This window comes from Siniperca chuatsi, linkage group LG16 (genome assembly GCF_020085105.1).
Source record: "Siniperca chuatsi isolate FFG_IHB_CAS linkage group LG16, ASM2008510v1, whole genome shotgun sequence".
NCBI classification, from domain to species: Eukaryota; Metazoa; Chordata; class Actinopteri; order Centrarchiformes; family Sinipercidae; genus Siniperca; species Siniperca chuatsi.
Genome location: NC_058057.1, coordinates 99 through 142,360, shown reverse-complemented (window position 1 = coordinate 142,360; position 142,262 = coordinate 99). Strand labels below are relative to the sequence as shown.

The 142,262-nt window shown below is 43.1% G+C and overlaps 1 protein-coding gene and 1 long non-coding RNA gene across 3 annotated transcripts; one reads left to right on the top strand and one right to left on the bottom strand.

Annotated features, from left to right (window-relative positions):
• The first annotated feature begins 64,481 nt into the window (after positions 1-64,481).
• Positions 64,482-134,541, top strand: kcnk10a (potassium channel, subfamily K, member 10a). The gene is made up of 7 exons (XM_044169712.1): positions 64,482-66,283; positions 70,355-70,740; positions 94,147-94,264; positions 105,477-105,637; positions 120,317-120,509; positions 128,530-128,672; positions 130,535-134,541. Exons 1-7 carry the CDS (start codon positions 66,229-66,231, stop codon positions 131,210-131,212), a joined length of 1,734 nt encoding a protein of 577 aa, XP_044025647.1. The 5' UTR covers positions 64,482-66,228; the 3' UTR covers positions 131,213-134,541.
• LOC122863322 lies at positions 85,297-100,978 on the bottom strand. Of its 2 annotated transcripts, XR_006374987.1 has the most exons (4): positions 100,926-100,978; positions 100,510-100,689; positions 91,044-91,116; positions 85,297-86,054 (listed from the first exon to the last, which is right to left on the bottom strand). It is a non-coding gene; the product is annotated as an uncharacterized LOC122863322 (long non-coding RNA). The 2 variants fall into 2 exon arrangements; XR_006374986.1 differs by lacking the exon at positions 100,926-100,978 and having other exon boundaries at positions 85,298-86,054; positions 100,510-100,820.
• Positions 134,542-142,262: the final 7,721 nt, after the last annotated feature.

The window sequence follows — 142,262 nt, the reverse complement described above, 5'->3', positions numbered from 1 at the left end:
AAATCATTTAGCTGTGCTTTACATTACTGCTGACAAACATAAAATAAACTCAAACCAGTGTATGCCTGAGTCTACAATACGTATGAAAATCAATTAGCAAAAACCTGAAACTTGCTAACTATCACAATGAATATCATGTTACTTTTATGGTTAAGTTATTGTTGCATGGATAATGCAGTGCTTACTTCTCTAACTAATTCAAACTTCAAACTGTATTATATAAAATGGGATTTTTGACCCAAAGGTGACATGTGACATGATGTTCATTGTGATGGGTTAGGCTACTTGACTGACTGAAGCAAGTTCTTCCCTCTGTGGAAAAGAACTGAAAATATTGGCTGACTGGAAGAAAAAACAAACCCGTGAAACAATAGCATGCTTTGGAAGGTGTTTGCAGGTACTTTGATTATAGTAAGTTGTAAGTAGACTATACAACAGGCAAAAACAGATATATTAACATGGATGCTCTTACAGGAAATAGTTTTTGCATTGTTTTAAGGACACATGTCATCATTCATCATGGGAAATGGAAAATACTGACTGCTGTCCGATGTCTACGAAAAGGCCGATGTCATCAAAATGTATCTGTCCACCAGTGTTAATTCTTTCCACAAACGTTCAGTCTTGATGCTTTTATTTTGAAGACAACCTCGACCATGTGAATAAAGGGGACTGGAGCCTGTGAGTGCCACGGATTTGAGCGGTTAGCATTGGATGAGCAGGTTGGTGACGCAGATGAACTGTCAGAATATATGAATGTAATGAATAAATCCATAAACAGGCGTATAGCTAAAACTTGTTTGTATACAGTAGTGACATATTACTATCACTACAACTAATAATAATAATAATATGATACCATTTTTCTATTCTCTTTCTGCCTTCGGGGAGGTCAGAGGTCACGGTGTGGAACTGATGGGGTCAGTGTCTTGCTCAGCAACACTTGAGCAGGTGCCTACTGGAACATTGTTGTTTTTGATCTGCAATTGTCAATTTGAATCACTTTATCTTTTCTTTGCTTTATGCATACTGGTGAGTGTAGGAATGCCATGGAATTTCATTTTTACTTGAAAAGCCAAACAGATCGATTGATTCTTTCTGATTCTCAATGAGAGTCACTTTAGGCTATTCTCAAACTCTGCAGCTGCTGACAGTCAGCCTGTTACTTCACATCTATTGATTATGTGACAGTAGGCTGTCCAGACTCACAGCATGGCACAATGCAATAACTTAATATTATAGACATGTAATTCACTTGACTTAAGCATAGTGCATATGTTTATTCAGTCATGTATAAACCATTTAAATTGTCAGGGAAGAGCCCAAACTGTAATGCCTTAAAAGACCTCACTTTGTACCACAGCCTAATTATCTGATTATGTGTGCTTGCAGAAGCTACTATCCTACCTATCCTTAGTATTATTAATATTATAATTATCTTAATTTTCATTATTATTATTATTATTAGTAGTAGTAGTAGTAGTAGTAGTAGTAGTAGTAGTAGAAGAAGAAGCATTACGCTACTTTTTCAGTGTACAACTACTAGAAATACAAAATGAGGAAAATCTCTAACAAATGCTAAATAGAGATCAAACTTGATACACAGGTGCCCACTAATTTTGCCCTCAGCTTATCCGAAGAAGTTACGAATAGCCAGTTATAAAGCAATTTGCATTTTGGATAATAACTCATGAATAACTGCGAGGTGTAGAAGAAAAATTACTTGGATCAAGATGAACCCTTTTTCCACCTAAAAAGATATTTTGCTATTTTGATTTTCTTTCTCCTTCTTTTTTTTTTTTTTTTTTTTTTTACAAAATACCCTTTTCTCCACAGTCCTACGTATTTTTTCTAATCTTCACCAAGCTTGGTTTACACATGCCATATTTGGATGAGCCCCAAACAACTTATGCATTAGTATTTTTGGTATTCCCAACTGTTTTGATGTGAATGACCAAATTCTTGCAGGCATGTCTTAACTGATATACATTCTTAAATTGAACTCTTTCAACAGCAAACAAATGGACATACAGATGTAAACACTGAACAACTCTGCAAAGTTTGGATGCATTCCATGTGTGGGTGATGCTACAGTAAAAATATTCATTTCAATTACTTTAATTCTATGGTCATTACAGCCACTAGAGGTGGAAATCACAAATCACTCTGCTGATTCGGATGATTTCATTCAGTGCAGTTCAGTTCAAAGATTCGTAGACACTATGTAGTTTGTTCACTTTTTTTCCTAAACTCTTTTTGTGGGATTAGTTGACAGTAAGAAAAACACAGAAAAACACCAGACTTATCCTTTAAAGATGCAATATGTAAGAATTGCAAGATTTTGGCCGCCCGTCGAATTCATACTCCAAACAAATATGTCACCATAGCTAGTAGCGGTGCTATTAGCCGACTCTGCCCGGACTGGGAGCATGGAGAACCAGGGGAGTGTTGGTGTTTACAACTCCTGCTGGGAGGAGGAGGTTTTCGCCCGGGGCAAGGGCCAGAAGGTGTACGGTTGTGTCAGTTTGATAAGGAAAATAGGGGTACGAATATTTCCTTTCTTGACATTTTGTGAGTTAATTTTGTTTATTTATTAGACTAAAAAAGCTAAGAGAGCTTGTGTAACGTAGTGAACTTGCTGCTTGCACACGTCTCCTAGCTGAAACTATTGGGGGGGGATACCTTTTAGCATCTGTTGGAGACACCTTCCTTCAGAAACTACTTGGTTAGGCAGTAGGACGTCATGTTACGTAACGTAACTTAAAACAACTCAGCGTTAACTTTTGGTTTCACACGGGACACGAACCCCAGTCTCCTGTGTGAAAGTTCTGTGTTTCTTTGACCCATCCATCCGCCCCACTTTCTCGCTCTTTATGTCAGCCATTGTACTACGTCACCTGACTTCCTTAAGGCTTTCTGGCAGCCCTGTCTGTCCTATACTGATGCTAAAAGGTAGCATGTGTGTCTGTATACAACGCCGAGGGGTGTGACAAAACGTCGGTATTTGATGCCCTGGGAATGAGAACGGGCTGAGCATTGCCAACTGCATACATTCCAGTGCCATCTTGTTGCCAAGTTATATAATATATATTTTGGAATTGTTTCCACACTTGTTGAAATTAATTAAAAGGAACAATATAAATATGTAATAAAATTATAAAACATATAAACAGAAACATCCAATCATGTAAATTATACACATGGTCCAACTGTAGTGTCCTGTGTCTTCATCAGCTGTTTCTGTTTCTTCCTTTGTCACACTGATGAAGCATTTGCTTAAAAAGTCAAATATGTTTTTTCTTCAGAAATATCTTACACACTTTCCTTTGATATGCTCTGTCATTGAATTATTAAAGGCATATATTTGAATTAGAAATACACTAACTATAAGGAAACAGGAAAAACATGCACCATGCCCCAGGCTACATCTCTCCTCGCCGCATATCATTTTCATGTAGTCTCTCTGTTTCCTCCACTCCCTTCTTTCTCCTCCTTTGTGTTTACCTCCCCTCCCTCCCCTCCTCCACACACACCCTCCCACCACCCAGGCCAGCCAATGTGATCTGAATGGAGGCTGATTCAGGGTGTCAGGCCCTGTCTTAAATGTAATAAATTACCATCGGGCTGGGGAATGGTGCATCCCTCCCGACACATCACCAGAGAAGGGGCCTGTGCACCACCATCCTTGACCTCCTCTTCCACCCCCACCCTTCTCACACACGTACACACACACACACACACACACATACACTCCTTGCCCTCCAATTCCGCATCTACACCCCCTTCCCCTCCATCGTCAGCCAGCCCTAGTCTGGCTGACTCTGTCACCCGTCATCCTGTGCCCCAGTGAGAATCATTAGCATTGTCAGAACTGGCTGGGAAAGGAGGCCAGCAGAGACCTGGGTGGAGGGGGTATGTGTGTGTATTTGAGAGAGAAAGAGTGTGTGGTAGCATGCATGTATGCATACATGTGTTTTTGTATGCAGGTGCTGCTCCTCCTGTGTGCACAAATGTGTGTGTTTTCTTGCATAGGTCTGCGTGTCAGTGAGGATTGGTGTGTGTGTGTGTGCGTGTTTGACGTAGTGCAATAGCAGCGAGCTGGTGATGTATGCAGATAGAGGAAGGCTTGGTGAGGGTGGCTGATCAAAATGAGCTGAGCTGTGTTGATGAAATGTGCAGAAATGGTGTATGGGTAAAATCTCTAAACCACTACACAGCTACTGGTGGAGTTTTGAGTCAAGGTAAGACTGATCAGTTGGATCAGTGTCACTTTGTTGATCAATCAAGCTGTTGTCTATTCAAAGATACTTCCTTTTTATTACAACAATTTATTTTCCTAGTTTTTGTCATCATTTCCATCAGTTGTGATAACATTACTTACCGTAGTAATTGTTGAGATCTGGGAACATGGTAACATCACTACATCAAAGTAGAGGTCTTTTCAGGTTCCCAGCAACCGAGTCCCAACCTGGGTCCCAAGTCGGGCAGGACCCAAATTAAATTCAGCCTAAACAGCTCAGTAAGGTCCCATACTACCATGGGCTAAGGTTTCTGTGTCCAGCGTAGTGTTTCTAGGAGTTATGCCCATATTGGATAATTCTGAAGTGTATGATGTACGTCCAGTGCCAATGTTCACTGGACGTGTAGCAAAGCTGAAATTAAAGGTGTGGGTGGTGGTTGCGCGTGTAGCACATTCGACTTTCATGTGTGAGACCAGAGTTTGTGTTCTGTCACAATCCAACAGTTGATGTTATTTTGTTTTTGTTTTAATGGAAGAACAATCTTTTCCTAACCTTAACCCTACTATAATTGCCATGTACCAATACTGTGGAAAGTAGTCATTTTTTAAATGTTGTCATTGAAAGTAATCCTGGGTTTTTGCCGTATTGTCTAATATCAACATTCTCTCTGGTAAAATGTTTGGGCATGTCGGGTGCGAGGAGGTTTTCCATGGGTCTGTTTTGGATTAGGTCCAAATTTCTGGACCCCTGAAGACCTCTACAGAAAAGTGTAATGGGTCAACATGAGCAGTCAGATGATCAGACAGGTTGGAAACAAACCAGCAGTTTATGCAGATTTTCTACACCACTTGATTTAGAGGTAAAAGTAAAAGTGAGCACACCTGAAATGTCACTAATAATAATGTTGAGGCAGGAAGTGGGTCTGTGAGATGGATGTTTACAACCAGTAGGCGATTTGTTCATTTTTAAAAGGGGGGGATGGCCCAATGGGAGTGCACCCCTAACCCTGGTTTAGTGGCGGATGTCCTCGTTGATCTTTCTCCGGTCGTCCACTGACTCCTGGTTGATGACCTTTGACCTCTTCCCAGTGGATGCTGTGAGTGGTTTTGGTCTGGTGTTCACAGACAGCTGATGTTGTCTGTTTCTCTTGTCCAGGGTCCTTGCTGTTTCATTGATGTAGTGTTCCCCACAGCTGTCACATGTGATGTCATGATGATGTCATGGTAAGTGCTGACTCCATGTGACTTGAAAACTCTGGCTAGATGTTGTGACAGTCCAGTTAGAGTCCCACTGGGATAAAGTTGGTTGGTTAATAAATTTCCCCATAGTCTGTCCTGGTCTATCATAGTCAGGATGATGCCTAAACAGGTGTTTGGATAACTAAACCTGCCATGGTTCATTATTCTGTTCAGATGGGTCTTTACCTACAGTACATGTGCATACCTCTCACAGAGTTTAAGGCAGTAATTGTTGATTTTTGAAGAATGGTAGCCTTCATCATTTCCATGAGCCATAAATCAAAGCTTACTTATTATAAATCTCTCAGCTAATGCAGCCCCTACATATCATTACTCTTTCTGATAATCTCTCCTGTGCATTAGTCATTAGACTACATTCTCTGTTTACACCCCTGAAAAACTCAACACGTATGTGTACATCCAGTGTGTCTATTATGTTTTGATTTACTGTCATTTAAGGCTTTGATTAAAAATTGGATTTCAATACAGATTCCTTCATCAGTAGAGCTATAAACCTACACTGTACATTTGTCTTTGCATTTTTTCTTTTATGCATTAAATTAACAAATTATTTTTTCTACAAATTCACTTTTCATGGAAAGGTTTAACGTATCCAAGTTTCTACGATCATTAAATCTGTAGGACAGGTTAGGCTGATTACACTCAAATATGTCGTTATCAACGGAGAGCTTCGGTGTCACATAATCTAAATCATGTTTCTCATATACTGGTAAGGGCTGGCTCAGGTGAGTCCGGAGACTTCCCATGATGCACCTCTTTCCTCTCTCCTTCTCTCCCTCTCCATCTCTATACATTTTTATCCCATTAATGCATGTTACTAACTTGACATCTTCTCTCTCCTGTAGTTGTGTGCTTTCTCGTTTCTCTCCTCTCTCCTTCTGTCTCTTTCAGCAGGTATTTCTGCCTCCGGAGCTGCAGAGTCTGGATCTGTGGTTGTGGGCCACCTGCTGCCCCCGTGTTCCTGCTCGACAACTGCTACTACAGTTGTTGTTATTGGCTCTGTTACTATTATTGTCATTATTATTCCTATAACTGTCATTCCTATTATTATTAATTTATTAATATTAATACTACAATTACTATTCTACTATTTTAAAAATAAATTCTATGTGGTATTTGCATTGTGCCTCCCTCTCTCCCACCCCCACCCCCTCCTTTCCCAAAACTTCTCCCTCTCTCCATCTCTCTTCAAAAACCTCTTTCTCTCTTTCTCTCTCGAAACCTAACACTGCAGCGGTGGACGGTCGCTCACCATTGAGTCTGTCCAAGGTTTCTGCCTCTTAAAGGAAGTTTTTCCAAGTGCTTGCTCATGGTGGGATTTGTCGGGTCTCTGTAATTAATATTATAAAGAGTACGGTCTAGACCTGCTCTATAGGAAAAGTGCAATGAGATAACTTCTGTTATGAATTGGCGATATATAAATAAAATTTAATTGAAAATTGAATTGAATATACACAATGACGCCTTGAAATGTGTTTCCATAATCATGATCCAATTTGAAGTGTGCTCACTGTACTCAATGGTAGCTATGGCCCTAGACTACTACTAGTATTTATCATTTCACTTATATAAAGTTGGAGGACTTACAAGAGACAGATTAAACAAATAATGTTCCACATCTGTGCAGCAGAGGCTGAGATATCCTAGTTGCTATTATGGGTCACACTCAAAAAACAATGGATCGTACATTTTCCATAATGCAACCAAAAGAATCTTTTCATTAAACCCTCCCTCTAGCAGTGCTCTTTTAAATAAGAAAAAAATAACATTGAGACAATGCTTGAACTTTTTTTATTCTGACCCTAACCCTAACTCCTTTTTGTACATTATGAGCAATAAATCCATCAGTAAGAATCTATGATAAAGCCTGTGAAGGGAGTCAGAGGAGGTGAGAAGTCAAACGATGTGCAGAGGTTATTATTTATTGCTCCAGTCAGAGCCTGTGATTGCTTTGTCTTGCACCTCTGGGTCACCGCTCACTGTGTGGGAGCTGAGACATGAGAGAAGACCCACATTGAGCCTGTGTGTATGTTCTCCTCTAATGATTAGCTAGATGTCATTGTTGAGTGGTGCGCCAAGGTGGCAGACCAGACCAGAGCCCCCTCAAGTCCTCATCTGTATTTGTGTGTATTCATGCGGGTGTGTGGCTGCATGAGAATGAGATGCCCAGACTTGTGTGCATGTGTGTGTGTGTGTGTGTGTGTGTGTACTCTTCCCCCAGTCTGTGCGTAAGTATTAATGAGCCCAGATTTCATTTCCGATGAGCGATTATTTGACTGTTCATTTGGCTAAGATTTATGACGACGCCCTATATCTGTAGCCTGCAGCACTGCTCTAGTCTTTAATAATGGGAAATGAACACATTAATCACCCTGTAGCAGTCAGCCACAGAAAGCAGGGGAGCACCATCCAATCTGCATCACTGGACGAGAGAGAATATCACCTCATATTCAATCAAAAGCCTTATCTAGTAGATGGTGGTAGGAAAAATTACCTGTCTAATTGAATATGATTTAACATCCTAAAAACTGGACAAGAGTCACACACACACACACATACACACACACACACACACACACACACACACACACACACACACACACACACACACTCGTGGTCCTGCTGTGATCAAAGACAAACCTCGACCTCAGTTTATCAGCTGAGGAGGGATAAACACGGTCACCACAACAAACCCACAGGGTTTACCTAGGGTGGAGCAGGGCCACTGACCACAAAACCCCATGAGTCACTGGGTTACCTATCACTAACCACACCTGACGCTGGGCCAGAGGTCTAAGAACATGGAGCCGCCTGAACAAAAGATCACAGGCAGCGCTGCCTTTTCAACACTCTCACCTATCAGGAGCCACAGCAATACTCACAGAACTGAGGAATAATAGTGACTTTAGATTTCAGTGACAGATTTCATGAACTGGTAGCATAATGGCCTGATCTGATTCCATCCAAACATGTGTAGCTTAGTCTCCCTTTAAAGCATTAATGCATGGCATTCTTTGACGATTCCCACAATGACAGGTCTTTTAAAAGAGAGACATGCTATTAATGTTTATTAAAATAACAAAGTATGTGTCAATGTTTCCTGTTGCTGTGAAAGTTATAAATCTTAAAATTTCCGTCCTGGTTGGTTTGGCGACGCCTGTGGTTACTGGTGGTAACAGCAAGTGCATTTTTAAATAACATAGGTAAGAGTTCTGCAGGAAATGCAACCTTACTGCCAGACGAGAACGTTGACATTAGACGATGCTGCAAACACCAACATACGTTCACAAAATTCTAATTACTTCTCTCTACAATATCTGCACATGGCAACTACAGTATGGTTAAGATATAGGGAAAGATTGTGGTTAAGGTTAAGCCAACACAAAACAAAACCAAACAAAGCGGTTATGGAAAGATCCCAACGTCCACCGTACTTTCCTCACTGCATGTAGGACATAGCACTTCCTGCACTGACGTTGAACAATATAAGACATAAATTGTGCATTGCAGATTAAAATTAACACAATTCTTAGGATACTGGGGGGTGAAAATAACACAATACCAGGATGCAGCACAAAATGCCTTAAGTGATAAGTTCTGCTACCCTACCCGAACCCAACGGGCCACTTTATTGCATAAACCTCTGAGCTAGGCTCGGGTTTGGTTACTTTCAAATGTGATTCATTAAGAAATGTCTCTCTTTCTGTTTACAGAGCAGCCAAACAAACTGTGGGCTAAGAGGATTCATCATGTCACATTGTCTTAATAAAGAAGACAAAATGAGACATGATGATACTAAATGTACATGCATGCATTGTTTCCTGTGAAATCCTTGTGTGTGGGTACCAGTAAAAATGAAAACTGCTAAATAGAGGAAATTACAGATGTGTTTCTATCAATAATGCTGGCAAACAGAGGATTCAACACTATAGATGTGTTATGCTTTGCTGATGCTTTGTCAATTTTTTATAGTTGTAATGGCAAACTAACTTGAAACTTGAGGCCTATATTTTTATTTAGGATCAGTTCACGAACACAAAATAAAATTTTTATCTACAGATTTTATTCAAATCAATCAGTTATATGCATGAAACATGTACAGATCTGTGTAATTTACATGGTCAAAACATTAAATTAATGAATTTTAATTGGGTTTATTATGTGTGTATCTGTGTATATACTATATACATATACGACACATTTGTATTTTAAAAATGCACAAGGTTCCATTGCATCTATCCTGCAGAAAATGGCTGGAGGATGAGGAGGCTTCAGTTATCATCTTCACTTCATGCTGTTCGGGCTTTGAAATTTCACAATTGAAGACTTTATGTATAATTCATGCTAATTTGTTCACTGTATGTTTTGGCTTTTTGTTCAAGGCATGAAGGCAACCCAATGAAGAAAAATAGGTCTTATTGCTGCATGCATGGGAGAACTGCAGTCGACATAGAGAATGATTCATCATCTCTGTGTCCTTATATCATTCCTTGATATTACTCATATTTTGCCTCCAGTCTAGTTCTCATAATATAAATTACAAACAAACAAAAAAAGCACAAAAATACTAAGTCCTCATCTTTCATTAATTTTGGGCCCTGCACCTCTCTGTACTGTCACTAAAGATCTGGTTGGTCATTAACCATTCAAAGCACTGGAGTGTGTTTGTGTGTGTATGCTTTTTTCATTCCCTTGGGCATTGTGGACAGAAGCCAGCTAGCTCATTATGTCTCCTTTGGAGGATTTTAATTGTTAATTGAGAACAAAGACTTTGGCTCAATGACCACTTCTGTGCCACATCCCATGGTGTGTGTATATACATATATATTTACTCTGCATAACACTCTGTGTTATTGCCTTATTTTATCAATTATCCTCTGATATCCTCTTTTATCCTTGGTAGAAACAATATTTGAAGTGTAAGTGTTACATTATTCACAGGAAGTGTTTAAATCTAAGATCAACCAGATTAAAAAGGAAGCTGTAATTCTTTGTGCAACACAAAATCTAAGCTGGTCCATATAACTTTATTAGACACAGTTACATCATGTTGTAAAATTGCTCTTTTACTGACACAACAGTTAACTTTAGACAATTTGATGACTTAGGATGACACCACTATGAACTGTATAAACACCATAGATAACTTCTTGGAAGAATAATTTCTTTTTGACTGGTCAATCATACTGTTAAAGACAAGAGCAGTAAATGTCATTGGCTCAAAGAAACATACTTAAATGCTCATAATCGTTTTGCAGCCTCTGGCACAGAGCTGGGCATAAATTTAGTGCTATCACAACCTGACTTCTGCTTTGCATCTTAATGGGATGGATGTACTATGAGTGCATCTCCTCTATAGGCTGGATATGCCCCCTGCTGGCTCAGCTGGTAACCAACATTTCCTGGCTATACAACTAAACATCTCCATCTACTGGACGTATGACAATACTACTAGTTGTCAGGTATTAACGTCTGCTGCAGCTGTTGGGTACATTCTTTGTCAAGAATCAAACTAGTGACCAGCTCCTATACCGTAGAAATGGAAGTGTAGCAAAGAAAAATGTATCTGCTTAAGAGAGGACTGGACTGATATACAGTTTGGGTAAATATGTCTGGGGCCTCCAAGAATCCAAATCACCAAGACAAGACATTCTGGATGAAAGTGGTTAGTATCATCTCACAACAGATGATACACACACTTCCCAACTGACCCGGCTCTGCATTTGCTCACTGATGAAAGTTTCCCTCTCTGAAAGGATGCACAAAACCTGGCTTGCAGGTGTGACTGCAGCCATGAAGATTAGAATTCAATGGAAACCCCCCATGACTTATTAGCAAAACAATATATTATATTATCTACTCAATATCTGGAACTGTCTTTTGCAAGGATCAACTGTGCTTAACCAAGTACTAGGCACTTATGGACAGATTCAATCACAGCTTTGAAAAACTTTTTACTCCAATGACTAGAACACTGAGATTCCTGATTTCCTGATCGTGCACTCTGTACAGCATCTATAGTACTCCATTTCCCTAAGCAAGGTGATGGGTAGTAGGGATGCATCCATCCGTATTTTTCTCTTTTCTTACCGATTCTGATACCTAAAATTCAAGTACTGACCAATACAGAGTACTGATCCGATACCAGTGCTCATTTATAGTTTTCAGTTTAAAATCTATGTCTAACGGATTATTGTGTGTGTAATACACTTTACTGTAACTACAGCTTACTGTTGGACTCCAGTAAGCTCTCAATTCATGTGAAACTTCTCTTTTGTTTTACATTTAACAGCCAGATTGCCAAACCAGCAGATCAAGGATAATGTATTGTTTAAAGACACATGAGAGACCTGCCAATATAAGATGTTGCCAGTCTCATAAGACAGAAATTATATTGCTGACCTTTTTGTGTTGATGTCAAAACTCTAGCTGACATTAATAGCCTCACTGATCTATTAGCCATAGTCTCCACCACTGTCTTCTATTGCAGTGAGGGACTGGGGGAGATGTGTGAAATTGATAGTTTCTAATTGTTCTAATTTAGACAGAAAATGGCATTTTGACAGGTTTCTGTAAAGTCCTAGACAACAGGGCCATGACCTAAATCATCTGACTCAAGAAAAACAGTGTGATCAACAGATTGTGAAAATATTCAGTTTTATGTATTTGTTGTTGCTAGTACCTATATTTTTGTAAAAAAAAAAAAAAAATGTACAAGAGAGAACAAAAAATGTTGCAGTGCTATTATCAAATTCAGTGATCAGAGGTAACACTGGAGGAAGTGAAGTTTTTGGGGGATTTCTCAGTAGTTTCTGTTCTGATGTGTGCACATGTCAACATAAATGTCATTTGACTCAAATTTTCCCAGATCTGCGTATGTATCAAATTGGTAACTCTGGGAAGTCAGAGTCCTGTACAATTAATACACTGTGATAATAAAATTGAACTGAACTTAACAGATTATGGTTTCACCATATTGAATATGTGTCAGTCAAAAAGGATTCATTAAAAATAACCACCTACAAACAAATCAAGGACATGCTTTAGTATTATACAACTGCAGGGTAGCAGGGGAAACAAGGGATTGAACCCAACAAAGACAGGAAGTAAAACTACAACAAGACACATGAGGCAGAACACTTACAAAATAAAAAGGAAATAACTAGACTCCAAGCCTCAAACCATAACAATATGCAAAATAAGCATGATATAGGTTTAGCAGTGATGACTGAGTGCCGAAAAAGCACTTATTAGCCTTATTTGTTTCAAGTATTATAAAAAATAAAAATTCCAGTCATTATTACACCTACAGCAATAATGTAATAACCTACTGTCTGATAAATGCATTTTTGAGAGGTGTATAAGACAGGGCTGCCTTCTTTCCCCACTCTTCTTCGAAAAAGCAGTAGAGCCACTTGTAGAAAGAGTTAGACCACGTCCAAAGGTTACAGGTGTTAACATAGACAAACATCAGTATTCAATTCAATTAAATTTTATTTATATAACTTAGGGTGCAAGCATAGTGTTGTTCACATCTGATCAGCAACAGAGAGGAAGGTTGACTTTCATCCTCAGACCAGGAATGAACAATAGTGACAAACAAAGCAGGTTTATTCCCTAGAGGGTCGCACTCTTGATGCGGTGAACTCTTTGAATCATGCTGCTTGTAGAGGTCAGTGTGGGCCTGTTTCCTGATTTCTGGCCCTAATGACTACTATAACATTCAAATACACAGTGACAGAGGGAAAGCAGTGGGCAGGTGAAACAGCCGAACCTGTTGACTTTTATTTTGATACATCACCTTTGGTGACATAGTGTCACTTTATTTGGGCTTTTTGAGACTCTCGGATCCATTATGTCACTGTTGTAGCAGCTACATGAACACAGAAGTAGTGACACACAGCAAAAGCTGCAGAGTGTTATAAGACAGAGTTGTACTGATCCATGGTATGATATGTATCACCTTCACATGCATTACTTTCCGGCCCTTCTGCAGTTGATTTTTGATCAACCAGGGTTTTGTGTTAGATGAATATAACTTTTAAATTAAAATTAACAATAATGTTTGTTTTTCATCTGTCTATAATTGTAGGTACTGACATGACATGATATAAACAAACATTTAACAGCAATGGAAAACATGAATACCATAGATTTCTGACACACCTGTCCACCCAGACATTCTTGCAAGAGTGCACAAGCACACATTTAATTTCTCCATCAACAGTGTTTTGTTTGCAGTGATACGCCACCATGTCAAAGGTGAAAGGTCAAGTCATCAAAAAGTTCATGTAAAAAGACATCGGTGTGACATTTTATTTCTCTGCCATGACTGTGATTGACAAGGAATCTGTAGAGGTAGTACAGAGAGGAAACATCAGCAATGAGCATTTTGTACCAAAGATTGTGTCAAAATAAATATACATATAAATAATACCTTTATTTCTCTTTCATCATACTTTATCCCTTTATTCTCAAATCTGACATGTTTCTCAGTGTCTGATGGAGCTGCCCTGTGAGGATCAGCCCCTGCTGATACCAGTGGGAACAATTCAGATGTCTAACTGTGGTGCCAGTGTGCAAGCAGCAGGCCCACAGGCTCATGGTTGTGGCACATGGCCTAATTAGGTAAATAGGAAGCACAGTGTCACTGTCCTGTCATGTTCACTGCCTGAACAAGCGTAAATGATCTACATGTTAACATACAGAGGTGGAGTTAGAGGACCTGCCCTCAGCTATGGCTTTAGTGTGTGTTTGAGTGTGTGTATGGTTTTCTGGAGGCATTTATATTATAAAGAGTACAGTCTAGACCTGCTCTATAGGAAAAGTGCAATGAGATAACTTCTGTTATGAATTGGCACTATATAAATAAAAATAAATTGAATTGAATTTCTTCTTTATTTCAGAATTGTCTCTGCTGTTTGATTCAGTCAATTAATTAGTAAACTATATTTATTACACATTAAAAGTGTACTTGGGACATAAATATCTTACTGGATGTAGTGGAAACCTTTATTGTGCATTTCCTGTACCATGTTTGCATGTTTTCGGCACAGACAAAGACTGAGCTGCCAACACTACTACTACCATTTGTTAACTTGCAATATTGAGTCATTGAGTTTAATTATTGAGGGAAAAGTGATGGGATGCAAAATGACTATGGTTAATATAAAGCCTTAGATTGGGATTAACCATTGTTTAGAGGCATAAAATGACAAAGGTTTCAATTTCAGCTCAATTCGCTATTTACAGTGGTGTGAAAAGTGTTTGCTCCCTTCCTGATTTCTTTTTTTTTTGCATGTTTGTCACACTCGTTTCAGATCATCAAACAAATTTAAATATTAGTCAAAGATAACACAAGTAAACACAAAATGCAGTTTTTAAATGAAGGTTGTTATTATTAAGCGGCACACATACCCCCATATATATCGGGATGGAGCATCTCTTCTTCCTGAGGAGACTGAAGAAAGTCCATCTGTCTTCTCAGATTCTGGTGAACTTCTACCGCTGCACCATTGAGAACATCTTTACCGCCTGCATCTCAGTACAGTATGACAACTGCTCTGTCTCGGACTGGAAAGCACTGCAGAGGGTGGTGAAAACTGCCGAACGCACCACCGGTACTCCACTCACCACTGAGGCTGTCCAGCGCAATCGTGTCTGCAGAAGGTGCACAACATCGTCAGGGACACCTCACAGACTGTTTGCCCTCCTCCCCTCTGGGAGGCACTATAGGACTCACTGTTCCATGATCAGCAGGCTCAGGAATAGCTTCTTCAGCTGTCACCTTGCTGAACTCTGCACCAGCACAGAAAGATGAAGTTCAATAATTTGTAACAACATGTAAATAAATAAATGTAAGGTTTTACTTAATGTATTAATGTATTTATAAATGTATTTTATATCAATTTTGGATCACATCTGGGTCAAGGCCTTGTGAAAAGCTGATTATTTTCAGTGCAAGCTAATGACTGGGCCTCAAACTCTGATTGTGGGTAATTTTGCTGTAAGATGCAAGAGGCATATGACCAATATGAACACAAAAATATACTGCTTTCCCAAGGATATGGTCTGTAACATGACAGAGAGAATCCCACATATTCTGGCTGCACACTTGACTGAAAAACATCATAGTGTATATAGGAAGCAATGGCACTGTGAAACAACAATCAGAGGTACTGAAACAAGACTTTACCTATCTATTGAACACACTCAGCTCCTTGAATTCGGAGGTGTTTATCAGTGGCCCTCTACCACCAGTCAGAATAGGAATTGAGAGATTCAGCAGATTGTTGGCACTGAACACCTGTCCTTCAGTTGCATGTACCGTCCATTCACTGCACTTTATTGACAATTGAAATTTTTTTCTGGGACCGCACACATCTTGTTAAGGCAGATGGACTCTGGTCCTTTTCGATTGTCCTTATGGCAGTGGTTGATGCCTGGTACCTGTTCCAACTGGTGGATATTTGGCCACATGGCAGGAGCAGTGATGGAGGTGTACTGTCAAACTCAGTGTTTGGTCAAGCCCTCAGGACTGCAAGGCTCAGCATCCCCCCTAACCTTATCTCCCAGGTGCAGAACATCTTGGCCCCTTACCTCATGTTTTCCGTATCTTTCCCCGGGTGATGGGAGCTGAACCAGTGGCAGCAGAGTTGGTTGTTGACCCTCTAGACCACGAAGCACCCCAGAGCGCCCGTTCTATATTTCACTATAGCGCCCAGGATCATATGGGAGTGTATCAAAACACAGAAAATAAAGTCCTGAGCTGTGTATTGTAGATACTTTAAGTCGTCATCAATAACCGGAACCGGAAATATACATTATAACGTTGAGATCTCAGATTTCTTTTGGCGGATTTCTTTCGGTTTCCACTTGTCGGGTAAAAAGCTAAAATAAGCGTCCCCGTCTAATCTTATGGATGGTGTAGGATTATGTTGTGAGAGAGATCCTGACCCACAGTACATTGTAGAAAACGACACAGACATTGTGAGTTCAAGTTTGTTGCTCAAAATCACATCACATAATCACTGTTGGTAAACAGCGGGACCTAAGTGTGGGACATTTATTTTGAAAGCCTGGCGTTATCCAGTGAAACATCTGTTTTGTTGTCAGACTCTGAATATTGATTCACAAAGCAAATGGAGATCAATGTTGTGGATCACATATTCATTACAAAATTGAGCTGAAGTTACTTTCTTTTCTTTTAGGTAGACTAAGATGCATTTCTCATTGAAAGTTTTGATTGTTTGGCATAATTATATATTAATTTTATGTAGGCCTAGAAGTAAAAAGTAAAAAAAGGGTGTGATTATATGCTATGATTTCAGAATCAGAAATACTTTATTTATCCCCGAGGGGAAACTCTTTTATTGGCAAAGCAGACGGGGAGAAATGTTGTGGATTACATTCTTGTTGTAAAATTGATTTGGAATTACTGTATCTTCATTTAGAATCCATTGCATCGCTCATTGAATATTTTGATTGTTTGTTTCATTACAGTTATTCATTTCATATTATGTAGGGTGCACCTAAGTAAAAATAGCCTAAATAGGATGTTATTATAGGCTATTATTGGCTCACTTTGAGTACAGTTTGTAGTGACTTGCAGTTTTGATAATAAAGTTTCTTACAAAAACAAAAGGTGTGTGTGAGGAAGATAAGATAAATTGTTAAGTTAAAGGAAATAGCTATTTACAAGTTTTAGTGGTTGTAGAGGAAGTTATGTTTTTTAAAATGAACGTAAATTGTGATTGTCAATTTCTTTTTGTTTTTGAGATAGAGCTGTTTGTTTGGATTGAGTAGGAAAATGCTGTCGTAGTGCCTGATCGAAAACCCACAAATTCAATTCAATTTTATTTATATAGCGCCAATTCATAAGTTATCTCACTGCACTTTTCCTATAGAGCAGGTCTAGACCATAATCTTTATAATATTAATTACAGAGACCCAACAGATCCCACCATGAGCAAGCATTTGGTGACAGTGGCAAGGAAAAACTTCCTTTAAGAGGGCAGAAACCTTGTACAGAACCAGACTCAATGGTGGGCGGCCATCCGCCGCTGCCGTGTTAGGTTTTTTCTGGAAATGCAGAACACAATGCATAGATTTAAAGGTAAGTCAGTGTTTTTTTAAACAACAGAGATGACTGAAGATAACACTTCTCCCGAGTGGTAGCACTGGAGACGTCTACTATAGCCCTCTGGGAAGCGGCATGTTCGACCCTGGGCGGACTGCAAAGATCCAAGAACGGGGACTGGGGGAGGTGTGCTCTGGTCTGGTCCGGGTGTGGCGATGTGTTGTCCTGGCAGCGGATCTGCAGAGTGGAGTGGACTGGATCCGAGTGGTAGTGGCTCGTGAGGTGTTGCTGGCAGAACCGGGGAGTCAGCTGCCAGGATGGCGGTGTAGCCGACAGGACAGGCAAACAGGTTGGCAGAGATCCGGGAGGAGAATGTGACTGCAATCACTAGCGAGGATGTGACAGAAGCAAACCAGAGTTTACACGAACGAGATAACTAGACAGAGCTACAATAATACTTAGCTTGATGAAGCGGGGAGCCATTACGTAGAGTCGTACAAGTGTACGGAGATGATCTGGTGCTGGTAGTGTGGAAGAGCCAGGTATTTATGCTGTGGAGACTGATGAGTAATGGGTGTCAAGTGTGCCGGTGATCAGCAGCAGGCGGGAGACCAGGGAGCCAGACCAGGAGACACATACACACACACACACACAAACACACACACACAACTCAAGACTAACAGAGGACACACAAGACAGACAAGGAGAGGAAAATACACCAGAACCCGCAGGGGTCGTACGGGCATGGTGGCAGACTATGACAGTACTCCCCCCTTAACGGGAGCCTCCCAGTGACCCTCTGGGCTTATCTGGATGGGATCGGTGGAAGTCCCACCAACCGTGGGTCAAGGATGCGGGAGAGTGGAACCCAGGAACGCTCCTCTGGGCCATATCCCTCCCAGTCCACCAGATACTGGAAGCCCCAGGTCATTGATGGCAGGATGGCCATCAATGACCTGGGTGGGTGGAGGGGAGTTGGACGGAGGGCACAGAGTGCTGGAAGAGACTGATTTTAATTGTGATACATGAAAAGTGGGATGGACTCTCATAGAGCAGGGTAGTTTGAGCCTAGCAACAGAGGGAGTGATGATACATTCGATGATGAAGGGATCAATGTAGCAGGGAGACAGTTTCTTAGATTCAGTTCGTAAGGGGATGTTTCTGGAAGATTAGTCCTGGTTGGCCCTTTCTTTCTGGCCGTTGGACTAGGGGTTGGAATCCGGAGGACAGACTGACGGTTGCTCCCAGGGCTAGGCAGAATGCTTTCCATACCTGAGAGATGAATTGAGGACCCCGGTCAGAGATTATGTCGAGTGGGATTCCATGGAGGCGAAAGACCTGTTGGAGGTCCGCTGTTTCTCGAGCTGACTGGAGTTTGGGGAGTGCTATAAAATGAACTGCTTTGGAGAACCGGTCAACAATGGTGAGGATGATAGTGTTACCCTGAGAGCGAGGTAACCCGGTAACGAAGTACAGTGCTATGTGGGACCATGGGTGCTAGGAAATTGGGATAAGGCATCAGGTTTGATATTCTTGGACCCAGGACGGTAGGTTAGGGTGAAATTGAAGCATCCGAAGAACAGAGCACAGCGTGCCTGTCGGGAGTTGAGCCTCTAAGCCGTTTGGCTTAGAGGTTGCTCTGCTCCTTCCAGCCAGTGCCGCCACTCCTCTAATGCCAGTTTTACAGCTAAGAGTTCCCAGTTCCTGATGTTGTAGTTCCGCTCGGCAGGGGTGAGGCGTCAGGAGAAGAAGGCACAGGGATGGAGTCTCTGGTCAGGCTTGGAGAAGATGGTGGCACCATGAAGGGGTTCAAAGGAGGAGTTAAGGACTGGCAATGGATATTTATTTTTGATGGTGATCTGGTTGAGCCCTCTGTAATCAATGCATGGATGTAGAGTCTTGTCTTTCTTTTGCACAAAAAAGAAGCCTGCCCCTACTGGTGAAGAGAATGGCCGGATGAGGCCTGCCTCTAACGAGTCCTTGATGTAGCTTTCCATTGCTTCCCGTTCGGGTCGGGACAGGTTGTACAGGTGGCTGGACGGAAGGGAGGATCCAAGGATAAGGTCAATGGCACAATCATAGGGACGGTGTGGTGGGCAAGGTCTTTACTGAACACTTCCTTTAAGTCGTGATATTCCTCAGGTATCAAAGTAGATCCAGGGGTTCAGGGTTGAGTGGTGGTGTGCTGACCCCTGGTGGGGACCGAGCGGATTGCAAGTAGGTGGAGAGGCAGTAGGAGCTCCTACTCAGAATTCTCCCAGTCGACCAGTCAATGTGTGGATTATGTTGATGTAACCAGGGGAAACCCAGAACTAGCGGTGTGTTGGGAGACGAGATGAGTTGAAATTTAATCCTCTCACGTTGATTCCTGGAGAGAACCACAGACACGGGGACAGTGCATTGGGTAACTTGGGCTAAAGGTCTGCCATCCAAAGCCTCCACCTGACAGGGCAAACTTGGAGTCTCTGTGGGGAGGCCAGCTTGTTGGGCCAATGTGGTGTCTAGGAAGTTGCCTTCCGCTCCGGAATCAATGAGGGCTAGCGGGGGAGTGACCCCTGTTAGTGGTAGAGGGTAGCCGGGACTTGAAGATGAGAGGGTCCTGGATTACGGGGGTTGTTTTGGCTCACCAGAACCCCCACTGCAACTGGTGAGCCTACTCTTTTGGCCTCACCGGACATGCAACCAGAAAGTGGCCCCTGTGACCACAGTACAGGCACTCCCCTGCCGCCCGTCTGCAGAGGCACTCAGCTGGTGTCAGATGGGCTCGACCTAGTTGCATGGGCTCGGTCTCAGGAGTGGCCGAAGGTTGCGGGCCCGGGGTCAGGATTTGGGTCCCAGGTCTTGTGTGCGTGGGGAGAGCCGTGTTGCATGAAGGCTGGGTGAGAGGACAGCTGGTGCATTCCTGGTGTCTTTTGTGTATGCGGTTGTCCATTGTAATGCATAGCGAAACCATCACGTCCAGGCCGGCGGGTTCATCCCGAGCTGCCAACCCATCCTTCATTTGCTCATTTAGTCCCTTCACAAATGCACTGATCAGAGCCTTTTCATTCCATCCCGAGTCCACTGCCAGTGTGCCGAACTCCACCGAATAATCCGCCACACTTTGAGTCCCCTGGCTGATCCGTAATAGCCACCCTCCTGCGTTCCCCTATGAGGGATTGTTGATTGCCCAGTGGCTTGGGAGCAATAAATCTTCCTTTCTTCATCCATAACAAGTTTGCAGAGTATTCTTTCCTGGCACCACAATGTTGTTTGAAGCACCAGGCAACATAATGGAAACTGAGCAATTTGGCGGACCTCTGAACATTTGTGCATGCGTCTTTTTTTGGCCTATATGATAATATCTGTTCACACTGAACATGTCATGTCAACCAATGGTTATAATAAAGCATGAAAAACTTCCAACACATCTGTTTCTTCTTTTGTTACTTATACAGTTATAAAATAATAAAAATTATTTGCTTACTGGTGTAACTTTTGAGGTTATGGTGGGTGGCGGTAGTTTCTTGGAGGGCATTATATTGACAATTATAAGTATTATAGTATTATATTTATAGTGTCATTTTATAAATTTTGTGTAAACGGTGAAAGCATTGAAACAGAAAGTGTGTAACAAACATCTCTTTGTTTTCATGGTAAGAAAGTGATCATAAACACATCCACTGCAGTAAAAAAGTTAAAAAAATAATGTTTATTTAGCAATTTTCTCTGTTTTGTAACTAATGGTGCTATTTTGTTGCTTCTTTAAATCTAAAGTTTCCTTATCTGTGTATCTGTTCCTTATCTGCTAAAAAATACTACTAATAACTAATACTGTTTTCTTTCCACTAGTCTGAAAAAAGACATGTTATGGAAGCAAAATAGCCAAAAATCTCAAAATTGACCAGTGCAGGAAAAACAATGTTTTTGCCTGTAGTGTCTTGCCATAAATCATTATTATGAGTAGTATATTACTGGCGGTTTTGTGCATGCATGTACGTGCATGTATAAGCATGCACATGCCCTCATGCACAACGGGTGGTGATGTTGAAAATAATGACGCCTCCTAGAAAAATCTTAGTGATGGGGCTGGATGTGATGCAGAGGTAGACAATAATCTAGGATTTGGGCAGTACGGGGCAGGAAAATCTGTAGAGGGCATCACTTCATCATCTACAGTTAGAGGTGATATATATATCAGAGACATACCGACTTTTAATGCCTCTGAACTGCGTCAACATCTTGATTTAAGAGACATTAATCCCAATAATCCTCAGGCAGAGTCAGTGCTAATGTGTCCGGCGTAATAGTGCAGGCAATGGATGATTCACTGCCATGTAGTGTTTTAAATGTAGTGTTGAGAGGCATGCAGATGATAAACGTAATGTAGATGTATTTCTCTCCTTGTCTTGCACATTTTGTTAATGCCAGCATGACCGAGTGTAAAAAATTGGAATATGCAAAACAAATGCACAGCACACAAAGTATCATTCTCTGACATCACCAAATTCGAGAAAGACTTGGGTGTAAACATTATAGTCTTCCATCATGGCTCTGGACATAAACGTCTGCAGCATTCCCAAACACACGCCAAACCACACCCACGAACAATTTGGTTATACGTACACAATGATCACTATTATCTGATTGAAAACCAGTTTGGGTTTTTTGGTGCTTCACATGTCTGTCAGTATTGCTACAACACATATGAAACACCTCTATACCATGAATGTAGCCAACGATGCAGTGTCTGTTTTACAGTTTGCCAGTCACCTAGGCAAAAGTGTAAAATGCCCTGATTGTAAACGCATTTGCAAATCCATCCATCCATCCATCCATTTTCTTCCGCTTATCCGGGGCCGGGTCGCGGGGGCAGCAGTCTAAGCAGGGACTCCCAGACTTCCTTCGCTCCAGACACTTCCTCCAGCTCCTCCGGGGGGATCCCGAGGCGTTCCCAGGCCAGCCGAGAGACATAGTCCCTCCAGCGTGTCCTGGGTCTTCCCCGGGGCCGCCTCCCGGTGGGACATGCCCAGAACACCTCCCGAGGGAGGCGTCCAGGAGGCATCCGGATCAGATGCCCTAGCCACCTCAGCTGGCTCCTCTCGACGTGGAGGAGCAGCGGCTCTACTCCGAGCTCCCCCCGTGTGACTGAGCTCCTCACCCTATCTCTAAGGGAGCGCCCAGCCACTCGGCGGAGGAAGCCCATTTCGGCCGCTTGTATCCGCGATCTTGTCCTTTCGGTCACTACCCAGAGCTCATGACCATAGGTGAGGGCAGGAGCGTAGATTGACCGGTAAATCGAGAGCTTTGTCTTTCGACTCAGCTCCTTCTTCACCACAACGTCCGATACAGCGCCCGCATCACTGCAGACGCTGTACCGATCCGCCTGTCAATCTCACGCTCCATCCGTCCCTCACTCGTGAACAAGACCCGAGATACTTGAACTCCTCCACTTGAGGCAAGGACTCCCCACCTACCCGAAGAGAGCAAACCACCTTTTTCCGGTCAAGAACCATGGCCTCAGATTTGGAAGAGCTGATTCTCATCCCAGCTGCTTCACACTCGGCTGCAAACCGTCCCAGTGCATGCTGCAGGTCCTGGTTTGAAGAAGCCATCAGAACGACATCATCTGCAAACAGCAGAGATGAGATCCTGTGGTTCCCAAACGGACTCCCTCCGCCCCTGACTGCGCCTAGAAATTCTGTCCATATAAATTATGAACAAAACCGGTGACAAAGGGCAGCCCTGGCGGAGTCCAACATGCACCGGGAACAGGTCTGACTTACTGCCGGCAATGCGAACACAGCTCCTGCTCGGTTATACAGGGACCGGACAGCCCTTAGCAAAGGGCCCCGGACCCCATACTCCCAGAGCACTCCCCACAAAGCGCCCGGGGCACACGGTCGAATGCCTTCTCCAGATCCACAAAGCACATGTGGACTGGTTGGGCAAACTCCCATGAACCCTCGAGCACCCGATGGAGAGTATAGAGCTGGTCCAGTGTTCCACGACCGGGACGAAACCACTCTGCTCCTCCTGAATCCGAGGTTCGACTATCGGACCAATTCTCCTCTCCAGTACCCTGGAGTAGACCTTACCGGGAGGCTGAGAAGTGTGATCCCTCTGTGATTGGAACACACCCTCCGGTCCCCTTCTTATACAGAGGGACCACCACCCCGGTCTGCCAGTCCAGAGGCACTGTCCCAGACCGCCACGCGATGTTGCAGAGACGTGTCAGCCAAGACAGTCCCACAACATCCAGAGACTTAAGATACTCAGGACGGATCTCATCCACCCCTGAAGCCTTGCCACCAAGGAGCTTGCCAACAACCTCAGTGACTTCGGCCAGGGTGATGGATGAGTCCGCCTCCGGGTCCCCAGCCTCCGCTTCCTCTTCGGAAGACGTGACAGCGGGATTGAGGAGATCCTCAAAGTATTCCTTCCACCGTCCGACAACATCCCCAGTCGAGGTCAACAGCCCTCCACCCGCACCGTACACGGTGTTGGTGAAGCACTGCTTCCCCCTCCTGAGCCGTCGGACAGTTTGCCAGAATTTCTTTGAGGCCGACCGATAGTCCTCCTCCATGGCCTCTCCGAACCTCTCCCAATCCTGAGTTTTTGCCTCTGTGACCGCACGGGCTGCAGCACGCTTAGCCTGCCGGTGCCTGTCAGCTGCCTCGGGAGTCCCACGAGCCAACAAGGCCCGATAGGACTCCTTCTTCAGCCTGACGGCATCCCTTACTTCCGGCGTCCACCACCGGGTTCGGGGATTGCCGCCGTGACAGGCACCAGAAACCTTGCGACCACAGCTACGAGCCGCCGCATCGACAATGGAGGTGGAAAACATGGTCCACTTGGACTCAATGTCCCCAGCCTCGCCCGGGATCTGGGAGAGGCTCTCCCGGAGGTGTGAGTTGTAGACCCTGCTGACAGAGGGCTCCGCCAGACGTTCCCAGCAGACCCTCACGATACGCTTGGGCCTGCCAAGTCTGTCCGGCTTCCTCCCCTGCCAGCGGATCCAACTCACCACCAGGTGGTGATCGGTTGACAGCTCCGCCCCTCTCTTCACCCGAGTGTCCAAGACACGCGGCCGGAGGTCAGATGATACGACAACAAAGTCGATCATCGACTCCGGCCTAGGGTGTCCTGGTGCCACGTGCACTGATGGACACCCTTGTGCTTGAACATGGTGTTAGTTATGGACAAACTGCAACTAGCACAGAAGTCCAACAACTGAACACCGCTTGGGTTCAGATCAGGGGGGCCGTTCCTTCCGATTACCCCTCTCCAGGTGTCACTGTCGTTGCCCACGTGGGCGTTGAAGTCCCCCAGTAGAACAACGGAGTCCCCGGGCGGTGCACTGTCTAGTACCCCTCCCAGGGACCCCAAGAAGGCCTGGTACTCTGCACTGCCGTTCGCCCATAGGCCGCCACAACAGTGAGAGACCTGTCCCCCACCCGGAGGCGGAGGGACGCGACCCTCTCGTTCACCGGGGTAAACTCCAACACGTGACGGCTGAGCTGTGGGGCTATGAGCAGGCCCACACCAGCCCGCCGCCTCTCCCCGCAGGCAACACCAGAGAAATGGAGCGTCCAGCCCTCTCGAGGAGACGGGTTCCAGAGCCCAGGCTGTGCGTGGAGGCGAGGCCGACTATATCTAGCCGGTAACGCTCAACCTCCCCGCACAAGCTCAGGCTCCTTCCCCCAGCGAAGTGACATTCCATGTCCCTAGAGCCAGTTTCTGTGTCCGGAGATCTGGTCGCCGAAGCCCCTGCCTTCGACTGCCGCCCAGATCTCTCTGCACCGGCCCCTTACGGATCCTCCTGCGGGTGGTGGGTCCACGGGAGGACGGCCCCGCGTCGCTCCTTCGGGCTGTACCGGCCGGGCCCCGTGGGGAAAGGCCCGCCACCAGGCGCTCGCCGTCGAGCACCCACCCCAGGCCTGGCTCCAGGGTGGGGCCCCGGTAGCGCCAATCCGGGCGACGTAACTGGCCTTGATTGACAATTCATAGGGGGCTTCTGAACCGCTCTTAGTCTGACCCGTCACCCTGGACCTGTTTGCCATGGGTGACCCTACCAGGGGCATAAAGCCCCAGACAACATAGCTCCCAGGGTCATTCGGGTACTCAAACCCCTCCACCACGTTAAGGTGGCGGTTCAAGGAGGAGTATTTGCAAATCTAAATACTGTTTTGAGCAACACTACGAGGCATGTGAAAAAACGTACACAGCTGGAAAAAAGCCACACAAGTATCCACCCATTGTGTGTTCACACTGTGGCGAACAAAGATTGGAGAGCAAAGTGCCTCACAAATGTTTTATTCAACCCATTGAAAAAGTAAATACGCAGAGTAAGTACATATTGAAAGATTTTGAGACTTTGTATCATAATGGCAAGCATGAGACAAATTTTGTGTATGCAATAGACTTCGATAGAAACAAGTTTTGTTTTAATACATCGAAATGTGTAGAAGCTTTTGTGAAACGCTGCAGACAGCTAAAGTACGCAGTTATACATTTATTGTGCATAACACATCAGGATTTGATAACTATGTACTGTACTGAGAGGTGATGGAGTTGCTCAGGTGAGCAGCATCAAGGAGAGGTAATCGGCACAGCTGAACCCAGTTAACTAATTATGCTCTCCTAATTATGCAACGGGCGGATGCAGAGGGAAAGATTGTGTGGAGAAAAAGAAATAAAGAAAGAATAAACTAAAAACGTGGTCTCAGCGTGTGTCTCAGGGCCAAGGGAACTCACGTTAGCACGATTCGGCTACAACTGCCACCCAACGTAACTTGGCTTCTGGGGTGGACATGACGAATCCGCAGCAGGTGCAGCTGGTGGCGGTACTGGCCCAGATGCTGGGCGAAATTGTGGCGATGCACCAGGAGCAGGCGGGGTGAATAGGCTGCAGCTGGAAAGGGTGCAGGAACAGGCAGATAAGCAGACCCAGCTGCTAGCAAGCCTGGTGTCCCGGCCGGGAGCCACACAACCGCCATCCCCACCACTCTCTCTCTCCAGCATCACCCTCCACAAGATGTCGGCGGCGGATGACCCCCAGTCATTCCTTGAATTGTTTGAGGCGACGACAGTGGCATGTGGATGGTGGCAGAGTGATCAGTGTGGCTGCTGCCACTGCTCTCTGGGGAATCACAGACAGTGGCGCTCGGACTCCCAGCCGCCGCACGTCGGAACTTCCCTAACATGAGGAGGGCCGTGCTGGATCGGCTGGGATTCTCCAGCAAAGATCACCGCCGCCGGTTCCGGAGCATGAGGCTGGTGCCCGCTGATCACCCTTTCGTCTACGTCCAGCACCTGAGGGATGCGGCGACAAGGTGGCTGCAGCCGAGAGAATCCTCTGACTAAGGGTGGCTGATGGACGCAATCATTAAGGAGCAATTTGCAGAGGGGCTCCCTAATGGGGTCGCCAAGTGGGTGAAGTGCCACCACCCCGTGGATTGGACCGCCGCGGTCACACTGGCGGTACACCCCTGAAGCCAGACACCGCAGGACCGCCCCCTGGAGGCTGCCCGGCCAACACCAGCACCGCAGAAAAGGGGCTTTGGGCCACTGCAAGTGCCAACTGCATGTCCCAGCCCCTCTCTCTCTCCCTCCCAGGGTCCAGCTGCTACAGGCGCTGCTCACAACCTGCAGGGGGCTCCTCAAACGCTGGGGCTGGAGGTGTGGGCAGCCTGGACACTGCCGACGTGACTGCCCATTCATGGAGGTCGGACAAGTGATTTGGATAGTTGGCTCTCTGACACCCTCCCCGGACCCAGGGGCGACACACCATGTTCCGGTAAGAATCCAAGGGGGTATACACCGGGCAATGGTGGATTCGGGCTGTACACAGTCCATTATAAACCAGAACCTGGTTCGACCCGGGGCTTTGGTGGAGGCTGGCTGGGTGAATATTAAATATATTCATGGGGATGTTCACAGATACCCAGTAGGGCCGGTGGAAATTAGACATCAAGGGAGAAAATTTAGTGTTAAGCCAGCGGTTAGTTCCCGCCTGACGCACCTCCTGATTTTGGGTACAGATTGGCTTGGGTTTGATAGGCTAGTGAGGCACTGTGTGGGGGTGCGTGCACGACCGTCAGGGACATGGGATGTGTGTGCTGTGCTTTATTGATCCGGGGATCAATAAAGTATAAACTCTTTTGTTACAGCAGCTCACTATCACATCAATACACACAGGAATAGAAGTACTAAGCAAAAAATATACAGGTCAGAAAATAAATTAAGTACCAAGTGGGTATATATATAAAATAAAAATAAGTGTGAAGTACAAAGTGGGTTTACCGGTTGATGATAATAATATGGTATAAAGTAAAGTAAGTGCATGAACTGTCAGGTTAAGTGTAGTTTATTAAGATTATACTGAGACGGAGGATATTGCACAGCAGCAATAGAGGTATGAATAAATATCAATAAATAGGGAATTTTAAACTGGAAAGAGTATATTGCACAGCAGTATTAACACAGAATATTGCACAATTATTCAAGTATTGCAGAGATGTTAATGATCAATGTCCAGTTTAGCCCTCCATAGATCCACAACCAGTTCCTTAGACTTTGTCATTGAGCTGCAGATGGTTCTGCTCACACCATGAGACAATTCCCCACAGTTCCCCATCACAGCCCTGTACTCAGTCTCATCACCACCACTGATACATCCCACCACAGCAGAGTCATCAGAAAACTTCTGAAGGTGGCAGGACTCTGTGTGGTAGCTGAAGCACGTGGTGTAAATGGTGAAGAGGAAGGAGAGAGGACAGTCCCCTGAGGGGCCCCAGTGTTGCTGACCACGCTGTCCAACACACAGTTATGCAGGCACACATGCTGTGGTCTGCCAGTCAGGTAGTCAACAATCCAGGACACGAGGGGGGCATCCACCTGCATCGCTGCCAGCTTCTCACCCAGCAGGGCAGGCCGGATGGTGTTGAAAGCACTGGAGAAGTCAAAAAACATCATCCTCACTGTGCTTGCTGGCTTGTCCAGGTGGGTGTGGATGTGGTTCAGCAGGAAGATGATGGCAATGATGATCCTCAATTCCCAGCTGGGGCTGGCAGACGAACTGAAGGGGGTCCAGGAGGGTTCTGACCATGGGCCAGAGCTGTTTCAGCACCAGTCTCTCCAGGGTCTTCATTATATGGGAGGTCAGTGCCACCGGTCTGTAGTCCTTGGAGCCACCGGGATGCACAGGCTTTTCCCTCACCTCCTCCCTATTACCATCAGTAAAGGCCCTCCTCTTGGCAGTCAGGATGTCTTTGATGTCCTTTGTTACCCACCGGCAATGCAAACACAGCTCCTGCTCCGGTTATACAGGGACCGGACAGCCCTTAGCAAAGGGCCCCGGACCCCATACTCCCAGAGCACTCCCCACAAAGCGCCCGGGGCACACGGTCGAATGCCTTCTCCAGATCCACAAAGCACATGTGGACTGGTTGGGCAAACTCCCATGAACCCTCGAGCACCCGATGGAGAGTATAGAGCTGGTCCAGTGTTCCACGACCGGGGACGAAAACCACTCTGCTCCTCCTGAATCCGAGGTTCGACTATCGGACGAATTCTCCTCTCCAGTACCCTGGAGTAGACCTTACCGGGAGGCTGAGAAGTGTGATCCTCTGTGATTGGAACACACCCTCCGGTCCCCCTTCTTATACAGAGGACCACCACCCCGGTCTGCCAGTCCAGAGGCACTGTCCCAGACCGCCACGCGATGTTGCAGAGACGTGTCAGCCAAGACAGTCCCACAACATCCAGAGACTTAAGATACTCAGGACGGATCTCATCCACCCCTGAAGCCTTGCCACCAAGGAGCTTGCCAACAACCTCAGTGACTTCGGCCAGGGTGATGGATGAGTCCGCCTCCGGTCCCCAGCCTCCGCTTCCTCTTCGGAAGACGCGTGACAGCGGGATTGAGGAGATCCTCAAAGTATTCCTTCCACCGTCCGACAACATCCCCAGTCGAGGTCAACAGCCCTCCACCCGCACCGCACACGGTGTTGGTGAAGCACTGCTTCCCCCTCCTGAGCCGTCGGACAGTTTGCCAGAATTTCTTTGAGGCCGACCGATAGTCCTCCTCCATGGCCTCTCGAACCTCTCCCAATCCTGAGTTTTTGCCTCTGTGACCGCACGGGCTGCAGCACGCTTAGCCTGCCGGTGCCTGTCAGCTGCCTCGGGAGTCCCACGAGCCAACAAGGCCCGATAGGACTCCTTCTTCAGCCTGACGGCATCCCTTACTTCCGGCGCCCACCACCGGGTTCGGGATTGCCGCCGTGACAGGCACCAGAAACCTTGCGACCACAGCTACGAGCCGCCGTGATCGACAATGGAGGTGGAAAACATGGTCCACTTGGACTCAATGTCCCCAGCCTCGCCCGGGATCTGGGAGAGGCTCTCCCGGAGGTGTGAGTTGTAGACCCTGCTGACAGAGGGCTCCGCCAGACGTTCCCAGCAGACCCTCACGATACGCTTGGGCCTGCCAAGTCTGTCCGGCTTCCTCCCCTGCCAGCGGATCCAACTCACCACCAGGTGGTGATCGGTTGACAGCTCCGCCCCTCTCTTCACCCGAGTGTCCAAGACACGCGGCCGGAGGTCAGATGATACGACAACAAAGTCGATCATCGACCTCCGGCCTAGGGTGTCCTGGTGCCACGTGCACTGATGGACACCCTTGTGCTTGAACATGGTGTTAGTTATGGACAAACTGCAACTAGCACAGAAGTCCAACAACTGAACACCGCTTGGGTTCAGATCAGGGGGGCCGTTCCTTCCGATTACCCCTCTCCAGGTGTCACTGTCGTTGCCCACGTGGGCGTTGAAGTCCCCCAGTAGAACAACGGAGTCCCCGGGCGGTGCACTGTCTAGTACCCCTCCCAGGGACCCCAAGAAGGCCTGGTACTCTGCACTGCCGTTCGGCCCATAGGCCGCCACAACAGTGAGAGACCTGTCCCCCACCCGGAGGCGGAGGGACGCGACCCTCTCGTTCACCGGGGTAAACTCCAACACGTGACGGCTGAGCTGTGGGGCTATGAGCAGGCCCACACCAGCCCGCCGCCTCTCCCCGCAGGCAACACCAGAGAAATGGAGCGTCCAGCCCCTCTCGAGGAGACGGGTTCCAGAGCCCAGGCTGTGCGTGGAGGCGAGGCCGACTATATCTAGCCGGTAACGCTCAACCTCCCGCACAAGCTCAGGCTCCTTCCCCCCCAGCGAAGTGACATTCCATGTCCCTAGAGCCAGTTTCTGTGTCCGGAGATCTGGTCGCCGAAGCCCCTGCCTTCGACTGCCGCCCAGATCTCTCTGCACCGCCCTTACGGATCCTCCTGCGGGTGGTGGGTCCACGGGAGGACGGCCCCGCGTCGCTCCGCCGGGCTGTACCCGGCCGGGCCCCGTGGGGGAAAGGCCCGGCCACCAGGCGCTCGCCGCCGAGCACCCACCCCAGGCCTGGCTCCAGGGTGGGGCCCGTAGCGCCAATCCGGGCGACGTAACTGGCCTTGATTGACAATTCATAGGGGCTTCTGAACCGCTCTTAGTCTGACCCGTCACCCTGGACCTGTTTGCCATGGGTGACCCTACCAGGCATAAAGCCCCAGACAACATAGCTCCCAGGGTCATTCGGGTACTCAAACCCCTCCACCACGTTAAGGTGGCGGTTCAAGGAGGAGTATTTGCAAATCTAAATACTGTTTTGAGCAACACTACGAGGCATGTGAAAAACGTACACAGCTGGAAAAAAAGCCACACAAGTATCCACCCATTGTGTGTTCACACTGTGGCGAACAAAGATTGGAGAGCAAAGTGCCTCACAAATGTTTTATTCAACCCATTGAAAAAGTAAATACGCAGAGTAAGTACATATTGAAAGATTTTGAGACTTTGTATCATAATGGCAAGCATGAGACAAATTTTGTGTATGCAATAGACTTCGATAGAAACAAGTTTTGTTTTAATACATCGAAATGTGTAGAAGCTTTTGTGAAACGCTGCAGACAGCTAAAGTACCGCAGTTATACATTTATTGTGCATAACACATCAGGATTTGATAACTATGTACTGTACTGAGAGGTGATGGAGTTGCTCAGGTGAGCAGCATCAAGGAGAGGTAATCGGCACAGCTGAACCCAGTTAACTAATTATGCTCTCCTAATTATGCAACGGCGGATGCAGAGGGAAAGATTGTGTGGAGAAAAAGAAATAAAGAAAGAATAAACTAAAAACGTGGTCTCAGCGTGTGTCTCAGGGCCAAGGGAACTCACGTTAGCACGATTCGGCTACAACTGCCACCCAACGTAACTTGGCTTCTGGGGTGGACATGACGAATCCGCAGCAGGTGCAGCTGGTGGCGGTACTGGCCCAGATGCTGGGCGAAATTGTGGCGATGCACCAGGAGCAGGCGGGGGTGAATAGGCTGCAGCTGGAAAGGGTGCAGGAACAGGCAGATAAGCAGACCCAGCTGCTAGCAAGCCTGGTGTCCCGGCCGGGAGCCACACAACCGCCATCCCCACCACTCTCTCTCTCCAGCATCACCCTCCACAAGATGTCGGCGGCGGATGACCCCCAGTCATTCCTTGAATTGTTTGAGGCGACGACAGTGGCATGTGGATGGTGGCAGAGTGATCAGTGTGGCTGCTGCCACTGCTCTCTGGGAATCACAGACAGTGGCGCTCGGACTCCCAGCCGCCGCACGTCGGATCTTCCCTAACATGAGGAGGGCCGTGCTGGATCGGCTGGGATTCTCCAGCAAAGATCACCGCCGCCGGTTCCGGAGCATGAGGCTGGTGCCCGCTGATCACCCTTTCGTCTACGTCCAGCACCTGAGGGATGCGGCGACAAGGTGGCTGCAGCCGAGAGAATCCTCTGACTAAGGGTGGCTGATGGACGCAATCATTAAGGAGCAATTTGCAGAGGGGCTCCCTAATGGGGTCGCCAAGTGGGTGAAGTGCCACCACCCGTGGATTGGACCGCCGCGGTCACACTGGCGGTACACCCCTGAAGCCAGACACCGCAGGACCGCCCCTGGAGGCTGCCCGGCCAACACCAGCACCGCAGAAAAGAAAAGGGCTTTGGGCCACTGCAAGTGCCAACTGCATGTCCCAGCCCCTCTCTCTCTCCCTCCCAGGGTCCAGCTGCTACAGGCGCTGCTCACAACCTGCAGGGGCTCCTCAAACGCTGGGGCTGGAGGTGTGGGCAGCCTGGACACTGCCGACGTGACTGCCCATTCATGGAGGTCGGACAAGTGATTTGGATAGTTGGCTCTCTGACACCCTCCCGGACCCAGGGCGACACACCATGTTCCGGTAAGAATCCAAGGGGTATACACCGGGCAATGGTGGATTCGGGCTGTACACAGTCCATTATAAACCAGAACCTGGTTCGACCCGGGCTTTGGTGGAGGCTGGCTGGGTGAATATTAAATATATTCATGGGGATGTTCACAGATACCCAGTAGGGCCGGTGGAAATTAGACATCAAGGGAGAAAATTTAGTGTTAAGCCAGCGGTTAGTTCCCCGCCTGACGCACCTCCTGATTTTGGGTACAGATTGGCTTGGGTTTGATAGGCTAGTGAGGCACTGTGTGGGGTGCGTGCACGACCGTCAGGGACATGGGATGTGTGTGCTGTGCTTTATTGATCCGGGGATCAATAAAGTATAAACTCTTTTGTTACAGCAGCTCACTATCACATCAATACACACAGGAATAGAAGTACTAAGCAAAAAATATACAGGTCAGAAAATAAATTAAGTACCAAGTGGGTATATATATAAAATAAAAATAAGTGTGAAGTACAAAGTGGGTTTACCGGTTGATGATAATAATATGGTATAAAGTAAAGTAAGTGCATGAACTGTCAGGTTAAGTGTAGTTTATTAAGATTATACTGAGACGGAGGATATTGCACAGCAGCAATAGAGGTATGAATAAATATCAATAAATAGGAATTTTAAACTGGAAAGAGTATATTGCACAGCAGTATTAACACAGAATATTGCACAATTATTCAAGTATTGCAGAGATGTTAATGATCAATGTCCAGTTTAGCCCTCCATAGATCCACAACCAGTTCCTTAGACTTTGTCATTGAGCTGCAGATGGTTCTGCTCACACCATGAGACAATTCCCCACAGTTCCCCATCACAGCCCTGTACTCAGTCTCATCACCACCACTGATACATCCCACCACAGCAGAGTCATCAGAAAACTTCTGAAGGTGGCAGGACTCTGTGTGGTAGCTGAAGTACGTGGTGTAAATGGTGAAGAGGAAGGGAGAGAGGACAGTCCCCTGAGGGGCCCCAGTGTTGCTGACCACGCTGTCCAACACACAGTTATGCAGGCACACATGCTGTGGTCTGCCAGTCAGGTAGTCAACAATCCAGGACACGAGGGGCATCCACCTGCATCGCTGCCAGCTTCTCACCCAGCAGGGCAGGCCGGATGGTGTTGAAAGCACTGGAGAAGTCAAAAACATCATCCTCACTGTGCTTGCTGGCTTGTCCAGGTGGGTGTGGATGTGGTTCAGCAGGAAGATGATGGCAATGATGATCCTCAATTCCCAGCTGGGGCTGGCAGACGAACTGAAGGGGGTCCAGGAGGGTTCTGACCATGGGCCAGAGCTGTTTCAGCACCAGTCTCTCCAGGGTCTTCATTATATGGGAGGTCAGTGCCACCGGTCTGTAGTCCTTGGAGCCACCGGGATGCACAGGCTTTTCCCTCACCTCCTCCCTATTACCATCAGTAAAGGCCCTCCTCTTGGCAGTCAGGATGTCTTTGATGTCCTTTGTTACCCACCGGCAATGCAAACACAGCTCCTGCTCCGGTTATACAGGGACCGGACAGCCCTTAGCAAAGGGCCCCGGACCCCATACTCCCAGAGCACTCCCCACAAAGCGCCCCGGGGCACACGGTCGAATGCCTTCTCCAGATCCACAAAGCACATGTGGACTGGTTGGGCAAACTCCCATGAACCCTCGAGCACCCGATGGAGAGTATAGAGCTGGTCCAGTGTTCCACGACCGGGACGAAAACCACTCTGCTCCTCCTGAATCCGAGGTTCGACTATCGGACGAATTCTCCTCTCCAGTACCCTGGAGTAGACCTTACCGGGAGGCTGAGAAGTGTGATCCTCTGTGATTGGAACACACCCTCCGGTCCCCCTTCTTATACAGAGGACCACCACCCCGGTCTGCCAGTCCAGAGGCACTGTCCCAGACCGCCACGCGATGTTGCAGAGACGTGTCAGCCAAGACAGTCCCACAACATCCAGAGACTTAAGATACTCAGGACGGATCTCATCCACCCCTGAAGCCTTGCCACCAAGGAGCTTGCCAACAACCTCAGTGACTTCGGCCAGGGTGATGGATGAGTCCGCCTCCGGTCCCCAGCCTCCGCTTCCTCTTCGGAAGACGTGACAGCGGGATTGAGGAGATCCTCAAAGTATTCCTTCCACCGTCCGACAACATCCCCAGTCGAGGTCAACAGCCCTCCACCCGCACCGCACACGGTGTTGGTGAAGCACTGCTTCCCCCTCCTGAGCCGTCGGACAGTTTGCCAGAATTTCTTTGAGGCCGACCGATAGTCCTCCTCCATGGCCTCTCCGAACCTCTCCCAATCCTGAGTTTTTGCCTCTGTGACCGCACGGGCTGCAGCACGCTTAGCCTGCCGGTGCCTGTCAGCTGCCTCGGGAGTCCCCACGAGCCAACAAGGCCCGATAGGACTCCTTCTTCAGCCTGACGGCATCCCTTACTTCGGCGTCCACCACCGGGTTCGGGATTGCCGCCGTGACAGGCACCAGAAACCTTGCGACCACAGCTACGAGCCGCCGCGATCGACAATGGAGGTGGAAAACATGGTCCACTTGGACTCAATGTCCCCAGCCTCGCCCGGGATCTGGGAGAGGCTCTCCGGAGGTGTGAGTTGTAGACCCTGCTGACAGAGGGCTCCGCCAGACGTTCCCAGCAGACCCTCACGATACGCTTGGGCCTGCCAAGTCTGTCCGGCTTCCTCCCCTGCCAGCGGATCCAACTCACCACCAGGTGGTGATCGGTTGACAGCTCCGCCCTCTCTTCACCCGAGTGTCCAAGACACGCGGCCGGAGGTCAGATGATACGACAACAAAGTCGATCATCGACCTCCGCCTAGGGTGTCCTGGTGCCACGTGCACTGATGGACACCCTTGTGCTTGAACATGGTGTTAGTTATGGACAAACTGCAACTAGCACAGAAGTCCAACAACTGAACACCGCTTGGGTTCAGATCAGGGGCCGTTCCTTCCGATTACCCCTCTCCAGGTGTCACTGTCGTTTGCCCACGTGGGCGTTGAAGTCCCCAGTAGAACAACGGAGTCCCCGGGCGGTGCACTGTCTAGTACCCCTCCCAGGGACCCCAAGAAGGCCTGGTACTCTGCACTGCCGTTCGCCCATAGGCCGCCACAACAGTGAGAGACCTGTCCCCACCCGGAGGCGGGAGGACGCGACCCTCTCGTTCACCGGGTAAACTCCAACACGTGACGGCTGAGCTGTGGGGCTATGAGCAGGCCCACACCAGCCCGCCGCCTCTCCCCGCAGGCAACACCAGAGAAATGGAGCGTCCAGCCCTCTCGAGAGAGACGGGTTCCAGAGCCCAGGCTGTGCGTGGAGGCGAGGCCGACTATATCTAGCCGGTAACGCTCAACCTCCCGCACAAGCTCAGGCTCCTTCCCCAGCGAAGTGACATTCCATGTCCCTAGAGCCAGTTTCTGTGTCCGGAGATCTGGTCGCCGGCCCCTGCCTTCGACTGCCGCCCAGATCTCTCTGCACCGCCCCTTACGGATCCTCCTGCGGGTGGTGGGTCCACGGGAGGACGGCCCCCCGCGTCGCTCCTTCGGGCTGTACCCGGCCGGGCCCCGTGGGGAAAGGCCCGGCCACCAGGCGCTCGCCGTCGAGCACCCACCCCAGGCCTGGCTCCAGGGTGGGGCTCGGTAGCGCCAATCCGGGCGACGTAACTGGCCTTGATTGACAATTCATAGGGGCTTCTGAACCGCTCTTAGTCTGACCCGTCACCCTGGACCTGTTTGCCATGGTGACCCTACCAGGGCATAAAGCCCCAGACAACATAGCTCCCAGGGTCATTCGGGTACTCAAACCCCTCCACCACGTTAAGGTGGCGGTTCAAGGAGGAGTATTTGCAAATCTAAATACTGTTTTGAGCAACACTACGAGGCATGTGAAAAAACGTACACAGCTGGAAAAAAGCCACACAAGTATCCACCCATTGTGTGTTCACACTGTGGCGAACAAAGATTGGAGAGCAAAGTGCCTCACAAATGTTTTATTCAACCCATTGAAAAAGTAAATACGCAGAGTAAGTACATATTGAAAGATTTTGAGACTTTGTATCATAATGGCAAGCATGAGACAAATTTTGTGTATGCAATAGACTTCGATAGAAACAAGTTTTGTTTTAATACATCGAAATGTGTAGAAGCTTTTGTGAAACGCTGCAGACAGCTAAAGTACCGCAGTTATACATTTATTGTGCATAACACATCAGGATTTGATAACTATGTACTGTACTGAGAGGTGATGGAGTTGCTCAGGTGAGCAGCATCAAGGAGAGGTAATCGGCACAGCTGAACCCAGTTAACTAATTATGCTCTCCTAATTATGCAACGGCGGATGCAGAGGGAAAGATTGTGTGAGAAAAAGAAATAAAGAAAGAATAAACTAAAAACGTGGTCTCAGCGTGTGTCTCAGGGCCAAGGGAACTCACGTTAGCACGATTCGGCTACAACTGCCACCCAACGTAACTTGGCTTCTGGGGTGGACATGACGAATCCGCAGCAGGTGCAGCTGGTGGCGGTACTGGCCCAGATGCTGGGCGAAATTGTGGCGATGCACCAGGAGCAGGCGGGGGTGAATAGGCTGCAGCTGGAAAGGGTGCAGGAACAGGCAGATAAGCAGACCCAGCTGCTAGCAAGCCTGGTGTCCCGGCCGGGAGCCACACAACCGCCATCCCCACCACTCTCTCTCCAGCATCACCCTCCACAAGATGTCGGCGGCGGATGACCCCCAGTCATTCCTTGAATTGTTTGAGGCGACGACAGTGGCATGTGGATGGTGGCAGAGTGATCAGTGTGGCTGCTGCCACTGCTCTCTGGGGAATCACAGACAGTGGCGCTCGGACTCCCAGCCGCCGCCACGCCGGAACTTCCCTAACATGAGGAGGGCCGTGCTGGATCGGCTGGGATTCTCCAGCAAAGATCACCGCCGCCGGTTCCGGAGCATGAGGCTGGTGCCCGCTGATCACCCTTTCGCGTCACGTCCAGCACCTGAGGGATGCGGCGACAAGGTGGCTGCAGCCGAGAGAATCCTCTGACTAAGGGTGGCTGATGGACGCAATCATTAAGGAGCAATTTGCAGAGGGGCTCCCTAATGGGGTCGCCAAGTGGGTGAAGTGCCACCACCCCGTGGATTGGACCGCCGCGGTCACACTGGCGGTACACCCCTGAAGCCAGACACCGCAGGACCGCCCCCTGGAGGCTGCCCGGCCAACACCAGCACCGCAGAAAAGGGGCTTTGGGCCACTGCAAGTGCCAACTGCATGTCCCAGCCCCCTCTCTCTCCCTCCCAGGGTCCAGCTGCTACAGGCGCTGCTCACAACCTGCAGGGGGCTCCTCAAACGCTGGGGCTGGAGGTGTGGGCAGCCTGGACACTGCCGACGTGACTGCCCATTCATGGAGGTCGGACAAGTGATTTGGATAGTTGGCTCTCTGACACCCTCCCCGGACCCAGGGGCGACACACCATGTTCCGGTAAGAATCCAAGGGGGTATACACCGGGCAATGGTGGATTCGGGCTGTACACAGTCCATTATAAACCAGAACCTGGTTCGACCCGGGGCTTTGGTGGAGGCTGGCTGGGTGAATATTAAATATATTCATGGGGATGTTCACAGATACCCAGTAGGGCCGGTGGAAATTAGACATCAAGGGAGAAAATTTAGTGTTAAGCCAGCGGTTAGTTCCGCCTGACGCACCTCCTGATTTTGGGTACAGATTGGCTTGGGTTTGATAGGCTAGTGAGGCACTGTGTGGGGAAGTGCGTGCACGACCGTCAGGGACATGGGATGTGTGTGCTGTGCTTTATTGATCCGGGGATCAATAAAGTATAAACTCTTTTGTTACAGCAGCTCACTATCACATCAATACACACAGGAATAGAAGTACTAAGCAAAAAATATACAGGTCAGAAAATAAATTAAGTACCAAGTGGGTATATATATAAAATAAAAATAAGTGTGAAGTACAAAGTGGGTTTACCGGTTGATGATAATAATATGGTATAAAGTAAAGTAAGTGCATGAACTGTCAGGTTAAGTGTAGTTTATTAAGATTATACTGAGACGGAGGATATTGCACAGCAGCAATAGAGGTATGAATAAATATCAATAAATAGGGAATTTTAAACTGGAAAGAGTATATTGCACAGCAGTATTAACACAGAATATTGCACAATTATTCAAGTATTGCAGAGATGTTAATGATCAATGTCCAGTTTAGCCTCCATAGATCCACAACCAGTTCCTTAGACTTTGTCATTGAGCTGCAGATGGTTCTGCTCACACCATGAGACAATTCCCCACAGTTCCCCATCACAGCCCTGTACTCAGTCTCATCACCACCACTGATACATCCCACCACAGCAGAGTCATCAGAAAACTTCTGAAGGTGGCAGGACTCTGTGTGGTAGCTGAAGTACGTGGTGTAAATGGTGAAGAGGAAGGGAGAGAGGACAGTCCCCTGAGGGGCCCCAGTGTTGCTGACCACGCTGTCCAACACACAGTTATGCAGGCACACATGCTGTGGTCTGCCAGTCAGGTAGTCAACAATCCAGGACACGAGGGGGGCATCCACCTGCATCGCTGCCAGCTTCTCACCCAGCAGGGCAGGCCGGATGGTGTTGAAAGCACTGGAGAAGTCAAAAAACATCATCCTCACTGTGCTTGCTGGCTTGTCCAGGTGGGTGTGGATGTGGTTCAGCAGGAAGATGATGGCAATGATGATCCTCAATTCCCAGCTGGGGCTGGCAGACGAACTGAAGGGGGTCCAGGAGGGTTCTGACCATGGGCCAGAGCTGTTTCAGCACCAGTCTCTCCAGGGTCTTCATTATATGGGAGGTCAGTGCCACCGGTCTGTAGTCCTTGGAGCCACCGGGATGCACAGGCTTTTCCCTCACCTCCTCCCTATTACCATCAGTAAAGGCCCTCCTCTTGGCAGTCAGGATGTCTTTGATGTCCTTTGTTACCCACGGTTTATTTGGATAACAATGGACCATCTTAGTTGGGACATTGCAGTCCACACAGAAGTTAATGTAGCCAGTGATGCACTCAGTGAGCCCGTCAGTGTCCTCTCCATGAGGCTCACAGAGTGCATCCCAGTTTGTCACCTCAAAACATTCCTGCAGTGTCTCATAGGCATCCTCTGACCATCTCCTCACTGTACTTGTGGTCGCAGGCTGCCTTTTAACCAGAGGCACATAGCAGGGTTTGAGGTGAACCAGGTTGTGGTCTGACCTATCCAGGGGGGGAGGGGGGAAGAGCTGTATGCGTCCTTAATGTTAGCATACAGGTAACAGAGTATTGCAGAGGTAGAAAGGCAGGTGGAGGTGATAGCTAATCGTGTTGCCCCTGCTGATGCAGTTGTTGTAGGGAAGGGTGTAGGTGACAATAATCAGAATCAGAATCAGAAATACTTTATTGGTCCCCGAGGGGAAACTTTTGTTACAGCAGCCCACTATCACGTCAGTGCACACAGGAAAATCTATAATAATCTAGGATTATCTAGGAGGATCAAGGCCCCTCCCTGGCTAGTGATGTACAGTTAGTTTTAATTTCAGATGATCAACATTGATAATGTTTATTGACAACATTTCTCTGGTTATACAAAGTAATGATACATCTATGACTGACGACGAATTGGAATTTATAGTAAGTGTAACCAGGGGTAGAAGCAATGGCCGTGCATGCCTAAAATTGGGGTATGTTCCTTATGATGAGATTTTCCCAAAAAAAGGAGGTTTCTGTACAGTCCAAACAACCAGGGAGACAACAATCTGTGTTTCTCTTTGTATTGCACATTTTGTTAATGCCAGCATGACCGAGTGTGAAAAAATGGCATATGTGAAACAATTGCACAGCGATGTAGGTTTGAACACATGCACAACCTAAACACAAGTATCATTCTCTGACATTCTGAATTCGAGAAACAGTTTGGTGTAAAAATCATAATAATAATAAATAAAACTTTATTTATAGAGCACTTGATAAAATACATAAAAACTATCAAATAAACAGACAGCTCAGGTAAGATCAGGATGTGCTTTCCGATAAAAATGTTTTGTGTTTTGAGAAGAGACTTAAAAGAAGACACTGACTCTGAGAACCTAATTACTTCAGGCAAGTTGTTCCAGAGCCTCGGGGCCCTGGTGGCAAAAGCTCTGTCCCCCTTAGTTTTCATCCTGGATTCAGGAACAGAGAGAAGACCGCTGCCCGAAGATCTCAAACTACGTAAAGGTTCATAAGTGATTACAAGGTCTAAAAAATAATCTGGAGCCAGGCCATGAAGAGCCTTAAAAGTAATCTATAAGATCTTAAAATTAATCCTAAAACAAACTTATCTCTTGGTCCTGGTTAAAAGCCTGGCAGCTGAGTTCTGTATAGTCTGCAGTTGTTTCAGAGTTTTTTGATTAATACAAGTGAACAGGCTGTTACAATAATCGAGGCGTGAGGAGATAAAAGCATGTACAACAGTTTCTGCATCACTAAAATTCAAAATAGATTGGATTTTTGCAATATTTCTGAGGTAATAAAAACATGATTGGACAAGCTTAGTGATATGTTGCTCAAAACATAAATTGCTATCAAACAGGACACCAAGATGTCTTGCAACAGGCTTGATATGTTGTGACAGGTAGATGGCAGTATTTATTTAGTGATGTGTTGGGGCCCAATAACAAGGATTTCAGTTTTATTTGAGTTGAGCTATAGAAAATGTATCAACATCCAACTTTTTATGTCAAACAGGCAGTGCTGCAGAGAACTCAGTCTACTAAGGTCAGCGGGCTTGACAGGGAGGTACAACTGTGTGTCATCCGCATAACAATGAAAAGAAATACCATGTCTGCGGACGACATCACCCAAGGGGAGCATATATAAAGGAGATCAGTATTGGTCCCAGAATTGAACCTTGAGGCACACCGTACTTGATATGGGAAAAGGATGACATGAAGTTATTAATAGTGACACAGAATTTCCTATTGGACAAATAATATGAGAACCAGTCTAGTGCAGTGCCAGATATGCCCACCCAGTGCCCTAGTCTTTCTAAAAGAATGCCATGATCAGTAGTGTCAAACGCAGCACTTCAGCAGCACAAGAATTGAGCACATGGTGTGTCTGCATTCATTAAAAGGTCATTAGTGACTTTGAGAAGGGCTGTCTCAATGCTGTGGTGCTGACGAAAGCCAGATTGGAACCTTTCAAAGGTATTATTGTAACCCTAACCCTAACCGAACAACTGTTCTCCATGATGCATTTTTAATCTCAATGTTTTCTGTATGAGCCACTTCATAGACACAGATGAATATACAAGAGACAAGAATTAGGTTGGAAAAACGATGCACGGCGCTGGAGCAAGTGTTTCTGGGGACCGGGCCTCATGGATTGCTGTTCAAAAGCAGGAAATATTTTCTGGTCTTCCCTCTGATGTCCTCCAGCTGCTCTGTCTCAACTCTCTGTGATTTACGGAGTTTACTGATAAACTAATAGCTTCACTTGCTGCTAAATGTAATGTTAGCTGCCCTCAGCTAGTTAGCAGTGCAGTTGCTCTCCGATTACCTGACTCTCCCCGGAGCGGGAGCTTGGCGCAACGGCGGTCCAAAGTACCTGTACTACAGGATTAAACTGATAATCCCCCGGTGCTCCCAGTCTGGGCAGTCAGTTTATGGGACAGCTAGCAGCACAGCTAAAGAAGCTAACCACTAACAACAAGTATTTAAAGCCATCTGTCCATCAGCAAACTTCGTAAATCACCGCAAGTTGAAGCAGAGCAGCCGGAGGACATCAGAGAGAAGACCAGAAAATATTTCCTGCTTTTGAACAGCAATCCATGAGGCCCGGTCCCCAGAAACACTTTGCTCCAGCGGCGTGCATCGTTTTTCCAACCTAATTCTTGTCTCTTGTATATTCAGCTGTGTCTATGCAGTGGCTCATACAGAAAACATTGAGATCAAACAGGCATTATGGAGAACAGTCATTTGGTCCATATTTTGTAGAGGGGCATAGTGCTACCATAGGCACATGCTTTGAATTTGCAGGTTAGAAATTATATACAATATTTTCTGCCAAAATGATGGATGGTGACCTTTGACCCTGACTGGTTTTATTGATGAATCCAGCACTGCTTCAGCACCTTGAGCAAATACAATGAGAAGAACTGTGAGTTAGAACCACTTTTACGTTGAAATTTAACGTTGTAAAACTTGATAAGCTTTGTATCACTTTGACAAACACTTACCTTCATTGTTCTTCTTAGGAAAGTAACTTAGGAAAAGTGTGCTATTTCAAATAGTCAGATTTTCTCCTCTTCCAAAATGCTTTCTCACTCTCACTCACTCAGAAGCAAGCAGGTTTCATGCTGGAAAAAATTGCAATAATAATAATAATAATAATAATAAACAACCAAGTATATCGTGGGAAATTCAATTGACATATGGGCTAGGGTTAGGGTCAAGCAGGCTTAAGGTATCATTTTTAAACAGCCATTAGTGCCTTTAGGTGCTCTGACAACTATGCTTTTGGAGCACTTGAGCATGCAGTACTGACTTAGGAGGAAAGAGAACAATTGTATTGTACTACAAAAATGTAAAATCACATATTCTTGAAAGTGATCCTGATTACACTAATATTGTCATGGCTTGGAAGCATTTGTAAATGTTCTCTGGGGCACACAGGGCATAGTGACCTTCCCCTTCCCTGTGTTCCTAGTGCATGAATTAGCTCACTCTTTGATTGCAAGTAACATGTTTCCTGATTAATACATATAGTGTAACAAAGCCTTTATTTTTATATATTGACCATTGACCATCACATCCTATTACAGAGACTGGAACATGTAATTGGCATTAAAGGAGTCGCACTAAGCTGGTTTAAATTCTATCTATCAGATCAATCTCAGTTTGTACATGTTAACGGTGAGTCTTCCGTGCACGCCAAAGTTAGTCATGGGGTTCTACAGGGTTCTGTGCTTGGACCGATTCTATTCACCTTATATATGCTTCCTCTAGGCAATATTATTAGGAAACACTCCATAAACTTTCATTGCAATGCAGATGATACTAAATTATATCTATTGATCAAGCCAGATGAAACTAACCAGTTAGCTAAACTTCAAGCATGCCTTAAGGAAATAAGGACCTGGATGACTTACAACTTTCTGATGTTAAACTGTGACAAAACTGAAGTTATTGTAGTTGTACACCTCCAGGGCGCATTATGTAAAGATATAGTTCCTCTAGATAGCATTGCCCTGGCCTCCTGCAGCACCGTAAGGAACCTCGGAGTTGTCTTTGATCAGGATCTATCCTTTAACTCCCACATGAAACAAACTTCAAGGACTGCCTTTTTTCACCTACATAATTTTGCAAAAATCAGGCATGTCTCAAAATGATGCAGAAAAACTAGTCCATGCATTTGTTACTTCTAGGTTAGACTACTGCAATTCCTTATTATCCTGCTGCCCAAATAAGTCCCTTAAGACTCTCCAATTGATCCAGAATGCTGCAGCACGTGTACTGACAAAAACTAGGAAAAGAGATAATATTTCTCCAATATTAGCCTCTCTGCACTGGCTCTCTGTAAAATCCAGAATAGAATTTAAAATCTTTCTCCTCACCTACAAAGCTCTTAATGGTCTGGCACCATCGTATCTTAAAGATCTCATAATACCTTATTATCTGACTAGAACACTACGCTTCCAGGATGCAGGTTTACTTGTGGCTCCTAGAGTCTCCAAAAGTAGAATGGGAGCCAGAGCTTTCAGTTATCAAGCTCCTCTCCTGTGGAATAACATCCCAATCTAGGTTCGGGAGGCAGCCACCATTTCCACATTTAAGAGTAGGCTTAAGACTTTCCTCTTTGATAAAGCTTATAGTTAGGGCTGGCTTGGATGAATCCTGAACCATCCCTTAGTTATGCTGCTATAGACCTAGACTGCCAGGAGACTTCCCATGTTGCACCTCTCTGCTCTCTCCTTCTCTCCCTCTCCATCTATATGCATTTTTATCCCATTACTGCATGTTACTAACTCAACATCTTCACTCTCCTGTAGTTGTGTGCTTTCTCGTTTCTCTCCTCTCTCTTTCTGTCGTTTTCAGCAGGTATTTCTGCCTCCGGAGCTGCAATGAATAGATCTGTGGTTGTGGGCCACCTGCTGCCCCTGTGTTCCTGCTCGACAACTGCCACTACAGTTGTTGTTGTTATTGGCGCTGTTACTAATACTGACATTATTATTCCTATAGCTGTCATTCCTATTATTCATTTATTAATATTAATACTACAATTACAATTCTATTTTTTTATTCTAGGTGGTATTTGCATTGTGCCTCCCTCTCACCCACCCCACGCCCCCAAAACCTCTCTTTCTCTCCTCCTCTCTCTCTTTCTCTCTCGCAAAACCTAACACGGCAGCAGCGGATAGCTGCCCACCATTGAGTCTGGTTCTGTCCAAGGTTTCTACCTCTTAAAGGAAGTTTTTTCTTGCCGCTGTCGCCAAATGCTTGCTCATGGTGGGATTTGGTGGGTCTCTGTAAATAATATTATAAAGAGTACGGTCTAGACCTGTTCTATAGGAAAAGTGCAATGAGATAAGTTCTGTTATGAACTGGCACAATATAAATAAAACTGAATTGAATTGAATATTTTAGAACGTACTATAGAGAAGTGTCTACAGTTGATGGACATACATGAGAGTTGAGAGAAGAAAATGTGCATGCTTTCTGTACACACGTAATACCAACTGCTGTGGGCTTTGATGTGTTTTACCAAAGGTCGGAGGATGCTCGTTTATTGCAGAGTTATTATGTGCTCCATTTTAATCAAATAAACATTGGATTTATGATCCAGAAACAACACACGAAAGATTGTATTTCATTGAACAGAGCCTTGGGAGTGTTGTGATAAACTCTTTCTGTCTAATTAAGAAACAGAAAAGACGCTCTTCCCAGGAGTCAAATCTCTATGCCCGGATGCTCCTTTTTTAGTTTCTCAAAAAACAACCATATCCTTATCTTTATCCAATTTATTCAAGGACAGCTGAGGTAATCATGTTTTAGTGTCTTTAATCAGAAGTTGCCTTGTGTAATAGAACCCTCACGTGGGTAAAAGTGTAATGGCACAATAATTCAAAACCAATCAGAGACTGTCAATGATTTCCATGTTTTGATTATGGACCAATAGGGAACATCCCAACAACTCGCCAGGAGGAGCATGTTTTGAAAATATAAGTGAATGCACAACCGAGCCTGTTCAATTGCTTCATGAAATAAGTCGGTTTTATGTGTACTTTGTTACTTTGTTTTACGGTAAAATCTATATTGCATTGGACTCTATTCGACTTAAGAGTTTTGTTGAAGAAGAATTAAACAGTGTGTGAGAGGACCTGAGGACATCTGGCCCAGCTGAAGGTTTTTTCTCCCAAATTTATTGGCGAGCCTTAGCCGGGAGGGCAGTGAGGCCTGTGGCTTGGACGAAGGAGCTGCAGCTCAGAACAATTGTGGCCACCAAACAGAGGTAAGCAGAGCCTTTTATCAAAATCGGCAAATACTGGTTGGATCTGAGCGCAGTGTGCTTTTGCCCGGGTCACAGACGGTAGGTAGCCTCTCCTCTAAAGAATCTAAAATATAAAAAGTGTTCTGTTGTAGTTTGCCACCTTATCTCCTCCAGCCCTGTGTTCTCTGTTGTTTTCCTCTCCTTGATGTGTCTTTTATGTCCTCCAATGTATCCTTGGATGTGTTTGTGTGTATGTGTGTGTGTATGTCACCTGGTCTGACTCCGTGGGTTCCACACCTGCTGCTGATCACCGGCTCACCTGGCTTCAATCATTCATCAGTCTCCACAGTTAAATACCAGACTCTCCCCCATACCAACGCCAGATCGTCCACGTACAGTAGTATGACCACTACGTCACGGCTCCTGATTATTTCCAAGTTAAGTACCAACTATTGAGTGTTTGATATCTCGTGTAATCCTGGTCTTTGATCTGCCACAATATTATTCTGTGCCGGTGATTGCAGTCGTCTCTGCTCCTGTCTGGATTCCTGTTTGCCTGCCTGTCTGGGTTTCTGTTTGCCTGCCTGCCTCACCTATACTCCACTGTGCTTCTTCCCATCTACCTATCCACGGAGTCAGACCCAGGGAAACCGTCCTGCTCTGTGTTGGTGTTCACGCTGACGGCCCATCTCCTCTCTCTGCCACCAGTCTACACACTCACAAGTTTACCATTACCTTTCCGGTTCCTACGAAGACAACACGGAGGACTCCGCTCCGAAGATCTTACCCCTTTCCCCTCCACCTTGTGCTTGTCAATAAAGAGTGACTTTATTCACTATCGCTTGTGTGTTCTGCATTGTGGGTTCTATCATTAGATCGTACTACACGACAAGTTCAATGTGATTTTAGTGAGACTGTGTGAAAGCATGCATTGATGAATGAGTGATAATGAATACTAATAAGCTATGAGGACAAGGTCTAAGAATAAGTTATGAGTTGTGTTGATAACGTTTATGAGTAAAGTCCTGTGGATATTGCTCACTCATTGAGGCAGAATAAACTGCAGGGTAAAGTCTGAACAGACAGGCATTTGAGTTAAAAGTCCTGTGGATACCGCTACCCTTGTGTTGAAGAAGTGTATCAGAAAGAGGTCTGAATTAGCAAACCCTTAAACAGGTAGTTTAAGGGTTTGCTAAGTAGCCAAACCATAAATAGTCACTAAGAGGCCTTCGGGGCAGTGACTACTGGCCAGAAGTGAGAAATTGTGTATGAATGTAAGCTGCAGCAAGAGTGTGTATGAGTAATACATTTTGTGTGTTGAGTGAATGTGTGACAGGCCTTATATGTTGAAGTTTAGTATAAATGTGCTAGCAATTGTGTGTATGAATGGAGAAGGAAATGTATGTGTTACATCAGATGAAGGAGTGGATCTTTGAAAAATGTTGAAACGGCAGGTTGTGTTTTGCACTGGAATAGTTGTTTTAAAGTTTTGAATTAGTTCTGTCTCTGCCTTGATCATGTGCTATTTTTTTAGCTGCAATCTTGTGTGTGTGTGTAAGAGGAAAAGAGTGAGAGATAGAGACTGAGTGCAGACATTTGATTTACATGCACAACCACTGCTAGTGAATGAGCAGAGACAGAGTTTGAGAAAAGCTGTTTCAGGAAAGGAAAGAAAGTGATTTCATGATTAGTGATTGGTTGTATTTGTCATAGGATGATCTCATCCCCTACAACCCCGTTAGTTCTGGGCTTTCCCTGGTTACAACAACATAACCCTCACATTGACTGGACCACGGGAAGAATTATGAATTTCAGCTCTTTCTGCTTATCCACCTGTCTGCAATCTGCCTTGATGGAGCAGAGGTCACTGCTCCACCTGATCTAATATACCTATTGAGTATCGTGATTTAAGTGATGTTTTCAGGAAAGACCTAGCCTTGTCTCTACCTCCTCACCGCCCTTATGACTTATTGACCTTCCTGGCATGGCTCTCCTATCCAACCGACTATACAGTCTGTCCCAGCCCGAAAGGGAGACCATGGAGAAGTTCAATTCAATTTATTTATATAGCGCCAATTCATAACAGAAGTTATCTCATTGCACTTTTCCTATAGAGCAGCATACCAACCCCTCCTGGAGCGCTCAACTTCCTTGGGTCGAGTATGCACACAACTCATTAAACAGCTCTGCCTCTGGGTTCTCACCTTTTGAGTCTTCTTTAGCCTACCAGCCAGCACTGTTTCCGTCTCAGGAGAGCGAACTGGCGGTCCCATCTGCAGTCTCTGCAGCTCCGGAAACAGAAATACCTTCTGAAAGCGACAGAAGGAGAGAGGAGAGAAACAAGAAAGCACAAAACTACAGGAGAGAGAAGATGTTGAGTTAGTAACATGCAGTAATGGGATAAAAATGCATACAGATGGAGAGGGAGAGAAGGAGAGAGGAAAGAGGCACAGCCAGCCTCAAGGTCCTTTTTTCTTTCCTCTTAATTGTGGCAGAAGCGCTCCTAAGAATCCAGCCAAAATATTAAAAAGCACAAAGAGGCCATTTAAAACACCAAACAAAGTTATTATAGTTGGGGAATCCGGGTTAAAGAATAAATATGGGTTCTAACAATAGCAAAACTTCTGAGAATGAAAGATCAAAACTGCTATCACCTATGTTGAAATCCCCTAATAATTAACTACATGATTACCAATTATGGTAAGCACAGCATTGACCAGCTGGACATCTGGGTAAAGGAATTTGGTTTTCCATCAACCGGCAGCTTCTCTCTCAGACAGAGATATTAAAAGGCAAATTAGAAGAGAAAGAACAAGTCACTCAAAAGAAAAGAAATAAGCAATTTAAAGCAGACTGGAAGGCTTACGCTTGTTGGCAGCATGAAGCCCATATCAGGGATAAAAAAATAAATAAGGCAGGGACAGATCAGCCAAACACCTCTGTGTCTCAGTATGTCCCACAGTGTGCCAAGCTGGATCTGGACCTGGACTCGGCCCCCATCAAAGGAAGTCAGCCTCAACAACGAGCAGCAGCAGCTACAACAGCAGCACCAGCAGAGGCACAGCCACCAACTGCGGCCTCAAAATACCCAGACGAGGCAACAGGAGGACAAGGATCATTTATTCCCGCACCTCCAACACCCAAAGAGGCCTACAAATCACATTGGGGTGGCCCAAACACCCCCAATCGCCCTTCCAGCCCTCATCACACTTGAAGCAACAAAGAATTCCGCCCCAGATCAAACTCCGGCACCTCCTTAAAAGTGATTGCACCGATGATGGAGGTGGCAGCAGGAGATGGGACCTCACAACTGATTTTCAGACCATGGACATATGCTGACCTGAAAGAAGCCGCACAATTTCTCCCCTCTTTTTCGGGATGGCCTTCTGCCAACAGTTCAGACCCACCACCATCGAGCTACAGAGACTGTTAGGAACTCAGATGGGCACAACCTGGCTGAGAGTGGCGGGGGACTTTCCTACAGCGGATATAAGGCTGAAACAGACCTGATGCTGATAACATACCGTATAAGCAGGCTGTCACTGACCTCTGTGACAAAATAAAGACTCTTTTTCCCCTGAGAATGGATTTGGGAAACATAACAGCCTGCAAACAAAAGGATGGTGAGACTGTAGTAGAGTATTTGGCCAGGCTCACAGAGATCCATAATACACCCAGCGGACTGAAAAAGCCTGAAGCTGTGGGGGGTAATAATATAATCACCCCCTGGGAAGTACATCTACGTGACCGTTTCATCAATGGCATTCACCCTGAGATTGCGGACATGGTGATACGCGACTGCGTGACCTGGGAGTATGGTAACCTGGAGAGCATAGAGAGACACACTATCCATGCAGAAAAATTCCTCAAAGATGAGCAAAGGAAGAAAAGTATGCAGCTGATGGATAGATTACAGATGGCGCAGCTGAGGGCGTATGAGAATCAGAACAGAGGCCGAGACCAAGGCCGACGTGGAGGGAGAGGACGAGGAAGGATTGATGCTTGTTTCAAATGTGGAAAAATGGTACATTGGGCAAAAGATTGCCCCAAGAATCACGAGCAGGCTGACTGACTAGAGGGGGTGTCGACGCCAGGTCGGGAAGGAGCTGGCTTGAACACTGAACTGGAGACGACAGAGCATTCTTCACATCAGTTACGTAAGAGCACCCACGCTGACACAAAAGAGCATGTGAACACACAAGACACAGACAGACTGCCTGCATGAGACACCGACACACACACAGACATTGATAAGTGAGGCTATCTCTTACCTTGAGCACACACAAGCCACTGATGACAAAGCCCCAGCAGAGATATACACTGAATATACACATGATGCATACAAACGCATGCCTGAACACACAATCAATGTTGCTGGAAAAGATATTGTTTTTCTTGAGGATTCTGGTGTGACTGATTCTGTCATCAGAGAGTCAGAATTTGCAGTCCTTCCAAAGATGAGTGGCAGATTTGTGAGGACAGTGGGAGTTTCAGGAACACCCCTGGTGGAAAGGTATACCACACCATTGCCATGCAGTGAAGAAATTGACACACTTTAAACATTCATTCTTGTTATCTAAACGATGCCTGATCAACATTATCGGAAGAGATATGATGATAAGATTAGGAATTATTCTGATTTCTACTCCCGAAGGCATCATTGTAGCCAGAATTTCTGACACTGCATCGCAATATGTGAAACACAATAGCAGGGAGCTGATGTACTCTTATCAATGGAAACTGCCTCACACAGCTGCTGGCTCTGTAAATAACACTCTGGAAAGAGAGCTCTGACCTCAGTGATCAGACAACTATACACGAATAGACATCAAGTCGCCACAAGAGTTACACTGCACATCACATGTACATCTTGGGGTTGACAAAACATTTTGAGGACACATGGTTCAGGCAAGACAAAGAGAGAAACACACTAAAGCTGACCTGGTTGTACTGGAATGATAAAAGATGCACTGTCTCAGTAGCTTTCAATGATCCACTGTGTAAAGCTTTGTTTTAGGTCCCAAACACATATCCTCATGTCCCCCTGGTCAAAGCAAAGCAGGATACATGGGAATGCTTGGACCCTTGGACCAGACATTGTGAGGAAGCTGCTGGCTGGGTAAAGACATCAGACTCAGAGGTGGATTTTCACAACCAACTTCAGGTATTCCGGAAAAGATTTTCAGCTATAGCAACAGGGGTAAGAAGCATTGAGCTCATTCCAGATTCAGAGTTTTTAATGGCCAGTTTGGTAACATCAGATGATGAAATAAGTCATGACAAAAACATTTTTGTGAAAGACGTCTCAGAAATTCCTGAGTTAAATCAGGTACCATCATGCTTGTGGGCACAACCCAAGTATGATGTAGGATTAATCAAAGATGCTGAGCCTGTAGTAATCACATCAAAATCTTCATACAGGCCGTGTCAGAACCAATATCCTTTGAAGAAGGAAGCTGTTGACGGTATTAAACCGGTGTTTGATTCTCTTTTAAAAGCAGGAGTGATTATTCCATGCGCAAATTCTCCAGTCCGAACACCTATTTTCCCCGTACGGAAACTCCGGGACGCCGGAGAACCACAACATTGGAGATTCGTGCAGGACCTGCAGGCAGTAAATGCAGCGGTACATGCAAGAGCACCCAATGTTCCCAACCCACACACAATACTCTCACAGGTGCCACCTGGGAGTAAGTGGTTTTCAGTTGTTGACCTGGCTAATGCTTTTTTCAGCATCCCAGTGGATCCTGACAGCCAGTATTGGTTTGCGTTCTCTTTTGAAGGAATCCTGGAATCTTTAACGATGCGTTAAAAAACAATTTGGAAATGTTGAAATTGACAGAAGGAAGTGTGCTGCTACAGTATGTAGATGACCTTATGATCTGCTCAAAAACATGAGAAGCCTGTGTAAAAGACTAGCTTTGCTCAATCACCTTGCAGAAAATGGCCACAAGGCTAGCTTGTCCAAGCTGCAATTTGTGTCTGAAAAGGTTATATTCTTGGGTCATCATAGAAAAGGTTTCAGTCGTAGTCATCTGGACACTGTTTTCAGAATCAAGACGTTTCGGCTCCCATCAGGAAGTCATTCTCAATTGTGAAAAAATGGGACGGGAATTAGAAATTTAAGCTACTCTGTGTTAAATTTCTAATTCCCGTCCCAACGTCTTGATTCTGAAAACAGTGTCCAGATGACTACGACTGAAACCTTTCCTATGATAGAACACTCCTGGACGAATGAGGGACTACACCGTCTTATTCTTGGGTCATGTGATCTCAGCTGAGGGGAAGTCCCTATCACCCAAAAGAACCCAGGCAATTCAGCTCATCCCAAAGCCAGAAACAAAGAAACAAGTTATGGCCGTCTTAGGGATAATGTCGTACTGTAGACAATGGGTTGCAAATTATGCACAGATTGAAGGCCCCCTTGCAGATATTGTACATGGGAAAGGTCTGACAGCAAAAGACAAAGTCCACTGGACACCAGAAGCAGAGAAGGCTTTTGTGGACTTAAAGCTGGCCCTCCAGACACCCCCAACGCTTGGTCTCCCTGACAGTAACAGACCTTTCATACAGACTGTTGACGAGAGGGGTGGGTTCATGACTTCTGTACTACTACAAGAACATGGGGGGAGGCTGAGACCAGTCGGCTATTTTTCCAGCAAGCTTGACCCGGTAGCAGCTGGGCTGCCAAATTGTCCGAGGGCTGTGGCGGCTGCAGAGAAAGCTGTTATAGCCTCAAGTGACATTGTGGGTTATGCTGATCTGACATTGTTGGTTCCATATGCTGTCTCAATGATATTGTTTGAACAGAAAACATCACATCTCTCAACAGCCAGGTGGTTAAGATACAATACCATATTGCTTGAAATGCTCACTGTTAAGAGATGTACAGTGCTTAACCCAGCAACTCTCCTCCCTACAGCGGCAGACGGTGAACCTCACGATTGTGTGGCAGTGATAACAGAGACTTGTTCCCCCAGACCAGATCTGCAGGAAACACCATTAATTAATCCAGGGCTGGAGCTGTTTGTTGACGGTTCAGCATCACAAGATCCAGCAACTGGTAAAAATCTTGCAGGGTTTGCAGTAACAACATCATATGAAACAATTCTGGCTAAACCACTCCCATCAAATTACTCAGCACAGGCAGCAGAGTTAGTTGCATTAATGGAAGCATGTAAATGTGCTAATGACCAAACTTTGAACATTTTCACAGGTAGCAGATATGCATGGGGAGTGGCGCATGACTTGAAAACTCTGGGCAAACAGAAACTTCCTTACATCCACAGGCAAACCCACTGTTCCATTTATATGCTGTGTTGACCCATGGGCGAGACCGTGGGTCAAAGGGGAGCATGATACTGGTACTGGTCCACAAAGGGGTTTAATCTTCTCTCAAAAATTTTGCAAAAAATGCATTGTTTGTGCAACCAATAATGTGGGGAGAAGTATTCAAATCCCACAGGCGGCCCATGTGCCTCCTGAGAGACCCTTTGAACACCTGCAGATGGATTTCATTGAGCTGACACCCAGTGAGGGAAAGAAATATTGTTTGGTCATTGTTAACATGTTCTCTAAATGGGTAGAGGCCATTCCAACGGCCAAACAGGATTCAGCAGCAGTAGGAGAAGTGTAGGAGAGTATCTTTATATTGATTTAAAACATCATTGTGCTTATCACCCAGCCAGCACAGGAGCCGTGGAGAGGGAGAACAGTTCTCTGAAAAACAAGCTTGCTAAGTGTTGTGATGAGACAGGGCTGCCCTGGACAAAAGCACTGCCCATTGTTCTGATGTACATGAGGTCCAGGATAAGAAGCAGGGGGGGGTCTCAGCCCTTTTGAAATCCTATTTGGCAGGCCAATGAACACTGGTGTTGGGCCAGTGAAAAGACAACTTCCTGACATCAGCCAATGTGAGGATGAGATGCTACGCTATTGCACAAACTTGTCCTCTGTGCTTTCTGATATTCACAAACAGGTGAAGGAAGCCATTCCAAAGGCTGCAGAGAGGAAACTGCATGACTTGGAACCTGGTGATTGGATCGTGGTGAAGAACTGAGAGAAGAACTGGTGGGCTCACAGGTGGAATGGTCCATACCAGATCTTGCTCACCACTGAAACAGCTGTAAAGGTGGCAGAGAGAGCTACGTGGATCCACGCTACCCACTGCAAACGAGTACCCGAGCCAGGGCCAGCAGCCAAACACCAGACAAGTGAGATCGAGATCAGTGAGTGAACAGAACCTTCCTCCCCTTGTGCATTCAGGGGGTATTGGAGGGGAGTAGCGGTCCTGTGGGGGAGTTTCTCTTAGCACAGAGATTCCACTGGGACCACCTAGAACCACTACCCTCCCGAACCAACATCACGGGCACAATGATTAGGGGGTAGGCAGAGGTGACACAACTGATAAGATGACACTTGAGACCAGAGAAAGATGGCGATGGAGGGGTGACGGACTGAGAGGGTGCTGCTTGCTGTCATCATTGTGCTGTCATCAGTCTCACTAATGGAAACATTCAAATCACAACAAACCCCAGAAGAAGGAAGGGTCAAAAGGGAGGTGCCACCCATCTTCCCCAACATCCCAGCTCAGCTGGAAGACAACGCATGGTATGCAACTATACTGACCAGAAAAGTGACTAACCAGAGCTGCTACGCCTGTGTGCAGCTCCCCCATGGGGTGGGGGACTCCATCCCAGTGAAACCCACGCCATTAAATGTCTCTGAGACCCTAGGAGTCATGGTGGCATTCACCCGGGGGGTTACTCTGCAGAACAGAACAGTGAGAGACATGGGAGCTGCACTCAAGCTATGTAACATCAGCATCACCAACTACGACGGCTCCACAGCCAGGTTTTGGAACATGAGCCAAATAACCCAGCAAGGAATTCATCGGCCCATCATGACTACCAATCCAACATCCCAGGCCGGTATGGTTGGATTCACCAGACAGTGCTACACGTCTAGAGATCACTTCCTGGGGACTTCAGCATGCAAACAGATTGTCACTACAACATGCGGCACCGGGTGGAACAAGGGAGGCCGAAGCGAATGCAGGGGACCTCAGCCATACATCGCTCAGCTGAATCTGACTGACACCACCAGCTTACACCGCCCAGGAAGCGACAATCCCATCGTCCTGATGCCTACGGAGGATGGATTTGGTCCCTAAGAGAGCACATGTGGGTATGTGGACAACATGTTTATCAATCCCTCAGACCGGGGTGGTGTGGCACCTGCTACCTTGCTAAGCTGATAACATCTGTGAATCTTCTACCCACCATCACTCATTTTTACACCCACTATGCTCACTATTACTTACCACACAGAGCACGGCGATCCACTAAGAGAGTGTCACCAGGGGAGAAAGGAATCAGTGGCATCCTCCCCTGGTGGGGGACTGTGAATAATGCACACAAGATAGACCACCTGGCCATAGATCTTGAGAACTTGACGGCACTGGTAGAGGTAGGGTTTTCCACTCTCACTCCTACCATGCAGGGGATCAAAAACGTGGCCCTCCAGAACAGAATGGCTTTGGACTTAATGCTGGCTAGTCAAGGAGGAGTTTGTCATATTATTGGGACTGATTGCTGCACCTACGTTCCAGACATCACAGACAATATGGCTCATGTTGTTTCCCATCTGAACGACCTACTGCATGAGGAGAAAAGCCTAGACTCCCAGAGTGTGGGAGGATGGGATATGTGGTCATGGCTAACTATGGGAGGATGGAAGAATGTGTTGATGAAAATGTTGGCACCCGTGCTCCTAGTTATTGTGCTCTTCCTCCTTTTGACCTGCTGTGTAATTCCCTGCCTCAGATCAATGATTGCTACAGCAATTAAATCATCTATGGGTCAGTATATGAATATGCCAATAGAAACATCCAGCTCTGTTGAATGGATTCCACCGTTTGACAATGAGATGATTTGAGGAGAATAAAGCTGCATGTAGCCACACTGGATCTTGAAGTATGATGCGAATTTAGAATAAAATGCTCATGTATGCTCATATATTACTGCTAGAGCGATTTACCTAATGGTTAAAGTTACAATAATAATAATAGTTCTGTTGTTTTGCTGATTCACACATGCTTATTGGTTATAACCTAGGTTTTTAGTTTAGTCTCATAAAATTTTTTAGTTCCTATTTGTGTCCTGTTACAATGATAAGGATTGCTAATGACTATTGAATTGAAGTTTGCTGGATATGCTAATGATAAGTATATGTGGGGTTTTTCTTCCTCTGACACTTGAGGTTTTCCCCACTTGTCTGGTTGTTTGATTTTTCCTTTCAAACCTAACGTTTGTTCTTAATTATTTTGATTAGCATTTATTTTTAAGATGGTTTTATGCTAAAAAGGGAGGAATTGCAATGGCAAGAACAGACTCTCTGATATAATAACATACAGATATTATTATAATTGTTTGGCGTCAATACTTCATCTGTGTATGATTGTTTGGACTGCGAGATGAGAACAGTACACTGATAATGATGACATGGAACTACAAATTATCCTATTGACTGTTATGTCCAGACTTCAGGGACACTCTTCTCCCCAGGTTGAGGAGTCTGACCCTGAAGACTGGATAAATAAGTGATGCTCCTTTTTTCTCGGTACTCATTCAGAGCAGATTATACTGATGTATGTTTTTGCTGCTGTGAGTCCGTCTGCAGACCCTTGAAGTAAACCTACAGAAAGACAAGTGATTGCCTTGAGTGTTTCTTTATTCCGAAGGAATTGCCACTACACTGGTTAGTTTCATCTGGCTTGATCGATAGATTTAACTGGGTATCATCTGCATAGCAATGAAAGTTTATGGAGTGTTTCCAAATAATATTGCCTAGAGGAAGCATATATAAGGTGAATAGAATCGGTCCAAGCACAGAACCCTGTAGACCCCGTGACTAACTTTGGCGTGCACGGAGGACTCACCGTTAACATGTACAAACTGAGATTGATCTGATAGATAGGATTTAAACCAGCTTAGTGTGGCTCCTTTAATGCCAATTACATGTTCCAGTCTCTGTATTAGGATGTGATGGTCAATGGTGTCAAACGCAGCACTAAGATCTAACAAGACAAGTACAGTCCATTGTCTGATGCCATTAAAAGGTCATTTGTAATTTTCACCAGTGCTGTCACTGTGCTATGATGCACTCTAAACCCTGACTGAAAATCCTCAAATAAACTATTGTTATTTAGAATGTCACACAACTGATTGGCGACTGCTTTCTCAAGGATCTTAGAAAGAAAGGGAAGGTTAAATATAGGTCTATAGTTGGCTAAAACCCCAGGATCAAGAATAGGCTTTTCATGAAGCGGTTTAATTACAGCTACTTTAAAGGATTGTGGTACATGGCCTGTTAATAAAGCCAGATTGATCATATCCAGTAAAGAAGTGAAGTTGTTGCTACTGAGAGCTATAGGAATACATGGTTCAATAGAGCTATGATTCTCTGTCAGCCTGGCTACAGTGCTGAAAAGAAACCTGGACTTGTTTATATTGGAACGCCATTTTCTTTCAAGTTTTCGTGATGTTTGCTTTAATTTGCGGGTTTCGGGGTTATACCATGGAGCTAACATTCTTTGTTTTATTATCTTCTTTTTTAGAGGAGCAATAGAATCGAGTGTCGTTCGCAGTGAGCCTGCAGCGCTATCAACTAGAAGGTCAATTTGGGAGGGGCTGCAATTTGCATGGCAGTCCTCTGTTATATTGAGACATAACATTGAATTAAATGCAGATGGGATCGCTTCCTTGAATCTAGCCACAGCAATATCAGAATTTTTGCCTGATGGCGTGTAGTCCAGCAATAGCAGGTTATTAAATAATGGTCCGATAAAGAAGGATTCTGTGGAAAGACTATTAAATGTTCAATTTCAATGCCATATATCAGAACAAGGTCGAGGGTGTGGTTAAAACAGAGAGTGGCTTCATGTACACTCTGACAAAAGCCAATTGAATCTAATAATGAGATATACGCAGTACTAAGGCTATCATTTTCAACGTCCACATGAATATTGAAATCACCTACAATAACCACTTTATCTGTTTTTAAGGACTAAACTTGATAAAAACTCTGAGAATTCAGATAAAAATTCAGAATGAGGACCAGGAGCGAGGTACACTATAACAAATAGAATTGGCTGTCATGTTTTCCAGGTTGTGTGTGAAAGACTAAGAACAAGGCTTTCGAATGAGTTTAGGTTTAGGGCAGATTAATAGGCTTGAGTCGAAGATGGCTGCAACTCCACCTCCTCGGCCGGTGCCTTGTGGAATGTTAGTATTAATATGACTCGGCATTTAGGCTAACATATTCTTCATGACCCAGCCAGGTTTCAGTAAGACAAAATAAGTCAATATGATACTCTGATATTAATTCGTTCACCAGCATAGCTTTAGATGACAGAGATCTGATGTTTAAGAGTCAACATTTAATTATGCTATTTTGTTGTGCTAATTCAGCGTTTTTGTTTATGTATAACTCTTCTTCTGTTAACTTTAGATTTTATTAATTTAAGTGGTCAGGTGGCAGACACCGTCACTAAGGAGTTTTGGGTGGGTAACTGCTCTGGAAGCGCAGAGAAGCATGTAGGACTGCAACTCCACCTCCTGGTCGCAACTCTGAGTTGTCATGGTTTTGGTCCACTAATAAAATCAGTCAGATTTCTGGCTATGAGAGCTGCTCCATCCAAAGTGGGATGAATGCCGTCTCTCCTAATCAGACCAGGTCTTCCCCAAAAAGTCCACAAATTGTCTACAAAGCTCACATCGTTTGCGGGACACCACCTAAACAGCCAGCCGCGGAATGAAGACATGCAGCTAAACATGTCATCACTGGTCAGGTTTGGCAGGGGCCCAGAGAAAACTACGGAGTCCAACATTGTCTTTGCATATGTACACACCGACTCAATGTTAACTTTAGTGACCTCCAATTGGCGTAATCGGGAGTCGTTACTGCCAACGTGAATAACAATCTTACTGTATTTACGTTTATCCTTAGCCAGCAGTTTTAAATAGGATTCAACGTCACCCACTCTGGCCCCAGGACTACATTTGACTATGGTCGCTGGTGTCGCTAACTTCACGTTTCTCAAAATAGAGCTGCCAATAATCAGAGTTGGTTTCTCAGCGGGTGTGTGGGGAGAACTTGTTAGAAACATGAACAGGTTGGTGGTGAACCGTGGGCTTCTGCTTAGGGCTATGCTTCCTTCGGACAGTCACCCAACCTCCCTGGTTTCTCCTGGCTGCTCGGGAGACAGCTAACAGACAGCTAACAGGAGCTACCTCTGGTTGGTCCACACCGGCTACTGGGGGCTGGCTAACTACAGCAGCTAATGATTGAGTTCCCATGGTGCGGAACCGCGTTTCCAAATCACTAAGCCTCGCCTCCAATGCTACAAATAAACTACATTTATTACATGTACCATTATCACTAAAGGAGGCAGAGGAATAGCTAAACATTTGACACACCGATCAAGAGAGAGCAGGAGAGTGAGAGGGAGAGAGAGAAGCCATCACTAGCTGCTAAGATAAAAAACGGTGGCTAGCGTGTAAACTGTGGTATTAGCGAGAAAGTCATTAAAAGGAGAGAGCTATGAGTGCTTGAGCAGAACTATTGTAAGTTTATAGCAGATAGTTAACCACTATAATGAAGAATCGAACACAATTAACTGTGATGAGCTAGAGCAGCAGAAATACGCTACTAGTAAAACACAAACACCGGTGACTGGAAATGACACAATATGCTTACCGCAGCATGTCAGATCAGTAGATCCCCACAGGCTTGTGTGTCACTGTTGCCTTATGAATATTTCATAAATTCAGAATGTTTTATGAAAGGATGCATGTAAGCATTTATGACATAACATTAAACTATATAATCTCTTGGACAAATTGAGTTACTTCAACAGGATAGCAGAATCCACAATAAAACAATCCAATAGAAATAAAACAATAAGGAAAACGTAACCACAATAACATTAAATATATAAAGTTGTAGGGTTTTATCATTATATACTAAGTCTTAATATTGTTGAATAGAAAGAGCGAAAAGTAAACATTTATTAACATCTGGAAACCAAATATGTTATTAACAGTCTTAGTTGCTTACTTAATGGTAAAGATAGCATTGTATATATACTACAAGTACATACTGAATATTGCCATGGAATACAAAGTTTTCTGATTATAAACTGTCACTGTGATAGATGAAATGTCATTCCCTTGTATATTTGTTGAAATTATTATATCAGTATAATTTCTTTAGGACATTTTTTTTAATGTTCTCTGCGACAATGCCGTAGGCTCTTCTCATTTCTCTATTTTGTGCCTCCTCGTCTCCGCTCTCCTCCGTCCTCCTGCCTGTGACCTGGAAATTGATCTCAGCATGCCATCTTGAAGGACGTCTCAGTTCATAAAATGCATCTCAAGGAGCGAGGAAGGAGGAGGCTTGCCAGAGGAGCTATGAGTGAGGTTGCACAGGGGTACCCTTTGCGGAAGTCTTTTTGGCACCACATGACATATAAAAGAGGTGTGACAATGGACAGATGATTGTTGCTGTACCACGCATCATATTTAATTGATGTTGCTTTGAAATGACGGCTCTGAAGCGAGGATGTCTCATTTTATTAAATGTCCTTGCCTCCTCCGCTCACATCTCAGGTGGGGGAGACTAAGACATGAGGAGAGGAGGCGAGGAAAGGATGTACAAACTGAGAAATGAGAAGAGGGGATTGACTAAGTTAGGTAAATCCAGTGGAGCGGTGAGCGGAAAGGCAGCATGCTTGCTGTGCTGGTCAACAACAGATGGTGTAACCCTGGTCACATTACCATCAAGCAGAGTATCTGTAGCCCGGACATTGAACTGTTAGCTGTGGGACTCCGGCCATATTATCTGCCATGTGAATTCACACATGCCATTGTTGTGGCTGTTTACATCCCCCCCTCTGCTAACCCGGCATCGGAGTACAACGCCATTCACACCGCCATAGCACATCTCCAGACTCAACACCCGAGTGCACTCATTTTAATCTCGGGTGACTTCAACCATGTCTGACTAATTTCACCCAGTATGTGAGTTGTCCTACTAGAGAGGAGAGGACACTGGACCTGCTGTATGCTAACATTAAGGACACATACAGCTCTTCCCCCCTCCCCCCTGGGTAGGTCAGACCACAACCTGGTTCACCTCAAACCCTGCTATGTGCCTCTGGTTAAAAGGCAGCCTGCGACCACAAGTACAGTGAGGAGATGGTCAGAGGATGCCTATGAGACACTGCAGGAATGTTTTGAGGTGACAAACTGGGATGCACTCTGTGAGCCTCATGGAGAGGACACTGACGGGCTCACTGAGTGCATCACTGGCTACATTAACTTCTGTGTGGACTGCAATGTCCCAACTAAGATGGTCCATTGTTATCCAAATAAACCGTGGGTAACAAAGGACATCAAAGACATCCTGACTGCCAAGAGGAGGGCCTTTACCGATGGTAATAGGGAGGAGGTGAGGGCAATCCAGGCTGACCTGAAGGTGAAGATCAGGGAGGCCAAGGAGAAGTACAGGAGGAAGCTGGAGTGGAAACTCCAGCAGAACAACATGAGAGAGGTCTGGAACAGCATGAAGAGCATCACTGGCTTCTGACCGAGTGGCAGCAGAGGAGTTGAAGGCAGCTTGGATAGGGCCAACAAACTTAATCTGTTCTTTAACAGATTCGACACACCGGCTCCTGCTCACCCCCCCTCTATCTCAGCTGCTGTCTGCCCTCAGACTCCTCTGGGTCCACTGCTCCACCCCTCCTCCATCTTCCTGGGAGAGTCCTACTCCCCCATCAACTGGCTCTCAGGCTAACGGCCCTCTTCACACTGATGACTCCCCCCCTCCCACGCCTGTAACCTCTGCTGTGTGCCTGACTACTGACCAGGTGAGAGGACATCTGATGAAACTCCAATCAAACAAGGCTGCAGGCCCCGATGGCGTTTGCCCCGGGGTTCTAAAAGCCTGTGCCCCCAGCTATGTGGAGTCCTTCAACATGTCTTCATCCTGCATCTTCAAAGGGTCCCTATTGTATGGAAGACATCTTGTCTCATTTCTGTACCGAAGACGTCGCATCACGGTGGCTCCAAGGACTACAGACCGGTGGCACTGACCTCCCACATAATGAAGACCCTGGAGAGGCTGGTGCTGGAACGGCAACGGCCCATGGTCAGACTCCTGGACCCCCTTCAGTTCGCCTACCAGCCCCGGCTGGGAGTTGAGGACGCCATCATCTTCCTGCTGAACCGCATCTACACCCACCTGGACAAGCCAGCAGGCATGGTGAGGATCATGTTTTTTGACTTCTCCAGTGCTTTCAACACCATCCGGCCTGCCCTGCTGGGTGAGAAGCTGGCAGCGATGCAGGTGGATGCCCCCCTCGTGTCCTGGATTGTTGACTACCTGACTGGCAGACCACAGCATGTGTGCCTGCATAACTGTGTGTTGGACAGCGTGGTCAGCAACACTGGGGCCCCTCAGGGGACTGTCCTCTCTCCCTTCTTCTTCACCATCTACACCACAGACTTCAGCTACCACACAGAGTCCTGCCACCTTCAGAAGTTTTCTTCAGGGTTAGGGTGATGAGTGCAGGGCTGCGGTGGATAACTTTGTCTCATGGTGTGAGCAGAACCATCACAACTCAATGCGACAAAGTCTAAGCAGCTGGTTGTAGACCAACGAAGGACCAAGGCACCGGTGACCCCGGTCTCCATCCAGGGGGTCAGTGTGGACATTGTTGAGGAGTACAAGTACCTGGGAGTACAAATGGACAATAAACTGGACTGGGCTAAGAACACTCAAGCTCTTTACAGGAAGGGTCAGAGCCGGATCTATTTTCTGAGGAGGCTGAGGTCCTTCAACATCTGCCCGGACAATGCTGAAGATGTTTTATGAGTCTGTGGTAGCCAGTGCTATCCTGTATGCTGTTGCATGTTGGGGCAGCAGGCTGAGGGTAGCGGACGCTAACAGACTCAACAAACTGATCCGTAAGGCCAGTGACATTGTGGGGGTGGAGCTGGACTCTCTGTCAGTGGTGTCAGAGAGGAGGATGCTGGCCAAACTACATGCCATATCTTGGACAGTGTCTCCCACCCACTCCATGACATGCTGGTCAAACAAAGGAGTACCTTCAGCGAAAGACTCATCCCCCCAAAATGCACCACAGAGCGCCACAGGAAGTCATTCCTGCCTGTGGCCATCAAACTCTTTAACTCCTCCCTCTAAGTGTCAGACTATATGACCTTAAGTTGATAAACTGGACATTGGATCATTAACATCACTGCAATACTTGACATAATTGTGCAATATTCTCAGTTTAATACTCTGGTGCAATATACTCTGTTTTCAGTTACATTTATTGATATTTATTCATACTTCTATTACTACTGTGCAATATCCACCGTCTCATAATAATCTCAGTATGCTACACTTAACTTGACAGTACATGCAATACTACTCATTACTTATATTATTACATTGTATTATTATACCGTACATACTTATCATCAACTGGTTAATTCACTTTGTACTTTACACTTATTTTAATTTTATACTTATACCCACTTGGTATAACCACTTATACCCACTTTATATTTTTTGCTTAGTACTTCTATTCCTGTGTGCACTGACGTGATAGTGAGCTGCTGTAACAAAAGAGTTTCCCCTCTGGGATCAATAAAGTATTTTTGATTCTGATTCTGGTTATAGACATTGTCACCTTTGTCCAATTTCTGGGGGCGGTGCAACTTCTGGCCAAAGGGTGTGTCCAGTGTATAGGATTTGAATACTACAAGAACAGAATCCATCGCCCAAAAACTGTTGTGCTGTTGCACCAAAATAAAGATGAGCAGGTCTGATACAAAGATTGTACTTTTTTAAAAATAATTTATATTTGCCAATTAGTTTATTTTATATACTATTTTATACATTTTTAATGTTATGTTTTTGTTATATGGAAAAAGATTTTATTCATTAGGATTTACACATTGCTCTTAATCAATAAAAAAAGCTGTGTACAATGAAAAAAATATATTTTATTTCACAATAATGGAGACAAATCTATGCAGATTGTTGAAATGCACTTTTGCTATTCATTGACATTTCAAATGTTTGGTACTGGCACTTTTATAATTAATTAATTGACATATGAACCATTTGATAGAGGCTTACAATAAAAATGTGCTGTCAGTTTAAAAAACATTTGTTTTTGTTATTGCTCAAAGGAACTAAGAAATGCAAAATAAATGTACTTTGCTTTTTACTTGGTGAGACCTAAATATGGATATAGATAGAATAAAAAGGTATGTTTACAAGAATAGCTGATATTGCTTAAAACACGTGTACTGTTTCTTTTCCCATGGGAATGATGGACAGGAAAATGCTTAACACAGGATAAATTCAAAATTTACACAAATCCCACCTCATCAATTAATGAAGAATCTATTCATTTTATTCTTGAATCATCCAACATAGACAAACAGAACACTCTTCAACCTTGAGGCACAGAGTTTGTCCACAGTGCTGATATCAAAATATTAAGATTTTATCTTTTTTCAGTGTTCAGTCTTGTACCAAACATCCAAGGACAGACACTGAATTTACAGTGAAGCTCATTGGTTAAGTTGTGGCAATAGTAGCACTGTGCTACCTGTGAGACCATCAGTCATTTTATATAACCTATTTTCTATAAACATTTTGGCTCTTTATTAGTCATTGCAAAGCACTTATTAATGCCTTATTCTGCATCACCATATTCTACAACTACTAGGCCATTAGCTAAGAGTTTCCCTCAATAACCGAACTACTCCTCCTAAATATGGTCTATTCTCATGTAACAAAACATAAAACTACAAGTGTTAATAGTCCAAATAACTCTAAATTAAGTCTAACTCAGAATATGTTCCCCATTCTAAAGTGAGGTCTTGCTCATAACTAATTCACCAGTAGTTTGACACATCTTAACCCACACAGGTTCCCTGAAGAGTTCCCCCTCGGGGATCAGTAAAGTATTTCTGATTCTGATTCTGATTCCCTATTCCAAAGTTGCCTCCTCTCCACACTTAGTAAGTCCATTATTCTCTACTTGCACAATGTAGTGTGACATATATCCGTTATAAAACAATTAGGGAAAAGATCAATTTAAAAAACGAATAAAATGTTAGTATTTTTAAATAAATAGCAGGCTTCTTGTTCACATTTCTTCAAGCCAAGTAAGGTGCCCGTATGAACACTGAAACAGGCAATCATTCCATTTCCTTCCCGCTTTCTGTCCTTTGCTCCCTCCTCTCCTCCAGGCCAACTGTTATCTTTCAGTAAACTGACGTCGTGTCTTGTAGTACGCAGCCGCCTGGCACGCCGGTGCGCCGCGGCGCGGACACCCGACCAAAGCGCAACAGAAGCAGTTTTGCGAGGAGAGAGGTGGATCCTGACAACTCTCAGTGCATAGTCGCTGTTCCGCTGCAACCCGACTTAAATATATAATTGAAAAAAATCCATCACAATGTAAACGTTGGATTCTTCAATGGAGCCTCGTCTCCCGCTGCGCGCGCCCACGGTGTTTACTACAGCACAATGCAGACGGTGATGCGGCGAGCAGTGGGTGTGTGTCCTGAAGACCGCCGTGGGTGAAGAGAGAAGAGGAGCTGCATCCAACCAGCCTCTCAACCACTACAGCAGAACTACACGCCGCGGATGATGTGTTTCTACTCCCTGCCGTTCTCCATCCTCTCCCGGTTAAAGTTGACGGAATCGAGCGAACGGATCCTGAGACATTAAAGACCGTTATTTCACCCAACAGCAGCACCAAGAGCCAAGAGAATCAAAATGAAATTTCCGACTGAGAATCCAAGAAAACCAGGGAACATGAACCCTCCACCAGGTTAGACTGTCAATTAATCTTTTATATTATTTTCCTAAAGGCTGTAGTGCGTACCATTAGATTCTATACTGAATTTGGTGACAGTTCTTAAGATCATCTCATTATTGCGTGTTGTGAAATGAAATGCTGCAGTCTGTGAAACTGGTCCTTTATACCGTCTTTATAGCCCTTACCTGTTCTGCAACCACAGTGGTTGTTTCTACCCTGCAGCTCCAGCAGGCTTACCAATGAAATATTAATGCTGACCAGAAGTTGACTTTCCAGAGAAATATGGCACAGTAAAGTGTGTTGCTGCATGCTGAAGTTTACTATGGGAGAATACTGCAGCCGCCTTCATTGTGGCGTCACCAGTGCTCAAAACAAGAGGGGGGACATGCATTAATGTGTTGATACTGAGAAATGATTTAGTGGGAGGAAGAAATTATATATGAGTTAATTATGCTCACAACTTGCAGGGAAATCTTAACAGGTGCTGTCAGTCAAGAAAAGCTTCAATGTGATGCAGTGGAGAGATGTAGCCTACAGGTTTTTTTTGAAACATTACCTCATCCTCCGCTGGGTAGATGCCCCCAAATCCTGCATGTGTGTCACGTTCTCCCACAGCATCAGCACGTCTGCCTAGCTGAGCCTGTACAGGTGATTTATAGGTTCATGACCTTCGAGAGAGATGACTGCCTTCTTTCATTTTCAAGTGTTGTTCCCTCTAGTTCTATGATACCTGAAGCTTACCGTTCATGATCGCACCTGCATGTGAGCAGTGCAAAGAAATCGGTTTTCTATGCACATTGGCTGATTGGTTACATAAATCAAAGCAGTTCTATTGGTTTTAAGTGGCTGTCACGATTCCCCAACCCAGTGTTACATAACATTATTTAGTGAATAGATGATGAAATGTAAAAATTTTAGTTTTGCTGGCTGTAAGTCACACTGGGAGCTAATCAACACTCACACTGGAGTCTAACCACAGTGTGCTGGTTCTAAGAGATAATTGGCAGCATATCAGGAGAAGCTGTGACATTTAGCTATAAGTTCCCTTTTCTATATTAACACCGAACACTTTTAATGAGGTACACCAATAAGGTGAAGCCAGGTCAAGCCATTCCCATTATAGTATCGTATAGTATAGAGCTTTCAACTACATTCCTCTATTGCTGTTTTCACCTCTACTATGGCAATGACAGAGTTTTTACTCAAAACGTCATCCACTGCATCAGCAAACTCCATATGCTGATGAACATTGTGAGATGCAGTTGAAAGCTCTGGAAAAAGCTAGTAAGTAGGGGAGAGGCTGGATAAAAGTAACAGCAGGACGGTTGCAACACGGACCTTTTCTCTTGTAATATGGAACCTGCCATTAAGTCCACTCAAGGTACACCCCGCCATTGAGTCCGTAGACGAAAATCAGTGCGATCTGATCCATTTTCCCTGAGTTACAATTGAAAAATGGATTTTTCACTTCGAAAATAAAAAATATAAAACGGAAGTGTTCTGTTTTTAAGGTAATGTTAATTTGTTGAAGATTGCAAATGTATATAGACCTATCTGTAGGCTAAGTATCAGTGAAGGTTTCATTTATCATGCTAGCTTATCTTTGGTGTTAGCCAGGATAAAGCTGATGGAGACAGGAGGGACGAAAGTAACACCATGTTACTGTTATTAAAGATGTATTTCTTTGCTCTTATGCTTACAGGAAATGCCCAGGGTTAGGGTCATAAATGGGTAAACACAGGTGTAACCATTAAAGAATCATTAACTATTCACTTTTCTATATGGTTACACCTGTTCACCCCTCTATGACAAGTCAGAATGTCTTGTGGAAAGGGCCTATGCTAAAAGGAAAAAAACGTTATCTGCTGGTTGGTTTGCTTCGACTGTCCCTGCTGTTAAAAATTAAAAAGAGAGGAACATGCATGATTTGGAGACACAGTGCACGTGATAGGTTGATTTGTGACAGTTTAAACATCTTAAATTCCCACCCAATGTTATTCATAAGAGAAAATGGTGAATATGCACTACGGTGAGTTTGATGCATTGGACCAATTTCATAAAATTGCGACATATAACATAAATTGATTTGAGAGTAACATGGTCTTTTACTTGAAGGACTAACCGAAGCATTAATGAACATATGAGAAATATTAAGTATTTACTTGTTTTGTGGTCGATTTATCCAACCGTTACTTTCGTCCCCCGCCAGAGAGGGGCGAAAGTATTAATGAGCATCGTCAACTTCCAATCTGATTGCAACCGACTCATTTATGCAAAAAAAAAATTTAAACGGTTCGTATTGGTAGAGGACGTGTGTATGTTGTTCACAATACAATATGGTTACTCTAAATCAATGGATCTCTGGGCAAAGAGGGAAATACAAAAAAAGTTATACTTTCGTACCTGCTCTTCCCCAGACATTGAGTTACAATTTTCTGTCCAAATACGTTTTTTTACTGCAAGGTCAAGAATTCACTTTCAAACAACCTATTATTATTTTCATTAATGATGAATCTGCCACTTATCTTCTCAATTAACTGATTAATCATTTGGTCTATAAAATGTCAGAAAATAGTAATGGCCCATGGTGATATCTTCAAATTGCTTCTTTTGTCTGACCAACAGAACAAAACCTAAATATATTCAGTTTATTATCCCAAGTTCTGTTGGTATGAACAATGTTGTAATGATGATTCAGTGGATTAAAGGGTTACTCCACTGTAGATTTAGTATGGCACTCTCGGAGTTGGAGGACTTGCAAGAGACTACATTTTTAAAGAATGGTCACAAATGGTCAAAATCGATACAGCAGAGACAAAGATATCCTGACTTGAGTGCAACACACATCGGCTGCGTCACGGCCTCATTTGACGCACATTAGTTGATACCCATAGCATACACCTCTTGTTTCATGCAAACAGAAGTCAAGGTACAGTAGCTGGGATGTTTTTATCTGGGCGGTTAATGTGATTATAAAAAAATGCTTCTTTTCTGATGAGAGTCAACCCATGATGTAAAGACACAGCCGATGTGCAGGCTTACATAGAAAACAATGATGGTGTTTTGATATGTGTCATACGCTGCCCTCCCTGCCAGGTAAAGACTCACATCGTACCTCCAGTTTATAGCACAGACTTCTTGTGACAAATGTGTAGTTTCCATGCTCAAGATGAGATAACCCTGAGGACATTACTATGACATCATGTTTTTTTTTCTCAGACTTGACAAAGCTCCTACAGAGCCACAGAAGACTGAGAGATTATACAACTGTTTACATAGGCTGAATAGGACTAACTATGACTACTTAACCGTATTTCACATGTAAAATATCAGGAGTGCTTCTTTAAATAGAATAAATCTTTACCACATACAGGAGACATAGATAAAGAGAAGTAAAATAAAAAGTATGTAAAAAAAGTTACATAAGGAAATGTATGCTTTTAGACCTATCACTATTATTTCAAAATCATTTATTTCTGTTCAGGGTTTTCCTTCTGTTGTTTTTGTCTGGCAGTGTAGCATTTGTGAGCAGAGGTTGATGGAGCACCCAGGTGGAGCACTCTGCTATCATATACTGTATAGCTAGACTTAATAGCTGTTAGTAAAATACATTAGAGTCTACTCTCTTCTGCCCTGAAGGCCCATCAGTCCTTCTGCTGAAAGACACAGACATCCCTCTTTTCTATCAAACAAGCAAATATGAATCCTGAGAAAGAATAGCTTCTGGAGATAAAATGAAATGGCTGTAAAAGTAATTTCTCTTTTTTTCATGGTCTCACTGTGTTTGCCATTAAAATCTGGTTTTAAAAAGAATTCAGCCTGTCTCCTATCACGTTATAGTCCTCATATGGACTATTGTGAGATTGATTTGCTCTGAGGACTTTCTTTCCTTTTGTCTTTCTTTCTCCCTCCAACTCTTTTTGCTGAAAGTTATTAGCAGACATTTTTAAATTAAACAAATTGTCTTTGCCAGACCTCATATGAAAGGTCATGCTGTTCACCTGTTGCATATCAGGGTTTTCATCAGCAGGAAACATCACTGTAACTTGCAGCACACAGTTGTTCATTTGTCCTTTGTTTCAGTGGCAGTCCAGACCAACCTGGTCCCCCCCAAGAAGGTGCAGCCTGGCATGCTTCAGTCCAGCTTGGTGCAGGCCAGCGTGGCCACCATGCAGAACCCGATGGGCTGTGCTCTGCCACGGCTCTCCGTCTCCTCCCGGCCCCCCAGCATGGTAGCCAGCATGGAGGCGGTGGCCGATGGCTCAGCTCCTTTCACCATGATGAAGCTGAAGACGGTACTGGCAGTGTTCGTGGTGGTGGTGGCCTACCTGGTGGCAGGGGGCTTGGTATTCCGGGCGCTGGAGCAGCCCTTTGAAAATAACCAGAAGATCACCATCACAGCAGAGAAGGCAGCCTTCCTGCAGAAACACCCGTGTGTGCTCCCAGACGAGCTGGAGGCTGTCATCAAGGTAAGAGCAGCCGCTGGTCGATACTCCAGCCTTTCCTCAGCCCTGGATGTGGTCCCCAGTGGGGACTCAGGTCTACTGAAACCTGAGCTTCATATCGATCTGACGCCATTCAAGCTCCACACATACTCCATACTCTGCCAGCCACCCTGGAACAGATACAAACCACACTGAACTGTCTAGCACATACAAAAGTGTCGCTGTCTTAATGGCTCACATACAACCTTGAAACTCTCTAAAGTTGTGTGAATGTGAAAATAATATTGTCCTGAGATGTTTTTGTACAGTGGAAGGCCTTAACTTCAACTCTGCTGAGTCTAGGATGATTAGTTGATCAACTGAATCTCTTTGGGTTTTGGTCCATTGGACAAAGAAAAACTATTTGAAGTTGTGATGTCACTCTGGAAAATTTGGTTGAGCATTTTTCACTATTCTTCTCTGAGATTTTATTGATTAAATGGTTACTTGATTCATCAAAAAAATCAACATATTGAAAAAATAAGAAATAATAATGCTGAGTCTTTATAAGTTAGGTTCAAACCAGCTATTCAAAAGTTCAAACTTAGCCTTGCTATATTGTACAGTGCTTACTCTACGGAGATTTACACATCACTAAGTTAAAACAAATTGCACCCCTCAAACTAATTCTTACATAGAGATTAGTTGTTACTAAAATTTTACACCAAGTAACATTTGTAGCTGACTGAACCAACTGGCTAATATATGACTTGTTTAGAGTGAAGATTGTAAGAGGTAATATGGAATATGGTAGATATCTGACCTTGACTTGATTTAAATGCTGTTTAATAGTGATGGGATTGATGGAATGATTTCTCAAAAATAAAACAATTCACCTCAAATTACAAAACGTTCTGGCAATAACGTTGGACTAAATGATTAGGTGAAGTTGTAAGGTTGCAATATTTCCCAATCACTCTGACTACTACTCACTCTGAAACAACCCCATGTTTACATATATGAATAAAATGTCAAGTAAGTTCAATATGTGTTTCCTAATATATCAAACTGTTAGTTTAGGAAGTTATGTTACAACTTGTGATGCTACAGTGACTTCCTGTTAACATAGTTGTTTTTGAGTGGGCGGTTCCACACACATTTACACATCACAAAGGGCTTCACTAGCTAAGGTGTTAAAGGATTAAACGATAGGTTCACAAATTTTCAAGTATGTCTTAAAACAATAGTCAGGTGCCCATATGAACATTGAAACAGGTTTTGCTTGCTATCATTCCTCCTGTTCATACTGGCCCTGAAGAGATCAGTTCCCAAAAATATTTCAATGTATGTGATGGGGGACAAAATCCACATTCATCATTCTATGGAAAAATGCATTCTAAAGTTATCTGAAGCTAATGTAAGGCTTCAACAATTTGTGTTTGAAACTTTGGAAGATATCCACTTGATTTGTCTGTCTTTTAATACAAAATTCTTTCTTTGTGTTACTAATCCTCCATCGCAGTTCAGATCAGAAACATTGTCTGGGGAAAGAAAAAGGGGAACATTTATACTAAAAAGAAAGTTTGGAATATATTGACTTACATTCCATAACTGTGGAATGTATTTTTGCTCAAAACGACTTGTGCATTTTGTCCCCAATGATTACAGCTTACAAATCCTGTTTCAATATTTTTATGGGCACCTGACTATTGTTTTAAGACAGATTTCAAAAGTTGTGAACTTATCTTTTAAGGAAATCTCTAGTTTGAAGCTAGCTACTAGTTACCAAGAACCTAGAAAGGATTTTACATACAAACTCGTGATGGATTTACGAATAGCTGGTGTGACCAAACCCAGAACTTATCTCTTAATTAAAAACTAATCTCAAGTACAATATATTAGGCATATGTATAACAAAAACATATATAAATTGTTTCCTTGTATGCTCTGTCTTTCCTCCTGCATTGGCGCTATATAAATAAAATTTAATTGAAATAAATTGAATTGAAATTGAAAGAAAATCCAGAATATTTCCATTTGATGCAGTCATTAAAAACATGGCCTCTTTGGTTTTAATGTTTCACTCATCTAGGCCCCATTTCCATCTGGCATTAAAATGTGATATGTGTCTGGATATGTTATCTGGATCACATCTGATCACAGGTCTTTGCATTTACACCTGGTATTAATGAGATATGCAATGAGATAACTTCTGTTATGAACTGGCGCTATATAAATAAAATTGAATTGAATTGAATTAATAAGCTTTCTTGTAACATTGGGTCAAGGGAAGCTATAATGTTGGTTGGGCTTGGAAGAGGCCGTCTGGTCATCCATTATAAGTAACTTTTTGCTAGGGAATATACACTAGCTACTACCTGTAGTTTTTTTTACAAGCAGCTTGAGATAGAGAGGTAGCCTTAACTTTTCAACTTGTTGACCAGATAAAATTTTTTTCTTAAGAATGTGGCCAAGCTGTCATTTACACCTACAGATGTGGTCCGGAGGGTCTGATTATATTCCAATTGCAATGTGTTCTGCGTGCATTTTTTTGTGAATTGAGCAGTTTCCACGAGTACACCTAAATATGAAATTAAAATAATTTTAGATACCCTCCAGGCAGTCAGTGGGCATAAAGTTGTTACTGTGATGTAGACAGCGCACAGTTAAAACGTTACCAATGAAAGATAAATTAGTTACAAATTAATAATTTACCACTCTGAAACGTCTTGCTCCAGTCAAGGTTGTGAAGCTAGTTCGGGTTGTTCTGCGTGTGTTTCGGTATCAGACTCGGGTTCAAACATGTACGGCTGAACTGAAGCCATAGTTACCGCCCTATTCTGCTTCTGATTGGCTAGTAGTCCTAGGTACTGCGCATGTGCAACTCCCAACAAAGATTGAATAGAAGTGAGATGCCTCACTCGGTAGCTAAAATGGAGCATTCAAGATACAGGGTGAAAAGAGGTGCTGCTGCAATGTGCAGTATGGGAAAAAATATGGTGTTTTTTGAAAATTAAACCATGTAAAACTATTGTGGTACAACCCCAAAATAAAATTATGAATCTGAAAATGAGCATAATATGACCACTTTAATTCAACAGAAAAATGACAAAGTGTGGGTTTGTCCTACCTAGAGTATGCACTGGAGCATCTGTTTTCAAAGCCTACAATATAAATTAGGGATGTAAGTGGTACATGTATTCATCCCAAACCGTTCAGTACAGGATGTTCGGTTTGGTATGCGACTTCCTCAGAACGGTACACCCTGTGACCCAAACTATTACTGTCAAAGTCTATTAATGTCTACTACTCGCACGCACAGTACAGAAATTCTAGAGCCCGAATTTTACTTGGAACGTTTTGGCAGCGCACCAGTTGATGTCATATCAGTTGTAGCATGCTAGCCAGGTTAGCCTGGTTAGTCAGGCTCATGTAGTGTCGCTGCCTCTTAACGGTAAACACAAGTGAGAGACCAGAGCTGGAGGATCCTCCCTGACATTTAGATCCACTGTATGGGAGCATTACGGTTTCCCAGTTAGTTATGATGGGCAACGATTAGTGTCAAACTGTTTGTCATTGTTCAGCTGAAGTCGGGTATGTCTGTGTAAACACTTCAATTTATGACGGCATCACCCGAATGTGTCGATTAGCGGAACGAGATAAAAACAGACTGGAAGGTGAGTCCTTCTCCCCACAGCGTTCACTCAGCCTCTCGCTGCAGATTCGGACTGTGCCAAAGCAATAACTAATGCTATAGGAGTGTTTATCGCTGCAGATATGCAACCATACTCGGTCTATATATACAGTCTATGGGTCGTAGAAAATACAGAATTTAAGCATATGCTCAAAGTGCTTGAGCCCTGCTACAATGTGCCTTCATGTGTGCATTTCAGTCAGTCTGTTGTGCTGCCCTGTATAAACCAGCGCAAGCTGCAACTGTCTTAAGATGGAGCATTACTGACATTTGTGTTATTTATTTGTTATTTGTTTATTTTTTCTTATTGACAATATGAGTGACCTGTTAACTGTTACAGTAAGAATCATGGCCAATGAGCCACTGTTGAATGTTTATATTTTTCAAAATAAATTACAAAAACTGCTAAGCTGTACCGAAAACGTACCGATCCGTGACCCTAAAACCGAAGTACATATCAAACCGTGAATGTTGTGTACCGTTACACTCCTCTGTGACATCCTTCAGGTCCTAGCTGTTGCCACCAGGCGTCCCCTGTGGTGATGTTAGATGATGACATTATTGCTCACTGTCAGTGGAAACATGCGTCACCGGAGGGCCTGTCGTCTCATAATCTATCCTTAGTATGGAAAAGGAAAACCCGCTTTCAGAGAAGAGCTTTGGTTTTCTGAGTTAAGTCTCAAACACCCTAAGCACTGTGATACTCCCTTTTACACTAAAACAGTTCTGATCAGCTTCCTTATTTTTTTATTTCTTATTTAACAGGGACAATGCACAATCAATTTATTGCACCAGATATAGCTAGAAGCAAATTTTCATCTGTAGCCCCTGGGTGGAGGCCGCCAGTGATGTGCAGATTGACATAGTAAAAGAAAACAGTTGTGGTGTATATAAACATTACACTTTGAAGACATACACAGTAAAACATCAATATTACATTCTGAAAAAAAATTAAAGACAGTACTAGTTCCCAACCAGGGAGTATTCCATCAGTAATCTAAACATGATTAAAAACAAAGCATTCATCAGTAGAAGAATTTTCCAACCAGACAGATAGTATTGATGTTAGCCAATGTAATCTGTTACTGCAGATCTGAGTATCCTTGAGCCAATTTTTCAATCTGACTTTTCAAATTTTTCATCTATATTAGCTCCTTTTTTTTTGACCTGGAATCGATAACATTGCTGGTTTCTTCTTTTATGTTACAGTACTGGCTTTTTGTTTGTTCTGGCTTTATTCAAATGTGACAGGAGAATTATAGAGCTGCAATGCTTGTGGGATATTTGTCACCTTGTCCACAGAGGGACTGCTGAGAACAGCGGTGACTTGGAAAACAATGATAACAACAAAGAAGAGTGTTCTCTCTTATCAGTGATAAAGGTATTTTACAGTCGGAGGCTTAACTACTCTATGTTTGGTAAGCATGAGAAGTCGTGTTGGAAAGACAAGTGGCGCTGATATTGATATTGATTTTCTTTCATGTTAATGCAGAACAAAGGGCACTGCTGATTGGAGGTCCAAAACCGTGCATCAAACCACTTTTGGTTTGGTTTGCTCCACATGTATCTTTCTGCAACATAATTGCCAACGCACTAATGCAACAAGGTGCATGTGTGAAAGGGGCGATGTGTAGTTTTTTTTACATGAAGGATCCCTCACCTGTAAAATCTGTCTAGCCATTATTTCGGTGTTAGGTGCCAAACCTCTCACACCCCATTTGAGACAATGGTTTGGAATCAAGATTTCTACAAACAATCAGAGAGCAGACCTTGATGATTAATGTGAGAGAACATTAGTTAAGGCTGGAAATCCAGATTTCATAAACAGATCTTAATTTGACTTGTGCACTCTCTCTTTTGCTAACACTAGGGCTTTTCACGGCCAAATGCTCACCGCCACTTGTAAAGCAGCGTAGTAACACCCAGTGTTTGGCCCAGACGGTTATTGACCTCAGCAGCAGTGAAACCCTGTATGATAATGGACAGGATAATGCAGAGCACAGCTGCTGCAGCTGAGCCTGGAAAGCTGCTGTGGATCAGTGCCAGCTGTGTTTCACTGCCTGACACAGTCACTGGCACATAAGAGAAACACATAAAGCCAGAGCTGCATAGTAAACCCGCCCACCTCTGTTATTAACAGCTCTCACATATGCCACAATTAGAAGTGAGTGCTGTAATTGCATGCCTTAGTTCTAAAAGCAAACACTAAGGTGGTCATTAATCTTGTTTAGGCAAAGTAAGGAAATGGGCAAAAACCAGAGAGCTACCAGATATCAGATCAATTCCCCTTCTAGAAAAGATCTGCTGTTAGGCCTTAGGCTTGCTAACACAATAGCTGATATATGCAGTGATAATTGCGCACATTTTTAGTTCAGAGAGGTTAAATCAAGTCTTCAGGTCTTGAAAGCTTTTGCCAAGAAAATATTATTATTATTATTATTATTATTTGTTCCTTGGTCCAGCAGTGGTGGCAACATCAGCAGAAATAGTCTCAAAGCAAGAGCACTTGAGCCCAAAGAGGCAGTGTTGGGATTTACAATGGTTAAAGGGGCACTAAAGTGTGTAGGTGCAATCAATTACATTTGTAGTCATCTGTAATCATAAATAACTTTAATTAATAAAGTCCTCGGGAGCACCACTCTTCTTGAAGAGAAATGACAGCCAATCAATTGAGTCTCATATATTTAATTATTTTTATATATATATATATATATATATATATATATATATATATATATATATATATATATATATATATATATATATTTTTTTTTTTAATTATATAATTCTATAATTAATTAAGTCCTCTGGGGGAACCACCCTTAAACAAGGGAAAATGATGGGGGATGAATGGGGCTCCCACCCCGGAAGCCAAAGTTGAAGGTGTCTCCACCGGTGCAACTCTGAGGATCGGCGCTTCATTTAACTGGTAATGTCTTTTAAAATTCTTGATATCACAGTGTTGGACATTTTAAAGAGCAACTTGCAGGTTGGAGACCCCAGTGACACTATAAAGTTTGCTATCACAGATCAGGCTATAAGAAAACTAGGTTTTGGTCATTTACTGGCAGGAATATTGATACTTACCCATAACAGACTAATGCGTATCAGCTTTTATCAGTCGTATCTAGTACTGCATTATAACTCTACACTACGTTTTACGGTGTTCTAACATTACCGCAGGGGAGAGAGAGAGAGAATCTATTACTCAGTTGAACTATCCTGATTTTCTCTACAATTAGAATAAAAGCCTTGTGGACCAAAGTAATAAAGTACATACTGATGCTGGGTGTCCAGCAGGTATCTATACCCAGAAAGAATTGCTTTTAAATCATATACTTGATATATGTGGAAAGTTGACTTTACCTATTTAAACTTGTAAATAGAACAGCTAAGAAGTACTTTACTATGTAGCTAAATAGTAAATTGTAGACATTAAAACTTAATCTGGATAATTTTCTGTGTCCCTATTCTAAGTTGTCCATATTTGCATCATCACTACTTATATCACACTGATAATGTTGATAATAAGATTATCAGGTTTAACTGTAGATAGTGTCCCAATCCCCAGGCAGTACCACTATACAGCTTACAGGCAGGTTGTCTGCTGGGCCTAAGGCATTCTGGGTAGGCACAGTAGGAAGCCCTTACCCTCATGTGTTGTGTCCAGAAGAAGGGGGTATTTACAAAGCTTTATATGGCCTCATGGGTGACAATAAAATTAATCAAAATCACAGTGTCATACTGTATAACATTTTTGATTTTTTGCATGTTTTTCACATTTAAATGTTTCAGATCATCAAACAAATTTAAATATTTGTCAGATAACACATTATTACAAATGTTATTATTAAGGGAAAACAAAATCCAAACCTACATGGCCCTGTGTCAAATAGTGATTGCCCCCTAAACCTAATAACTGGTTGGGCCACCCTTAGCAGCAACAACTGCAATCAAGCATTTGCGATAACTTGCAATGAGTCTTTTACAGCGCTGTGGAGGAATTTTGGCCCACTCATCTTTGCAGAATTGTTGTAATTCAGTCACATTGGAGGGTTTTCGAGCATTATCTGCCTTTTTAAGGTCATGCCACAGCATCTCAACAGAATTCAGGTCAGGACTTTGACTCGGCCACTCCAAAGTGCAGCAGAACAGGCAGCCAGTGGTGGGGCTGCAGGACAGGAAGCCGGCAATGGGACAGCAGGACAGGAAGCCGGCGACGGGAAAATTAGTAGAGGAGCGGGCTGGACCAGTGGTGTCCGGGAATCAGGAGCCTCCCACTCCGGCAGAGAAGGAGGATACTGCTGCTGCTGTGACCCAGCCAATGGTTCAGCGGCACGCTGTGACCCAGTAGATGGTCTCGCGGCATGCTGCGATCCAACCGGAAGAGGAGGTGGTTGTGATCCAGCATCGGCAAGGGATTGATGCTGCTGCGATCCAGCCGGGAAAAGAGGCGACTGCAATGGCGACTGGGCAGTGGAGCAGGCAAGTAGAGGGGGGGGTGGAGCCGACGAACCGCTGGGCGGAGAAGCCTGCGAGCTGCCGGGCGGCGGTACAGGCGAGCTGCCGGGCAGCGATACAGACGAGCGGCTGGGCAGCGGTGCAGGCGAGCGGCTGGTTAGTCGGCTGATGATTGGCAGACCGGACAGCAATCTGGTGACTGCGTGGGCCATCTCAAGCCAGACAGGTAACCCGGTAGGGATTTTGCCCTGTGGACTTCTTGTCTGGCGCCAATGGATAGAGCCACAGGACGCTGTTGCTACCCACCACCGAATCAAAGAAGTCTGGCCCTTGGCATGGCGTAACGGGAGGTGATGGAGTGACTGAGGGAGTGCAGGTGTTAGTCCTTCGGTAATGGTCCGACCTTCTGTTACAGACAGACAGGTGGGAGACACCGATATGTGGACAGATAGTTCTGTATTAGATTATAGATGGTGAAAATAGGTGTGCAGGTCTGGAGATGGGGAAGTCTGCTGGAAGAAAGACTCAATGGTGTGGCGATCGCTGAAGAGGGAGATCGCTGGAGAGGGAGAGTAGGGAATATGTAGAGTCGCATGGGGAATCCTTGTAGCAAACGAGGTCGGACCACTGGCTGAGGTGAGTGCTGGGCTTTTTATGCTGGCTGTGATTAGGAGCTGATGGGAAGCAGGAGTGTGATAGGGAGCAGGTGTGCTTCATTAGCTGACGGTGGAGCCTGGCGTATCCGTGACAACCATCAACAACCCTGCCATAAAATCTACATGTATGAAGCTAACAAGGCTCAGTTTTTGCTGATATTCAGACTGAGATGTGTTAATTCAATTATATGTTGATTATTGAGGTCACAGTCAAAGTGTTGAGTTGTACTGGACTGCATCATACTAAGGTGTTTCTAATATTTTTCCCTTATACATTATGCAAATGCAGTGGATTTCTATGCTATAGAACATGCACAGCTAATGCTAGATACAAGATTAAAGTTACACTACCATTATGCCTTATCAGCTGCAGGCTTTTACAAGATAGCTACACTGCTTTACAACAACAATTCAATTCAATTTATTTATATAGCGCAATTCATAACAGAAGTTATCTCATTGCACTTTTCCTATAGAGCAGGTCTAGACCGTAGTCTTTATAATATTAATTACAGAGACCCAACAAATCCCACCACGAGCAAGCATTTGGCGACAGTGGCAAGGAAAAACTTCCTTTAAGAGGGCAGAAACCTTGTACAACAACAACTTCCCATACATTATTACTTATTATTGAAATCATTATCCTGAATCATCTGGAAGTTAGCAAGCGTAAGAAAACATGACTTACGGTGCACAGCTCACATTTTCCGCCGGTGGCAGTAACGTTACCAGCGGCCTGCTGACGGTAGACCTAATGAAGCAACTGCAGCAGCTGTCTCACACAGCCCTGGCTTTGATATTCCGTCCTGAACTCCATCATGTCACCGGGAACATAATCCTCCTGTCTAAAATGAGTGCCGAACATGACCAGAGTTTTCGTTACAGATGCAGCAGTGAAGTCCCGTTTTCTTCACCTGCAACCACACGCACCAAAGCTACCTAGTTAGCAACCTTTCTCTGTTAGGAAACAGTGGACGTGATGTCCTGACAAGCTGAGTTTGTGAAAATTTGCCTTGATATAAAATTGTGAAATCAAATGTATCGAAACTATCGAAAACAGACTGACTCGCGGAATTACAGCCGTTCAGACCCACTACCGTTCCGAGTCAAGATGGCTCCAGAGCCTCTAACTACAGTATGAGACGGCTTGTTGCATCCCAGCTGATTTGCATTGTTTTACCTCGTTTTACCAGCGCAAGGCTCAAAGTGTCACGGAAAGGCTAAAGGGAGAGGCTAAATGGACAAGCTAAATGACTAAGGAAATCAAATAGCTAATAGGATAACAAAAAGTAGCAGGGAAATGCAAATGGAAAAGGAAGTTGCCCTTTTAAAAAGCTGAGTTAATGATTGATTCTGATTCTGAAATCTGTATTATTAATTCAATTTGTGAATCCAGTAATTTATTTCTCTTTTTAAGGTGCATTTTCAAATAGATTTTGAAACTCCATTATTTATTTATGAATTATGAAATTTAAAAAAGCAAATAAGAATATAATACACTATAATACAGGTAAGATAAAGTACAAAGTGCATTTAAGTATAAAATTAAAATAAGTGTAAAGTACAAAGTGGATTTACCAGTTGATGATAAGTATGTATGGTATAATAATACAATGTAATAATACAAGTAGTAAGTAATAGTGCATGAACTTAAGTGTAGCTTATTAAGATTACACTGATTATCAGACGGTGGATATTGCACAGCAGTAACAGATGTATGAATAAACGTCAATAAATAGGGAATTTTAAACTGAAAACAGTATATTGCACAGCAGTATTAACACAGAATATTGCACAATTATTCAAGTATTGCAGTGATGTTAATGATCAATGTCCAGTTTAATGACTTCAGGTCATATAGACTGACACTTAGAGGGAGGAGTTAAAGAGTTTGATGGCCTCAGGCAGGAATGACTTCCTGTGGTGCTCTGTGGTGCTTTTTGGGCAGATGAGTCTTCCGCTGAAGGTACTCCAGCGGAATGGAGTGGGTGGGAGACACTGTCCAAGATGGCGTGTAGTTTGGCCAGCATTCTCCTCTCTGGCACCACCGCCAGAGAGTGAAGCTCCACCCCCACAATGTCACTGGCCTTACGGATCAGTTTGTTGAGTATGCAACAGCATACAGGATAGCACTGGCTACCACAGACTCATAAAACATCTTCAGCATTGTCCGGCAGATACCTTCAGTATGTCAGCCTCCTCAGAAAATAGAGACTGCTCTGGCCCTTCCTGTAAAGAGCTTGAGTGTTCTTAGCCCAGTCCAGTTTATTGTCCATGTGTACACCCAGGTACTTGTACTCCTCTACAATGTCCACACTGTCCCCCTGGATGGAAACCGGGGTCACTGCGTGCCTTGGTCCTTCGTAGGTCTACAACCAGCTCCTTAGACTTTGTCGCATTGAGCTGCAGATGGTTCTGCTCGCACCATGAGACACAGTTCCCCACTGCAGCCCTGTACTCAGACTCCACACCACCGCTGATACATCCCACCATAGCAGAGTCATCAGAAAATTTCTGAAGGTGGCAGGTCTCTGTGTGGTAGCTGAAGTCTGTGGTGTAGATGGTGAAGAGGAAGGGCGAGAGAACAGTCCCCTGAGGGGCCCCAGTGTTGCTGATCACGCTGTCCGACACACTGTGCTGCAGGTGCACAGCTGAGTTAGAGGGTGGATGAGCAGGAGCCAGTGTGTCAAATCTGTTAAAAAACAGATTAAGTTCGCAGGCCCTGTCCAAGCTGCCTTCAACTCCTATGCTGCCACTCTGTCTGAAGCCAGTGATGCTCTTCATGCCCCTCCAGACCTCTCTCATGTTGTTCTGCTGGAGTTTCCACTCCAGCTTCCTCCTGTACTTCTCCTTGGCCTCCCTGATCTCCACCTTCAGGTCAGCCTGGATTGCCCTCACCTCCTCCCTATTACCATCACGTTCCACATTCTTGTAATATTGTCAAGTTCCACATTCTTGTAATATTGTTAACTAAACATAACATATTGGTTAATACATTTGATTCTGCATGGAAAAGTCATTTCTCTGCTCTCTTTAGTGTTAACGTTGTAAAAGTCTTGAGTTCCACGTGATGGAATCCAGAGATAGTGGAGTGTTGTCTGGGAAGGGCTAAGCAAGTTTTAATTCAATAAGGATGTTTAGATTGTCAGACTTTGACTATCAACCTTCATTGTTCATGCTCTGTGAGTTCTTACAGGCCTGTCGTAACTTGTGAAATTGTCATTCAACTTTCCATTAGTGCCCGAGAGTCCTGCAAAGGTCATGGGACAGCGGAGGTTCCTGAGGGAAAGCTTATCAGTTTTCTAGACAGGGCTTGTTTATGACTCGGAGGTCAACTTTCAGAAAAGTCTAATTTTTTTTTATCAATAAAGATAAAAATGTTCATCTGAATCTGCATTGGTCACACTACAGCAACATTACAGAAACCACCATGTATATCCACAAGCATTTATTTTAAAGATAAACAATAATAAAGCAAAGCACACAAGATGAAACCTAACTAAAATGCACTAAAGAACAAAAGGGTGTGTGTGAGTATGTGTGTGTGTGTGTGTGTGTGTGTGTGTGAGAAGGAGAGCGTGTGTGTGTGTGCGCATGTCGGGTGCACGAGAACACCCATGTTCAGAGAAAGAAAGTACAGTGAAGCAGGAGCTTTAAGTTTCCTCTCCGCTGTGTGTGGTTATGTTTAATCCTCTGAGATCCACATTAACCCTCCCAGACCGAAACTGTCGCCCCTGTGACTAAAAAAAGCTATTGTTCTAAAATGTTTAATAACTTTTGAACTGGAAATCCTATCCACATGCTTTAAAAAGTCAGGTAAAGTGGAGATTCAGCTTTACAGTGGTGTCATGTGTGTCTCATTTTTGCATTCAAATGCTCCTTAATGAACGTGGTTACGCCATCACGTTCTGAAGCATTGATTCTTCAAGGAAACCCCAAGGAAACTTAGTCCCACCCACTTGTCCCGATTGGTTCAAAATTTAAATATCGAGGCTTACGTTTGTCCATGACATCATCTACTCCACCAATCAACATGTTTTTTGGGACATTTGAATAATCACAGAGGGAAACCAAACAAGATGAAGTAGGTGCATATTTGCTTGTGTGAAAACAAACATGCAAGATTTGCATGACAGAGCACAACCGAAAGCAAAACCAAGATGGGAAAATTACTGTACACACCTGAGGAAGCTTTGCAACTAATTATTTAGTCGCTAGGCGACGTTGCGGTGGAATTGTCAGGTGGTGACGTTGTGGTGGTATCGTCAGATTACAACGCACACAGCCACGGGATTGATCCATTGGAAGACAGTAAGTGAGTAATATAGCTTATTTTTATTGTGCAGTTTGGGTATTATTTATTGCATGCTATTCCTGTACAACACGGACATACTTCATCCTTAGAGTTTTCTAATAGATGGCCATTTGCTGTAATTTTGTTATAAGGTCAAGTCAAAAAAATGTTGCTGCACACCAACAAAGCTCAAGACCCACTAGATCAATGTACTAACATATATTTTCAGTAAAAGAGTATTGCTTCATCAGGATTGCCCTTTTTGTAGTTTGTTATAAGGTTGTTTATTTTAGATGCATTGCATAACAATTCAGTTGTTGATACCATCAAATTTGCTAGTGTTAGCAGGGGCATAGAATGTGTGTCAAAGTTTAGAAGTCTCTGTGTGTGTGAATATGAGATAGGATGACAAACCCACTGGAGAAATGAAAGCAATAAAGAAATGAAAAGATATCTGGACAAATTTACATCTGTATATTTTCTTCCATTTTTATTTTAGTTCAGAGAATGAGAGAGAGGATGCATTGGCCACTGTTCCCATCAGCATGCGTCCTAGAGACACTGAGGCTGAAGGATGTGTCCGGGAGGGTCCAGGCTGCCAGCAGAGGAGACGGAGGGTCATACCAGACCCCCTGAACGGGAGAGGACTAGACCGTGGAGCAGAAAGGGGGCAGGGAGACACAATACTTCAGGCCCCGGAGGAGATGGGCAGAATGGACCTGAGATGACAGACCTAGTCCAGCAGGTTTCACACTTTTTGATCCCAAAAGAGTTCTGGATTACAGGGTTTTGTGGGTGTAACATATATATTTTCAGACAGTTTTTTAATAACAAAGCTGTCATGATGATCTGTCACAAAACCAATGTAAATGCAGAAAAGATGCATGATAAGGGGAAGAGGTTTGTTTGGGGATGGCCTTATGATTTATATGGCACTTCTGAAACTGCCAAGAGTTAGAGACTACTGGAGGAAGGGCTCACACCTAAGTGTACACGTTCCTGTTTCTGTCAGGACCAGAGACAGGTTCATGGCAATTAGCAGAATTTGCAATATTTGTTAATTTGCACTCAATAATATATTTCTCTCTCTCTGTTAGTGTATAGTTTGAGAAGATCATTTGTACAATGTATATTTTGTAGCACATTTGCAATTGATATGTTTCTATTTGTATGTAGTTTGTGAAGACAGTTTTCACAATGTGTTGCACTGTTTACATTTGTTGTTCATGTTCAATTGATAAAATATTTCTCTGAAAAGTCACTTTTGCTTATCTCCTCTGTCATGATATAATAATATTCTAAATATATTCTATTTACTCAACTTTTTTGGACACATCTACATGGTCAGTAAATTAAATATAGGAATACACCTGTTTTTAACTGAAAAACGTCTAGAATAATTGTATGATAAATGGCTGTAACTTGCTCAGGAAAGGTTAGATGTAGACAAAATTTAATTTGGAAGTTTAGAACACACAAGTACAACTTTCTAAATTAAAAAACATAAAATTCCTGAGGTTCGGCCTGAGTTCACAGTAAAAAAACATCACATTTATAATGATGTTGAAAAAAATTCTAGTAAATTCATCTATTCTCAGACAGAGCAAATGTAAAATTGGGTCTGAATGAATCAGACTGAAACCTCAGGTTCTCCTGAATCTAATGATGTATGGCACTTGATGCTTACTGCTAGAATAGCTTAGAGCCTGCATTTCTTTGTGTTTTGCCTTATAAAGTTTTTACACTATTATCAAGTTTCATTTCCAGAATCAGGTATGATATACATCACTCAATAAAGACTTCTATTCACTATCATGGGGGATATTAACCCATAAAAAAAAAAATGGAACTTGAATTTTTACTAATTTTATTTAAAACAGCACTGCAAACCATAATGACAAAATAAAAACTCGACATAGACAGTTGCATACATTTGTTTGGATTGTTCTAGAAGTGGTTTGAAGATTCTAGCTTCTTGTCTTATGCCCATTTTTTGGGCAGTGTCCATGGGCGTTTTTGGCCAGGATTTGTCATTGTTTTCCCTGCCAATGCATATCCCTAAATATAACATGTATCATGGCAGTTCCTGTCCACAATCACAAACAGGTTCACCTGGCTTACATCAGAAAGGGGTATTCTTCCTGGTCCTGGAGGGGATATTTGTGGTTGGTCAGGGGGAGACGGCCTTCCTCTTCTCCTCCTTCTTCCCTTCCACTCTGTGTGGCCCACCTCGTCAGCATCCACACTATAACATCTGAAAATAAATTAAAAAAAATAAATAATAAAACTACTATTTCACTGGGTAATTATCATTACTCCATGCCTTATTCAACACACACTTCCTTAGTGGCCTAACCCTATCCCACCATCAAAACACACCTTCTGGAGGGATTGAAATGACAAAAATAATAATAATACGTTTATTTATATAGACTAGCTATATACTGTAAAATAGTTTACAGTAGTGTTTGGTTTATTACACATACTATTTACTTCCACCTTATAGTATTCCTCACATCCTCTGAATAGCACGACCCTGGCGCAGAGTCGTTGTCATTTTCATTTTTCAACGCCTCAGCTGCACTAAATGTCGTTTTTGTCATATCTTTGTATCTGTCTGTATCTCTGTTTCTGTACAAACTTTTCCTCTCTGCTTTGCTCTTGTCCCATTACGATACACAAAACAACACACAGCCAAGCCTCTGAATCAGACATTTCGATTGGCTGTGACGTCATCCACTGTAGCCAATAGGAGTGTCAGATTCAGACATGTGACTCTTACCTCACCAACAAAGATGGTGAATGAGAACTGATTGATATACACACAAATAAAAAGAGCCATGCGCTAGGCAGAGGGTGAGATTATCCACATTTTTTACACTTTTCATATTAGTAAATTACACATGAACAAACATGGGCTCTCCGGTTATCTTAGTTTCTGTAGTTTAACAGGGAAAAATGGCATGTCTCCAGCTCAAACCATTGAGTAATGACATTTTAAAGACAACATGATATTTGGGAGTGTATATGCCCCAGTGGGTTAGAGATTAAAGTGTTAAGGTGTATGTGTGTGATCGTTGTAGCAGCATAACAGTGCCAAGTAAAAAGGGGTAGTTAGCATGCAAACTGTCTATGTGAAGCATAATGTTAACTAACATCAATTTAGCATGTGGCTACCAAATAACCTAAGAAATGAAAACAAACCTCAGGGAGACCCAATCAATACATGTACATTGACAAAAGCTAAACAGTCCTGTGCTTAGCTGTGTACACTGTGAAGCTATGTTATGCCCAGTTAAGTTACATTACCAGTCCATGGAGGATGTTGGGATTTACAGTGGTTAAAGGGGGCACCCACTTGTGTAGGTGCGATCAATTAATTATGGCAATTAGAATTATCAAAGATAATCATAAATAACTGAATAAAGTCCTCGGGTGCACCACTCTTCTTAAAGAAGAGAAATGAGCCACTTAATTGAGTGAGTCTCATAAAATATACTAAACTTTCAATTTGGAACTCTAAAATTAAATTAATAACTATAACCAGAATTACCACCAATAGCTAGTAGGTGGAAGGATTTGGAGTTCAACATAGAAGAGGTTGGAAAATTACTCATTCTTGTCCAACATTAAAGAAGTATACACAAGCATTTATTTAACAGATAAACAAAAGCAAAAACAAAAACACACAATGTGAAGTCTAACTCTAGACACTAAACTACAGAACAAAGGGTGTGTGCGTGCAGGTCTGGATGTGCGCCAAAAGGAATGTGTGTCTTTCTTTGTTCTGCCTCTGTATGTCTTGTGTCCATGAGCTTGAACCCTCGTGGTCAGAAACAAAGGAACATGTGAAGGGGAAGCTTTAAAGTTACTTTCTGCTGGGTGTTAAAAGTTAAAAGGAGTTAGTTAGCATGCAAAGACTCTGTCTGTGTGGAGCATAATATAAACTAACATCAATTTAGCGGTGGCTGAGAACTACGGTTACAATAATAAGCTCACGTTAACCATGGAGAAGATCACAACAATAAAACCTAAATGAAAACACATCAGTAACATCACATGTACAAAATTTTAACAGTCCTTTGCTTAGCTATAAACACTGTTACTCAATGCTATGCCCAGTTGTTACATTACCCGTCCGTGGGAGGGAAAGAGAGGTGGCTTTGGTGCTGCTGCTGGCGGTCAGTCTGTTGTAGACAAGCCAAGATGGGAAGAATTGTGGTTCTGCTGTGGAAGCATGCTGCAGCTGTGCAGTGTCTGCTTGTAGAGATCGGAGAAAGCCGGTTGCTCCGCATGAGGTTGTTGGTTTTACAGAGTTAACAGTTCGGCGTTAACTTGCTTCATGCTCCTGTTCTGTGTGTGGCAGCTGTTGAGGCTAAACTTTGTTGAAGAGATCTAGCAGGCTCTCACTTTGCTGCAATAAGATCAAAGACTTCGGTTCTGCTGTGTGTTTCTGCTCCAAGCACATTACATGGCGGTGGTAGCAGACTACCGCCTGCTGCGTGCTGGAGGCGAAGGCAGGAGGAAAGAGTTCAGTTGGCTGTCTGTTGGTGAGCAGCTGACACTGAGAGTGAGACAGCCACGGCTGTCCGCCACAGTGAAGGATTCCAGGAGAAAGAGAGAGAACAAATGATCGATGACCTTTTTATTGACCTGGTGACATCCGGGTCACAGGTCAGATTGGCCAATGCTGCATTCAATGGCTCTCAGGATTCTGGGACAAAAGCGAATTCAGTCTCCTAACAAAAGTTAACAATCACCCAAATGAATGAATTCATCTGTGGAGTCCCAACAAGGGAAAAGGGGTTGCCTTGGTGCTGTTGTTAGCTGGCAGTTCCGTTGTGGATGGGCCAGGCGGGGAAGAAATGTGGTTCCGATTGCAGTCTTTTGCTGTGCCGTGTTCCGATTGTGCAGATGGAGAAACCGGTCACTCCGTCTGTTCTCCTCAGAGTCAGCTGCCCAGGGCTGATCTACTTTGTTGCTTTTGTTGCTTGTTAAAGTTAGCTGGCAGATTTTGTGTCGTAGCTGCTCACGCTAACTAAACTTGTTGCAGGGAATCTAACAAGCTCTTGCTGCGCTGCTGGAAGATCAGAGAGTTTGGTTCTGCTGTGTGTCTGCTCCAAGCAGGACATACTGGAAGACAGCTGCTGTTGTCAGCATCTTGGCTAGTCAGCACTGATACCAAACAGGACGTGTTCTTCAATATTTGGTTAAGGGTTAGGGAAGGATCCTAGTTTGTATGCCTCTGCGCTGGCGATAGCCGTGGCCGGAAGCATTATGTTTTCGGGTTGTCCATCCATCCTTAAGTCCCGTTCTCATGAACGTGACATCTCAGGGACACCTTGAGGGAATTTCTTCAAATTTGGCATAAACGTCCACTTGGAATCACGGATGAACTGTTTAGAATTTGGTGGTCAAAGGACAAAGTTAACTGTGACCTCACAAAACATGTTTTTGGCCATGACTCAAGAATTGATGCGGTTATTCTGACAAAATTTCACACAGATGACTAATGGGATATATTACAGTTGGTCGGACACTGAATATGTGACACTTTTGACTCAAAGGTCACTGTGAACTCAAAATAGGTTTTTAGCCATAATTTAAGAATGTATTAGGCGATTCCAGATTTCACCCACATGTTGATTGGGACGAAACAGTGAGTAAACAATAAGCAGCACAGTACAAGCTTTCCTCCATCTCGTCCATTCTGCCTTTCACTTCCTGCTTCATTCTGAATTTGTATGGAAATTTTTATTGCACTATGAGTTGTAGCCCACAGAAGACAATCCCCAAAATGTACCATGGCCCACAAATATTTCACTATGCACAAACATGTATTTTTGTAAAGTAAACAAAATTCCACAAATAAATAGGAAGGAAGGAACTTGTTGTTGTGCGACCAATTGATAGGCCATGACAGTAGGTTAAACTTAACAACACGTGGGATGTACAACGTAAATCTGGTCTTTGATGAAAGTCCTATGTGCATCATCCACCCTGACCACCTCCCTACAACTTCTGTGTGGTCCGCAACACTTACTGGAGTAGAAAAAGTGTTGCCGTTAAACATAATCCAGTCAACAATTACATTTCCTCTGAAGCATATTTGACAAAACCATTTATTGTTATTTAAATGTAATTTTTAGGAGACCGTGTTGAAATATCTGGTACTTTGATAAAAAGACAAAGTTACCAAGATACCTAAATTTCTGTTGTGTGCTCAGCTGATGCCTAGCTGAAACTAAAGATTACATTTTATAGAAACCTCATAAAACGTTCAGTTTAAATCCATTTGCTTTCAGATTCTGGATCAATTCTGGACATATTCAGCAATTATTGCACCATGTTTTGTTCCCAATTCTAAATTTGCTACATATCTGATTCACGCATGTTATGGTACCAATACGTAAGTAAATCCTGCTATTTTTCCTTTGGGCAGTACATTTATTTGGTCAGAATGTTTTTGTAAATGGAGACTTCAGTGAAATCATCAGTCACAGAGCTGCACTGCCAGTGAAGAGCCATAACCCTGAAGGAATCATTAATCAGAATTTTAGTGAGAGTTTGAGTCATAATATAGTCTTAATGGAGATGTTTTTCACCCTGCCAAAAATAAAATTCTGAGGGAAACATCAACTGCTTGAAATCTTCTGGTAGAACATTTTAAAATGTAAACATATATAGGCAGCTTCTGTACAAAAATATTGCTCTCAACCTTCAGTGTCCCAGTGTCAGTCTGAGCTGTGGGTCTTTTAAATTAAGTACTACAGGGTCCCTCAATAAATAGAACATGAAAGTGATAAAGTGATTTCATGGTGGCAGGGGAGAAATGACAGCTGATAAGCATAGCTCAGAGAAGTGCCAGCTGCTCCACGATCTCAGGCCAGAGGTTTAGCCGTAAGACGGGTAGGCCTCTGCCACAGTCAACGATCCAGGACCAGATGAATATCACTTCATCCCTCTCTGTCTGTTCCAGGAGGGAGCAGGTGACAGCTTCTTCTGGCAACATTTCTAAGCCTCAATTTCCTTTGATTTTAAATGTCAGTAGAAAGGCCACAGAGCTCCCTCTGCTCCAAATCTCTCTCTGAATCTGTACAACAAACACGGAAATAACAGCATATGACTCTGTATGGGTATTTTGTCACTGAGGTTAAAGGGCACTTCTGGTCTATTACAACTTGGGTCTTATTTTCTCAGTTTTTTCCATCATTTCTATCAGTTATGATAACATAGTACTCACCATAAGTAATTGGTGACGTCTGGGAAGATGGTCACATCACTACCATGTCCAACTTAGTCCAAAGAGTGATCATCTGTAATGAAGCCAACAGTTTATCCAGATTGAACTAAACCTCTTAATTTGGAGGTCAAACTGAAAGCGAGTGCGCCTGAAATGTTGCTGAAAATCCGTCATTGTACAGGAAAACCTTGTGCATACAACTACAGTTAGTACAGTAGGTCAAAGTTGAAGCAGGAAGTGGGTCTGTTAACTGTAATGCACATGTTTACAACACACAGTTTGGCCTGTTCTTTGTATGATAGCAAACTGAAAATGTTGGGACAAAACAATATCACCACAATATCTGTTTAGTAACTTATTTTGACAACATGAAATTGTCCTCATCAGCATATCTGGAAATATATATTCCTGACAAATACTCCTCATGTATTGCTGAATATTGCTGATGAATGTGACCATATGAAATGGTCAAAAGTTCTAGAAAAAGCTACTAATTTGACCTTGTGGTGATATTTTGTCAGCTGAATGTTTCTTTTTCAATTACTAAAATTTTTTCAAATTTTAGTATTTTTCAAATACTAAAAAAATGTGCCACTTTATGATTTGATTTGGGGTGTGCAACAGTTTTCAGCTGCAAATATTATGTTACGTAATGAATCCAAAAACAACCTAGTTTGTCAAAAAAGTATAGTATAGTAGTATGCAATAATGTTGCTCTGGCAAATGTTTGCTAACACATTCACCATAACAACTTTACAATTCAATTAATTTTTTTTTATATAGCACCAGTTCATAACAGAAGTTATCTCATTGCATTTTTCCTATAGAGCAGGTCTAAACCGTACTCTTTATAATATTAATTACAGAGACCCAACAAATCCCACCATGAGCAAGCATTTGGCGACAGTGGCAAGGAAAAACTTCCTTTAACAGGCAGAAACCTTGGACAGAACCAGATTGACGGCAAAGACCATGTCGAATTTTAACCAAGCCAATAACAACAACTGTAGTAGCAGTTGTCGAGCAGGAAAACGGGGGCAGCAGGTGGCCCACAACCACAGATCCAGTCTCTGCAGCTCCAGAGGCAGAAATACCTGCTGAAAACAAGTTATTATTATGGTAGTCTTGCATTTCATTTACAGAATACCAAGATAAATTCCTTGTATGTGAAAACTTGGAAATAAACCTGATTCTGTTTCTTAATTGATTGCAGTATAATGCTATGCTAACTAGCACTGGAACTCAAGAGTAACCACTCTTCTGTGCAGATATAAAGACCACGGAGTCACAGACAAAAACTGTTCATTTCTTATATATCCTCTTTTATCGTTATCTATTCTTATTTATAGTGTGACATGTACTGTGCAAAAGCCCAAACTAGGGCTTGAAGTCTGTGACACAGTGGAACTTTTGATCAGAGTCTGACTCTCTGTGGATGCATGGAGGTGCATCAGCTCTGTCCTTGTGTGTTTGACCTTCTGCTGGCCACACAGCTATCTGTCACACCCTGAGTGTCGCTCATTAAACTGAGACTCCATCTGCCAGGACGGACACTCACGGGGCAGACTGGCACTGAGTGTGATGCCAGCCTCATCTCCGTGCTCTCTCCCTGCACCTCAGCCAAACTCAATCATTGTGCAGAGGCACACACTGCAGAGAAGCAGCCACTGTGTTATGTAACAGGAATAATGGGGTGATGGATTGGAGAAGTCTCAGGACTTTTCTTTTTACTGTCCCCTGAGAGGTGTTACTGTAGCCTGGGTAATGATGACACATGGCTCATTCAACTAATCTGAATTCGGTTGCTCTATTCACATACTGAATAGTAACATTTAATTCAGGATGAAATACTGATAAAGATTTTGGGCAGTGTTTGCATCACTCTCTTTGAAGCTTGAAGTGTAGGAGGAGATCAAAGCAGGGAAACTGTGGTAAAAGACTCATTGCAGACTCATGCAGGTGGATGCTGCCGGGTGTCTGAGACACAGAGGCTGAAGTAAACAGCATTAGCAAGAGAAATAGCATCAGCACAGAATCTTCGGCATGTTCTCTTTCCTCCTGCTCTCTCTCTCACTCCCTGTAAATGATATTATAAATAGTAGTGCCCTGAGATAACTTCTGTTATAATTTGGTGCTATATAAATACAATTGAATTGAACTGAATCATCAGTCCATCAAGCTCCTGAAGTTTGTGGTTGACACCACTCTCATTGGACTCATCTCTGATGGGGATGAGTCTGCCTAGAGGTGGGAGATTGACCACCTGGTGATCTGGTGCAGCCAGAACAACCTGGAGCTCAATGCTCTAAATAAAGTGGAGATGGTTGGGGATTACAGCCCAGGCCCACCTGTCCACATCACCCTGTGTGAATCCCCTGTCGACACTGAGGAGTCCTTCCACTTCCTGGGCACCACCATCACCCAGGACCTCAAGTGGCAGCTGAACATCTGCTCCCTCACAAAGAAAGCCCGGCGGAGGATGTGCTTCCTGCGGCAGCTGAAGAAATTCAACCTGCCAAAGACAATGATGGTGCACTTCTACACCACCATCACTGAATCCATCCTCACCTCCTCCATCACCATCTGGTACTCTGCTGCCACTGCCAAGAACAAGGGCAGACTGCAGCGTATCATTTGCTCCGCAGGGAAGGTGATTGGCTGCAATCTACCTTCCCTCCGGGACCTGTACACCTCCAGGACTCTGAGGCATGCAGGAAAGATTGTGGCTGACCCCTCCCACCTTGGACACAAACTGTTTCAGACATTTCCCTCTGGCTGTGGTCCGGAACCCCCACTGACACTGACGCTATACCCCCCAACTATTACACGTTACGTTACACGTTACATTAACGCACTTCTTTTTTTTTCTTGCACATTGCAAATATTCTGTATACTTTATACTGTGAACTTTTGCACATTCCCTGCAGCAGTAAACAGATAATTTGATAGTATTTAGGAATGAAAACTGTCTCCTCAGAGCCCAGCTGACACTGAAGAGTGGAAAGTTGGTAATTCTAGCAAGATGCAGAATCCAAATCCCAGTTAGACAGAATCCTGACACCAAGCTTTTCTTATGTGCCTCTGTCTCTACTTCTCTTCCCAGCATTCTGTGGAGGCTGTGAATGCCGGAGTGAATCCCATCGGTGATACCTCCTACAACTCCAGCCACTGGGATCTGGGTAGTGCCTTCTTCTTTGCCGGAACTGTCATCACAACCATAGGTACTGTGATTATGGCAAGACTCAATGGCTCACACTGAACAGGTTAATGTAATGTATTCTAGGGAATGTACTGTATCGTTGCATTGTGGGCTGGCTGCACAAAATTATTGTATCTATGAATTTATTACTTACGAATGGATTGAAAGCATCATCAATCCCTCAAATTAAACCAAACTAAGCAGCTCAGTTTCTGGAGAGACTCTATTGTTAAAGTGAAGTATGGTCCATATTATTGGTCCATTGGTCAGCAGGTATTTCTGCCTCCGGAGCTGCAGAGACTGGATCTGTGGTTGTGGGCCACCTGCTGCCCCTATATTCCTGCTTGAAAACTGATACTTCAGTTGTTGTTATTGGCTCTGTTACTGATGCTGACATTATTCTTCCTATAGCTGTCATTCCTATTATTACTAATTTATTAATATTAACACTACAATTACTATTCTTCTATAAAAAAAATCTACATTCTATTCTTCTGTTCTTCATTGTGCCCCCCCTCTCTTTCAAAACCTAACACCACCATTGAGTCTGGTTCTGTCCAAGGTTTCTGTCCTCTCAAAGGAAGTTTTTCCTTGCCACTATCGCCAAATCCTTGATCATGGTGGGATTTGTTGTGTCTCTGTAATTAGAGAGCTCTATAGGAAAAGCGCAATGAGATAACTTCTGTTATGAACTGGCGCTATATAAATAAAATTGAATTTAATTATCTCTGTAATTTCTGCCACAGGTGGACAAAAAATATTATTGAGCTCCTCATGCCCCTGTCACTAAATGTCTTTTTTTATTTTTAATGAGTAGATATAACAAATATACCAAAGATACTACACGAATATAACACATATAATGAAACAATAAATAAGTCTTAAAAGTTAAAATTGTTATACACTCAAAAAATTTTAACATTGACTTTAATTAAATTTATTTTGTCAACAGGTTCCACAAAATTGAATGAGGTTAGTTAAAAGCTAAAAATGTTAACTAAAAAATATATAATTTAAGAGATATTTGAAGGAAAACTATGCAGATTTTCAACTAGCTTTGTATCATTACAATGTGGGTAGTATATGCAAATGAACAATAGTTAACTTCTCTCCATGTTGGTTGCACCCAGAGCTCCCTGTTCATTTGCCGGCAAAGTCTGCCAGATGACTTTTGCCAGCTCTAGGGCTGTTGTTCGAAATACAGATTTTACTTCCGCATCTTTTGTATGCCCGCCTCCACAGACAGTCGGATTGAGAGACGGGCGGCTCCTCACTGCTCCAAAATCAACTGGCTAGAACAACCATTGGCAGAATGCTATGTTCCTGTAGATGTGGAAGAAAACCATTTTAATAGTGTAATGCTGGAAATCAGATATTCCGGGCTACTTATGAGCCACAATACAGTTCGGAGGAATTACTACGTATGGAGGAGGAAGAGGCCGCCACAGCCGAGAGTCAAGTACTGCCAGCCGGTGAGGATAGCGGCGCAGAGCTGCCCCGTTCCAGGGACAACTGGTGGTGCCGCTGTGGTAAATGTGCAGCAATGGAAACAGAAGTGGAGTGCATTACACCAAAGGAGCATAGAGTAAATGCAATAGGGACAAGTGTTTTGTTACTAGCGCAGCAACGTTACAGTGTGAAAACATACAATACACATTTTTATGAGGCTTAGCACATACATTGCCCCAGTTTGTTACCCAGCAGTGCTATCACAGTTTAGCATAATGTTAGTACCTCTGACCGGCTGTATGTAGGAGCTGGGGAAGTTTGGGAGTGGGAGTGGCCTTGGAGGGCAACGGGCCAAGTGCATATAGAATATGTACAAGCTACATATTTTACATTTGTTCAACATACATCTTATTTGTAGTAGTAAAATAATACTGTTAAGTCCAATTAATTAAAACATTAGGTTTTCACCCAATTTATTTTTTACTAATTAGTTTGACATAATTCTAGTTTGGCAACAGGTTCCATACAAATTAATTTGGCACGATGCACTTCCTTTCTCTTTTCAACAGTTTCAATCTATTACATTTTTCAGTTCAATTTTATTTATATAGTGCCAATTCATAACAGAAGTTTTCTCATTGCACTTTTTGTATACAGCAGGTCTAGACCATACTCTTTATAATATTTTTTACAGAGACACAGCAATTCCCACCAAGAGCAAGCACTTGGTGACAGTGGTAAGGTAAAACTTCCTTTTATGAGGTAGAAACCTCGAGCAGAACCAGACTCAGGGTGGGCGGCCATCTGCCACTGCTGGTTGGGTTGAGAGAGAGAGAGAGTATATATTTTAATATCATAATTCTTCTGTTTATGTATGTTTTTATTTTACACATGCTTTTGCAATGTTAACACCTGTTTCCCATGCCAATAAAGCCCAATTGAATTGAATCAGGTCCCAAACTGGGACCCACAGGAGAGGAGCTTGATAACTGAAGGCTCTGACTCCCAATCTACTTTTGGACACTCTAGGAACCACAAGTAACCCTGCATTCTGGGAGCGCAGTGTTCTAGTCGGGTAATAGGGTCCTATTGAGGTTTAAGATATGGCGGTGCCTGACTATTAAGAGCTTTGTAGTTGAGGAGAAGGATTTTAAATTATAGTCTGGATTTTACAGGGAGCCAATGCAGAGAAGCTAATATTGGAGAAATATGATCTCTTTTCCTAGTTCTTGTCAGCACACATGCCACAACATCCTAGATCAACTGGAGAGTCTTAAGGCACTTATTCGGGCAGCCTGATAATAAGGAATTGCAATAATCCAGCCTAGAAGTAACAAATGCATGGACTAGTTTTTCGGCATCATTTTGAGACAGGATGTGCCTGATTTTTGCAATGTTACGTAGGTGAAAAAAGGCAGTCCTTGAAGACATATCCTGATCAAAGATAACTTCGAGGTTCCTTACGGTGGTGCTGGAGGCCAGGGCAATGCCATCTAAAGTAACTATATCTTTAGATAATGTGTCTCATAGGTGTTTGGGGCCAAATACAATAACTTCAGCTCTGTTTAACATCAGAAAATTGCAGGTCATGCAGGTTTTTATGTCCTTAAGGCATGCTTGAAGTTTAGCTAACTGATTAGTTTCATCTGGCTTGATTGATAGATATAATTGGGTATCATCTGCATAACAAAAGTTTATGGAATGTTTCCTATTAATATTGTCTAAAAGAAGCATATATAATGTGAATAGAATTGGTCCAAGCACAGAACCTTGTGGAACTCTGTGACTAACTTTGGCGTGCATGGAGGACTCACTGTTTCTCAAGAATCGCAACTGCTTTCTCAAGGATCTTAGAGAAAAAGGGAAGGTTAGATATAGGTCTATAGTTGGCAAAAACTCCTGGATGAAGAGTGGGCTTTTTAAGAAGAGATTTAATTACAGCTACTTTAAAGGACTGTGATGTATAGCCTGTTAATAAAGACTGACTGAGCACATCTAGTCAAGAAGTGCTAAGGGTAAAACTTCTATAAGCAGTTAAGTTGGGATGGGGTCTAAGAGATAGGTCGATGGTGGAGAAAAGCAGTCTATATATATCAATATATATCATGTTTTACTGCAGTTTCTAAGGTTCCTGTCTTTAAGGATAAATCGTTGCTGGTTGAGAGCAGGACGTGATTAATTTTGTCTCTAATAATAAATATATAACTTTTATCATTAAAGAAGCTTATGAAGTCATTATTACTGAGGGCTATAGGAATATAAAGAGTATGGTCTAGACCTGCTCTATAGGAAAAGTACAATGAGAAAACTTCTGTTATGAATTGGCACTATACTAAATGAGACTAAATGAGATTCTTCCAGATTGGTGGAACGCCATTTCCTTTCTAAAGACAGAAAAAAAAATACAGAAATACATTAGGACTGCACATACACACATACTAAATGGGTGGCTAAATGGGTGGCTAAATGGGTGGTAAATGGCGCTACATATATACATACACTACATATCGCATTCACCTCATTCACACATTGATGGCAGGTGCCAACTGCTTATCAGTCCAAAGAAACATTCTGACACATAATCATTCTCACACACTCAGAAGGCACAGCGCTCTGGAGCAAATTAGGGTTCAGTATATTGCCCAAGGACAACTCAACATGTGGGCTGGAGGAACCCAGGATCAAACCGCCGACCTTCTGATTAGTGAATGACCCACTTTACCGCTAAGCCACAGCTGTCCCAACCCCACCTCACATTTCTATAAGCATGTGAAATGGATGACTTATCAACTGTCGAGATAGATATGTATACAATGACCAATTAATGATGACTAATTGGTCATTGTATACATTTAACATCTCTTTCGCATCCAACACTGAACTTTTCTCAACACTCACTAATGGATAAACCTGAAAACAGAGGCCTCAAGTTTTAGTGTGGATCAGGGAAATGTTGTGCTGTATGTTGAGAAGCAAACTTTGTAGCTCATTCCAAATGTCAATAAATCTGATCCCTAAACACATCTGCAGTCACTAAAGTTGCTGGAGTTGCTGTTCAGACTTTGTGAGCAACAATCGAATCCCAATTTTATACTCATTAGGGCGCATTCACAGATGTGATTCCGTTCTTTAACACTTGATGATCTGGGCAGTGTGTTGGTCAAGTTTTGCTAGGAGCTTTGAAACAAGGGGAACAGTAGTAATCCTCACAAATTCTGCTTCCACCTGAAAACATAATGTCCACAAACACAACATATTATTGGTACCTACTATAACATTCAACCATATAGTAAGACCTCATAAAAGTTTTTCTACGTTCTGCCATATTTCTAAATTCAGTACAACCATGTAACTGCTAGTACTAAGTACCAGAGGTGTAAAGAGTACTGAAATATCCTACTCAAGTACTTACTTGACTGAAATTGTACTCAAGTAAAAGTACTTGTGTAAAAAATGACTAAAGTAAAAGTAAAAAGTAGCTCACTTAAAAAGTACTCAAAGTAAAAGTTACTTCGTTGATTTTTATTAATAATCACATTGCCAAGGCTACCTTACACATGCATCATGCTTATTGGGTAATCTGTAGCCCTCAGCTCCCAGTTATAATTAAAGGGAGATCAGAGCTTCCACACACATGGCCAGTCAGAAACACAGCCTCTGATTGGTCGACAAGTCAGTAACACAGCCTCTGATTGGTCGACAGTCTCATCCCAAGGCATTGCTGCCAGTAGACAGCTAACAACAATAATAACTGTTTTCAACACAGAATAATTGATAATCATAGAAGACATTCAGTATGGATCTATTTTATAGTCTCCAAAAAGACACTGCAGTTCAAGGCTGGATTACAAAGCTTCTGAAAGGGATATAATCGCACTGGAGCCCTTGTTGGGAAGGCACAACAGTTAGCTTCTGGTAAAAAAAAAAGTGTACTCTAAAAAAACATACTCTCACATGCAGCGTTCCAGAGATATTTAGTATGTCATATACGACTTATTTTGATGTGTAACTGGAGCTCTCTTACTTCGGATCGGAATCGGACTCCTTGAAAATCAACCGATTTGACATGACATTTTCATGTGGTTGGCCGTTTTTTGATGCAATGCATGTGTCTAGTCCAAGTCATTTTTTTTCCCTGTTGATAATTTTTAAGCAAAAATAAAAAGCTACTCAATTACAGTAACGTGAGTACTTGTAATTCTTTACTTCCACCTCTGCTAAGTACTTGAATAGACATGCTCTCACAATATTGTATAAAAAGCAGACTGTGCTCTGAACAATCAAAAGTGTTTTCTGTGCTATGGTTACATTTTACACAAAATGAAAAACATTCCCATATGCTACTGGAATTCTGAACTGTAGATTTTTTGTTGTTGTGGTCACTTCAGTTGCTTCAAGCATTCAGCCACTTACCGGTGTTTTATTTCAGTAAGTGTAACGTTACAATGACTATTGGTCTGCTAATCAAATTAGTGATTTTACGTTCGCAATCAATCCGACTCTTTTCAACAACTCTTTTGTACAAATGAAGGGAACTGAGTCGTACTTGGTGAAGGCCATTCTTTTTATCACTGTGCCCAAAACTATGGTTTCACAGTGGTAATGTTTTCACGGAGTGTCGGGGCTCGGCGGGATAGCTGCATGACCCAGGTTGGTCTGCTTTTAAGTTAGATAGCTAACATGTTCAAGACCCACCTGCTCTCTAAAACTACACAAGCACGCCAAAAATATAGAGCATGTCTTGTCTCACAAACACAAAATACAATCATGCTCAATTTGAAAATACTACAAAATAAGAAATGAAAAATGCACTCCTACCTCTTCCAACTCAGAAAACGAAGACCAACAGCAACTTGTCTGCCAAAATGAACTCAGGGAAGATTTGAAGGTAAACTAAAAGCAGGCAAGTGGCTTTGCATATGTGCAGTCTGAAGCGTCCTAATCTTCTTCTTCTTCTTGGGGGTTTTACAGCAGCTGGCGTTGCATTACTGCCACCTTCTGGATGTAAGAAGCATTTTTATCCTAATTCACTTAAATGTTCTGTGATTAAACAACACAATATTTTGTACAGATAACAACAGACACAATTACATGGACTTTATTAGAAAAAATATTTTAACTTAACGAAGACATGTATTTTAAGTAAACTGAAAATAAATAAATTATATAAAGTGCACAACTGCCTCATTTACTTTTTTGAGTGTACAAAGTCACCTGATGTATAGTTCATCTACCTGAGCAAAAACCCAGCACACCATGTCCCCCATCGGCAACCTGATACCATGGGGAATAATTTGAGAGAAGAACTGAAACACAAAGAAAAACATAGGCAGAATAACAGACAAGGTAACAAATAAGTCAAATTGACTTGACTTGAGCTTTAGACAACGCGTTCACTATCACATTGTCTTAGCTTTTCAATGTAAGCTACTACTTAACATCTATCCAGTACGACTGGAGGAATGAAGACCTGTCTGTTTAATTTACGCTTTAGACACTGTTGACTTTGCCTGCCAGTCAGCTGACATTTGTGGCATGTTTTAATGAATGCAGCAACTTGGCATTTTAACTTTAGCCAAAAAAAAGGTTGTGACTGTAAGTTTTCCTAAGACCGGAGGGTCCCGATTCTTCATGTGCATTTTTTAAAGCAGACTCACGGAATTTAGATGACAATCTGAAAAAATGATGCCCACTGAAACTTTGCCCATGTGGCACCCAGTTCCTCACCAGTATAGCCTTGTGCATGAAGTAGCCATCAGTGCTGTTTTTAACTTCCTCACTAGGCACCACCTACTCAAATAGACCTTTAAGAGAAGGATCGTACCCTTGCGCCACCCTCAGGTCATCCTGTGAAACTGGCAGAGGCAAGTTAGACAATGAAAATAAACAGAATCAGAAATACTTTATTGATCCCCAAGGTGAAACTCTTTGACATGCTTCTGATGCTTTGTGTGTCATTTATCAGAGTCAGCAACAGTATCATCAGACCTGACAGGACATTGAATGAGTCACTGCACCTGCTGAGAAAACATCTGAATAGTTTTTCTCACTCTTGTCAGATTGACTATTCAGTTGAACTGGGGAAGCCACAAGCAATTGGGAACATCAGCCCAAACGTGCCCTCCAGCCACGGTAGTACAGCACAATATTATGAAGAGGGACTTGCAAAACATTCACCCCTATCCCCCAGAACAGGAACAAAGTTACCAGTATCACTGTCATTTAAATTAGGCATCACTGAAGCTTGAATGAAAGAGTCTACTGCACCAGTATCATGCAATATTGTGACTGGGATCTTATGATCACTACCAACCAAGGAAACCAAACCCCGCGAGATGAAAGGCAGGCCAGATTCAAGGCTACTGTGATTTAGTGCTTTTATCTGCCCACCATCAACTACAGTTGAGCTAGGCGGCATTTGCACAAGCACAGCTAAACCAACCCTGTGAACTTGTGCAGCACCCACAATTTGCCCAGACTTAGCTTTTAACACATTGCAAATCACTCTTCCAGTGTCCTTCCTTATGGCAAAAATTGCAAACCTGCCATGACCATTTCTTTACTCCGACATAAAAGGTTTTACATGATGGCCAGGAAAATATGCATCACCCGCAGATGCACCATCTGCACTGGAGTAAGGTGCTCCAAAAGTACACTTGTGCGTCAGCACATACTCAGCCAAAGCAGCCACTTAAGTTATATTTTTAACTTAATGCTCACTGATAAACAGCAAATTCTCAGGTATTGAATTTTTTAACTGCTGTAAAACTACCAAGTCGCACAGGTAACCAAAAGTATTGACATCCAGAGCAGAACACCTGCGAGAAAAATGTCAGATCACAAGTAAATTCAAGGTGTGTCTGGTTCTCGTATTTCCTGCACTTTCTGAACCTCTGCCAGTATGCCTCAGGGACCAACTCATATGCCTTCAGTACTGGTGACTTAACATTGAAATATTTTTTTAAAAAAGTATGGATTGCAACATTAAATCGCACGCAGATTCACCCAGACTCATCCCTAGTCTTCATGCAGCTTTATGGCAAGTACTTATGCACCATCTCCACGATAGTGCAGGAAAGCACCAGAATCTGGCAACTCCCCTGGAGCTAAAGACGTGCTCCCAAGCAAAAAGTTTAACCAAGTTTACTGCAGCACTACAAAAACAAAAAGACGTTGCTATGCCTACCAGAGAACTCTGTTCCAAAATTATTGTGCACAGACCATCAATACGTACATACCCTACAGCATAACACTACGGCCTAAAGAACAAATCTTTCCCACCAGACAACAACAAAAACAGCAAAACATATGAAATGACTTTTATTAAAGCGAAACTTCAAACAATTATGTATTCCCTCCAAAATTCTTACCTAAATAAAGACTAATAAAGACCTGTACTTGTACGTATGGCAACTACCAACCAGGCAGATAGTAACACCTCCTGTCAACACAGACATCATCTATGACACGGTGCCATTTACAAATGTCTTCTCTGCAGACCCATGTGGAAAATAATGAAACAACAGAATATATTAACTAAATGTATTGAATGGTAAATCAGTGGATATGTGAAAGTGTTGTGCAGTATGGTATAAAATAAAGATAAGTGCAACCAAACCAAACAAAAGAAAACGTGTTGCAAGGCAGAGCACCAGCGATGGAGTGAGAGGAAGAATAGGGAGGGCTGATCCTAAATGCATTCTGGATGGACTAGACAGATGCACTAATACAAACTCCACCTACCAGAATTTGAAGGGAGAAACAAAACCCAAGCAGCAGCCCAGGGCAAAACACAACCCCACAGGCCATGGCAGAGTCAGAGGGCCGTCAACCCATATGTGTTCTTTATTTGACCAGGATTGTTCCCTAAGGTCAGTTTGTTTTTGAGAGCAAATATAATTTCTTAAATTCGATTTTTAAATTATGTTTGAAATAAACAGTACATGTCACACACATTGTGTGAAGCTAACATTATTTCTGCATATTTGCTAATAGCATCACATGAATGGAAAACAAAGAAGACTGGTTGAAATATTAATTCATCATTGACCATCGCTTTGATGATCTCAGAATGTCTGTCTTCTAAATGTTCTTAGTCCTGGCCTAAACCCAAGACTGCAGAAATACCAGGCTGTGGCTTGCTTAAAGAGTAACTTAACAGCAGGCTAAAAAGCAGGGTTTTGCTGCCCTCTCTGGTTGAAAGTTTCAAGCCTGTTTCACCTCTGACCACACCCAGCATCAGTGATAGGTGGGTTGGCTGCGGTCAGAGTGTGCCCTGTTGAACCTGTAACCACACCCAACAGTGATGTCACCGGGTCCTGGAGTCCACCTGTAAATCACTTTAGTAAGATAAAAACTTAAACCACATGATGTCAGCAAAGACAAGATTTTCAGGGGGGGTTAAGTTACTCTTTAACCTTCTTTCCCACTTGTATTTATAGTGCTAACCCAGGTCCATGGTTAACATCTCAAGAACACTCACAGCATGGCAGCTGATGAGATTTGACTGATCAGACATTTCATTGCTTTTGTTCTAACCTTGATTTGCACGAGTGATCTAGACCCTGTGTTATTGGGGATGGTTGTAATTAAGACATGTATATTGGGCTGTGTTACAAGAGGCAGGTTTTGTGGCATTTCACTGTAGCACATTTTCTGTAAGAGATTTGTAATGTAGATTTGAAGTTTTGCACAAATTTGTCAATACAATATTTTGTCCACACAGTAGTATTTATTATAATTGTGTTGGCACTTTATACAAATTAGGAGTGTACAGTCCCTCCCATAGGTCTTACTTACTTTCTTTCAACAAACGGATAACTTAGCAAACATATTATCACTGTCAGTAACGTTATACAATTAGTTACCTTTATAAGTTATCAACAAATAGCCAATGTTAGAATTAACAGTGGTTTACTTACCAGTCTAGAAGAAACGTTCAGCATCAAAATTCATCCCTTTACTCACCAAGAGCTATCTCCAGTGGTGGAAAGCAATACCAATGTTAACTCCTGTTTTGCTGCTATTTCTATCACTTCTTTCTTTGCCACTGAACGTGGTTTCTTGCCCTTGGGGCAGCGCTACTTCTTTGTCCTGTCATGTTGGAATGAGGGCAGACTGGATGCTACAGTGACTCACTATCGCCTCTTGAGGTACAAAGTGGTATTACAAGACATGACAGGCCGGGGCTAGCTGGTTACATACTAATTTCAGTAGATATCTCTGCAACACAATACATAGACGTTTTTGACATAAAGTTAAAACTGTTATTTTTTCACAGTTTGTTGATAATTTGAGTTAATTTTTGAATGTTTACTCCTAAAATTCTTATATTATAAATATAAATATAAATTCTCTTCTTATAGCTCCTTTAAAGAATAAAGTATAAGCTTTATAGTACATTTGTATGATGCCACTCTGTTGTGTTGTAATTGGTAGGTCTATTTATCTTTTAAATAAAACACAAGAATGTAAGAAACTGTAAGATACTGTCATGTTAGCAATTAAAGTAGATAGGAGAAATATTAAATTAAAGTTATTCCAACTTGTGTGTGCATGCACGCATGCACGTACTTCATGCCACCCCAGCATAAGTCAGTGCCCCACTTGGGCCACCCCAGTCGAAAAATTCTGGACACGCCACTGCTGAGATGTTTCCAGAATTAAGAATAACGTCTGATATGCATATTGAATATCCATCAGAATGTGTAACTAAATCTGCCCAGGGCTTTTGTTTGCTTCATGTAGTGCTTTAAACCCCCTTTTTGTCTCCTTTTCTCCTCTAGGGTATGGTAACATTGCCCCGAGCACCGAGGGAGGGAAGATTTTCTGCATTCTGTATGCAATATTTGGTATCCCGTTATTTGGATTCCTCCTGGCAGGCGTTGGGGACCAGCTAGGTACCATATTTGTCAAAAGCATTGCCAAGGTGGAGAAGATGTTCCGGGTGAGTCACAATGTAAATGTTCTATTATCTATGACTCAGCTTTGTGGAAATTATATGGTTGTGAAATAAACATTTTTAATGTGGTCCCTTGGTTTAAAATATGAACAGCAATAGACAAGAGGACAAGACACCCAGTAAAATTTAACAAACTGAGACACGCTAAGCACAGTTTGTTCAGATGTCTTAAGGCTAGTGGTATTTCTATGTTCAGTTTTAACATGAAAGCTGCTGAAATCTTTTTACCCAGATTGTGAAACATCTTGAGGTCTGTATTAGGGGTTAGTTAAGAGATGTAATTCTGCAGAGCTGCACTCAGATTAGTTCAGTCTTTTGCACATTTCACACAAAGTGCCAGTTTAAGATCTGCCTGTACCAGTACATCAATTACGTCAGTTTTGAGACAAGTGCCAAGGAATACCTTATTATGATTACATTATTGGGGTATACTGGAGTATACTGGCTTATATGATAAACTAATTTCAGACTATAATATACCTGTACCTTGAAAATATTAGAACTTTAACAGTTAATGACAGTATTAAGAACAATGTTTCATTTTTCTCATGGTTTAGATTTCTGACTCTGAACTGTATGAATATTCAAAGTATGGACATTTCTGCATGTTTGCACTGATGACATCACTGACTGAGACACCTATCTGATAATGTGTGACCTCTTTGCAAATAAGCAAACCACAAGCTTTTTACAGCCATGTTTACGTCTACAGAGGGCGACTGTTTTGTTGTCAGAATAAAAGTGACATATACAGTTACCTAAAATCTTTTCAGAATCAAAGTGCTAAAAAATCAGAAAAGGAGAGACTATTGTGAGTGCCATTTTGTTCCTGAAATGTGTTTATTTAACTGGCTAAAGGTTAGCCTTCTAGACCTTTTGCTTTCATCAGTAGTAATAATGTTAAGCACTGAAACATTCATCCATCCAGTAGACATTCAGCCCTTCAGGCAATTTCTAGCCATCTACCTTGCAGACATATGTTAATATTAGCGTATCATCCTCCATTTAAACCAGTTGTTACTGTACTGTACTGTGTTTCTGTAAGTTCAAGTGCACTGGCTCCTCCTCTCCTGCCAAGCTTTGTGGCAGTCTGATTTCATTCACAAAGGAATTTTATCTCTTAGCATAAATAAGCGTGGGCAGGGAACCTCCGGATCGTTGAATACAGTTATGTATCAATGCCCAAAATTCCAGAATGAGCACAATTCAATAACACATGGATTAGTGTACCCTCTTCTCTACATCTCCAGTAGATAGGACCATATTTATGCTTGCCTTTGTAAAGTCTGGAGGGAGTCCAATATACTCTATTGATAATTTTGAAGTGTATTAACCTTGTGCGTGCCTTCTGTGACGTTACGTGATGTGTGACTCCTAGCCTCAATATAGGAGTCCTTTCCCCAAATCTTTTTCAGTTAATTTGTATAACTGCACTTTTGCAGTAACATGGAAGAAAACATGGATGCGTCATGACCCTTTCCATAGCTGGAGAAAATAAGAGAGGGTATCTCTGCCTTTTGTGGCAATTCATCATTTTTAATAATGGATAATAATTATGGGATTGAGGTTTCTGGACACCTAACAAGAGTTAAAATGTTGTCCGTATAAAGCATTCATTTATACGTTACACATAGCTGTGAAGTTACTGTCTAACCGATTAGCCATGGCTAATCTCTCCAGGGGGAGAGCAAAGACAGCCAGGGAGACTGGGTCACCCTGATGGGTACATCTCCATAGTCTGAGGTATGGGGAATTAAATCTGTTCATTTTCACGTATGCAGTAGGTTCTTTATAAATCAAGTGCAGCCAGCCACAGAAAAACTGAACTAAAAATAAATACTCCCACTTGACCCTGTCTAACACCTTTTCAGCATCCAAAGACAGGGCCACAGTGGGAGTACAATCATTCCTGTCAGAACACACAGCGTCACAGATTATCTGTAGCGTGACGATTCCATATAAACCAGACTTGGTGAGAATGAGAGTAATTAGGACCCGGGAAAGTGTTGGTGGCAGTGAGCCACTCTTTGGCGAATCAGCATGCCATCCATCAGTGGAGCAAGTTCAGGGCCTAATTGGTTTTAAAACATGGTTGTGAAGCCACTTTTCCTTGAGGTAAAGTTGTGAAGATACTTTGAATTTCCTCCACTGTTACTAGACTGTCCACTATGGTTTTCTGTTCAACAGTGACAGTTGGTAGGTCTAAGTTCTACAGAAATTTCTTAAATTCTGATTTCCCTAGAAATGTTCCCAAACATTCTAAAAACTTTGCTCTGAAATGTTCCCAGAACATTTTTAATGAGAAGTTTTTGAAATTGTCCCTAGGACGTTATTTCTGTGGGTGTAAGAACAGTACTGTGCAATGGTCTTAAAATGTTACAAACCAAACTCTCTTTAAATGTTTCTAAGAAAAAGTTAATAGAAAGTTCTTACACAGCATTCTTATAATGTAGTTGTTTTTAGTTCCAGGAACATTTTTAGTGGGTCGTTTTTAAAGGGTTTCTAGAACGTTCCCTCTGTGGTTATACTGTTATTGTTTAACATTTTTTAAACAGTGAAAATGTAACTTGTTTTCAAAATGTTCTTAAAACTTTTTCTTGGATTTGCAACATTTCATTATAAAAACCTTTGCCTAAAGTTCCCATGAAGTAAAAAATGTTAGTTTTTGTTCTTTCCAAAGTCATGAAAACATTGTAAACTTTCAACAAAACAATTTTTAACAATTGGTTTTCCACAAATACTTATACCACAGCCAAGTCAAGTAAAATGTATTTATACAGACCAATATCACAAATGTGCCTCAAGGGACTCTACAAACTGTACAGTATACGACACCCTCTGTCCTTAGACCCTCGATTCGAATCAAGAAAAACTCCCCCCAAAATATGGAAGAAAGCTCAGGAAAAACAATAGAGGAGGGATCCCTCTCCCAGGACGGACAGACATGCAATAGATGTCATGTGGACAGAATAGACCAACATAATGACATTACAGTATGGACAATCAGGACAAAATTATGGACATTATATTGTAACATATATGTAGAACATGTATCCAGGAGGACTGACCTGCCGGATGGATAATGGTAATAGGTACAAGATAATCAAGAATAAGCATAACTAAAGGTTAAGGCGACAAGATGAGTTTTAAGTTTGGATTTAAAGGTCGAAACAGAGTCACAACAGGGGGCACGATAGGAAAAGTCAGTGCAGCCAGCTGACTCCTGTGTTCTGAGCGGCAAGAGCACGGGATGGGATATGTGGTTTATGGAGGTGAGGTATCAAGGGGCGAGTCCATTTACAATTTTGTAAGTCATCAGAAGCACCTTAAAGTCTGATCTCACATGGATAGGGATCCAATGAAGGGAATCTAAAATTGGTGTGATATGATACATTTTTCTAGTTTTTGTTAAGATTCTAGCTGCAGTAATATGAACCATTTGAAGCCTTTTAGTACTAGCACGTGGCAGACCTGACAACAAAACGATTCGATGATCAAGCCTGGAAGTAACAAAGGCGTGAATTAGGATCTCTGCATCAGTCGAGGACAGAAAAAAAGACTAATTTTAGCTGAATGTTGCGTAGGTGGAAAAAGGCAGTCTTGGTGATTTCTTTAATGTGCTGATTAAAAGAAAGAGTAGGATCAAACGTAACACCAAGATTCTTGGCTGTTGAACTTTGAGAAATCACAGTTTACTAGAGTTACTGTATCTCGGTTAAACTGGTGTCTATGTTCAGCAGGGCCAATGACCAGCATCTCACTTTTATCAGAATTTAGGAGAAATTTCTTGACATCCAGTTTTTCACAACTGACAAAACTTTAGACTTTAGAGTCCCCGAGGGGAAATTCCTTTCCACAGCACTGTACACATCAGACAACAACTTCACACAGTAACAACATATATGCAAGCTCTGTGCCTGCATCCGGAGGGCAGTAGGGTAAGATGGTGATTGAGTGGTTGTGTGATGTCCTGTGCTATTGAGGTTGCAATGCGTGCAATGGCCTTATTGTTTAGCTCTGCTAGGTTGGGTATGGGGAGACCAATTATCCTGGCGGCGGTGTTGGTTATGTGTGTGAGTTTGGCCCAATTAGTAACGGAGAAACAGTATAATAGGGTGGCCTCTAATTTAATTTTGAGCTAGGAGGACGCTGGGAGGGTGCTGGCGTGCTTTGGCTGCTGTTTCCCCATCCAATTTTTAATGTTTATGACATGTTTTTTCTGATCGGATACTCTCTAACCACTAAAGCACTTTGGACTAGCCCTGCTTTCAAAAGGCATGTTGATGAGCTAGCTAAAAAGTTAAGGATGAAACTCGGGTTCTTTTTTAGAAATAGATCATGTTTTGCCATTGAAAATAGAAAGCTGTTAGTACAGTCTACTTTCCTGTCAGTACTTACAGAGTTCAGTAGGAAGACAGCTCTGGGAAGAAAGCTGTTTCTCACTCTGCTGGTCCTTGGCCGAAGGCACCTGAGGCGCCTGCCAGAAGGCAGGGGAGAAAACAGTCTCTGGGCGGGGTGAGAGGAGTCCTTAAGAATGCTGCAGGCTCGACGCAGACAGCGTTTCCTCTGGATGTCCTCAATGGCTGGAAGTGGAGTCCCTGTGATGCGCTGGGCAGTTTTCACCACCCGCTCCAGTGCCTTGCGCTCTGCAGCAGAGCAGTTCCCATACCAGACTGTGACACAGTTGGTTAGGATGCTCTCTACTGTGCAACGTTAGAAGTTGGTTCTTCTTCGGCGTCCTCAGGAAGAAGAGGCGCTGGTGAGCCTTCTTGACCAGGCAGGAGGTGTCGGTGGTCCAGGACAGGTTCTCCGAAATATGGGTCCCCAGGGACTTGAAGCTGGAGAAACGCTCATCAGCCATCCCGTTAATGTGGATGGGGTCATGTGTGCCTCCTCTCTCCTTCCTGAAGTCCATGATGAGCTCCTTTGTCTTGGAGGTGTTAAGGAGCAAGTTATTGTCTGTGCACCATGTGGCCAGGTGCTGGACCTCCTCCCTGTAGGCAGTCTCATTGTTGTTGCTGATGAGACCAAGAGGACGGGGCTCAGCAGACAGCCCTGTGGTACGCCAGTGTTGAGTGTGATGGTGGTGGAGCAGTTGTGGCCTGACCTAACAAGCCGAGGTCTGTTTGTCTGGAAGTCCATAATCCAATTGCAAATGGAGGTGTTAATGCCCAGGTTTCCAAGTTTGGTGATTAATTTGGAAGGGATGACAGTGTTGAATGCAGAGCTGAAGTCAGCAAATAGCATTCGTGCATAAGTGTTCTTATTGTCCAAGTGTGTGAGTACAGAGTGCAGTGCCATGGAGACTGCATCCTCTGTGCTCCCATTGCTGCGGTAGGCAAACTGGTATGGGTCCAATGTGGATGGGAGGAAGTCATTTAGGTGTGACAGGACCAGCCGCTCAAAGCACTTCATAACAATGGGTGTGAGTGCTACCGGGCGGTAGTCATTCAGGCATGTTGGACTAGAGTGTTTCCGAACTGGCACAATGGAGGTGGATTTAGAGCATGCTGGAATAGCTTCTTGGGCGAGGGACAGGTTGAAAATAGCCGTAAAGACCCCAATGAGTTGCTCTGCACATGCCTTGAGTACACGACCGGGGATGCCATCTGGTCCAGCAGCCTTGCGCACATTGATCCGGCTCAGTGCAGTGTAGACATCTGTGGAGGTGAGTGTGATGGTCGGGTGGTCAGCTGAGGGACCACCAAGTTGAATGGCCTAGTCTCTTTGGGCAAATTGAAAGTTTTGTTAAATAACTTTGTTGTTGAGGACTGTGCTTGTTTTCAATAGTGATACCACTACGTCTTTTATTTTGTATGTGTTATTGTTTTATGAGTTAAAAAAATAATAATAATAATAAAACTTTATTTATAAATTCCACAGTGAAAGACGAAATATAAAGAAAATACATAAAATACACAAAAACAATAAAATATACAGTAAAATAAACAGCCAGTTCAGGTAAAATCAGGATATGCTTTCAGATAAAAATGTGTTTTGAGACGAGACTTAAATGAAGACACTGACTCAGACAACCTAATTTCTTCAGGCAAGTTGTTCCAGAGCCTCGGGGCCCTGACAGCAAAAGCTCTGTCCCCCTTAGTTTTCATCCTGGACTCAGGAACAGACAGGAGACCCCTGCCCGAAGATCTCAAACTACGTGAAGGTTTATAAGGGATTACAAGGTCTAAAATATAATCTGGGGCCAGGCCATGAAGAGCCTTAAAAGTAATCAACAAGATCTTAAAATCAATCCTAAAACCAACACGCAGCCAATGTAAAGAGGCTAAAACAGGTGTCATGTGGTCGTACTTCTTGGTCCTGGTTAACAGCCTAGCAGCTGAGTTTTGTACAGTATGCAGTCGTTTCAAAGTTTTTTGATTAAGACAAGTGAACAGACAACAGTTACAATAATCAAGGCGTGAGGAGATACAAGCATGTACAACAGTTTCTGCATCACTAAGATTTAAAATAGATCGTATTTTTGCAATGTTTTGCAAATGACATGTTCTTGCATCCTTTACCATCCTATTATAAAGGCGTAATAACTCTTTCATGGCCACAAAGTGGACCTGGAGACTTGATTTCTTCCATCTGCGTTCTGCTCTTCTGCATTTCTTTTTACAGCTTTGAATACTGTCATTTAATCATGGCTGTATTCTTGTCTTTGAGTTTGGTCTATATTTTCAGACGAGCTATGAGATCTAAGGTTGAAGAACACAGATAGTTAAAATAATCAACCAAATCGTTGGTGTTGGAGGGATTGGGAAACACACTGCCAGGAGGATTGAACAGTGTACAGAATTTTATGGCACTATGCTCATTAAGGACGCGTGTGTACTTAGAGCGAGATAAGACAGTACTAGCAGCCTGTAATTCACAGTTAAAAACAATGCATGGGTGATCAGATAGAAACATGTCCGTGATTTCCACAGATGGGGTTTTCAGGCCCAGACTAAAGACTAGGTCTGAGGTGTAGCCACGGAATGAGTTTGGCCAGACACATGTTGTTGAAAGAATTAGTGATATTTAAAAAATCAGCAGCAAGGGCATTAGAGGGGTCATCAATATGAAAAAAACATAAAATCTAAATCAGTAGAAGAGATCAAATCATATAAAATAAACGTTTTGTTAGAGAGGGATCTTACATTGAGAAGAGCCATATTAAAGTCTGTGCTGCTTCAGATTTGAGCTTGAGACTGGAGGTAGGGTTCTTTATTAAGTTATTATTATTGCTGTGTCGGCTGTGTCTGTTTCGCACTAAGGACCTATCCAAAATTACCACAGAAATATTAAAATTGGCACTAGAAGGATCCGGGCTCCAGATAGCAGCACTATGATCAGTCCACAAGGGGGAGGTAGTGACAGCAGAGGGTGCGTGGCAGTTTTTGGTGGGCAGAGAAGAGGAAGAGGAAGAGCGAGGGGAAACAGGTGATGTAAATAGTCAACTACGTGAGGAGGACAGTACAGCGTGCTGCAGGTTAGCCGCCAGCATGCGACTACCTGACTTGTTTGGGTGAAGACCATCTCGTGCAAACAAGGGAGAACGATCCCAGAATAAGTTAAAGTTGTGAATAAAACCAACGTCATGGGTGCTGCAGACAGACTGGAGCCAGGTGTGAAGGCTAAGGATCCTGCTAAAACGGACAATTCCCCAACCCAGTGTAGGAATTGGACCCAAAATGAAAGCATGCTTTCCGGTGCTGTTGAGCAGGTCAAAGAGGCGGATGAAGTCTGCTTTCGTCAGCTCCGATTGCTGACGGGCGGTGTCATTGGTGCCGACATGGACTATGATTTTCGTGATAGTCATCGGGAGTGCAGCCAGAAGTCCGGGGAGCTTTTCGAGGATGTCTGGTGTCGTAGCTCCTGGAAAGCGGCGTGTGACCGCATTAGCGAAGTGGATATTCCTTACTATGGAATCTCCAACGATCAGCGTAGTTTGGGGGATGAGAGGAGGCAGAGTCAGTGATCGTGGAGACCGCAGAGTTCCATCAACCATCCCTGGGATAGCTGTGGCTGGGGACTGCTGCGGTGAGTGGGTGGCGTCCTCCTTAGCAGAGGACTTCTCTGCCGTCTCAGGACGAATGAGACCTCCAGAGCTTCTCCTGATCACGGCCTCTTTCAGTAACTTGCGGCGAGAGGAGGAGGAAGACTTGACTGCTGGAAAAAGGGAGCATCCCTCCAGTGGAGGAAAGTCCTGTGTATCCAGGATGTCAAACCTGTTGGCCAGCGGGAGGTCCCGATGTGAAGGTGGAGGAGGCAGGCGCTTTGCACCATGTCTGTCCTTACAGGCTGCGGTCCAGTGCTCCAGTTGGCGTGGAGTCGAACTCACCGGAGCCTTCTCACCACCCCCACCGGCAAGTGACTGTGCATCCACTGGAGCTCGGCAAGGAGTAGAAATGACCATTGCTTTGGGTTTTGCACCCATGAGGAGCCAAGGATCTTCAGGCTTAGCTGAAACGGCTTCATGCTCCGGGGCGCCAGTGATGATGGAGCCGAGCCACGGAAGATTGGGATCATTGTCCAGTGCTGGAGTGGAGCAGTCAGGGGAGTGAGAAGGGATGGTCGCATTCCGGCTTGTGCAGCCAGAGGAGCTAAGGACTGCCAGGTGTTTTTCCTGGGCTGAGGCGACAGTGGAGAACTCCAGGATGAGCTTGTCTTTTTCTCTGAGCTCGGCTTCCAGACAGGCGATTCTTTTCCTCAGCTTTGAGACGGTAAATTGACTAAATCCACACTCAGCCATCAGGCTTGCAGTTAATCCGTGAGAGTGCTGCGAAGCTTAAAGTCCACAGTTAAGTCCATAAAAGTGCTACAAGCTTAAAATCCTTGGTAAAAGCGACCAGCTAGCCTAGCCACCAGGCTAAAAACAAACCTAGCTAAGCTAGCAGCAGTGGAGGCAGTCCGGTACACCACATCGAGTTGCAGTCAGCTTAAAATCACTTAAGATCCACACGTCCCATGACTGAAAACTTTTTCCAAGTTAAAATATATAAGTAAGGCAGTGGCCAGGAAAACAGTGTAGCGTAGAACGTGTATGTATGACATGCCTATTGACATTTTATGTTTTTTTTTATTTTCTTATCTTATTGTTTTTGTCATTTTACAAATATTGTATGTATGATATGTAACCAGGGCACTATCGAAAATGAGACCTCAGTCTCAATGGGTTGTCCCTGGCTAAATACAGGTTAATAATAATATATTACTGTGTCTGCTTCCGAACACCTGAACTACTTGATCCAAACATGACTGACCTGCTTGCCTGTCTGCTGCCTATCGCTTTAAGAGTCAACTTCTTGTCTTGTCCTCACACTGATTTCTTACATCTCTTCTCCGCTGCTCTCCAAGACCATTGATTAACAGAATGCGACAACGTCTGACTGAATCCTGAGGTCCAACAGGCCTCTACTGACTCTGTGGGACCAAAGCCACACAGAAAATGTTGAAAAAAATGCAGATATCCAACAATTCGAGAAAGAAACAAAAGAAGCCTGCTAAAAGGAGGCTATGCCATCTCTGAGATCCAACACAACAAAGTTAGAAAAGAAGAAAGCCTGGGCCTTACGCACCAGTCTTGTGGTGCAGAGAAGGAGAAATAGAGAGAGATGGAGCGACAGAGCAAAAGAGACTCAAAAACTTAACTCTAAAAGAGAGAAACTCTTTAGCAAACTTAAATTGCTGATACCCGATTAAAGAAGTTACTACATCCCGTTGCATCACTGGAGTCCGAACAAGGACCGTAGCGAACTTTAAACGCAGTCAACATCTGGCAGACGCTCACACACTGCCATCACAACTGAACTTCATCAGCCTGCTTATGGAGGAAGAGATCCGACTGAGGCCAGAATCTCCCCCACAGACTTGGTAAACCTCTACAATAACACACATCCTCCTGCCTCAATCAGCTTTACCCCCTGAAAACCAGATTCGTCTCTTTCACCCTCACTGCTCCCTGGTACACCACTGAACTGCATCTGAGGAAATCCTGGAAACATCAACTAGAGCAGCTCTGCAAGAAAACTGGCCCCACAGCACACACCTTAGCATACAAATACCACATGCAGCAATACAAAGATGCTCTCACGCTCCACCTACTACTCTGGCCTCATCCATTCGGGTTCCGCTAACCCCAAGGTCCTTTTCTCCACAATAAACAAGCGTCTCAAACCTATGGACAATCTCTTCCACTCCTTCACAGTTGATAAATGTAACTCCTTCTTGTCATTCTACCAAGCAAAAAATCGAGACCATTTACAACCAACTGGCCACTTCCAGCCCCACCCCCCCAACCCTGAATCCGTCACCCCCCCTCTAACTGACCGGTCATTCTCCCAGTTTTCTCTGATCTCCCTTTCTGAACTCAAGAAATCAATGTCTGGCATGAAGACTGCCACGTGCACCCTGGACCCCATGCCTTCCACAAAGCTTGTCTCCCTGCTGTTCATCTACCCATTCTCTCTGTAATCACACATACGCCTATCCTTCAAAAAGCCTGGCCGTGACCCTGATATCCCCAACAATTACAGACCCATCTCCAATCTCCCCTTTCTATCAAAAATACTGGAATGCACCATTGCGTCCCAACTCAAAACCCACCTGGACTCCAACCAACTCTACGAACCATTTCAATCTAGTTTCAGATCCCAACACAGCACTAATCAGTCACCAATTCTCCTCTTATGCCCAATCCCTCAACATCCTCATCTTACTTGACCACAGTGCAGCCTTTGACACCATCAATCACTCCATCCTCCTCTCCTGCTTTGAGTCCTCCATCAGTATCACTAGCACTGGCCTCTCCTTGTTCAAATCATACCTCTCTGACCGCCACCATTTCATTAGTATCAATAAACAGGGGCGGCTCTAAAGAAATATTCATGGGGTGGCAAGAGGGTGGCATGGAGACTTTAAGGGGTGGCAGAAATACATGCTGATTTAATCGCAAACAATCACATATCAATATTTGCTTGGAAAAGCCCCCAAATGAAGATATTTTAACTCAAACAAATTACATTACTGTGGCACATGATTAAAGCATTGCATTTAAATATCTAAAGGTGGTATTGTTTTCTTTCCAAATCTTTTCCAAGTCTTTTTTCATTTACCATAAGCCCATTACTTAGCCTAAAATGTAGCCAGAACAGATCATTAAATTATATGCATTAATTGACATTTTTTTTTAATTAATTATCTAAATTAATGCATGGGTAAAATCAGTTTTTGACCTTCTGTCTATCCCACATCTCCATCCCTGCATGCACGCAAAGTCGCTAACAGCTCCTGTTGTGGGGAGGGGTAGAACCTACAGGGAGCATCATCTATTGATACATTCACTTGCACTCGGACATCAGAGTTTCACCCCACAACTTACCTATAGGCTTTATATATTTTTGAATTAGATTGTCAAAATCTGGAGTGGCAGATGGGGTGGCAAGGCATTATTTAGGGGTGGCAGCTACCACCCTATGCCACCCCGGTAGATCCGCCCCGTCAATAAATCCAACTATAACACAGCCCCAGTCTCTCAAGGTGTCCCCCAAGGTCCAGTGCTTCGTCACCTCCTCTTCATCCTCTAAATGCTTCCCCTTGGCCTCCATTTCCACTGTTGTACACCCAGCTCTACATCTCCACCAAATCCATTACTGTTGCCACTTTCTCTACCCTCACAAACTGCCTCACAGATACAAAATCCTGGATGCGAGCTAACTTTCTCAAAATCAACAGTGACAAATCTGAAACCTCCTCATTGGCCCCAAATTCCTCATCAAAACTTGCCACAACTTTTCACTCTGCATCAAAGGCTCCACTGTTCCTGCTTCCACACACATCCATAACCTTGGAGTCATCTTTGATCAAACCCTCTCCTTCAAATGCCATGTTAATTACATTACAAAAACTGCCTTTTTTCATCTTAAAAACACTGCCCGTCTTCGCCACTCCCTCTCCTTCTCAGCTGCTGAAAAACTCATCCACGCCTTCATCACCTCAAAACGTGATTACTGCAACAGCATTCTGTACGGCATGTCCACCAAAATCCTCAACAAACTACAATACATTCAAAAGTCAACTGCCCGTCTGCCAACCCGTTCACACTCCCAAGTCGTCCAATACTGAAGCATGGTCAGTGTCCCTCCACTGCAAAATATGATGCCATAATTACCCCTCTAGTATCAATTCTGGACGCACATGTTTTCAAAGTCAGGTGACGTAGTATATAGCGCAAAAGAAAACACATACAAAGGTGGCAGCAAGGTTGGATCTGTCAACCAAAAGTAAATTATTTATTTTAAGCAACATACATAACATACGTACAACTTACATAATGTACTTACGATACATCAGGTAGGTAACATAACTTACGTGACTTCAGTTACATGAGGTACAACATACTTCAGTTATTGAGATATTTAATTTAAATTACAATGTATTCCTAAGCCTGACCAAGTAGTTTTTGTACCTAAACCTAACCAAAGTGCAACTGTTACACAATGTTAACCACACAAGCTGCATTTTGAAAGTCTAACTGGATTTTGCATAGTTATTATTGCTAACTTGACCAGACGTATCACATTTATTGTTGCTAACTTGACCTGCATGTCCAGAAATTATGCTAGAAGGGTACTTACGGTGTCATATTTTGAAGCAGAGGGCCACTGACCAAGCGACCATATTGGACGTGTTAGGGTGAGAACGTGTTCTGTCTGCTCACCCACTCCCGAACCAAAGATCACATTACCCCAGTCTTTCAATACCTCAACTGGCTCCCCATTCTACAAAGAATCCATTTAAAATTATCCTCATTACCTACAAAGCCCTAGCCTCCTCCTCCCTCACTCACCTCTGGCACCAACATAATCCTATCTGCAACCTCAGATCCGCAGACACCAACCTCCTCACCCCTCTCATTCGGTCCATGCACCAGACCTGGGGGAACATGGCCTTCTCCATTGCTGCTCCCTCCCTCTGGAACTCTCTCCCCTAAAACCTCAGACATTCTCCCTCACTCCCCTCTTTGAAAACGGCACTCAAAAGCTACTTATTTAAATCTGTTTTTAATGTGAACAATTAGTCCTCTGGCAGCAGAGGAGTTGAAGGCAGCGTGGACAGGGCCAACGAACTTAATCTGTTCTTTAACAGATTCGACACACCGGCTCCTGCTCATCCCCCCTCTAACTCAGCTGCTGTCGGCCCTCAAACTCCTCTGAGTACTCTGCTCCCCCCTCCCCATCAAGCCAACGGCCCTCTTCACACTAATGTCTCCCCCTCCCCCACCTGTAACCTCTGCTGTATGCCTGACTGCTGACCAGGTGAGAGGACAGCTGATGAAACACCACTCAAACAAGGCTGCAGACCCCGATGGAGTTAGCCCCGGCGTGCTAAAAGCCTGTGCCCCCCAGCTATGTGGAGTCCTTCAACATGTCTTCTTGTCTTGTCTTGTAAAGTGCCTTTGAGTACCTTTTTAAAGTGCTATTCAAATAAAATGTATCATTGTTATTAATAATTTGGGAATGATCATCTGCCTGTACAGGCACATACAGCTGAGTATCATCAGCGTAGCAGTGGAAATTAATTTCATGACTGCTTATAATTTGGCCGAGAGGTGACATAGATACAGAGGGCCAAGAACAGAGCCCTGAGATACTCCATATTTCACATTAGAAAGGTTTGATGTCGTATTGTTATAGGAAACACACTGTGTTCTTTCAGTAAGACTTGAAACACATGAGAGCCAGGCAAGAGATGCCAAATTGATTTTCCAGTCTGATTTTCCAGGGTATACAATGTAAACAATCTATGGTGTCAAAAGCTGCACTAAGATCCATTAAGATTAGTACATCCTAACACACTGAACAAAATTACATTTTAACTCAAGATGTAATTTTGAAATTAAAAAGTAACTATTTGAATGTGCTAACATTTCAATATAGCACCAGAATATTTCCATTGCTTATCACAATCAGAATCAGAATCTTACTTAATACTTTATTGATCCCCGAGGGGAAACTCTTTGTTACAGCTGCTCACTATCACGTCACGTATAATAATAATAATATAATAAAGTAATTCTGCTGAAAGTCATGTGTAGAGAGCCTGAGTTAGAAAAAGATAGACCTGAAACTTAAAAATAACTTCAGGTCACAGTTACATGCTTAAACTGCAAGTGAAGCATGACCAATTACACAGACAGTGCATTGATTCAAACTGAAGCATATCTGTTCCATCAGAGAGATGTGAGACAAGACAACTGAAAAAATGTGGCTGAAATACACACCAAAACAAAACTGTATGAACTACATGCGAGTCCACATGTCTTTAAAGTTTAAAAACCTTAGTTCACTTGTAATTGTCAGGCACAAATGTTAACAAACCAAAAATAGAAAACAGAGTAGACTTCCACCACGGTACAAATAAAAGGAAACCAACTGCAGGGGTGACTGCCCCCTGTTGAACTAATGAACTTCCAGGTTCACCCCCCTCATGGCCATATACATTGAACAGTGCTCATGCTGATGCGATAATAAAGCACCTGTGACTGATTCATCAAAGTCCCCTCTCAGAGGGTTGCCGCCAAGGAATTCAACCAGTTAGAACCCTGTTGAAAATGAGACAGGTATTATTGCTTACACTGCTTATATTTTGTGTTTGTGTGACTTTGTCTCACAGAATAAACACAACCAGATCAGTCAGACTAAAATCCGTGTGGCCTCCACCCTCCTCTTCATCCTGGCTGGCTGCATCTTGTTCGTCACCATCCCAGCTGTGATCTTCAAACACATTGAGGGATGGACAGCTCTGGAGTCAACATATTTTGTCGTCATCACTCTGACAACAGTTGGAATAGGTGACTATGTGGCAGGTGAGACCTTGTCATTCATAGAAATGCCTGACCTGTTTTGTTTCTTATATATTATTAATCTTTGATAAATACATCAGAACATGTCAGCAACTCAAATCATGACCTAAATGTCGTCCAAGTCTGATACAAATTCTATTTCTTTTTTATATGTTGGGATTCAGGTAGGGCAGGTTTGGTTATTAGCAAAATATCAACAATATTTGTGAATATTAATACGATTATTAATATTATCAATTAATATTAATAATTACGAGGAACCACCCTGGAATCAGGGACCAATAACCAAATCCACTTAGAAATGCAGATATTTCAATTCAATTCAATTTTATCATATAATGCCAATTCATTACAGAAGTTATGTCATTGCACTTTTCCTATAGAGCAGGTCTAGACTGTACTCTTTATAATAATAATATTTAAAGTACTATCTTACATGAATATGGTGGACAGCGAAGGGTGAATCCGAGCACTGACCATCACAACCAGCTGTTATTGCAACACATACACAAAATAACCACATGCAACTGCTCTTTAAGGTACAATAGAATTTATTTAACTTTAGCACTGATTAATAATCAATAACTTAAGCCAACAAACCACTATCATCTACTCGAAAGACAATACATGCTTGCTGATTGTTGTATGCTTAAAGTGTGTGTGTGTATGTGTATCTAAGTGTATGTGCTTGTGTATGTGTGGGACAATAGAGAGGGGGATGTGAGGAAGATGGCAGACATGACCACGTGAGTGGTCATCACGCACAGATCCAAAATGGTGGGCAGGCCTGAGTAACACAAACAAAAAAAGAGAGCCAAAATGGAGGACAAGCTCTGTTTGTCCTCAAGATGGCGTGGAGCGTAGCTAGTTATAATAATAATATTATAATAAAATAATAATATTATAATAAAACTTTATTTATAGAGCACAAAGTACAAAGTGCTTCACAACAAGAGAAATAAAATACCACAGTGAATGATGAAATAAAAAGAAATAAAATACATAATTTTATTGCTTTTGTGTATTTTAACAGCCAGTTCAGGTAAAATCAGGATATGCTTTCAGATAAAAATGTGTTTGAGAAGAGACTTAAACGAAGACACTGACTCAGACAACCTAATGACTCAGACAACCTAATTTCTGACTCAGACAACCTAATTTCTTCTGTTGTAGAGCCTTGGGGCCCTGATGGCAAAAGCTCTGTCCCCCTTAGTTTTCATCCTGGACTCAGAAACAGACACAAGACCCCTGCCCGAAGATCTCAAACTACGTAAAGGTTCCTAAGGGATTAAAAGGTCTAAAATATAGTCTGGAGCCAGGCCATGAAGAGCCTTAAAAGTAATCAATAAGATCTTAAAATCAATCCTAAAACAAACAGGTGTGATGTGGTCGTACTTCTTGGTCCTGGTTAACAGCCTAGCAGCTGAGTTCTGTACAGCCTGCAGTTGTGTCAAAGTTTTTTGATTAAGACAAGTGAACACATGCCTGCGTCTGTATTCATTAAAAGGTTATTAGTGACTTTGAGAAGGGCTGTCTCAGTGCTGTGGTGTTGACAAAAGCCAGATTGGAAAAGGTATTATTGTTTTCCACAGCAGCAAGAAGCTGCTTAGATACAAGTTTTTTGAGAGTCTTGGAAATAAAATGCAGTTTAGAGATTGGGCGATAGTTATCCAGAAGGGTGGGATCTAGCCCAGGTTTTTTTAGGACTGGCTGGACACAAGCAGTTTTAAAGTAATCTGGGATGCAGCCAGTAGACAGCAAGCTGTTAAAAATAATTTGTAAAAGGGGCGCAATACAATCCATAACTTCCAATAAAAACGTAGTTGGGATTTTGTCCCAGAGGGCTGGAGGATACTCTCATAAGAGACATGATGTCTGCGAGTTCAGGCATAGTAACAGCAGAAAAATTGCTCAAAGAATCTTTGAGCGGGTGATCCACATCTAAAAAGGCAGCATTAGGGGTGATATCAGATTTTATTAACTCCACCTTTCCAGCAAAATGCAAAAGAAACTTTTCACAATCGGTATCACAATCAGCAGGGGCACAAGGAGAGACTGGGTTAACTAACTGATCCACAGCCTTAAATAGGAATCTGGGGTTGTGCTGATGGGCAGAAATAAGTGCACATAAATGGCATGTTCTTGCATCCTTCACCTTCCTATTATAAAAGGACTAATAACTCTTTCATGGCCACAAAGTGGACCTGGGGACCATCTGCGTTCTGCTCTTCTGCATTCCTTTTTACAGCTTTGAATACTGTCATTTAACCGTGGCTGTTTTCTAGTCTTTGAGTTTGGTCTATTTTTCAGAGGAGCTATGAGATCTAAGGTTGAAGAACACAGGTAGTTAAAATAATCTACCAAATCATTGGTGTTGGAGGAATCGGGAAACACATTGCCAGGAGAATTTAACAGTGTACAGATTTTTGAGGCACTATTCTCATTAAGGATGCATGTGTACTTAGGGCAGGATAAGACAGTACTAGCAGCCTCTAATTCACAGTTAAAAACAATGCATAGGTGATCAGATACAAACATGTCCCTGATTTCCACAGATGGAGTTTTCAGGCCCAAAGTAAAGACTTGGTCTAAGGTGTGGCCACGGGAATGAGTTTGGCCAGACACATGTTGTTGAAAGTTAAAAGAGTTAGTGATATTTAAAAAATCAGCAGCAAGGGCATTAGGGGAGTCATCAACATGAATATTAAAATTCTATCATAATTTAAAACAAGACAAGGTAAAAACTCAGGGAGTTCCAACAAGAAGGAGCCAGCTGGTTTAAGGGGGCAATAAATAATAACAAATATGACCGGGAGGAGGCCACCAAGTTTAAACATGAGCACTTCAAAGGAGGAAAAATCATTGCAAGCTATGGTCACACTTTAAATGCTTCCTATAGACAGTAACAAGGCCCCCACCTTGATCACAAACCCTAGGGCAACTAAAGTAGTCATAATCTGGAGGGCACAATTCAGCCAGCTCACTGTGATCACCAGGACGTAACCAGGATTCAGTTAAGAACATAAAATCTAACTCAGTAGAAGAGATCAAATCATTTAAAATAAACGTTTTGTTAGAGAGGGATCTTACATTGAGAAGAGCCATCTTAAAAAGTCTGTGCTGCTTCAGATTTGAGGTTGAGAATGGAGGTAGGGTTCTGGCCCGGATCTTTATTAAATTATTATTATTGCTGTGTCGGCTGTGTCTGTTTCGTATTAAGGACCTATCTGAAATTACCACGGGGGGAGGTAGTGACAGCAGAGGATGCGTGGCTGTTTTTGGTGGGCAGAGAAGAGAAAGAAGAAGAGCTAGAGGAAACAGGTGATGTAAATAGTCAACTACGTGAGGAGGACAGCACAGCGTGCTGCAGGTTAGCCACCAGCATGCGACTACGTGACTTGTTTGGGTGAAGACCATCTTGTGCAAACAAGGAAGAGTGATCCCAAAATAAGTTAAAATTGTGAATAAAACCAACATCATGGGTACTGCAGACAGACTGGAGCCAGGTATGAAGGCTAAGGATCCTGCTAAAACGGCCAATTCCACAACCCAGTGTAGGAATTGGACTCGAAATGAAAGCATGCTTTCCGGTGCTGTTGAGCAGGTTAAAGAGGCGGATGAAGTCTGCTTTCATCAGCTCCGATTGCTGACGGGCGGTGTCATTGGTGCCGACATGGACTATGATTTTCGTGATAGTCGTCGGGAGTGCAGCCAGAAATCCGGGGAGCTTTTCGAGGATGTTGGGGGTCGTAGCTCCCCGGTGTGTGACCGCATAAACGAAGAGGATATTCCTTACTATGGAATCTCCAACTATCAGCGTAGTCCTTCTTAGGAGAGGTGTTCTTTGCCGTCTCAGGACGAATGATACCTCCAGAGGTTCTCCTGATCACGACCTTTCTCAGTAACTTGCAGCGAGAGGAGGAGGAAGACTTCACTGCTGGAAAAAGGGAGTGTGGAGGAAAGTCCTGCGTATCCAGGGTGTTGATCAAACCTGTTGTCCAGCGGGAGGTCCTAATGTGAAGGTGGAGGAGGTGGGTGCTTTGAACCATGTCCTTACAGGCTACAGTCCAGTGCTCCGGTTGACATGGAGTCGAACTCACCGGAGCCTTCTCTCCACCCCGCCGACGAGTGACTGTGCATCCACTGGGGCTCGGCACGGAGTTGAAATGGCCATTGCTTTGGGTTTTGCACCCATGAGGAGCCACGGATCTTCAGGCTTAGCTGAAACAGCTTCATGCTCCAGGGCGCCAGTAATGATGGAGCAGAGCCACAGAAGAGTGGGATCATTGTTCACTTCTGGAGTGGAGCAGTCAGGGGAGTGAGAAGGGATGGTCGCATTCCGGCTTGCGCAGCCAGAGGAGCTAAGGACTGCAAGATGTTTTGCCTGGGGCGAGGTGACAGTGGAGAACTCCAGGATGAGCTTGTTTTTTTCTCTGAGCTCGGCTTCCAGACAGGCGATACTTTTCTTCAGCTTTGAGACGGTAAGGTGACAAGATCCACACTCAGCCATCAGGCTTGCAGTTAATCCGTGAGAGTGCTTCAAAGCTTAAAATCCACAGTTAAGTCCATAAACGTGCTAAAGAGCTTAAAATCGTTAGTTACAGCGACCGGTTAGCATAGCCGCTGGGCTAAAAACAAACCTAGCTAAGCTAGCAGCAGTCGAGACAGTCCAGTAAACCACGTCAAGTTGCAGTCAGCTTAAAATCACTTAAGATCCATACATCCGATGACTGAAAACTTTTACCAAGTTAAAACATATAGGAAAAACAATGGGCAGGAATACAGTGTAGCGTAGAAAATGTCCATGCTATGCTACCACGTTATGCTACCATGCTATCTGGGTTGATGGAGATGTGTATGTAGGTGTGTATATGAACGTGTAGGTGTGTATATGTACGTGTAAATGTGTGTGGGTTAGTGAAGAGGAGAGAGAAAGGAAAGCACACAGAGTAAGGTACAAGAGATCTCAAATGCTATGGTAAAACACAATAGCTGTCTCTTTATCACACAGGAACCCGGCAGCAAATTGACATTCAACAGCCATGTTACTGGGCTTTGGTTTGATAAAGCACAGTTATTAGCTTTTACACTGGCTAAAACTAACATAAATAATGTCCTCTGGGTGATACAACAGGTGCAGCGGAAGACTAATTTCCCTACCAGTCATCATCTCATAGGGTGTGACTCCTGTGGAGCGATGTGGGGTGGACCTGATGGCCATCAGGACCAATGGGAGTTTTACATGGTTGGCATATTCTACTTGACCGGATGACTGAGGGTGATACAGGATGTGAAATTTTACTTCCACTCGAAAGATGTCATATAAGGTGGTGAAGACACTGGAGGTGAAATGGGTGCTTCAATCTGAATCAACAGAAAGGGGTAGCCCCCAGGGACTGAACATGTGGTTCACCAGCAAGAATGTGGTTGTCATAGCTGTGTCGTAAGGTGCTGGGAGGCATTCGACCCATTTGGAGAATGCACACGTGATAGTGAGGAGGTACTTGTTACCACAAGAGGATTTTGGGACTGGTCCGACCCAGTCGACTTGAAGATGAGATCAGGGGAATGTGACCCCCCTTCTCTGGAGAGGGGGAATGGCCCAGTGGTCAAGATGGCTGAAACTGGCAACAGACCAGGTATCCTTGGACATTTGTGTCGCGAGCCACTGTTGGCCAGTAAGCCATCTGCTGGAGAGTTTGGAGAGTGGTTTTGTAACCCCGGTGGCCCCCAACAGGATGTGTAAACATGACCCCCCTATGGTCTGTTGGTACAACCCAACAGGCTGGTCCTCTATCATTAAAGGTGTAAACCAGCAAGCCCTTCTCTAGTTTGAAATGCACCTGGTCGAGGCAGAGAACTTGCAGCTTGGTTGACACAGTTGAGAGGTTTTATGGAACCCCTGGTGGTGGAGGGTTTAAAACCAGCTGTCGGATAACTTGAATAGCTGGGCCTTGCTCCTGCATTCCAATGAAGTCGTCGTCGTTGGGTTAATGACCCAGGTGCAGGATCTGTGTCCAGGCTTGAGGGTTTTCTTGTGCTTCCCTTGTCTGCCGACAGGTGATGGCATTTACTGCACAACTGTGGGAAATCAGGAGCCATTCATTCAGGAACTCTACCCTGTTCCCCACCCAGCTTAGCTAGGTGGTCGGCCTTGTCGTTACCGTCCTTGTCGAGGCCAGAGGTTTGGGAATGACCCTTCATTTTCTTCCAGTATGCGGTCCATTACAAGTCGGTCGCAAGCCAGGAAGAGTTTGGAGTGTTTGACTTCCTTGTTTCAGGCGTTTCTCATGCCGTTCTCCTTCCAAGTGGGGAAGTGAGTGATGAAGCGGTGAAGCTGTGATGGGTGTAGTTAGAACAAATCACCAGCTGCACAATAGCCAACTTGGCAGCTTGGTGGAGCATGATAAGAAATGCAGCAATCTCTGCATATTGGTGATTTGAAGGGAGCATTGGCATGGTGACCAGTAGGGACTGGGGGTTTGCCTGCCCTTCACAGTCTCAGTGCTGGCACTCAGTCAGGCCCTGACCCAAAGCCATTTTGTGGTTCTGAGCGTATTTGACCTCAACATCATAGCCTTGTAATGCAATCATCCAGGAGGTGATGTGGCTGTTGGACACTCGTCCTTCCCTCAGCTGTTCAGGAAAGTGATCCCGGCTTTCCCCAGCCCACTTGTTGAAGTGTCCTTGAGCAAGACACTGAACCCCAAATTGCTCCCTTCGGTGTATGAGTGATTTGTTACCTTGGACTGATGAGCACTTAGTATGCCATCAATGTATGAATGAATATGATCCAGAAATGTCTCACTTTGGTGAGAGCATGGTGATACTTTTGTATGTTGTGCCAGTCAGCAGCAATACTTAAGTAGGCTGTGGCAATTAAATGGTACTCAGTTGGTACTAAGGATCCTAAAGTGTCTCAAGAAAATATCCCCCACACCATTACACCATGCATGTTTCTCTCTCCCGTAGTTTTGTACATTCTCGTCTCTCTCCTCTCTCCTTCAGTCACTTTCAGCAGGTATTTCTGCCTCTGGAGCTACAGAGTCTGGAGTTATGATTGCAGGCCTCCTACTGCTCCCATGTTCCTACTTGACAACCGCTGCTACAATTATTATTAGTCTTATTCCTATTATTATTATTATTATTATTATTATTATTATTATTTTATTAATATTATCACTACCATTACATTATTATTATTTAAAAATTCTATGTGGAATTTGCATTGTGCTAATGTATGCTCTCACTCTCTCGCTCAGCAGCAGATGGCCACCCACCCTGAGTCTGGTTCTGCTCAAAATTTCTGCCTCTTAAAAAGGAAGTTTTTCCTTGCCACTGTTGCCAAAGTGCTTGCTCTGGTGGGAAAAGTTCGGTCTCTGTAAATAATGTTATAAAGAGTACTGTGTAGACCTGCTCTATGGGAAAAGTGCAGTGAGATAACTTCTGTTTTGAATTGGCGCTATCTAAATAAAATTGAATGGGTAAGTTCTCGATTGAGTTCATGAACCCGATGCAGAGGAAAGTAAAGACACTTTTCAGTCAGTGCTTTGGTGTTTTTATATGTGGATCACTCTACAACCACAAACCTTCCTTTTTAATAGTAAAACTATGCAAATCAGCTTCTACACACAGTCAATATTAATTTCAGAGCTTATGCATGATGATGCTCAGATAGCAATGCCTTTATTTTCTACAACAGGCCTGGCTGTACTCTCTTCTAATCTCATTTGATGATGTCTCCGTGGAAGACAGGTTTATGTGTGTTGGATGAAGGCCTCACTGCGCTGTTGTGACATTCAGTTAATGTGAAAAGCAGTCGTTGACTACACAGCCTGTGTTGGCTGACAGTGTCATCACCTATGATGAAGATGATCGCTGACTGTGTCTACAGAACAAAACACAATGAACTCATCTATGAATTTCTCATTGTCTGAGCTTCATACCTTGAAATGTTCAGAGGGAGAGCAGCAGCAAAGTGATGCACATGTCTTCATTCATTCATCTCTTGTTTTCTAATCAGGGGGAGACCGGAAGATTGAATATCGGAAGTGGTACAGACCACTAGTGTGGTTCTGGATCCTGGGTGGTCTGGCCTACTTTGCTGCAGTGCTGAACATGATTGGTGACTGGCTGAGGGTGCTGTCCAAAAAGACAAAAGAAGAGGTATGCTCTCGTAAGGAATGATTATTACTGATATGATGATGAAGATGTTGATACTCATGTTATATTCCTGACCAGGGTAGGGCAAGCTATGGCATCTTCTGATTTATCACTTACCAAATAAGGATACAACCAATAATCGTGTTTATTATACACAATTGATTAATTATTTTGTTTACTAATTGATTGATTATTGAGGCTATTAATGTCAACATATATGACATCTTATCCAATCCTATCACAAGTCATCAACCCCGCACAGTTCTCAGCAAATTTTTGGTTGGTGGAATATTCTGGGAATACATTTTGAGATTAAGACCATATCTCCGGCTGGTATTAACATGTAATCTGATTTGTTTCTGGATATATACTTACAGTATAACTAATATTGGCCTAATTTGCAAAGCTGCTCAAAAGTAGCCTACAGATGCCTTTTGCTGTCTCTGTCTGTCACATGACCTCCACTTTACACATCACAGCGGTCTCTCGAGATTATCCCACATCACTTCTTTTAACCTGTGATGCACCCCGTTTGTTGACAAATCTGCCAGACGTGCCTATACCTAATTTGCATATTGAGATCAAATCACAATACAGGGTGAATAATGCTGATAACACTGATCATATGTCATTATTCAGACAATGTATCTAGATACAGATATGTTATGTTAATGGAGATGGGGTTTAAGAGAGCATTACTGTGTACTTACAAAGTAACAGGTGGTGAAAAACTGGTTTCGGTTTTGGTTGTTCTCGGATATTACATTGATTATGACTTGGTTATGTCTTAAAAGGGCTTTATTTGTCTGAACCAACAGCCAAATACTTAAAAATAGTCAGTTAATGATAATCAGAGAAGAAAGCAACTTTTGTGAACAAACAAATAGACATCCTGCTTGGTAAATGATTAGAATAATTAATCCATTACAGAAGTTTGCATTGATTAAATTTATGTTAATCTAGTCAGTTCGTATAGTTGTACTATTAACAGACTAGGGCTGTCACTTAAAAAAAAGTAACGTTTGAACAAATTCGAGCTGACATGTAATTCATTCATTTATTAGCTTAGTTTACTGATAGGTCAACAGGGAATGCAATAGGTCAAGCTGGGAAGAGTGCCCTCTGCTGGACAACAAAGCAAACTTCTTTAAACGGTCTGTTGCACTTATAGACTACATTTTGAATTCGAACAAGTAATTATAGTTTGAACATTTAATTTTTCCCCACGTTCAAAAAAAAAAATTCAAATTTAGAATAAAAAATGACAGCACTCTAACAGAACTTGGTTAAATTACTGCATGTGATCATGCTTTTGTGTGAGGCACCATTCTGACAGCCACCATTTCTTATACAATATGAAGGAATTTAAACTTATTAGTTGTATATGCTTTGTGTTTTTATAGGGGAACTAATTAGATTTGCGTTGTTATATAATGCAGTAGATCATAAAGTGTGCTTACAAGCTGTAAACAGTCTCAGATTGATTCATTACAATGATTTGTAGAGACCTGAGAAGGTAAAATGATCTGGTAATTCACAAGAAAGAAAGCAAAAAATACATAATTTTGTGTTGCAGAAATATAGTTTCTTTCCTACCCTGTTAATCATCTCATGATCAATTGCAGGGGTCCCAACCTTCAGAATGGGAACCATTGATATAATGTGTGACAGACCCGATTTGGATGAGATTAAGTTTAGTCATTGCTTATATTGGCTGTCAAGGTTGCTAAAATTGAATGGATTACTTAGTGCTCTTTATTTATCTTGAAAAGGATCTGATCATTATGCTACAGCATTATTGTTTAACAAAGTATACATGGTCTGATAACTGACTTACTGATTTGTAATAACTGTCTGTGGCCAAGGTTGGAGAGATCAAGGCTCATGCAGCAGAGTGGAAAGCAAATGTGCGAGCAGAGTTCCGGGAAACGCGTCGGCGTATGAGTGTCGAGGTCCACGACAAGCTGCAGCGAGCCGCCACCATCCGGAGCATGGAGAGACGGCAGCTGGGCCTGGACCAGCGGGCTGTGTCCCTGGACATGCTTTCCCCAGAGCGCCGCGCCATCTTCAACAGCCTGGACACCAACAGCTATAAGACCTCCTCCCAGGAGAGCATCGACACCAAGCTGAACAACCTTCGGCTGCGGGGGGCCGAGCAGTGTGACCGGGGCTCCAACCACCAGACCACATCTGAGGACAACATTTTCAACCGCCTGAGCTCTGTCACCAAGCTGGCCAAGCGCAATAGGAATCGGGACCTGAAGAAAAACATCCCGGATGAGGCTCGTCGGCCTCATAGCGAGGCCTATGGCTGTAGCACTCCCACTTTCGACTGCAGCACACCCACTGCAGATGAAGGGAAAAAGAAAGACGAAGGAGAGGATGAGAATGAAGACAAGGAGTGCAACAATAGCTTGTCTGATTTTCCACTGTTTGTGGAAGCTTGCAAGCCTCAGAATGGGTTTATTCCAGAGCAGACCAAAGAGAATGAGAGTGACAAAACACTTCAATCAAAAGATCTGCATATTCAGATGGGCCCATAGACAGTGTGTACTCCTACAAAAGGGAGGTTTTAAATACCACCATTAGTGCCTTAGGTCTCCCTTATTCCTGTGTGTGCTTAAGCAGGGACAACACCTGTCCCTTTGTGCTATGTACTGTAATTTTCACATATTCACTGTGCCCTATGGATCTGATTGACACACATTGTGTTGTATGAATGCAAGACCTGGTAGGGTTTCTGCAATTGTTCTATGCCAAATGATGGTCATATTAAAAAGAAAGATGTCAGCTAATAGGTGTTTAAAAGATAACAACTTGGGACTTAGTTTCGCAGCTTTGGCCATTATTTCTCTCAGTGAAGATAGGGTTGTACTTATTGAACAAAGTAATTACTGAGCTCCAGATGCATAATATCAATGAAGAATGGGGGAAAGCAAATTTGTTCCCTCAGTATTTGTTCACTCAATACAAAGTTTTACCAACTCCACTGAATTGTTCACTCAATACCTCCTGCTTCATGTTAGCATACATGTCAACCAACAACAATAAACACAACTGTGCGTGGCTCTTAAGCACTTGCCACAGTTTTAGGTCTGTTCTGTATGCTCTGCACATTGTGCACAGATCTAGACATTACACAAGGTGTCTGTTGGAATCACACCACCACTGATTCACTCGTATATCCTAGGATAAACCTACCAGTGTGACATCTGTTGTTAATTTAAGCACAAAATGTACTTTTTGTGTCCGCATAGCCACAAGGATCTACTTGCAGACCAAAATGTATGCGTGACCGTACATACCAACACACATTTATGAACACAGCCAACTCTGCAGACACCCAGTGTGGTAAGAAAAGAAATGTCATCTTGTCCATATTCACATCCATTTTGGAGTATAGCTGGCGCTTAACACATCTGGAAAGGTGTTTTTTTATGTAACGGGATGGAGGATGATCTGTGTTTCGCTCAGTCTATGACTTGCTTTTTGAAATCGATTGCTGATTTGTCAGTTGGTTAACACTTTGTCAGTATTAACTTGTGTGTGCACTTGCCCGCACATTGTTTTTTGTTCCTCATACCTTATTGCTTTGTGTCCAATGTGTATTTTTTGTGTTTTGTTGGTCCCTTCGAGATAGTATCAGAATATTAATTTAAGCAGCAAAGTTTACCTGCTGATGGTGTGGCAGAATAACTCCCCTTTAATGTCTGACAGAAGACTTTTCCCTTGTTGATATCTAGAAAGACAGAATTTGTTTTTCTTGTGCCTTGCCTCGTTGGACTTTGTTGTAGTGATGTTGACGTGGTCCCAGATTTCAGCAACTAGGTATAATAGGTATAATATCAGCATCTCTGATAAAAATGATGGCCAAAATTATATCATTTTCAGATTTATTACAACTAGACCCTAGTTGTAATTTGGAATTATCCTTGAACATAGAAAGGGAGGCTGTCAGTCACATCCAATATGTGTTAGTTGTACAAGCTGTCAGCCAGGAAAGTTCAGATTCGTGCTGGTGTGAGATTGGGGCCTAGATAAAAGCAGACATAGCAGAGTAAAAAATAATAATACTCAAAATTATACAAATGTGTTAGCATATTGAATTGTTATGAGATAGAGATAACACCGCTCAATGTGACATAAAATCCTATTCCCCTAAGTGTCACATTTAATGGATGGCAATGAGATGATTGGAAGTGTTATAAATAAGGTCTGACATGTGTACATGAACCTCCAACTTGGTGCTGTGACTCCATATGTATTACTCAAATATAATGAACAAAAAAATAAAATAAAATAAAATAAACACAAAAAAAGCTGCTGTGGAAGAGTAGATTAGTAACATGTGAGAGAAGTTTGATTTAAATGTAACACTTCCACTATGTGTTTGTTGTCATGCTGTTTTTCCATGTTGCCTATCTCAATGTGCATTTAAATGTGAATGAAAACGATTCACAACATGCCACATGTTGTCTGTGCATGGTCCCCAAGCTAAGCTGTTGTCTCAGTACAATGTCCAAAAATGCTACCTAGATCATGACCTCTTTGAACACTATCTCAGGGCTTGTTGTCCTAATGTTTGTTGTTGACATTGTCTAACAAGTGCTGCATTCACACTTTGAGAGGATGAGGGTACAATGACTGCACCTGCGCTCTATGAAAATGAATGACAAGAGAATGGAAGATAAGCCATAATGCAAGACTGTTCCATACTGTACACGGAACACCAATGAAGTGATGGATGGGTTTGAGATTATAAAGCGCAGTGCTGTTACTGTAAGAATGTATTGTGTACTTGTCGTCGTACTTGATTCAAGCATATCCACAGACTGTTGAAAACCATGGAAGTATAGGTCACCGTAAGTTCCTGAAGGTACATTTTGGAGCTTGGATTTGGGTTTAGTCATCATCCACAACCTGGAAAATCCAAATTTGAATAAAGCGTAAGGAGCCTGGATGGACCTTAGTTGAGACAAGCAAGTGGCAACCACCACAGCTGACATGCTTCATAAGTTGAGACACCTGTCAAATCAAGCAAACATGCTCCAAAACATACTTCTCTAGACGCCTTAATACCTCTTTGGTGGATTCTCAAACTCACCCTGATGACGCACAGAAGAAGGGAAATTAGCTCTTCAGAACCAAACTTAATGTGAAAAAAATTGTATTCCTGCAGAAGTGTTGGGACTTTTTGAATGGAATTCTATGCAGTTGGATACTTTTTGCAGCCAGCATCTAGTGGTACTGCATCATAAGGCACTTCTGCATTGGCTGCAGCTTTCAGCCATGCTGGTGGCTGCCTGAGCTTACAATATTATTCCCACAAAATACAATACATTTTCATAGTCACCGTGTATGGAATTGACACCATATTCATAAAAAATGTGAACTGTGCCACTGATTGTATTACAGTGATATTATGATGCTCACATTGTCTTTTTCACATACACTCCCAAGCCTCATGTTAAAGTACTCACTATCTGTGTATGCACACTATCTGTCTGATCCTAGTGTTCACATTACTAAGCGCAGCTCTAGGCTAGTGTGAATGCAGTAAAAGCAAGGACTACATGTGTTTTAAAAATGCTTCTAAGAACAACAAAAATGTCAAAGCTTATGAAGAAAACCAAGACTTGGAACAAAAAAGGCATGCTATATTGCAAAACTATATTATGATGTATATGGTGTTTATTGTATACCACCACATCCTTCAGCGGATGATGCTTATGTTTCTTTTAACTGCCTGTGTTAAGACTCACAAGCAGCACATGCTCTGTACTTGGACATTGCTCACAGTATCTCTTGTGCAACCATTACATTAAATGCAGTGATTGCCTTTTGGAAATAAAGATCACCAAATTAAGTTCTATTTCTGAGCATGTGGCAGTGCATTTCAAGGTCCTTGAAGTGGGTTTGAGTCTCATGTACCTCTAACTTTCATATCTACTATCAGTGGCTTTTATCAGAATAGAGAGAGGATGGATCAGTTTCATGGTCACTGCCTGTGACCTCTCCTACACTGAAATTATCCCTTGGTTTTAGCTTTTCCTTCCTGTGTACCTCTGAAAACTCCTTGGAGGATGTTGACAGAACTGTATTACCTTCAGACGCAATTCCTGACTGTCTGATTTAAAAAACTCATTGGTTGAAGCCGGTCAACACTTACATTCAGATGAGCAAGGTGAAATTGTGCCATAGGTATTAAGGGGAAACAGAATTGTACCATGAACTTTGAATAAGACCTTTATATTTGTTCTTTGTCGTTACATGCACCTTGGTGATTCACCAAGGCAGTAGATTGGGGATTAGGCTTGTGGAGCCAGTCATTTAAATGTCAGCATCAAATCTGGTATGAACCATTGCAGAATGGGTGCGACACCCTGCGTGAACTTGATGTTTGCGAGGCTGTGATCGCTGACACGCGTGTGCATGAACCACAGAACAACACATACTGCAGTCCCAGTGCCAGAGGAAAGTAACTGGCCAGGCCTTTAATTTTCCCTGACAGTCTAGGTCGATTTATTTCCAACTTTTTTAATGCAACAACAGAACAGAATAGCTTCTATTGTGTAGGTTGATATATTTCAAAGACTATAGTGACATTATCTGCTTATTTACTGTAAATTTTAACGATGACATGTAGTTTAGATTCATTCTGTCATAATGAATTAAACCATTGTGAGCTGTTAGTGTAGCCTATTTATAAAAAGTATGCCAAAGTCATGTAGTCTAGTTTCTTGATTAAACTTACCAATTCAAACACAAACTGTTGACTAAGTCAGTTTTAGTGCAAAACAAAGTCACTACGATGGGGATTAAAAGGTTGTTACAAGATTCATGGTGGGTATTTACAGCAATGTCAAAAGGAAATCTAAATCATGACATGTTTTTAATATTTGATTTTTTTTTCTGCTTTTCAGGTGACAGTTCTGAATATAATTACTCCAATTTAGGTATGGCTCCACTCCTTAAAATTTAGAGGTAAGTGGAGCTCCAAATTTAAGTAAAAAATAAAAATGCCAATATTCAGAAAAGGTACAACACAAGAAATTCTATTATGTCTAAAGAATATTTCATTATCAGACAGGTAGATACAATACTACTTGATTACAGGTTGGCCCAAAAAAAATTCTTTACCTATAAGATTTTTCAATTTTGGATGTCAGTGTGGCAAGATACAGAATTAATTAATAAGTACTAGTATAAAAAAGTAATTCTTCATGCAAGGAAATATAAAGGATCTACTCCTGTAAAATAAATAAATGGAGTGATCATATGATTCAAATTAGAAATTCATCCAAATATCAAATTAACTTTAGTAATATAAAATATATATCAAAGTTTGAACAGAAATCCAAGCTGACACACAAATATATAATATATAAATATTTACACATCAAAAAACCCACTGAACCACATATGAGAGAAGATAGCCAAGGGCCAAGGGCCTCCCTCACCGAGTTAACTGTTTTGTACTTGTTCCCTTCCTTGAATCAAAGAGTAGTGGTCCTGCCATAAAATATAATTTCTATAAAAAAAGCGAGTGGTGGTGGGGTTTCCATAAATAATAAACCTCCTGAGGTATAATATTTTAATTGGACATGATTAATATAAAAACTCGTCATGATTAGAATGTATGAAAATTCCTAAGCCAGTAAAATTGATTAACATGATTCATATAAATTGGATTTGTGCTTCATGAGTTTTCATACATCTTAATCATGACGAACCAACTAACATAATTAATATAAATTTAACCGTCATGATTCTCTTTTTCTATACACTGCATTATGAAACCCACCATGGGAACAACTAGGATTTAAAATTTGTCTTTCAGACCCAAGGGTTCCATTGTCCTCAAGGTACCTATCCATTTTCTCTCCCGACGTTGTCTCTGTGCTCTGGTCCAATTCATGTCACTCTCCAGACCCATATAAACAAGACAGTTATGGCCATGTTCTTTAGAATGATTGTACAAAGCTGTAGATTCATTAACTTTACGCAAATGATACATATGTTGATACATTCTGGTTCGTAAGCTATTTCCTGTTTCCCCTATATAGATTTTATAACAAAAGGTACATTAATGAAAAAGATTGCCAGATGGGGGTGCCCACTTCAGAATATTGGTTCTCTAAATAAGCACGTTTCACAAATCGTTGATTTTTAGATGCAGGCTTTTTAGGTAAAGGCCTCTTGTCCATTTTGAGAGCTGTATGAACCAGTATATCTTTGAGGTATTTATTCCTTCTGTAAACTGTAATCATTTTAAATTCCCCCAAAGCTGGAATATTATTTTGAACTTTTTGAATAGTTGTTTTAAAGGATGAATTTAAAGACGTGATTTGTTGGGAAAATGTTGTTATAAATGGAATTACAGGCATTATGTTGTCTCTGCTTTTGTATTTATCCAGAGTCTGGAACATTACATTGACCTCTCTTTTTATGTCTCTGAGAAAGCGGGCTGAATAGCCTCTACGTCTCAGGGCAGCAAAGAGAATGACAGTGGAAAATTCCACATCCTCCCAATAGGTACATATCCCATGGAACCGGAGAGGGCAATTTAGGACATTTAAGAAATCCAGACGATTCCCAGTCTGCCAAATATATATCTGCATATGCAGGAGAATATTTTCTTCCCATTGCACAGCCTGAAATCTGCAGGTAACATTTCCCATCAAATTCAAAGTAATTTCTGACCAACGTCAATTTCAAAAGTTCTAATATTATATTATCAGGGCGCAAAACATCCGGGTGCTTTTGAAAGGCTCGTGCTACCGCCTGTAAACCTAAGTTTGCATCAATATTTGTGTAAAGTGATTCCGCGTCTATTCTAAAGACACAAGTATTTTTAGGAACTCGCATATTTTTTGAATTTTTCGACAAAATCATACGTGTCTTTTACATAACTGTCATGTCCATGGGACAAGGGATTTAAGAAGTGATCTACATATTCCGTTACACGATAAGATTCAGAGCCACAGTCACTGACAATCGGACGGCCACTAGGAACTTTGAAGGGATCTGGCCATGATTCAGGTGGTTTATGGATCTTAGGGAGCAAGTAAAACAACCTAGCACGGGGAGAGTCGGGACCAGACAAATATGTTTGTTGTTTAGTTGTGATATAACCCTCCTCGTGTATCCGCGCTACTATAGCTCTCACCATTAACTGAGTCTCTGGTTGAAGCGAGCAAGGTAAGGGGATGTATATTTATTACATATGTAGATCCCTTCTTAGTTCAAAGCGATTTGGCAATCTCAGAGTTGGAATAAAAGTCAAGCCCCTTTCTAAAACACTTTATTGCAAGCTACTCAGTGTAAAAGATGAACACAAGTTAATTACATTAGAAAGGTCGGGATTTACTAAAGAATAATTCTCCCCCTTCACGTGTTTAACTGTGCCAATGATGTAAAATACTACTGGCCGTGTCTTTGGTCCAATGCACAGGGTCTTTTGGATCTACCTCAAACCCATTCCTCTCTATCCGTTTTAAATGGGAAAACTTCTCTCTAATTTTTGTATTCAAATCTTTAATAAGAGTTTGCTGTTGTGGTAATGAGTTTGAATAATGAATAAGTGGAATATAAATAGAAGCCATAGGAAATATGGCACCTGCAGTTGTCATTAATTGCTCAACCGGGTTTAAATGCTGTTACTGTTGATTGTTCGCGCAGACAGTTGTTAAGTCCCACTGATAAAATAACTTTATCTACTTGTGGGTGAGTTCTAAGCTTCTTCAGCACTGCAGTTATGTGATAACAAATGGCACCAGGAAAACTATCTACTTGCACATCTGGATCACTAAAAACTGGAACTCTGGCCAAATTTGAATCCCCCATTATAATTTGACTGTCCAATCCTGAATCTTCCTATTGGTGTGAGGATGGACAGTGGGTTCTGGATGTGTCGGGTGGACCGATACCTGTACAGGGCCAAACAACGAATCCAGCAAAGGGGAAGGTTCAGACAAAGGGGAGCTCCTATCATTATGATTTTCAGGAGCAGCTCCAATTCTCATGAGATCTCCACTTTGAGCCAGATGTTGAATGCTCTTATTTGGAAGGCCCGGCACCAGATCAGACACCGCGGTTTCCGTTTCTCCCACAGTCTATACACCTAAGGAAGAGTCAAGAGTAATGGTGTCATTTAACTGCCACATTAGTGCAAACAGGGTGTACATTATGTTCTGTTAAAAAAAACTTTCCTCCAAAACCAAGTTAAAGTCAACGGCAGGTGTCAAACTCTCCCTGTTCTGTGCCCTGTTGAAACCTGAAGATTCAGGAGTCGGTTCCTGTGCGATGTACTGTGAACTGAGTGGTTCTACATTATCATTAAAAGCATGGCACTCCACCAGAGCTATTATCACCTTCCTTTGGACCTCAAGACTCATACCTAAATCATGAGGGGATGAAGAAGGACGAGAAAGGGGAGGAACATGGGAAGTGAGAGGAAGGGGGGGGGGAAGTGAACGTGGAGGGGGAGGACAGGAGGCAAAACCCTTTGGCTCTACACTATCTGATCCCACAGAAAGCAAAGAAAGGCTGCTGGGCTGGTGGTGGAAGAGGTGGAAATTCTTTAGGATCCAGTTGTAGGGGAGCTGCAGGAGGATCCTGTGACACGTGGCTCAGTACAAGGAATCTACAAGTCTCAATGGAAGAGTTGGTGAACTTTCTCTTATATCTAGTTTTCCCCCACAAGACTGCTTTATCAAAAGCTTTTGATTGAAAGGGGTCCAGATTTTCATATTCCACAGCCAACACTGAATCATACTGCTCTCTCAGAATGACCATATTGTTTTGCATCCATTGTGCAGTGTTCTGCTTTACTTTATCTGTAGTTATCAGATTAAGAGAAGATGGTTTAATGAATGCTTTCAATTTATTCACTTGTCGCATCATGCCCAGTGGAAACATCTCCTTTTGTGATGCATTCTCCAAAATCTCAGCATGGTGGACTGCCTGTAGTATTTTTTGTGTTATCTGGTAACTGAGGAGCGCCCTGTAACGTAGGGTTACTCTGATTCGATGTCGGCTGCAGAGACAAAATAGATAATGGGACTGGTAACTCACACAGAGCGGCCTGATCTGTCAGCAATTGAAAACAATTGGCCAATGTAACAGCCATAGTGCTTACTGATGCACAAGTAGGTTAAGTGAATCTACTCCCAATAAAAAGGGAAGGAGAGGAATGTTAGTGATCACATACAATATAAACCAACAATCAAAAAAACCTCCAGAAAAAAAACAGGAGAAAACAGAGTTAATATTAAAAAAAAAGAAAAACAAAGAAAAAAAGGACTACCTGTTATAGTTTTAACAATTCAACTAAAAGGGGAAACTGTTACAAAGGAAAAGCAAAAATCCCCAGGAGGACAGATATCAGGAAAAAGCATGCAATTATGTTACAACTTTATGGTTGAAGACTTAAAAAATGACTTCAAAACCCATTCTGCAATAAACTGCCAAAAAATGCTTAAAATGTATCTAGTGTAAAACCAAAAAAGGAAGGAAATATCACAAATTCCACTAAATTCACTAGAATAAAATTTATAAATTGGCCTGGTCAGATAATTAAGTACAGATATGTTGTAGTTTTGGTATTGTCACTTCCTGGTTTATTTTGTAGTATTCTCTTTCCCGTGTGTCTTGTGTTTTTACTTCCTGTCTGTGTTTTCCCTCCAGTTTTGATTGTTGGTCCTCCCTTGATTGTTTGCACCTGTGTCTCGTTGTCTCACCTCCCCTAGGGTATTTAGTCTGTGTCTCTGTCTTTGTTCAGTGTTGGATTATTGTTGTACACATGGTGTTGTTGCTGCCAAGAGTATTTAACGTGAGTTTGTATTGGATTTTGGCCTGCTCCTTTGTGAACTGTGTTCCACCTTGGACTCACTCCCCTGTTTTCACCTATGCTAGCCGGTACTTATCTGCCTTTTGTCTGCTCATTACCTGTCTGCTCACCCCTGCCTGTTCTTGCCTGCATACCACCCCACAATAAACACGGTAGTCATCCGGCTACTTTTCCTTGAGACTGCTTCCTCGTCATCTGCTTTTGGGTCCACATACCTCTATACAGCACCCCTTACGACAAGATATGGGTAAAGTCAAAATCAAAGTCAAATTTAAACCCTAAATGTCAACAACCAACCGTCTTTTATCCTAAAGGAACTCATAAAACTGTATAAAAGTTGTTTTTGAAAAAACAATTTTGAAAAATATAAAGACAAAAAAAAATGCACAAACCAAGAAGAGAAAAGTTATTAAATCTCTAGTGGAAAGGATTGTCTAGCAATGTTTAAAATGTATCAATTGTCTTTCCCAAACTCATAAGTAGGGATTTATCACTACTTGATCAGTGACAGTGTGAGTTTTTGAGGAGATGTTTCAAATGTCCATGGTGTGGAAGCACACCTGTAGGCTCTTAATCACTCACTCTCCTTACTTTGTTTGGAGCAGATCCATGTCCAAGAGTTCCCAGTAAACTTTGAAGAAAAGAGGACAAATAAGTTAATGTAAGCTGAAGTTCATAAATCCTTCTTGCTCAATATTTAAAAAGAACCTCCCAGGGAGTTTTGAAGAGAATAGGTCTTGATATTTCGCCATCCAGGCTTCATCAGAAGATCGAGCAATGCAGAAGTGTGGAATTAATTGTAACAATTCTTGTAGGTGGAGTTACCCAGAAAAGTCACCTGGTTGGTTAGGGTTTGGGTTAGGTGAGGAAAGGCATAACTCCCAACAGGGAGTTATGATGCACTGGCACTAGTTATTCTTTGTATTATAAGTTCATAAAATCAACAGGTTCTACTATGTGGTTTTATAAAAGATTTAAAAACCAAAAAAGGAAGGAATTAGAGGAAACAACAAAATAATCAAAGTGCCTGGGACTAAAATAACTAAGAAATGGAGGAAGTGACCACATAGTCTGACAGGCAAAGGGGCTCAGAGTTAAATCTCCTGTACCGGGGAGATTTGAGACACCACCATTGTTAATTCATAAAAAGTAAACACTCAGGTATGATTCAGGAGAGCAGCGAGGCCAGAATAAACCCCATAATGTCCCTTTAATTTACCATGTGCTTAAAATAATTGTTAAAAGCGATATTTTAAAAAAAGTTCTATTTTAAGGGACATTGGGGAAAAAACAGACAAACAGAACTCCAGCAGGGCGGTAAGTGCTGAAAAGGAAAAAAAGGTAGGTGCTGATCAATCAAAGGGAGATGCAAAAAATGAAAATAATATTAACATGAATAAGTGCTTCAATAGAAAAAGACATGCGTGTAGTAAATCATAATGTACATATAATAGAAAAAAGACACAAACACACAACAAAAGGATCAAACAGAATAGCCCTGTTGCAGCAATGTCTGCCTAAGGTCCTGACCAATACTCAGTTTGAAAACTTAAAATTACAAGCCAATCCTGTGTTAAAAAATGTTTTTTATGTGATTTTTTTTACATCTTCTAGGTAACAGATCTAAAAGAGAAAGAAATTCAAGCAAAGGTAAGGAGGATCAAATGCCACCCAGGTAGGTAAATATGGGAAGGTAAGTAGGTAAAGGAAAGTAGGTAAGTAAAAAACGAAGGTAAGGTCCC

Excerpts from the sequence above, each read along its gene's own strand:
- kcnk10a (XM_044169712.1), top strand. The coding sequence starts at position 66,229 with ATGAAATTTCCGACTGAGAATCCAAGAAAACCAGGGAACATGAACCCT. Across the intron at positions 66,284-70,354 it reads GAACATGAACCCTCCACCAG|TGGCAGTCCAGACCAACCTG; the intron begins GTTAGACTGTCA and ends CCTTTGTTTCAG. Across the intron at positions 120,510-128,529 it reads AATAGGTGACTATGTGGCAG|GGGGAGACCGGAAGATTGAA; the intron begins GTGAGACCTTGT and ends TTTTCTAATCAG.